The sequence below is a fragment of the Trichomonas vaginalis genome, chromosome IV (assembly GCF_026262505.1).
Source record: "Trichomonas vaginalis G3 chromosome IV, whole genome shotgun sequence".
NCBI lineage: Eukaryota > Parabasalia > Trichomonadida > Trichomonadidae > Trichomonas > Trichomonas vaginalis.
The window spans coordinates 23,687,651-23,827,531 of record NC_067206.1 but is presented as its reverse complement, the minus strand read 5'-3'; the positions used below and the strand labels follow the sequence as shown (position 1 = coordinate 23,827,531).

Genomic DNA, 139,881 nt, shown 5'->3' with positions numbered 1-139,881 from the left:
TTGAAGTATAAAGTCAACCTTTCTGAAAGCACGTGTTATATACATATTGTTATGCCAATGTACTTCTCTTCATTTATGTTCACAATCCAGTCTGTTGGAAACTTAAACGTTACTCTGTTCCCCTTTATTTTGACGTCAGGGTTTTCACTACTGAACGCAACAGATAAAGGTATTTTGTCTATACATTTATTCGGATAAAAAAACCATTTACTCTTTCTTCCTTCAGCTTCTTTAGCTTTTGCTTCAGCTTCTTCTTAGCTTCTTCGCAGCAACGTGGGTTTCTCGTCTTCCAGCAGCTAATGCAGCAGTTGTTTTTCACTAAGTTTTCTCTTGGTCTCTCTGGCTTTTGTTCTTGTTTTTGTTCCTTCAGTTCGGATAAAATTTGCTCGCGAATTTCTTTCTCAATGCTTCAACATCTATGACCCTTGGGTCTTGTCCTAGGGCTTGTCTGAGTCATTTGACTGCAGATAAAAAACAAAATTTAAAACTTTAACCGATGTAAAATGAGCTTGTCAAAATCAGAGCGAGAGCTATTATATTAAATGACGCAAGAGGAATACAACATCCTTTCTATTACGTAAGTCAGAGTAAAGATGGTAAAATATATGTAAGAAAAAGAAAGGTTCCATTAGCGAATGCAGAAAGCGACAACATTAAGTGTATGGCAAAGGGTGAAGTCCACGAAGCCATATAACCTTCTATTCAAACTGAAAAGTCATAGAACAAGAAGAAAAGAAGCCAGATGTTCTTTCAATAACGAACCAAGAGCTTATTGCAAAGTTCGTGAATTTCATTGAAAAACAAACCGAGTCAAAGAACCTGACCCCAGTGAAAGAAGTTGAGACAAAAGAGAATGTCAGTTCATTGAAAATGTCAAGAAACAACTCCACCACGAAATGCCAAGAAGAAGAGTGAGAATAATGAAGTAAATAGATATTTTTATCCGAAGTAAATACATGCAGAACGAACAGTTAAACGAATTTACTCCAGCAGAGCATATTCATCAGATTCGTTCATATTTCGATATCATAGACAATGCAGTTCAAATTGGTGACACTAATAGAAAATATTCTGACGCAAAGATTCCATCACAACCTGGAACTGCTAAAGATAACACATGGGTAACATTCAATCTCTCACCTCCTGGTGAAAATATGTTGGACCTTTACAATACATTCATTACGTATAAAATGGAAGGTCAATTTTTTGTAGATAAAGAAATTGGTTCAGGTTCCAATAAAACAAACCCACCAGGATTTTGGATTGGTTTCGATGACGCTTTCTATGCAGTTGCTGGATATCAAATCCTTGCAATGGTTCGTATCGTATATTCTCAAGACAACGCAAGAGAAGAAGCATATATAACTTCAAACTCACAAAACTACCGAACAAATAAAGAAAGTAGATGTTTTCTCAAAGACTCGACATGAAGATGTATGGAGTCATTCGGGAACATGCAGAACAGGACAAATTGTTAGTGGTCCATTACAGCAGGAAAATCATTTGATTTTAAGCTTGTTTAAGAATTCCTGTTAGAAGATTTTCCATTAGACAGCTATTTTTTATTCCGCATTTGCGGAACATTCAGCTTAAAGTAAGTTCAGTAGCGACGCATTACATAAATGCACATCTATATCTGTAAATGATATCATTGCTTTCAATCCAACTCTTAAGTTGCATTTGCTCAGATTCAAATCCACGACAAATAAATTTGTTCCATGGAATGAACCATTCACTATGATAACAAGGCAGTAGAAGCTAGTGGAACAGTTACTATTACACTGTAACCCAGCAACTATTTCGAACAAAGATGGATTTTAATGAATGTTTCATTAGTTAGGTATCCTGTTGTTATGAATGGATGCGCGCCTCCATACAACATTAGCGGTTTTGACATTTAACGAAAGTTAACTATATAGCAACACAACACAACATCTACTTACCCTGTAAATATTTATAAAAAGCAACTCATTCACCTCAAATAGAAAAAAATAAGTTTTATAGAACTCACTAATGAAAAATAAACGTTCCTATAAACGTATTGTCATCTCCTCCATGTTGTGCTTCAATAAAGCTCATAATTCTGACTCATTCTCTTATATAGGTCAAGCCTGTCAAAAAAAATGTTTAAGTTTGACATAAGAAAGATTACCGTTTGTTAATCGTATGTGAATAAACTTGACCATTCTTCATTCCTTATAAACGCTCAAACTAACTTTACTTTTCTCCCTACGGTATCGATAAGAATTATCTTTCACGAGGACGAAACAAATTTCTTGCTAAATCATGACCGTTGATACGCTTTGTTATCTCAAATAGTTTGTTTCGTCATTTACATAACAATAAAGATTAAAAAATAATGAATGAAAAAAATAAACTTTAAAAATTAATGATATCAACCACTCAACGTTGAAAACCATGACGCACAAAAAAACTTTACAAGTTGGTGGAATCTCCTACCTCTTCTTCAATTCTTTTTTCCACCTCTGAATTACATTTGCTATACTTGTTCCTTTTCAACTTTCTAACTTCTTTTAAGTTCAGCAAATGTTGTCCTGCATGAAGTTTATTCTATCATTAATAACCTTCTTTCTATTAATGTTTTTTATCTCAACTGAACTCTAACCATCCTATTAGAAATGACGTAAAAACCTTCATGGATAACAGCTCTGAATAATGTATTCTACCAAAAAATTTTTGTTTTCGATTGTATCCCAGTGACTTTATCGTATTTTTACCATCAATAAAATTTTAAATAAAATAATATACTAAAATCATTATTTTCAAGCTAAAGGAAATCGCAGGATTTACGATTTTATTTGAGGAGTTAGGTTCATGGTTTAAATGTTGGAGTGCAAGTGTGGGAGTTACTTTTTGAAGCATAGGTTGTCCTTTATAAGGTTCAGGAAGTTCATTGTAAGGTGTTATGTTTTGGGAACAGGCGTTGAGTATTTGAAGTTGGTTTTGGCGATGGTGTGGAGTTTTTAACTTCAGTACTTCAGTATTATTTATACATTGCTTTTATTTCTTTCAACATCATTACTGCTCCTGCTGTAAGCTAGCAACCTAGTGGAGACCAATTATTTAATATAAGACTTGACCAAAATGCATTTTTGACAGGAGTGGTGGAACACCTAACCTTGGTGAGACTGCTCTTTGCATTTGTCAGCTCGTAAGAAAATATTCAAATGGTGCTCCATAATCGTTTGGTAAAGTTTGTTTCATAGATGGTGAAGTTCACTGAAGCTTTGATGAAGAACTCATTTCTAAGCTTTAAAATAAAGTTCATCTTTATTCCTCACTGTCGTCGTGCTAAGTTATAGTCTTCAGTTTATTATGGTATGCCTTGACTGCTACCTCTGTATTCAAGAACAATCCCTCATAAATCCAATATAGTGGCCTTTGGTACGTTTTCAGTTGCTTAGTTCAACTAGGTCCTTTAACAGACAAATTTGTATGTTATTGGAGGCAGTAGATGTTGACCTTGTGGAAGCAAAAGTCCACTTCTGTTGGAAAACACATTAAGAAATGTGTGTTGTCATAGCTATCCATTTATGTTCCACACTACTCATCATTCCACTCAATGACCTCATAACATCTTCATTAAATCTATATCTCATTCATTGTTTGTATTGCAGACGTTTGCAACCATTTCATAAAATACAGGTCCATATGATTTTTCAGGTTCTGCAGGCCATATTTCCATAAGCCTCCCATGGAAAGCTGAAGATATTTAAACTTAGGGTTCTCATAATTAACAAATATGTTGTCTTGTCTTTCTAAATAGTGCCCAGATACTTTAACATTAATAGGCGTATAAGCCTGACTGTAAATGTTGCACTTGAACTATTTCTGTATTTCTTTGAGAATGAACCGTCCATAGGAATCCAATCCATAACTTTAACAGGAAAACATAAAGCCTCTCTTTGTATTAAGTTCTCAGTTCTGTATAAATGGGGTCAAAAGAGAATACTTTGGACCTGAATGAAACATTCATTAAAATCATCTTTGTTTCGAAATCAGTTGCTGTGTTTAACAGTTGTTAATAGTAACTGTTCCATAGCTCTACTGCTTCGTTATCATAGTGAATGGTTCATTCCATGGAACAAATTTTATTGTCCGGTGGATTTGAATCTGAAGCAAATGCAACTTTTAAGAGTTGGAGAAGCAATGATATCCATTTACAGAATAGATGTGCATTGTAATTGCGTCGACCTACTGAACTTTACTTTAAGCTGAATGTTTCCTGCAAAGAGCTGGAATAAATCGAACTAGCTGTCTAATGCGTAAAGAATCTTCTAACAGGAATTCTTAAACTGAATTGCTTAAATCAATATTGATTTTCCTGCTGTAATCGGCCCACTAACAATTTGTCCTGTTCTGCATGTTCCCGAATGACTCCATACTAATCTCATGTCGAGTCTTTGAAAAACATCTACTTTCTTTATTTGTTCGGTAGTTTGTGAGTTTGAATGTATATGCTTCTTCTCTTGCGTTGTCCTGAGAGATATACGATACGACCATTTGCAAGGATTTTGATATCCAGCAACTGCATAGAAGCGTCATCGAAACCAATCCAAAATCCTGGTGGGTTTTTGTTATTGAACCTGAACCAATTTCTTTATCTGTACAATAAATTGACCTTCATTTTATACGTAATGAATGTATTGTAAAGTCCAACATATTTTCACCAGGAGGTGAGAGATTGAATGTTACCCATGTGTTATCTTTAGCAGTTCCAGTTGTGATGGAATCTTTGCGTCAAATATTTTCTATTAGTGTCACAAATTTGAACGTGCTTTCTATGATATCGAAATATGAGCGAATCTGATGAATATGCTCCTGCTGGAGTAAATTCGTTTAACTGTTCGTTCTGCATGTCTTTGACTTCGGATAAAAATTACTATTTACTTCATTATTCTCACTCTTCTTCTTGGCTATTCGTGGTGGAAGTTGTTTCTTGACATTTTCGATGAAACTGTACATTCTCTTTTTCTCAACTTTTCACTGGGGGTCAGGGTTTTTTGACGGTTTGTTTTTTCAATGAAATTCACGCATTTTGCAATAAGCTCTTGGTTCGTTATTGAAAGAACATCTGGCTTCTTTTCTTCTTGTTCTTTTGTCTCAAGTTTGAAAGAAGGTTTTATACTGGGCTTCGTGGACTTCACCCTTGCCATGCACCTTAATGTTGTCGCTCTCTGCATTCGTAATGGAACCTTCTTTTTCTTACTATATTTTTACCTCTTTACTCTGACTTACATAATAGAAAGGATGTTGTATTCCTCTTGCGTCATTTAAATATAATAGACTCTCGCTCGCCTGTTTTGCCAAGCTCATTTTACAATCGGTTAAAAGTTTTTAAGTTGTTTTTTATCTCATCAAATGACTCAGACAAGCTAGGACAAAGACCCAAGGGGTCATAGATGTTGAAGCATTGAAGAGAAAGATTCGGAGCAAATTTATCCGAACTGAGAGAACAAAACAAGAACAAAGCAGGAAGACCAAAGAGAAAACTTAGTGAAAAAACAACTGCTGCATTGCTGCTGGAAGACAAAGAACCCACGTTTGCTGGCGAAAAAAGCTAGAGAAAGAAGCAAGAACAAAAGCTAAAGGAAGCTGAAGAAAGAAAGAGTAAATGGTTTATTTTTATAAAACTAAATGTAAAGACAAACCTTTATCTGTTGCCGTTCAGTAGTGAAAAACCCTGACGTCAAAATAAAGGGGAACAGAGTAACGTTTAAGTTTCCAACAGACTGGATTGTGAACTAAATGAAGAGAAGTACATTGGCATAACATCTATGTATATAACACGTGCTTTCAGAAAGTTGACTTTATACTTCAAGTCGAGATAGAAAATGAACGAACAGTCTTTAAGCGCCCAAACATTCACATTATCAAATACTTTAAAGACGATACATCATTGTTGCAATGTATGATTTCATTTAATGAAATGTTCGAGAAAAAGTTAATTGAAGTACATGAAGTACAAACTTTACAGCCTTTACGTGAGTTTCTTGCACAACTGAAAGAAGAAGGTAGTCAGCCACAACTTATAGACTTTCATTATGAATTTAATGAAAATGAAGATGGAACTCATGACTGTCAATTCATTGTATTCTCACCATTCAATGAAGTCGCTAAAAAGAAAGAAAATCCATTACGTATAAGATTTCAAATCTCCGAACCAAGTGATGATTTTCAAGAATGTTTTCAATTATGATGCAATGCTTCCGAGGAAAAATGAATTTTCAAAGATTGTAACACCTGGCATTTGGGATAGAAAGCAAGCAATACTTTACTCTAATATAGCCAAAGGCGTTGAAAATGAGTTCATTGGTCATACAAGAACTTCACCACTTCCTAACCCTAAATACTATAAATTAACTGGCTTCAATCGTGAGTTTTGGATAGACATGTTCTCCACTCATGACCATAAATGTCCAGTGTTCTTGCCTCCAGATGGGAAGGACTGTCTCTACATTGAAGCACAACTCTTAAACTCTACCATCGCAGTATTGTAAAATCTACGCTAGCTTTATTTTTATCACGAATGACCTCATTGCTGACAAAAATAAGCCGCTAGCGGCAAGGGCGAAGCCCATGACCTCAGAACTTCAACTTACGAATAAAGCTTGTTTTAGTCGTTATTGAAAAGTTGAACTTTTCAGCAAAGCAAGGTTGACATGACTTACATAAGTCGAATGCAATCTCTTGACCATCATAAAGTGCTTTGTAAAGTTTCATTAAACTGAACTCAGAGTCTTTGTCATATGTTCCAACAGGTATGTGAATGTTCTTATCTTCATTGTAATAGCATTGTATAGCTTCAGGAAACATTTCATTAGCGGTTAAAGCAATAACATCTTGCTTCACGCCTTTCATTCTGCAGTGAAATGCAACTTCATTTAAATCGTTAGTGAGTAAGTCTATGTAGGTCTTCTTTCCACAGAAAATACTTTTATAAGCTAAACTTTGTTTTCCAGGTGTTATTTCTGCAAAGTCGCTATGAAATTGACCAAGGTTCTTTCCTATAAGTTCGCGACCATATCTCTTCTTAAACTCTGCTGCAAGCTTTGGTATGTCTTCATTATATAAGTGCATACTGTCGGTATCCTGGTAAAATATTTGAAGACCCATGTCCTCTGCAGTACAGAATACTTCATTCATAATACGTTTTGACATAGACAGAATATTAACACCAAGTGGACAGAAGTTAAAGTGTCTGCAAATGCTTTTCGTTAGCTTGAAAATAGTTTTATCTGAACCATCCAAACCTTCGAACTTCACTATATGGTTGTAATTTCTTATAGCATATCTTATAGCATCTTTGTCATTTACTATGGTTATTTTTGACTCAATAGGAGATAGAATAGTTTTGCCATAAATGCTGTTCAGAATGAGTTTTATAATTTCTTGTAAGGGGTTTCCTTCTTTCTTATACTTTAACCTTAACTCAAACAACTTCTTTACTTCATCTCTTATTCTCATATCTCTGTTTCCATCGTAATAGTATCCTTGCAACACTTCACATTTGACACCTTGATATTTTATGAGGTCTTGTAATGTTATATGGTCAACATACATGAGACAGCAAGTGTTTGAACTTCTTGGAACGTTAAGTTCTGGATTTAGTTCAGGGTCGCAAACTATTAAATGAAAGTGTCTGGGTATACCAATCTCTGTTATCTTAATGAGAACAAAGAAGCCAGACATAAACTTTTCACCAATGGGTTCCTTTTGGTCATCATCGAATAAATGTCTCATGAGATACTCTGTGTTAACATTTCTTCCTTCAATACTTTTGGAATACCTTCTAAAGTATAAAGTCTTGCTATAGCTGAAGGATATAATGAAACAGTGTCGAAGTCAGCAATGAGTTTCTTTTTGCTCTTTTGTTTCATGTTATCTGACAACATACATCTTCCACCTTGAATGCATCTCGAAATAAATTCTCTTGGTTTATTTGAGAGGTCATAAAGATTTCCATTCGGGAAGTATACTCTGTTCTCAAACAATTTGTTAGCAATAGAACAAATACTAACGTAGTCATAAACGTTTAAATCAAACTCTTTCAATAAGTCATTGCGGAACTTTACAAAACCTTCTCTTAAAATTCTTACATCTTGTTTGCAGTAAAACGTGCTATATTTTTCTAAGTCGAAGTGGTTTTCATCTATTCTGCAACCTTTGATGGAATCTATGTTTTCATAAATGTATCTGCATCATGGATAAACTTACATGCTTCAGAAATGACACCAGTTCTGTTGTCATTTGCTAACAAAACACTGCTGTAGTAGTTATATGGAAATACTTCTTTCGGTCCTGTTTGTAAGTTAAACATAGCAGGAAATAGTTTAAGCTTCTTATTTATAACACTGTAAGAGTCTTTTATAATAATTGCCCGTCCTTTATATAAACCAGTTATTTGCATTGTTCGTGAACCTTTAATGATGGGAGTTCCTTTCACTTCTGTCATGTGTCTTAAGATGAAGTTTATGTCATAACTGAGGTTTGGAAATATATTAAACTCTTGTCAGGAAGTCTTTCCAAAAATTCTGTTGCACAGTTTTGACCCCAAATGCTTTCACTCACTGAACCATCTTCACTGTCATAACAGATGTTAAAAGCTTTATGAAAGCCATCCGTACTACACTCAAAGTCAGCAAAGAAAACGTGCTCAGGAATGAATTTACATTTAGCTTTATTTACTTCTTTTGACTCTGCTTTCTTCTTCAGTTGTACACAATACTTTGGAGCATATGTCAAATCTTTAAATGGTGCAAGGTTCTGTTTATATAAGTCAGTAGTATATGTGAAAAGTTCTCCATAAGAAATAGGTTCGAAATATTTGCACTCCCACAATGTTTTCATAACATCCCATACGGTGTTGTTCTATCATAACGAACTACATATTTATCTTCTCTCTTTGTATAAATCTTCATCTGTTTCTCAATGTTCATTCCACCACAACTTTGAGAATTTCTATATAGTTTCGAATGAAATATGTTGTCATTGGTAATCTTTCATTTAGCATGTAGTGGTCTTCAACAAGAAGTAAGTCAATAGTTCTAACAGTTTCACATTCTTTTGGTATGTATCTCTTTATTTCATTATGTCTTGAGTCATTGAAATAACCAATGGTAACATTGAATGCTATACCTGTTGTCGGAAATTTCTTGTACTTTACTTTGAGGAAAGTCTCTAACACGAATGACTTCTCTCATGTGGTCAATAGTTTCTTCATTTACTCCAGCCTGAATGCAAGCATAAACGAAACAATTGTCCTCTGTCATAAGTGTTGCAGTTCTTTTGTTCAGTTCATTGAAGATTTGGTAGCGTTCAAGATTTATAGGTAATGTGCAAAGATACTTCCAGAACTGACCGCTTCTCTTCTTATAAAACTTCTTTTCACCATTATCTTTCCAAAAGCTTTCTATAAGTGCTGGGTTTCCTGTTTGCTTAAGAGCTTCCAAAATGGCTTTCTGGTCATTTGTCAGTGTGCTTTCATCTCTATATGGTCTCTTTTTTGGTTTGCCTTTCTTTACATCTGACATCGTTAAGCCTTCATATTCTGTTAAATCATACATCTTTATTTCGGTAAGATTCTTTATGTTTGTCAAGAAGAAGTCATAGTGCATTTCAACAATACCTGCAGCATTTGCTTCTATCTCTGATATAAAGTTCTCCTTCAAGAGCTGATGTAGTAATGTTCCAATATTATTGAGGTTTAACGTAGAACATTCATACTTTCCACCAAGTTTATAACATACCATCCATCTCTGTTGCGAGTTTATTTTAATTTTCTCTAAGAGTCTCATGAAAACCTTACCGAAATGTTTGTGTAAGTAGTCTCTGTTTGGTTCATCTAAAGCTTCGATGTTAAAGTCAATGAGTCTATTGCCTGACTTCACATTTCTCTTCCTATTCTCTTCATCTTTCTTTAACCATCTCTCACCTTCTTTTGGTTTGTCGTCAATGGAACGAATGACATCGTTAGCTTTGCGAACTTGTTCTATAGCACTTTTAAACATCTCTCTTCTCTGTTGTTTCAGTGTGTCATCTCTCTTTCGTGTTTCACCAACGTTTGCATTTGTTATGTCAAACATCTCTCTTCTTACTTCATGAGGTACTGAACGTCTATGATATAAGTCAATAGCAATGTCATTTAAAGGAAATGCTCTTGCATGGACTTCGTCCTCGCCGCGTTGCGGCTTTATGAACTCATGAATTCTATCATAACTTATTGCACCATTATAGTCTTTAATGAAGTCAGCGAGTGCTTTTTTGTTTGTTGCGTAATGCTTTGCAACATCTATATTAGCTTCTGTAAGAAGTTGTTTTATTTCCGAGTGTTCTAACTTAGACAACTTCCGATACATCTTTAGTAGGAAATAAAAAAATATTTTTTGAAAAAATTAGATTAGATTTTTTTTAAGTTATTTTTCAAAATAATTTAATATTTTTATTTTAATGAAACACATGCAAGATTGCAAGTTCTTTTCATACAATGCTCTCGCTACTGCCATCAAGAATGAGTTCAATAATGCTTCAAACGTTAATGTTATCTTTAACAAGAAGTTTGTGAAAGAATCTAAGTTTGGTCAGTATGTCAGACCATTAGCTATCGTCATTGACCGCAAACGTTATACTTCACAAGAGTTAGCAGTAGTTTTGAAACAAAAGGTTTCTTCGTGAATGTCAAAGATACACACTATACTGTCATAAAGAACTCCAACATTGACTTCTTCAGTATTGCTATGAATCTTTCCGAACAGAAAGAATATAAGAAGGGTGAAACATCTGTGAAATATTATCCTTCATCTCTGAAGACAATAACGAACAAAGATGTTATACAAAAGTTCTTACCAAAGGTTGAAGAAGCTTCAATTGACATTGACGAAGGAAGTGAAATGGTTGAAGAAATTGACCCTGAAGCTATTTAACCAAAAATATTTTTTGGTGAAGAGGTGAGATATCACCTAGCCGCTTTGCGGCTCTGACCTTTGGGTCTGTTTTTTCACCTCATTCTCTCTTCGTTAATGTTGTCGTGACTTCTTCGTTAATGTTGTCGTGACTTCATTCTTCCTCTTTGAAGTTATCGAAATATTCTGTTATTTTTTCCTTCAGTAATGTTAAGTCTTCTTTGAAGGTAAGTATTGTGCAACCTTTGATGTCATAGTGTGTTTGAGGAAGAGTATTTTTGACAATTTCTTTTATTTGCTCATTCGGTGTCATTGAAATCGGTAAGTTTTCACGATAGAACCAGTTTCTGTCAGATTTATATATTTTAGCAAGGTCGTAAAAGCTTTTGTTGTTTCTTCTGACTAAATGCAACATAACCATATCTCTATCTTCTTCTTTCTCCAACTCTTCAGTATAAATCATATACTTATAACTCTTTTCCTTTCCTTTTGGTACTGAACGTGGTATTCTTTTCTGTATGCTTTTGTCTTTGGATTCAATGACTTCATCTTTTGCTTGAAGTTTCTTTTCCATCTCTCCACGTTCTGCTTTATATAGTTCATCTAACATCATGAAAATATAACAAGCATAACGAGGTGAAGCCCACATTGCTACAGCATTTACTAAAAGTCTATGAACATAATAACCTTTCAAACCAGGTGCCAAATTCTTGCGATTTTCGTACGGAATCTCTTCCCTCGGTTTTCCGAGGGAAGCAATCATATGAGGAAATTCTTCTAAAAGTTCTTTTGCCTGTTGGTTTTCAAACCAATGATATGCTTGCTTTGTAGAACGAAGAGCGTTCATTATACTTTGCATTTGATACATATCATCTTTGACTGAACGAATGAGTCTCAATTGTTTGTTATATTGTATGTATTCGTATTCTTCATTTATGGCTTCATGAACGATAGCAGTTGTTGTGTTCTCTAATGTTGACATTACTGTTCTTACATACAGGATAAAAAAATAAATAAAATAAAAACTAACTTTATTTTTTCTGAGATAAACACTATTTCTTCACAACATTAAATTTTATCCTGTATGAAATGACTTTAAAAAGATTATTGACTGACTTCGAATACTATCTCATTGACGCACTGACAGACCCTCAAAACTGTGTTGAAAGTTCTTTAAGCTTTAAGATTGAAGGTACGACGCATTTTGTCTTCACTTACGTATTGAAAGAATATGACCGTTATCATAACGAAGTGAATCAAACACTAATAAAATTTGTAGATAAAAAATTGGTTAACAATGAATATTTTAAACGTGAAGACCCAAACACTGCTGGAGATGATGAAGAATACAGACAAGTTATTGAAAAAAATAACGCAAGATTAGATGCAATAGAAAAGAAGTTTAATGAATGTCTTACAAACACGTATGAATATCTTATGCAGTGGGAAGCCAGATGGAAATAAATTTACGTCAAATATGCAATTTATAAAATCTTATGTCGACAGGCTACGTAGCACAGTGGTCTAAGGTGGTGTTATGGAGGGGTCAGGGTCTGTGGTTCGAACCGCGACAGCGCCGTATTTTCTTATTTTCTTTATTTGTCTTGTTTGTCGTGAATAAAAAGTGTCATAAAAGTGCTCTATCTTCCACGGGAATAAATAAAAAATTTACTTTATTTCTTCTTTATTTCTTCTTTATTTCTTTGTTCCCGTGGAAGAAGGGTTTTGCTGTTTTTTCTCAACCGAAATCAATGATTTTTTCATTTTTGGAATCCTTAGCGAATGAGGAATCTTTTCTCTCGTGGAAGCTTTGACCTAAAATATAATTTAGGTGAAGAGACCCAAAGGGTCAGAGCCGCAAAGCGGCTAGGTGAGATGTCACCTGTTTTCTCACCTCTTTTTTCACCCTCGTGACTTTGTCATAACTTCTTCGTAAATGCTTTGTCATAACTTCTTCGTAAATGAGTGTAAATGACCAAAAATATATTATAGGTGAAGAGGTGAGATGTCACCTCTTTTTTCACCTAATTTCTCACCCTCAGCCGCTAAGCGGCGAGACCCAAAGGGTCTTGAATTTTCATGAATTTCCTTAAGATAGAAAAATAACGTTAGTTTTATTTTTATTTATTTTTTTATTTTGTATGTAAAGATATGATTTCAACAATCGGCACAACAACAATTCAAGCCGCGAACGGCGGGACTCTGTCCACAACAACTTCACCAAACTCGTTAGTCATGAATCCAACATCTATGTTAGTAGAGATGAAAAGCTTCATTCCTTCTTCATATACTTTCGAAACAAAAATCCAGAAGATAAAGCAAGAACTTTTAACAAGTAATTTAGACTGTAGTGCGAAAGATGAAACAAATGAACAGTATCTTTATGAAATGCAGGACATTATTGACCATTTACCTAAACTACCTGAAATTCAGCATCAAAAACTAACTATTCCTGAATTCGATGAAATAGAAGTGAAACCAACTGACTCAGTAGAAATAAAGAAGTTCATTCGAAAGGTAAACTATGAGTTTCTAGGATTTCATTGCAACCATAAGGTTATGGACAAAGATTGCGACATGGTATATAAGAATGTTTCTGACATATATAAATCCGGGGAGTTTAAGACCTACGATAACTTTGTTTCGTTAGTTGCTGAATGTGTATGGCAGATAAGAGATAAAGATAGAAGAGGTAAAATATGGAACGAACAGATAAGACCAACTGCTTTTGAGTTAAAGAAAACCATTGACGCCTTAGTTGTTTTAGCAGGTAAGGTTTCAGAATATAACGCAAAAATGAATCCGCAATGTTCTAAATGTAAAGCAGCAATTAGGAAATATAACTACTCCGTCAAAGAGATAGAAAGAATGCGAAACGACTATGCAGACTTAAAGAAAGAAGCAGAAAAGCCAGCAGAAAATAAAATGGACATGTTAGCATTTCTGAACAAAAACTATCCAACTGCTGACGATTTCCTTCTATCTGACGTCAAGAAGAAATATAAAGAAACTTTCGGCATTGTTAAAACTTTTGACATACTGACAGAAGAAATAGAAGCTACGAAATTGTTTAGGATTTCAAATATACATCGTACAATTCATGTAAAACGCTTGTGAAAAACTGGGGTGAGAAAACAGGTGAGAAAACGGGTGACATCTCACCTCTTCACCTATAATATATTTTTTGGTGAATTCAATAAAAATAAATGGTTCATTTACTCACAATATTTTTGTACAAAACGACCCCAAACTTTTAACTTCTTTTCTGCAGCTTCAAATGCTATCTTAGCGAGTTCATATTCTCTAAATTCTCTCTTTAAATCTTCTTGTTCCCATTGGTCTAGTTCGTATGGAGAATCTCTATAACCATAATATATCTCACGTTCATGTTCTAATTGTTTTTCACACATTTTTCCAACTTCTTCTTCGAACAAAGGTTTAGCATTCTCCACTGTATCTTCGAGTTCTTCTTCATCTAACTTCTCATGAACTTTCTTGTCTATGGAGTCCATAATATCTTTGACATAAAATGCATACTTTACAGAGCACCATTCAGCAACAAAATGAACGAGGTCAGCATGTATGTAAATACCTTTGAATTCATTCATAACGCCCTTAGTAAGCTCATAAAATGCTTGTTTTGAGGTCGAGCCACTTTTGGCTCCACCGTATTCGTTCATCCAAAACTCAAGAATTTCCTGCATTTTAGTACTATTGAGAAATCTGTTTAAATGGTTTAACTTTCCTGCTTCTCTTGCCATCTTTGTTGCATTAATGTAACCATCCTTGTCTCTACGTAAGACTTCAATACCGTTATAAGTGCCTTTTGTGAATGTTTCACCATTAGATTTGTTCGTGAATGTTTTTGCTTCGACTGACATTTCTGTTCTTACATACAAAATAAAAAAATAAAAAAATAAAACTAGCGTTATTTTTGGTCTTTTGTGAAAATTCATGAAAATTCAAGAGGTGAAAAAAGAGGTGAGAAAACAGGTGAAATCTCACCTCTTCACCTAAATTATATTTTTGTCTGATTTACATCCAACGAAAAAGTTTAGAAGAATTTTCTTATTCTTTCTGGCATGTTTTTATCTTTCCAGTACTCCCGCTCTAATGGTCCCAGATGAGTTGGTTTAGATTCTCTCAAGTTCTTAGATGGTATAACATCTTCAACGCCTCCTTCATATCTTACTTTATAAGTGTCATCGTTTGTGTTATAGTCAAGTATTTCAATAACCACTCCTCGCTTTGCTTCGTCAATGGTTTCAGCAAGTTTGCCATTACTACTTTCGACTAATTTATGTCGAGGGTAAAATGCTATGGAGTCGTCAGCAGCTTTTATAAGATATCCATTACCTTGCGTAGAGTCTACGATATAATAATTTCGACTTAACCTTAAACGTTTCTTTGTCAACGGTTTGTCGTCAAGAACTACACGAACTTTTGTTCCAGGAATGAGAGTAAATTGTGTTGAATTTCTGATATTTTGTGTTTGGCTTCGTTTCTTTTGTATATACTTTTCTTCTTGTTGTTGTGTCATTGAATTTGGTGTATGTCCTGTTGTAGAATGTGTTGAGGAATTATATACTTCGAGAAAATGTTTCATTGTTTCTTCGGTAAAGTCTCGCTCTTGATTTAAATCTCTGAGAGTCCTTATGAAGCGGTTAATGATACCGAGTATGTTATGGTTATGGTCTTCAGTAGTGTAGTGAGTTATGTTATGCTTAATGAGAAATTCTGTGATTTCGTTGCTGAGGTATGCACCGTCTTGGTCTGATGTTAAAATACTTGGGCTATGTTCTGCTACAAACTTTTGTAAAACTCTTAACACTTCATGAGTTCCTTTATTTCTCATTATATACGCATATGCTTTACGAGTGTTAACATTTATGAAGATGAGGAATGGTTTATGTCCTCCTTTTCTGCTTTGAATGAGAGTGTCAAATTGGTATGCGTCAGGAGTGTTGGAGTAAATTGGTAAAAAGTAGTCGTAAGGATTTATTTTTGTTTGATGTACAACATTTTTGTCAAAGAACCTTTTCACTTCAGCTCTGTTAGTAAATCCCAACTCTTTGCAGCTTCATTGAACTTCTTAAATGACCTCCATGGATGTTGTTCGAATACTTCTTTCAAGCTCATTTATGTAAAGTTAAAGATTTTAACCAACTCGTATCCAAGCGTGCATTGTTATATAAGGAGGCATATAATCTTTTCCATTACCTGCTGGGTCTGTAATACCAGCTACAACATGTGTATGATTTCCTGCAGTTCCACAGAAAATACCTGTGCTAACATCTTTGGGGTCAGTTGTGATATCATATCTATGCATTCCCTGTCTATCCGAACCCGCTGCAAGATTTGTATAACCTCTTTTTGTTATTGAATGTGAATGGTTTCCTTCCACAGATGTTCTTCCACTGAACCTATGCATATGTGAAGGAAGGTTTTCAATACCTATTTTCTTTGAACCTCCCATCTTCATTGACTGCGTATTAGTGTAGAATGGAAAACTGTCAACTATTTCATACCATCTACCACCAAATAAAGTGTTTGGATTTATTGGATTCATAGACGTATAAACAGCTCCTATAGGATATATTAAATCATATATGCTCATAACTCTATAAACATATTCTAAAGAACTTATGTCATTAAATACCATTTGGAATGTATCTCCCGGATGAAATGTTGCATTTGTTCCACTTTTATAATGTAATGTTAGTTCAATAGAATTATCCAAGAAAAATTCAAAAGTATCTGGTTGAAGACCTCTAACAAATTCAAATGGAGTTGCTGGTTCACCATTTATAATTTCTGTTGTAAATGTCATTGTATCTGGTTTCGAAAATTTCTTTGTTAGTTCTGCATCCACATAAGTTTTATCTGCTTTCTTGTCATATAAATCTTGAGCAGTGAATTTAATATTATGTTCATCCTTCATGACATAAACATCTTTACATCTAATGTTTCTCATCGTCGTTATGTCGTCATCCGATGTTAAACCTTGTGGAAAGTTAGGAGGTTTACAATATAATACATCCCCACCAGTTTCTTCAACCGTTCCTTCAATACTTTCTATAGCAACAGTTGTAAAACTTGTATGTGTATGAGTCTTATCTGCTTTCTTATCTAACATTGCTGGTAGTTCATGTGTTTCAAAGTTTCTGACATGATCTTCGATATTCATACATTTGTTATTTAAGGAGTTTAGTGTATCTTTTACGCTTGTACTTGGATTCTCTAAAGGTGCACTTGAACCAAGGTCAAAGTTCAATATTATGTCGTCTGCTCTAACAGTAGTGAAGGATTTATGTGTATGATTTTTGTCGGCTTTACTGTCTAATGTAGCTTGAAGTTCATTTATATCGGAGATGTTGTGTTTATGAGATTTCAAAACTTTGTTCGTTGCTTCGAGTTCATCTTTGTCAGCTTTACTTTTAATAGCATCTTCAAACGTTATTTTTGACTTAACTCTCAAAGTAAATCTTGGTTCAACTAGTACACCGTTAACATTGAAAGTAGAGGCATAAATTTCAGCGTTATAACCAAATGCTTCTGGTGCTTTAGCTACATCATACTGTACAGTACAGCTTATGTCATAACCTTTAGCACGAATGTATTTATATCTTCTTTCATTAACATTTTTTGTCTTCGCTTCATCACTTCGTGTTAAATATCCATGGTAGTCCGTTATAATCTGTTCGTCTGAAGTTATATAATGAACGTGGTTTTTATCTGCTTTTTCGGCTAATTTCTCATTAACATCATTCACTTCTAATTCAACTCTTCCGCCAGAACTCTTATTATCATTAATCTTTTTCATTAATTCGGTAATTACGTCATAAAGACTATATTCTGTTTTCGGTTTTGTAAATAATGAGTCAAAATTTCTTTTCATCATTACATCGCTGACATTAATGATATCACCAATTCCTTTTTCATTTATTCTCTTCATTAATTCTGCAATAATGACGAATATATAATCTGTTAATTTATTCTCTTCATCGAGGGTTATAGAATGTTTTGAAATTGAATCATTAACTCCTCTAAATAAATCAATAACTTCAGGATACACGTTTTTAATGTCTTGAATAACCCGACCAGTATCCTCGCCACTATGTGGCTCTGAGCCCGTTGGGCTCTGTTGTTCATGTTCTTCGTTCCCGTCGTTACGTGGTTTTATATCTCTAACCATCATCAACGCAGCCATAACCGGAGGGTTTGTTGCTACCTGTTCGAAAATCCGTCCGTTATGTATGGTATATCTAAATAATTTCTTTGTGTTTGTTAAAACATTTGAAACAAGTCTTTTAAAACCATCTACAAAATTTCCTGTTTCACCTAATGTTCTTGCAGCATTTACAAGCTCACCCATTCCCGCTTTTGACCCAAAAACGTCCATATTGCATTTATTTCACTCTGTATAGTTGTCCATTCAGCGAAACTAACACCCGCATTCGCTAAGCTGAAAATGAAATTCAGTGGATCGAACTTAATTCCACCTCTTTTTTCAATTTCAACGAACTCACTAACATGAGATTTTAAATATTCTTTCGTTAAAATTGTTTTCCCCGATGTTATGTCATTAACGAAACTATCACCGTCAAAAGTTAACGAATTCAATTTCGTCGTTGATGCTTTTATTTCATACACCGCTTTACGATAGTTTTTGGCTCACCTTCTTTAGAAGCATATGAAACATTAATGAATGAATTATATGTATTCGTGAATGAATTAAAATCAATGATTTTCATTAATGACGCCTTTAATGATTCATTAACTGTTGAATCCTTAAAGTAATTAATGAACTGTCGTTAATGAAAGGTACACTGCAAACCGTCGAGTTTGGATCAAATGCTGTAGTTGGTGCAGGAATATTAATGATATAAGTCATTAAATCATTAAGTGACGTAAAATGTTGTCGTTTTTGATTTAATTTCTTTAGCATCTGTTATATATGGTAATTTTATTTCTGTAGTTCTGAATTAAAGATATTCGCTAAAATGTTTGTAAACTGTTTTGAACAGCAGTATAAACCGTTGAATTCGGAAACTCTTACGATTTCACCATCCTTAATAAAAGGCATTGTACATGACGTAGTGCTTGGGTCAAATCTTTCGGGATTATAATTCAACATATATTCTAACGCTTCATGAACAGACCTATAAACAGTTGTGTCGTTCTTCATGACAACTTCACCATTTACAATGAATGGGCATGTACATGGAGTTAAAATAGGGTCAAACTTTTCATAGTCCTTCCATGTTATGTATTTCTCGGTAATTTCCATCAGAAATAACAATATATTTGTCAGTAAGTGTGAGAGAGTATTGACCAAAATATAAACGTTTAGCTCTGTCAGCTTCATACGCATATGCAGCAATACTCATATTTTAATGAGAATAAAATGTTGTTCTATTTGCAAAGTACAGACCCAAACGAATACGGAACAGTAAAGCTACAAACAAACTTAGGTCTTCAGAATGAAGCGCTTGCTTTCAGAGTTGTTGACTTCAATACTATCGCTTCATTCGTTATAACAGATGAAACAGATTTCATGGAGCTTGAAATAGATGGAAAGAAGCACGAAATAAGATTTCACAATAATGTAGAATATAAGATGGAAACATTAGCTGGAGTGTTAAATGCTCTCATAAATACTACAATAAACAAGGAGAACGAAGAAAACTTAATGAATGTTAAACTTATTGCAGGAGTTTTGAAGTTCAGTTATGCGAAGGAGTTTAAGATAACACGAATGAGTCATAGAGTTCAACTTCTTTTAGGAGCATACCATATGACATGTCCTTTGAAAAGTGTTGACAAAACGATTGAGATGAAATCTGTTCCATACGTATGTTATGGCAATTGTTTGTACATTGAGTCAAAAATAGCTAATGTCACAGGTATTTCAGGAGTTAATAGTAAAGGTTCAGTAGAATATAAATCCTTCTGTTATGCAGTCAATTCAATGTTCATTCCAAACGTTCCTGTCATAGTAACTCATTTAGGTAAATGGGTTCGCATTAGTCCTCATAATTTGAAAGACATGCAATTCAGACTTGTTGACTTTCAAGGAGAGCCTGTAGAACTGAAGGCACCAGTGCGAATGACTGTTGAAGTTGACTTTTTAGAAAATATTAAATGCAACAGCTTACAAGAGAACTCAGAGCTAAAAATATAAAGTATGAATGTTATGTATTAGGTCATGAACTTTGGTTGTTGCTGTTTGATGAAACAAATGAGTTAGTTATGTCAGTCAAGAGAACAGAAAAAGGCGTCAAAGGCGCCGAGCGCAAAGCGCTATATTGTGTTAGTGAAAACTGCACCAAGTCAATAAGATTAGGTTTGCATTATGAAGATGAGTTCGATACTGTTGAAGAAGTTTTGGATAGATATTACAAATTGCTTTAATTTACTAAAACATATTTCAAACAAAGCTTATATTTGTTGAAAGTTTTGTATACTCGTTCGAATATTTATACTTAAACTCAACTCCTGTAGTTCCTGGTGTTTCAATGATGCGGATGTTACCTATTTTCATGAATGGTGGCGTTTGACCACAGCATTCGATTTCAGGGTCGAGATAGTCAATGACACATTGTTTCCCTGTTATTCGTGATATAACATTTTCAAGGTCCTCCTTTGTTAGAATTATTTGGTTCTTACTTATAAGATTTGTCAAAAGCTTCTTATCGTCTTTTGAGTAAAATTGTTTGGTATAACTGAAGAAGGTAATGGTCTACGTTATCTGAAGGATTTGTTTGAACATTTATGTAAGGTTGTTCGTTGCTTCTCTGAAAGAATTTGGTCCAGTGGTGGATACTCTAACTTAACATCTGATGTAGCGTTAGCGTTTGAAGCTGAGTTTAAATTCACGGATTTCAGTTCTGGTTCTTTTTCTTTCAAACACTCTGAACTATAGTTCTTTATGACAATATTGTTTGTCGTTCGTGAGTCAACATTTGATGTTGGTTCAATTGGAACATTAACGGCACCAGCTAAGATGGATTTGCTTCTCATTTCATATAGAATAAAAACCTTTTATATGTATGAAATGAACAATATACTCGACAAGGGTTTGAATGTAAAGCTAACGAATGAAAATATTGTTGAATTCACTGAGACAGGTGCTGTGTATAAAGATGTAGAACTACTGAACAAAAGAGCTAAGGGAAGAAGCAGGAACATGAACAAAGGGTGGAAGCCTATAAAAATTTATGTCAATGATGGCTCAGGAGGTTCAAACATAAAGTATGCAGAAAGTTATAGAGTTTATGCGCTAAAAGGTGAAAAGCCTTCATTTAAGAACAGCTATTCTAACGCATATCCTCAAAAGTTAACGGATGGGGAAGTGGATGATATGAATGACAGCAAAAATATTAACAGAAATGGCGACAGAGATGCATGGAATTTGTTTACCATCAGTCAATTGAAGGTTAAACTTTAAAACAATGTTGGTCGTTCCCATGGAATATTTTTGACTTTAATGGTATTAGTCATGATATGAATCTCAAGGTATGAACGAGGAGAGATGAGAGACTTATATGCTTCCCAAATTTCTTCAAAAGGTAATGTTATACCTGACTGTTTCCAAATGAGTTCAATGTCATAGCGTGAGAAACCTTGAAAGATAACGAAGTCAGTTATGAGACGTTTTATGTTTAAAGCTAAAAACCTCCATGTTTGCATAAGTATTGCTACAGTTAAGTGGTAATGTCTGACTTTAGTAATGATATTAGCTAATGGTGAGTCAGGCTTTGACACTAAACCTTTTCCGGCGAAGTCGTCGCAAACGAGCAGAGTGTTTGAAGGATACTTTTTGAAGGGGTATTTTGAAAGTTTTGATAGAATGTAGTTTGTCAGTCGTTTCATATCGTAAACTCCTGAGTACTGACGTAAGTGGTGTTTGTCAATAATTCTTTCCATCTCTTCTGAAGTCTTTTGCATTCCTGACTGTATGAACTCTACGATGGCATAATATTTCCTCTTACGTCGAATGTAACGTTGAAGAAATTCAATGAGTTCACTGTCTGGAACTTTAACGACAGAGGCTTGAACTTTTGACATAAATGTTTTCGCTGTTGAGTCCATAGAGTCTGAAGTTGCTGATATAATGATTTGGTCATAATATGAATCTTGACCTAAACGCTCTGTTATGAGTATATGACGAATGAGGTTAAATGTCTTACCTGACCCCATCTTTCCACAATAGAAATAAACACCATTTGAACAGAACTCATAATCTTTGCTGAAAGGAAGAATGAGAGAAGAGTTAAGTTTGTCTGTAGTTTCATTCATGTCTTCATCTACGTCATGTATTAAATGCTTCATTTTATCTTCATTAAAAATGCAAGTCAGAAATATTCAGAACATAGCACCGAGTCTAACTGACAAGAGTATAAAGATATACTATGAACACGTTATGATGAAACCTACCAAAATTCAAGAAAGTCAGTATACTTATGAATATCCAAGGCACTGGGTAGAGTATGTAGGAGGTGAGAAAGCTATTGAAATAAGACAAGTTAGAAGTATTCCAGCAGGAAGAACAATATTATTGAAGAACTTTAATGTTTTGAGATATAATGATGAAACAAAGAAGCAAGATAGTTTTCCTGTTGCTGTGTATGTGAACCTAGACACAGGAGATGACATGAAAGTTTTTAACACAAAGCTTCAAACGGTAGTGAGAGAACAACTGACTGCGGAAGGGCATCCATTACCTTCAGAAGTTAGCATAGCATATAATTTTGAAACAAACTCAATAGATTTTAAAGTCGTCTCTGCAAAGAAGTCAGGTTTTACATTTAATGAAGCAGATGTATATTCGAATGAAAACTTCAAAGCTATTGCATGGTTAGATAATGACGATTGCTTTAAGAAAATATTTAAATTCAGTGACTCAACGATGTCAATAGATGACCTTCGTGGAATGTTACCATCGACGTTTACAGTTGAAGGTTCAGCAGGATTGCTTACAAGATTGTCAATTGGTGGTATTTGGTCTCGTGAGAACATTGTTATAAAATCCAGTATAAGTGAATTTGCTGAAGAATCTATATTATGTCTTTCAAACTACATGTATTCGCCGCCGAAGCATTATAGTATAACAAACTTTGTCAGTAAGTTTAACATAAGACTTGTCGAACCTTCTTCAATGAAAGATGTTGTGCTACCAAAAGACGGAAAGGATGGACTCATTATTGAGATGATTTTAATTGCATATTAAATGAGCTTGTTCTTGAAGGTCATTCATGATGAAATAACTGTTGTAGAAGATGTTAGCAATTGTTCAGACATTTTGAAGCGAATAGATGAGATAAGAAAGAAGTTAGATAGACCGCAAAGCGGTGAGGGCGAAGCCCGTGAGAATGTTTATGTTTCATTGACTTTCTCCAGTAACGAGAACTTTTATGAGATAATATTGAAGAGAGATGATTTTAATATGGTGTAAATGGTAGCTTGGGCAGCTTTAGGCGCAATGGGAACAAAAGCATTAGCATTTGGAGCAAAAGCACTTGGAGCTTATGACGCAGTAAATAAAATGAGTGGAGGAAGGGTTTCGAAGACATTAGATGCAAATAAAGGAAAGATTGGAGGCTGGGTTGCAAAGAAGTTAAGATTAAATAAAATAGGGCTCATAAATAAAGCATCCAATTTGGTTGCGACTGAGTCAGAAAATGCTTTAGGAAAGGACGATGAGTTTGCAAAACATGCAAAAGACTTTAATGACCAGATGAAAGGTGAAACAATGCATTTAAATAGAGTCGATGGAACTCTTCCTCCACCAGTAGTTCTTCCGTATGGTCCCTATGGAATGTATGGAAACCCTTACGAAAGACCATTTGACCCATTGACTGGTGGAAGTAACTGGTATCATTACGGACGAAGAAGAAAGACAGTCAAGTTGGAGACAGACGTGAAGAAAGCAACTAAAAAGAAACCAAGGAAGAGAGTTATAAAGCAATGAATTCATGAGGTGAAAAAAGAGGTGAAAAAAGAGGTGAGATTTCACCACTTCACCTAAATTTATTTTTGCGCTATGTTTTCATACGTGTGGGAGTGGTGATATCATTAATTTTAAGTTTATTTTTTATATAAATTTTATTTTATTTTGGATGTAATGACGAAAACTATTGAGATAACAAACTACAACGGTCATGAGTTCAAGAATTTGTTCTTCGTTCCTCGTGAAAATACATTCTATCAGATACGAGGGAGAAAGGGTAAAGTTAGTTTGAGCGTTTATGAAGGAATGAAGAATGGAAAGTTTATACAAGCATACGATACAAACGGTAAACGTGTTTCATTAGCTTTGTCAAAACTTACAGGTATAAACTATGACAGTGATTTTGACTCTGACGATTGGAGCGACAGCAGCGATACTGAAGAATATGAACTATTGTGTGAAGCACAGCAATGGGAAGAGTTGCAATACTTTTGTAAATGAGAACGTTTATTTTTACAGTAGTGAAGTCGTTTGTGAAAACGTTAGTGAGGTGAATTGGTTGGCGGCTTTATAAATATTTAAGGTTAAGTTGGTGTTTGTGTTTGTGTTGTAAAATATACGTTAACGGTTTTGTAAAGTGTCAAATTCACATATAATGGGTAAGGAGGCGCGCAGTGCCTCCGTACACGACTTAGGGATACTAACTAACAATATATTGATTTCATTCATTATCTTCAATATGGAATTTATGCAGAGATGCGTGCTATCTGCAATTATCGAAAAGATTCGCATTTGAATAAAGATGGGGTAACCATTATCAGACATTAATGTAGATGGGGAAGTTGCAGTGCTAACTTTGCCTTTGAAATGAAATCTAATTAATACAGATTTGTTAATGGACATCATTTTCATAATCATGTTGGTGAACCACTTTCTTTTAAATATTCGCCAAAGAGTATTTTTCGCAGAACTTATCTTCAACAGTATTTTATTAGTGGGGATAAATGTTTTGAATGGAATGTTTTGATGGGATGAGCCTATTATCTGTAAGCTAGTTCTATTCAATTCCACTGTGTTTACATAAGTGAAACTAATATTGACTACGATCGTCGAAATCTAACATAAGGTTTTTGGAAACATACCATGGAAGCAATATGGTATATGAAGCAATGTATTCTGCATCATATACCACTGTGATCATGGTTATGATAAAAAAAATGGAAATTTTTTGGGCGATAAGAAAAATTTGGAATAGTCCTGGACATCCACCTCCAAGTCGTGATGCCACAAGTTTACTTGAGAAAATTCTGGAAAATAATTCGACATTTTGGCAGAATTTATTGAATTTTGGACAGAGTTTTCTTGCATCATTAATACAGAGGTGAAATGTATGGCATCCGCACGGGATGGCTAGATGTTCTGGGGATTTTCAAGGATTGATGCAATTGCAGACCATTGGACTCTAAGATTGTCTGCCACGAATCCAGCAACATCAATCTGGTAAAATCTCTTGAGAAAATCTGTAATATGTGAGAGGACATGTTCATAAGCCACTTTCGTGTCTGTGAAATTCGGGAATGTCTCTAATGGAAGTGGCTTGAGCTGAGATGTTGCGCACATTATTGAGCTCGTATGATATGATCTTTTATCGAGCTTTCCGGCATCAATTGCCACTCCAACTGATTTCTCCTTTTGAAATTCTTTTAGCCAAAGATCTTTGTGTATTTTGGTTATACAAATCAAACGTTCTTGGAGGTTGTTCCAAGTTGGCAAAAAATTGAGAGGCCCACTTGGAGATGAATTATCAAGAATGGATATCCAAGCCTACACATATGCCATTTAACTACACTAACATAGACCTTCAACATATATTGGTTTGGACTATATATTATATCGCATCAAAATATAATTTTTCAAAATTGCATGTTATTCCAATAATATTATTTACACAATTAGCACTCATTATATACATATATGTTGCACTATTTATATGTGCCTAAGTGTGTTTGATTATTACGTCAAATTATTAGTCGAAATGAAAAAGTGTTATAGAATGTATTAAAGGGCATACTTACATCAGTGTCAATGCATACGTTATATGAGAGATATTATTAATAAGTATTTAAGAGATAAAATTGAGATATTTATTAAAAAAGAATTTCTATATCTTAAAAAAGTGTGTCAAATTTGATTTGACAATGTGAATATAATTTATTTCATGAGTGTATTTGTTCTGTGAATGTTTTATGTAAAAGGTCCAAGATTTTTCGGAATCTCCAAGATATTCGCATCAAAAAAATTGTTAATTTTGATAAATGTATATGTGTGTTATTTGCTATATTATATAGATACATGTTATGTGTATTATGAACTAGTGTTATTGAGTATTCATTGAGATATTATCACATCAAAGGTGAAAAAAGTGACGTTTTTCCGAGCAAACCTTGATGCTACAAATTCTATGGTTATCAGCTCTATTCTTAATTTTGCATAATAGATAAATATATAACTATTAGTAATATTGTGTGGTATATTCAGATAGGCTCAATATTAACTATCAAAAAATTTCTTACGTGGAGCACATCAAAAGCATTCAATTTTTATTATATCTCGTGAGGGTGATGTGTTATGAGCTTATAATATATATGAATAATATCATTATATATATGTCCAAATATGTTATAAAAGATTGAGGCTTGTTGAGTGGGTTTTGAGGTGTGATTAAAATGCAATCAGCACATTACACATAAGCTTATATTATCCGAGCGTATTTTGAATTTGATGAGTTAGACATTTTATTTTGCGATGTGTATTATGAGTTTGAGCTATTTTTTGAGAAAATATAATTTATATCAAAAAAAAAGTTTGTCTGTTTGTACTCATTTGGTTATAGATATCTTATAATAATATATACTTTTCATTTATATAATAAAAGATGTGTACTTACTATTTATTTTTTGTGATTCTATGAGAAAAAAGGTGATATTTCCCCGAAGGAATTTTGATCGAGCGAATTTTGTGTGTGAGTGTGGTAAGATTGAGATGACAGCTGAATATATTATAGCACTATATATACTAGTATTCTATCATATGCTATAAGTGTGTATGCTCAATATCCACAGAGATATAAATGCGTTTTTGTGATGAAAAAAGACAATTAACGGGGGTCAAAAAACGATTATTGTGTGTTATGTGAATGAGCCATATATATGAAGTATATGTAAGAATTCATTATGTAATATTTGTTTAGAGTTCTGCAGAAATTTCGCATAATATATGGTGTCCAATGGTTAGTTTAGCATAAAGCTATTGAAGAGATGTAAAAAATTGCACCCAATTTTTAGCCATTTTGGCTGAGAATTGGAGGGTGTGAGTACTATTGTATGAAATAGTATCTCACACCCTCCAATTCTTCCTATGACGAGAAACAAAAAATACGATCGTTGAATCATATGTTTTGAAAAGAAATTATATTTTTTCACATTGTGTGATAAATGTATAAATTAATTTTTTATTTAATTTTCATTTTTAAAATTTAAGTATTCAAATTTTCGCACCAAAAAATAATGTTTTGCGTCACTTTTTCTGTCATTTTTTCGGGTCCGATTTCCGTACGCCACAAAAATTATTAATTCTAATGTCTACTTTTAAAAATTCAAATAATATCGAATTTTCATGCACAGATTTAAGATACCCAAAGATGATTAACGATTTAAATGCATACACTTCGTCACATTTTTAAGATATGCTTCTTATATCTTAAAGTAAAAAATGATCCACAATAAAATATTTTATGATACAAGAGTTCTGTCTTGAAAATGCCGTCACTACATGAATAGATAATACATTGAAGGATACGCGTAAATTTACTTTGTTAAGGCTCGAAAAGCAAAAAATATCAAAAAATACAACTTGACTCCATTATGACCCTTTCATGGAGGTAGTTTTTATCCGCTAGTATTTTCCCTTTGAATCTCTTTACAATTCGAAATCAAATTCAAATCTCAGTAGAAGAAAGGAAGAATCGACTTACTACGGTTGTAATACGAATAAATACATATATTTAATTATTTTTATTTACATAATAATTGTTTGAAGCTCATATTCCAACAAATTTTTAAATAAAAACATTAAAATGTTGAAAATGTTCATATATTTTAATAGGGTTTTGGCACTTTATTGAGGAATTACTACATACATAGTCGAACTGAACTTGATATTTTGAAATTTAAATTATTTATCAAAATTAAAATTTAACTTGAAATTTATAATTATTTAGTCATATTTTGCATAATTCTAAGTAGATTTTGTAAAAAATCAAGATAGAAAAATTTTAACGTGCTTTATTTTTTCTTTTTTATAATAATACATATTATTATATACCCAGATTTGCTTTACTTTTACCACCCCCATAAAATTTCTGAGATAAACGATTATTATATTTTTTATGGTAGAACAGTATATGCTTCTATAAAGGCACTTAAATCTTTGATAAAATACAGTGCCGGTATATTAAAATATAAAAACTCGACTTTTTCGAAATATGATTCTTTGATCCTTTTGTATCCAATGTCATATTGTGCTTTAATTTCCAAAATTTTGTATACATCTTCCTCAAAAAATTTTTTCTTTGGTCTTCCTCTTTCTTTTATTGGATAGCCGAGTAGTACGAAAATTTTTTTCAAACGTTCTTTTCCTATTGAAAGTGTTTTTGCCGTATCTTCGAGAGTTACATTTGGATTATTAATGTATTCTTGATATTTTTCTTCAATTACGTTGAGAAACTGATCGGCGGGAACGGTTGGGAGTTGAAAAGTTTTAAGATCTTCTGGGTTTTCGAGACGAACCAAGATATCTTCCATTTTTTAATTTGTACATTTTTCAATTTTTCAAAAGATAATTTAAAAATACTAGTTATTTGATAAAATTTGTTTATTTTAAATAAAACAATTTTTTTGAAAAAATTATATTAATGATTTGAAGGCAAAAGCCAAAAACTTAATAGATAAAACGCTCTTTCTATATAGATCAACTTCTATTATTAAATTTATAAAAATGGAGAGATTTTGCAAATTATTTTCTAATATATTATATTTATAATCATTTTATTTATCCCATTAATAATTGTGAACCCAGAACATCTTCCCTTCAAAGTGCCAAGCATCAACACACATTCTCACTCACAAATTTTTAAAACTCATTGCCAAAAATCTAAAAAACTCACAATTTTTTTAAATTGATAACCCTCAAACCGTTTCCAATCAATAATTTGAGAGTCTATATGATAATGTAAAAGTTAAAACATTCAAGTATTTAAATATTTCTTTAAAATATTAAGTTTTTTATTTTTCCAATAAAATTCTAATATCAAATATTTTTATTTAACGATTAATTTTATTTATATTTTTATAGTTTTTTTTAAGAAAAAATATTGTTAGGGTTTTATGGATTTTCAATTAATATACAAGATAATTCATGAATGTATATATTTCCAAGTTTTTAAGGATGCAACACTTTACATTTGTAAACTGTCAAAAATGAAGTCACGCTATTTTTCATGCATTACAAGACTATCGTATCGATTCATAAATGACTTCACTAAGAGGAATAAGTTGTCATTCCGTATGATACGAAGCAAGAAAAGAGAAGAAGTCGACCAATCTCAAGTAGAATTGTTCATCACAGAAGTAAATAACATTATTGAATACCTTCCGTTAAACAGGATCTTCAACATGGACGAGACTCCTGTAAATTTTGTTTTCTTACATGGAAAAGTTCTTGCCAATGTAGGAGATCAAGTTACAGCTCATCTACCTAATGATTTCAAACAATCCTTTACAGCAATCTGTACAATTTCGTTGGATTGTAAGTTATTTCCAACAATTTTCCTAGCAACAGGAAAAACTGACTTGTGCCACAGACAGTTTGATGGGATCGAAACGAGATCTCCATACAAAATAATGCATTCTGGTGGTAACACAAGTACAGATGTAATGTTAGACTATCTTGAACTTCTTCATGATTGGGCAAATAAAGAACCTTGCGCTCTTCTTATAGATCAATATAGGTCTCACATAACATCTCCTGTTGTTGCTAAAGCTTCCAAACTCAATATAGAGCTCATCTACATTCCAAAGTCTGGTACTGACAAATACCAGCCTCTTGATAGGCGTGTATTCGGAGCTGTGAAGGCAAAGTATGCAATGAAAGTTGCTGATCGCATCTTTGAGAATTCGACTCCTATCTCCAAACCAGAAGCTGCTTCCTGCTTTATCCGAGCATGGAACACAGTCAGTTTAGCCACATTGATAACTGCTTGGCGCATTCCAGGTTCAAACCTAGAAAATTTCGATCAAGAAACTCTAGGAGCGCAAGCAGATGAAAGCGATGATGAAAATTCCTCTAGTGATGGTGAATTTGAGGAGGATGAAGAGCCTTATTCCGATAATGAAGATGATGATGACGATTACCATCAATAAACAAATAATTATGCTTTGTTTAACGATTTTTTGATTTCGAGATTTGATCATTTTTTAAAAAATCAAATTAGCAAAGCAACATATAAAATAATTAATAGCCTACTATTAAGCATTTTATATCTTCAATGATTGGCTATGCATAAAAAATCTCATAATATGAAAAACAAAAGTGAGTTATAATACGGTGTAAACAAGGTTATTTGCTTATAAAATGGATCTACATCAATTTTGTACTATGATTTATGTTAAATGATGATTAAATACCAAATTTTTGATTTGATTTCAAGAAAACAAACTGGTATTTGGACGTTGCAATAATAAAAGAAACTTATTTGTGTATCTAGTTTGGATTCTTTATACTAAAACAATCTGGTATGCATTAGTAAGTTCTGCATGATCAAAAATTTGCTCAATAAAGAATAATACGGTTTCTATATTAGTGTAATAACTGCATGTACAATGAAGTTACATTTTCCTGAAAAGAAAGATTCTTTTGCCCTTGAAATATCCAAATTTTGTATTTAATGAGATAAAAATTCTTTAAATTTTAGTTATCATTTAATATCGTGCATTGCTAGGTTGTATTGGTAATAATGACTTGTTTGTATTTGTAAAATTCGCAATGAGAAAGCTGATAAATTGATTTCACTGTTCCATTAAAAAAAAGATAATCGTTTTTCTCAGAATTTTTACACAAATAAAAATAAATAATATATATTATTTTAACTAGATGCATTGATTTACTTGCATTTTTTTCATAAAATAAAGCATATTTTATAAATTTTTTTTCAATCTGTAAACTGTTCACAAAACCATTTTGCATGGTATAAAAAGGAGTCTAAGAAAAAAGTATAAAAATTAATGAAGAATATAAGTAATGTTTACAAGTAGTCAGCAAATATGGATAAAAAAATTTCAAGCTAAGTCGGATAATTTCAATGTTTCGTAATTATGTAATAATTACAATGCCTATAACATTGGTCTAAATCAAATCCAATTAAAAACCATAGATTTTGTAAAAAATGAGATTTAATGCAAATATTTTCGCCGTTATTCAAAGATTAAGAGTTGTGGTTTGGTGCCGAGGTTTATTTATGCTTGAAGTTTATTGTTGTTATAACATTTTTAGATGAAAGTTCTTTTTTGCGTAGATGCGATTTGAATTTTTTGAGAACTTTGAGTTTTTTCGCGCCTATAATGAGCACTTTCAACAAAAATTGTTTGGAATTGCATACAAATGAGTTTGGCCTTAAAATTGTCGATAGTGTCTGCATAACTATGGATATGCTCGATCAAATGAGGAGCAAAAAGGTCCAAAAAAGGGGCTTTTTGCAAGATTTTCACTCTCGAGCTTACATTCAACGATGCTTTCAAAATTTCAATCAACAACATTTGTTTACATTTCACATGTTGTTGCTCAATATGTTAATCAATTGTGGCATACTGATTTGAAATTTCTGAAGGACGATAACGGTAACCTTCAATATTTAATTTCATTTCTTGATGACAGAAGCAGATACATTATTTGCTGGGATGTTTTCGATACAAAAGAAATGAAAAATACTGCCAGAGTATTTCGTCACGCAATTGATTTAGTCAAATTAGTTCCACATGGAATTCTCACAGATAATGGAACAGAATTCATTGGAAAAGATTTTGAAGCGGTTTGCCAAGAATTCAATATAAAACATTTCAAAACTCATCCGTACTCTCCAGAGGAAAATGGAAAAATTGAAAGGAGTTGGGAGACTCTTTTCAAGACAAACCCTGGAGTGAACGTCTTTGAGTTCATCCCCAATGTTGTTTCCCAGTATAATAGGGTATGGAAACACTCCGCATTATTCAAACTCTTTGGGGAGAAATTGACTCCATTTGAGGCCTGGGAAAGAGGCCCCAGATGGACAAAAGATCTCTGCGCTGAACCAGGCTTCGAAAAAAATCTTAGAGATTAACAAATAATTTCAAAAACAAGAAAATTCAAAAAATCACAAAAAGGAAGTTAAGCAATAAACACTTACATTTATTACATTTGGATTTTTTAAAAAATTCAGTATTATTTTTAGAAATAAGATAATATAGTTCTAAATAAAACAAAGAATGTTAAGAATGAAGAAGGAATTAGCGCATGCAGCTGAAGCACACTCACAAATTACTCTCAATATCCACTCAAATCATACAAAGTTTTGTCGAATAGTTTGATATAAAGACAAAAAATTTACAATTTTTAATTAAATCCGAACAATCTTACATATGCAGCTGAAGCACACTCACAAATTACTCTCAATATCCACTCAAATCATACAAAGTTTTGTCGAATAGTTTGATATAAAGACAAAAAATTTACAATTTTTAATTAAATCCGAACAATCTTACATATGCAGCTGAAGCACACTCACAAATTACTCTCAATATCCACTCAAATCATACAAAGTTTTGTCGAATAGTTTGATATAAAGACAAAAAATTTACAATTTTTAATTAAATCCGAACAATCTTACATATGCAGCTGAAGCACACTCACAAATTACTCTCAATATCCACTCAAATCATACAAAGTTTTATATTTTCATTTTATTGTTTCTTAATAAAGAATTTACTTTAATATTCTTAATTGTTTTCTTTTTATATTTAATTTTTGATATCTATTTTAAAAAACTTATACAAATTCGAGTCAGCTAATAATTTAATTGAAAAAATAAAAAGAAAACATATAATTTTTAATCCGTCTAATTGAATAAGCAATATTATAAATATTATGTTAAACGGTTAATTTTTTCTCAAAAAAAATTATTTCGAATTTCCGAAATTTTTGACATTTTGGCTGAGAACTATGGTCTGCGAGGTACATAGATAGAATCAGTACCTCGCAGACTATAGTTCTCTATATGGCGCCGAAAATTTTTGGTGAAATGTCGTCGCATTTCACCAAAAATTTTTCGGCGCCATAGGAAGAATTGGAGGGTGTGAGATACTATTACATGCTATAGTACTCACACCCTCCAACTCCCAATCAAAATCGCATAAAATTTGCTACTTATCTTCAGATTACCTCCCATTATAAAATATATCATTGCTATCCCATCGTACTATATTTCCACCCTATTGTATTTAAAAATATAAATTTTTTGATAATATATTTTTATATCTTGAATTTTCAAACAATATATTCACAGATAATATAATGGGAAATCTATCTCAACCTAGCCTTAAAGTACCAAACTCCTGCTTGCATTCTCACTCACAAATATTAAACATCCATCTCCAAAAAACTAAATTCTTCACAATTTTTTTAAAATTGAGAACATAAAAAACGTATGCATTCAATAATTTAAGATACTAACAAATATTACAAACTTCAAAATATCAGATATTAACGTTTTTCAATTAAAAAAATATCATTTTGCTTTTCAATTCGAACATAAATCTTAAATATTTTTAATTAATATCTGATTTACAGCATTATTATCCATTTATAAATCTGACAAATAAATGACAAAACCATCATAAATAGTGTCACTTTTTGTCAAAAGTGAAGTCAGGCTATTTTTCATGCACAACATTAAATGCCTTCTTCTTATTGCTATTCCGACATTTATATATTGCATTCGTAATAATTCTGATATTTGTTGTGTTATATACGAAAACGATAAAAACGGTTTGACAGAAAAGTGACAACTTTACGTGTCAAAAATATAAAAAGTGATATTTTATTCATCATTATCTTCTTCATAATTTATTTCATATTCTTCGTCTTACCAACAAAAGATGGGAATGTGAACAATTGCGGGCAATTTTTAGCCATTTTGGCTTGGAACTAGAGCCTGCGAGGTACATGGATAGTATCAGTACCTCACAGGCTCTAGTTCTCTATATGGCGCCGAGAAATTTTGGTGAAATGTGGTCGCATTTCACCAAAATTTTTTCGGCGCCATAGGATGAATTGGAGGGTGAGAGATATTATTTCATACAATACTACTCTCACCCTCCAATTCCAAGCCAAAATGGCTAAAAATTGCCCGCAATGTGAACAATTGCGGGCAATTTTTAGCCATTTTGGCTTGGAACTAGAGCCTGCGAGGTACATGGATAGTATCAGTACCTCACAGGCTCTAGTTCTCTATATGGCGCCGAGAAATTTTGGTGAAATGTGGTCGCATTTCACCAAAATTTTTTCGGCGCCATAGGATGAATTGGAGGGTGAGAGATATTATTTCATACAATACTACTCTCACCCTCCAATTCCCAGCCAAAATGGCTAAAAATTGCCCGCAATGTGAACAATTGCGGGCAATTTTTAGCCATTTTGGCTTGGAACTAGAGCCTGCGAGGTACATGGATAGTATCAGTACCTCACAGGCTCTAGTTCTCTATATGGCGCCGAGAAATTTTGGTGAAATGTGGTCGCATTTCACCAAAATTTTTTCGGCGCCATAGGATGAATTGGAGGGTGAGAGATATTATTTCATACAATACTACTCTCACCCTCCAATTCCAAGCCAAAATGGCTAAAAATTGCCCGCAATGTGAACAATTGCGGGCAATTTTTAGCCATTTTGGCTTGGAACTAGAGCCTGCGAGGTACATGGATAGTATCAGTACCTCACAGGCTCTAGTTCTCTATATGGCGCCGAGAAATTTTGGTGAAATGTGGTCGCATTTCACCAAAATTTTTTCGGCGCCATAGGATGAATTGGAGGGTGAGAGATATTATTTCATACAATACTACTCTCACCCTCAATTTTAATTACTTAAACTCATTCTATTTTTTTGACATGTAAATGTCACTTTTACTGAGATCTGACACAATGTCAGATCTCTTTTTTTCGTATATAAGAGTTGTTCTTGTTCGTTAGTAAAAAGTCTCCTTCCTAATCCAAAATTCTGTCCTGGGCGGTAACTTCTATTTACCTTCCATTTGCTATGATAATAGTTGAGCGATCTTCTCTTTATGTTAGTAAGCCTTTCTAATCGACAAAAGTTTGGAGGAATATGTACATTTGAGCAAACTTCAAAATAATCAAACACTAATTGAATGAGATCAACCTTTAAATAATATTTTGATACCTCTTTTGATATGCAAATTCACCACTTTCTAATTGGGCTTCTAATAATGCGAGACTTAGGTGCCCAGGATAGTATTCAACCATTTTACGTACGTAAAATAAAAGTGACAAAATAGTGAACGATAGGTGTTTTCCCCAGCCTTAAAGGGGTGGTAAAAGTAAAGCAAATCTGGGTAATTAACATATTCATAATGTTTCACCCTTTCAAAAATATAATCCTCCTCCTCTCAAATAAACGTACATACGGGTGGCCTCTTTTTTCAAAAAATTAAAATTTGAAATTTTGGGCTCAAATATTAGAGATTTTTTCAACCTTCAACGATATATGTTGTCTATATCAGACCTCCTTTCTTTTTGATACTTAACATTGTTCCTAAATCTTAGCCGTTAAGACTGTTCTGAAAATATTTTTTTTTCGAAAAAATTCGAAAAAAATTCTTAAAATTCAAAAATCCCTTAATTCCTGAGGATTTTGGAAAAAAAGTTTTTACATGAACATGTGTATATTATATGAAGTATATTGATAAGGTAAAAATCAAATTTTATTGCATATTCATCGAGAAAATAAACTAACGAATCCCTCAAAATTGAGAGGGTAATCCTCCTCCTCTCAAATAAACGTACATACGGGTGCACCCTTAATATCTTATGAATCATCCAAAAAAAATTCAAAAATTTAAAAATGAAAATAAAATCTACAAATTTGCTCATAAAATGATTATTTTCATAAAAATTTGGAAAATATGATAGCAATATTTATTGACATAGATTATAAAAACATCAGAAAAATTCCCGAAATGCAAAGATTAATGAAATTTAGTAATTAAATCTATTGATTATTATTGGTTTTGAGATAATTTGTGATGATATATAGATAAGCATCGGCATTTATATAAGTTCATATAAGACAATTATTATCTATATAAGTTCATATAAGACAATTATTTTTTCCCCTTCAGAGTTAAAGAAAATAACAGGAAAAATGGCTTTTAGAAAACAAGTAAAAGATTTGTATATGTAATTTTTATTTGAATTGGTTAAAAAAATTTTAATAAGAAAAATTGATCAAATTTTTGATCATCATTTAAAGCAAACAGCATATTTTTTTCAATTAATTTATACTTGATTCCTACTTTTCGTATTTTTAGTATCTTTGAAGTGATTGAATATACTTTTTGAAACAGAATGCAAAAATAGTAAAGCTATCAAAAGCTTTAGTATTTTAAAGATGATTCATTAGGTTTTTTAACATAAATTTTTATTTTGAAAAAATCGATTATTTAATTAAAGGATTGTGTATAAGATTTTGATATTAAACGTTGCTTTAGTAACTAAGAAATGTATTGTGATAAAGTTATTGTGTTAGGTTGAAGTTGGGTTTGGAATATCTTTGCATCAAATCCGAATTTTCAAATTACAAAGATTTGATGCTATCCCGATAATATTCGAATCATTTCCCATTATACCCTTAATTGGATGGACTGGAAATTAATTGTATAAAAAGTTATTCAGCAAGAAATAAAAAATGTGCACGTTTGGAAAAAAAATTCGTGACTCCATCAGTCTGAATTTTTTTCGGCGTCATGACGCCGACCCCAAAAAATACCAACAATTGAGAATTTTTCATGGTATTTTCCGGCAAATGCCATGTAAAATCTTTTCAATTATTTTCCACGTAATTCCAAATTAATAAATATTGACATACTCATCTTAAACATATTAGAATGCAATGAACGCACTATAACCAACTGATAACCAGACATTTTACTATATTATAATACTATATTATAATACTATATTATTCTCAAAACCTTACCATATTACCATAATACTATATTATTCATAAATAGACAAACATATATGATCTTCCCGAGTTGGAACCCCTCCGTAATATTCACTAACTAATACATGTTTAAATTAAATATTAACAAAAAACAAAATATACGATTACCAAAATTTTGGTAATGGATTAGTTGAAGGCATCGTTGGTTTGTATCTTGGACAGCGAGTGCGGTGATATGATTCAAATTCATATTCTTCATTGTCCTTTATTATTTTTTGCTTCAAGTTTTCATATTTTCGATACATACTTGAGCTTGAAATGATTCTGTTGAACTTCTTTTCTAGTAATTTTAGCTTTTCAAGTTCAATTTCGTTTTCATATTTCTCGGATTGATCTTGTTGCGATTCACCAACATCTGAAGATCTTATTGTTCTAATAAAATCGCCATCAGACATCGAATAATAACTAAAAGGAAGTGTGTCGACGAGGATTATATTTTTATAAAGAAATAGACAATTGCATGAGTAATCTTTTTTTAGGCATGAAATAGAACTATTTGGGTCAACGACAATGACGCGAATACCTTCGATCTGATCCATTGTTCTCAGAAGTAAAGTTGACGACGAAGTCATTTAAATAACACTTTTGAGAAAGGAATTCAAAACTTAAAAATATTTGAATAATCGTTTTTGTGAGCATTTAACTCATCAATTATTATGCACATGAAATGCACCATGATAAATACAATTTTCTTTAAACTAAGTTTGTATTCAATTCCAGAAGTTTTTTTTCGGTTTCAATGTATTTGAATTTTCTTGATCGTTTGGTATTAGCATAAATACGCGTTCTAGTTAATTTATTTTAATTAAATTTCTTTTGTAAAGTTCTCAGAAAGTTGATTTCGAAGATGCAATAAAGCTTAATTCGATTTAGGAATATCCTTTTCTTACTGCATGTAGTTTAAAAACTTTGATTATTTATCATATAAACATAATTTTCATTTGAAGAAATCAAATTTCACTTCGATCTTATGCCAAATATACTCTAGAAATATGATAATTATAATTTTTGTTGGTTTTCCATTTGTATTATCCATTTAGTTACTTTTTGGGATATATCGAAGTAAAATATTTTTGAGAAGAAGAATTGAAATTTAATTTATGACATGTTCGCAATTTAAGGGTGCACATCATTTTAAATGACTACTAAACAATTTTATTTATGATCAAATTTTATATATTTTTTTGGATCAAATCCATTTTAATAGAATTTATATACTATTCATCTATTAGTAAACACTACCGTATATTATTTTTTAAGCTATCTTATTTTTTGAAATTTTATTCAAATCTTTGGTCGCAAGAAGAATTGCATGATAAATAAAAACATTTGATCAAAGTCAATTTTATTTTTCATATTCAAATGGACTGAGTGTTAACATTTAACATTTTTTGCTAATTGTCGTCAAAAATTAGGCGTAAAGCAAAAATTAATATTTCATATGGTTTTATGATAGATAAGCATTATATTCCCACTCATTATATTCGTAAATTTTGAGGTTTATCCTTCGCTTTTAACATCATTGAATTTGATTTTTATATAAAATAGTTATATATTAGAAAATAATATGAGTTTATGTGATATTATTTTTCAGAAGATTTCATTCTATATGCCTATGAAAAGTACTCTCAAAACTAACTTTTCCTAATTATAATTAAATCTAGAATATTGTATTATGCTTAGTATTATTTCATTTTTCTCATTCAATTTAGAATTTACAAATGTCAAAAAATTGAGAGCTGTCACTTTTGATGAATTTCTGTTTATTACATTTCAACCTTCAACGATATATGTTGTCTATATCAGACCTTCTTTCTTTTTGATACTTAACATTGTTCCTAAATCTTAGCCGTTAAGGCTGTTCTGAAAATATTTTTTTCGAAAAAATTCCAAAAAAATTCTTAAAATTCAAAAACCCCTTAATTCCTGAGGATTTTGGAAAAAGTTTTTACATGAACATGTGTATATTATAGAAAAAATCTCTAATATTTGAGCCCAAAATTTCAAATTTTAATTTTTTGAAAAAAGAGGCCACCCGTATGTACGTTTATTTGAGAGGAGGAGGATTATATTTTTGAAAGGGTGAAACATTATGAATTTGTTAATTATATAATAATATGTATTATTATAAAAAAGAAAAAATAAAGCACGTTAAAATTTTTCTTTCTTGATTTTTTACAAAATCTACTTAGAATTATGCAAAATATGACTAAATAATTATAAATTTCAAGTTAAATTTTAATTTTGATAAATAATTTAAATTTCAAAATATCAAGTTCAGTTCGACTATGTATGTAGTAATTCCTCAATAAAGTGCCAAAACCCTATTAAAATATATGAACATTTTCAACATTTTAATGTTTTTATTTAAAAATTTGTTGGAATATGAGCTTCAAACAATTATTATGTAAATAAAAATAATTAAATATATGTATTTATTCGTATTACAACCGTAGTAAGTCGATTCTTCCTTTCTTCTACTGAGTTTTGAATTTGATTTCGAATTGTAAAGAGACTCAAAGGGAAAATACTAGCGGATAAAAACTACCTCCATGAAAGGGTCATAATGGACTCAAGTTGTATTTTTTGATATTTTTTGCTTTTCGAGCCTAAATAGGTAGCCAAGATAATGCCTAAAAATAAGGTTCTAAATTCTGAAGTTTACATGATCCTCTCGTGTGCACCCTTAAATTAAAATTAAATCATAAATCAGAGAGGAACCTAGTGGACACATGAATTGGCTGTAGTGAATGATGCAAAATTATCATATTATAATGCTTGATTAATGAAATTTTGAAATCAAAAAATTATTTTTCTTTTTTATATTCTAAATTAACTCAATTGGAATACTAGGTTATGATATGTTGGAAGTACTTTCAAAACATCATAATATCAATCTCTTAAACTTTTTACTTTGGTACCAAATTTTTTGAGTGAATGATGAAGACAGAAAAGCTAGTTTTGAATGTAAATCCAAAAGTTGAACTGATTTGATAGATATATATTTAATGCATAAGATATTTTCTAAACATCATAAGAAAAAATAAACATTGGTTATAAAATACAAAGTTATATATATACTACTCAATTAACATATCAATTCTGTTTAAAACTACAATTCAAACTACCAAAATTATTTATTGATAAGAACAATCAGTTCTGATCATAAGCTACCACACAAGTCTATATATCAATTATGTTTTTATCAATAGCAACATAATTTAAGAAATGAAAATTCACTTTCTTCATGTTGAGAAATTCATATTTCTGGAATTTTTAGTGTTGCTGCAACCAAGTATTATTCCATGTTCTTTATAAAACTAGAATGTCATTAATATGGTATCTTATAGCGATTGCGACATATATCGATAATTGAAATATGATATGTGATATATATTCCAATCTGGAAGAAATTTATATGAAATGATCAGAATTGGTTTAAGCTAATTCTCTTCCATCATGCGTCTTGCGCTTGTAAAATAAATCAATTGTGTAATAATAGTTTTGGAAAGTGTTGTTTCTCATTAAGAAGAAAGCCATGAAGTTGTCAAAATGCCAAAATCAATGTTATAATCTTGTTTAATGTCGATTTTAATTAACTAATCTAGAATGTTTGATTTTTTAGATGTACGTTTAAAATAAAAAAGAAAATGGATGATGCTTCAATAGTTCTTCAAAACTTTGATAAGGAAGTAGAATGCAGATGTTCGTTTATTAGATCTCACTCCGAAAATTTAAGCATTAACATGCTTAGTGCACTTGATCTTGCGCTTATGGGAATTCCAGAACCAGTACGCAAGATGTCTGTTAAAACATTGATGACACAATATGATGGAGATATAATTAAGGCATCAAATGCATTTGAGCAAAATGAAAACGAAGATAAAACGCAATTACAAAATCAAAATCAGAAGAGAAAAGGCTACCAAGCAAGATTTCCGCGTACTCCAACAACTGATCTTACATCTCCATATGGACACCCGGTTAAAACTACAAAAAAGGCTCAGCAAAAATAATTGTATTTAAGTATTTTCTATTGTTTTATATTTTATAAAAATAAATTATCTATTATAAGTCGCTTTTATAAAATGGGATCGCCTGTCCCAGTAAAAAATATCATTCTTACACTTTTGAATGATGCTATTCTATATCATTATGGAATAGACTTGAAAGTATTTCAATAATTATATGAAGTCAAATGATTGAAAATATAGATCATCTTCATCAATTGGTGCTTCAATAGAATCAAATATAACGCTATTTTCATTGTAACATATGCACTTTTGTTGGTCTGGATATCTTATTCCGGGAGTAGCAAAACAAGGATCTCAAGCACCTAGATAACTTATAACCTATATATACTCTAACAATCATTGACATTGAGAGTAAGAAACATTCATATTATCATATTAGTTCTGATATGAGTTATTATGAAAATGGAAAAATCGGCTCACGAAGCCAAAATCTCAGGTTTCAATAAGTAACCAATAGATAAATATTTTCTTTTGTGTAAAAATGATTTTATTAAATGCATAAATGATATTACGAATGTCATGGAATAACACACTATTCCACAGTCTTTTTCTGTTTGAGTAACTTTGACCGACAATAGAGTCAAATGCATTCTTGAGAGTCTGCGTATTTTATTCCTGGAAGCATTGCCTGTACATGTCTCCTTCAATGACACACTGTTCCATAATCTTGTTCTGCTGATTTCTTACGGTAATTTAAAAAAAATGTTAAGAATGTTAATGTTCTTTTCATAACATTTATATACGGGCTTCATTATGATGAACAGCGCTTAGAGTATTTTTTAATAAAAAAAATATAACAATTTATTCGAAAATTATAACACATTTCTTACATATATCTATGCTTGAACCAAGGGGTACATTGAATGAAGCCAAATACAAGCAATCCGATGACTTCTGCCGTACTAATATAAATCAAGTAATTTACAATTGGAGAAACAGACTTTTTGACTGTCATTATTTGGTCAAGGAGCTGTACTTCTGATTCCTCAATCAAAATATCCTTAATTGAAGAAATTTTTGTCCTTGCTTTTGTTAATGACAAATTAACTGTTTGGTTGAACGAATAAAATAGTGCTTGTGTCTCGTTAAGTGACGCCGACATAATTTTGTTCGCTTTGGCCACTGCGTCCATGATCTTAAATGTTCTTTGGTGCCAGGAATCAGTATAAGGCACCAAAGTATTGGTAATGAAGTCATTGAGCTGTCCATATGTTGCAACTTCGTCAATAACTTCTGCAAACTCTGATGTAATTTTGAGATAATCTTCAATTGTTTTGTTTGCGGCTTTGAGGTCGCCTTTCGTAGTTTCGTATGTTTTGAGTTCATTCCGCATTATAAAGAATGATGGATTTCGTAGTTTTTCTATCTTTTCTGGTTGAACTGTTGAAGATGTTGAATATGGCATTCCTTGGAATGTCCAGGCTTGCTTCCTTCGATTGCTAATCATGTCATCTGTGTTAAATGTGGCATTGAACATCTCTATTTTAGAAGTATAATCATCACACATTGCTGAGATGCCAATCCAGCATTTCGATATATCAATTGTAATAGGTGCATCTGTTATTAATGTTTTTTGGCCTTTTGAATCTGTATGTGTTGCATTTATTGTTTTATTGAAAATTGAAAGCGTAACTTTGAAATTTTCGTTATCGAGTGGTATTGATTTGAGACAAGGATCAATATCTTGCATTACTTTAAATGTTTTTGAGCCATCAGATTGATAAATATTATAATGTACAGTAGGATTTCCTTCGTTATCAGCAAAAACAGCACCAACTAATACAATTCCGCTAAATTTATCGGATATTCCATAAAATGGACCATCAGAACTGTGCGTTGTTATGATAGGAATCGCAAATCCGCCTCCACCATTTCCTTGACTAATTTTGAGATCAAAAGTAATTTGCCAATCACCATATGGGAGTGGTAAAGAACTCCACGCGGATCCTTTTCTGTATTGTATTGGCGGCGCAAGAATAATTTTTCCTTCTTCGATAATTGCAGCACCACCGATGTTCCAATAACCGATTTGATTGTTAGAGTTAGGATAAAATGGTGGAATTAAGTCGGCAGACTGTTCAAATCCTTTGAGATGGAGAAAGAATAAAGAAAACATTTTTTTTATAAAGAGATTTTTTTCTCAGATTTTAGACTTGGCCACATGAATGCATAAGCTATTGCACAGCAGAGATATGCAAGACAGGTCATTTACAATAATATACTGCTGCATGTTTACCATCTCATTTTTGATCCTCCTCATTTTTCAATTTTTGTTTACTTCTCATTACTTACAGTCAAATTGTATACCATCAAGAGAAGCAGCCAATAATAAGTACTAGTCACCACTTATTTTTGTATTAATGGTATTTTTATAAATTATTCTTACTGAAATAATGGTATTTTTCATTGAAAAAGCGTGGCTACTCAAGTGTTCTGTATGTAGCATGTTATTACTTTATAGAATTATGAAGATAATACAAAATAAAAGTAAATATGGAAAAATTAAAAAATGTAAAGCAAAACATGAATTTTTATTTGAATGTAACAAGTATATAAGCAATTTAAAGGTGAATTTGTGATCTGTTAAGTTTAATGAGAAAGAAAATGTATTTTTTATTAAAAAAATCGAAATTTTTTTTGAGTGATTGGTTGTTTGCATTTGAAATATGAATTAATATATAGTGCTATGGTTAATCAGTGAAATGGTATTTGGAAATAAAATTTTCGATTTTGTTTAATTTTTTTATTGTTGAGCATGAGGAACTTCAGTAACAAAGCAGTCAAACTCAATTTGTGCTTGATAAATTGCGCGCATGAATTCTGGAGAAGATAATAATGAAGATTTAACTGCTTCTGGCTTTTCTTGCAAACTTTCTTTCAGTCTAACCAGAACTGAATAAATTTCTTCCTTATCTCTGCTGAGAAGTTCTTTTGTCATTGGTTCCAATTGGTTGCTCATTGATAAAATGGAATTTGTAAACTATTCAATTTCTACCATGGGATTTCGTTACTCATTAGATATGTATACATCTACCAATTCTAAAAATAATTGACTTTTTATGGTTTAATGAAAGCTCCTCAGTTTGCAGGGATATGAGGGCACATAAATCTTGTCATCCAAAGTAAGTAACAAGAATCTATGTATAGAAATCTGTGGACAAATTGATTGAATGAAGCAAAGACTATATCTTCGAAAAAAGAGAAAAAAAAGCAAAAAATCGAAAACTGGGAAGTTTTACATACTTAACATTCTTTATTTTTGGCATAAAATATCATGTAAAAGTTGTCTAAAGGACAAAAATAGACTATTATGTTGTATATTGAGACGTTATTAGTTTTAAGGATAAAGATAAAAATAACGCGCGGATAATGCCCGAAACTCTCTTTTTAGATGAATAGTTCTTATAATTGGATCAATTCTTTATTCTATCCTCATGAATAGCTCAATCACATGTAAAAGATATTGATTACAAATGATCAACTTGTGATAATGTTTCACATGTGCAATGGTGTCATGTACTTCTAATTTATTGGAAATTCGAATTAAATCAAGAAAAATCAAATCTGAAATATAATGAAAATTTAATCATTTTATATTATTTGTAAGTGACGATGTGTGAATATCAATAATTTTACTATAAATTAGGTCCAATTAAAGATGAATTTATAATTGCAGGGGGTACGAGAAAAAACGTTATTTTTTTTAATAATACTAACAGAAAATGAGCTATTCAACTTATGCCCCAACATTTAAAGTTCCAGAAGGTTTTCCAGAGCTTTTAGCAGAATTAACAACAGAGATTCTTCGAGAACAACCAGTAGACGCTACAGGAACATATAAATTCTGTTATGAATTCTTCCTTCGCAAACAGCAGGAACAACAAAATGGCGGACAACAACCAGAAGCTACCGAATAAAACTATTTTTTATTGCTCTTGTATTTTCAATATTTTTATTAAATAAATTTAAAATTACATGCCATTACCTAAACTACCTTAAAACTGATTTTCTAATGCAATATTTTACGTTAATAAATGCATTCAATCTTAACCCACATCTGGAAGTATCCACTTAATGAGTTATTCTAATTGAGTCTAAAAGGCTTAAAAGTATTTTGCATTAAAGATTTTAAAGTTAAATCAAAGCTGTCATTAATTGAGTGAATTTTGGGATATTATCTCATATTAATACTTTTTTATCCATTTAATAACTAATAAAATATTTCCACTATGAATTATTACATAAACAATGCATGTGTAGTCTCAAAGATGTCTTTGTTTAAAATATATTTTCAAATGAACCAAAAAAATATAATATATATACAAGGTTCACAGCTCGAAATAGGCCAGTACTTCAACGTGTTATGGTGTAACTGTATGTTTTACAAAAATTATTTGAATAAAATGAAATAAAAATTATTTTATCTAACATAGAAATCAATTTACAAAATTTAACATTCATCAACCGGTCGCGGTTGAGCAGCGTCTTTAAGCTTTCTTGACAATCGCATAGCTTCTGATGTATTTTTATAAATGTATCCTAAAAGTACGCGGCATTGGTCTTCATATGTTGGATCATCACGGCGTGTTTGGAGTTCTAAAAATTCATCAAATCTTTCAATTAAAATCTGTAAAGCAGCCAATGAAGCGCCTGTTGGATTTCTTGCTGCCAAACGCTTTATTGTTTTTAGCATTGTTAATAGTGATGGACGTAATGGTGATGGAGCTAAATCTATCCTTGATTCATCAAAATCAACTGTAATATGCTCTTTTTTCTGTAAAAATTGATCAAATCTTTCTGCTATATCCTTGGACTTTTTGCTACTTGAAATGCTTGTATTAGTTTTTCCAAATTTAGAATCGGAATCTGTAAAACCATCAGATTTCATTAATTCTCTCTCTGAGTTTTGTAAATCGCTATGATTTAAATCATAGCCATCGTTTGTCATTTTGCTATCGCCCTTCTTTTTATCAGGCTCATCTTCTCTTTCAGAAGTTTCTGGAGAAATTTCAACTGGAGAGAAGCTGGAGCCTCCAAGTAAGCTTACTAATGAACTTTCATGATTTTCTTCCCCCTCTGGTTGTTTTTCTGGAGTTCGAGGTGTCGTCATTTGAAGTGTACGTTTATTTTATAATTGAAAACCAACGATATTATATAAGGATTCTTTTTTCAAATGAAATATCCATAGAATACAATAATATAGCCATTTTATGGCTCATAGCTTAAATTATTTCAATCTCTGTCGAAAAAAATGTTTCAATAGAGAATTTGAAGTGATGAACACTTGAATATTATACCAGTTTTAGCAAATTTCAAATATTCTATAGATGGGACATCGTAATTCTTGGCTTCAGTATGGTATAGTTTTCATATTAGTATAAACAAAAAATAATTCATACCTGAGAGAAGCTCAAACCATCTCCAATATCTGCCAGTGAAGAATTCGAGCCAATTTTGTAGATCAATCCTTCAAAGATTGTATTGTGAATGCAAGAAAAATAAAAAGGAAGAAATTTTACATCAGGAATGAAATAAATAGTTTAGTAAAAATAATCATTGCATACAAACATTAACTAATTTAACTCAAAAGGATGGTCACGCTTCAATGTTGTTAGTCTCTGAACAGAAACAGCCTTTGATATTCCTTTCTTCATTGCCATTGGAATTGGCTTTCTAAATGAAGGAGGGCGATCTGTATTCTGGTGAGGTATTGTTGGTAATCTTGGTGCTTTATGAGTGAAGAAATCTAATGAATAAAACTTTGACTTTGAACGGAGAACATATGTTTTAACTGGAGGGAATGTAGTTATTTCGAACGAGTCATTCTCCAAAAATACTGCAATTCCACATTTATTATTTGTATTATTGCAATATTTTGAAGCAGAAAACACGGTCATACATTTTCTTTTGAACATAAATTCTACGCCTTTCTCAACACATTCGTGCCCTCTAATAATCATGTCAATTGCATTTCTATCGATGAATTCAGCGCATTTATCTTCGCCAAAGAAGTATCCACAACCACGTGAAGATGGTTGAAATCCAGTAACGTATGGACTTGGGTCTGACCAGAGTATAGTTTGTGATAATTCGTCAACATATCCAACAAGAGGCCTTGGAATCATTTCGAGTTCGGATATTCTGGAAAACTGTGGACCAATTCCTCCATGGATACATAGATATCTCATATTAATGATTGCTGCAATTGGAATTTCGCAAAAAGTCATATCGAAAAACGGAGTTACATCACTATCTTTGTATGTGTTTCTTAGCTCTTCACCAAATCCTCCTATGCGATACATTTCTGCAAATTCATGGTTTCCTCTGATTACATATACATGTTCTGGATAAAGAACTTTTAATAGTAAGATAATTGTGCATGTTTCGAGTGAAAATTCCCCTCTGTCTACAATATCGCCGAGGAATAAATATTTGTTTTGAGGTGGCCAGCCTGAATGTTTGAAAATTCGGAAAAGATCCATTAAATGACCGTGTAAATCACCTACAACGATGAATTTTCCATTTAAGTGCATAATTTTTTCATCTCTTCGAAATGCTTCCGCTGCACATCCACAGATATGTCTTAATGTCTGAATATCAAGGAGAGGAAGTGCAATTTTATTATTATCATTATCTACACCTGGTATTGCCCTTTTAGTAAAGCATTTATAAACATCATATAGGTTTTGGATATTATCATTTAAAGCATTCATTGTTTTACAGAAAAGTGACGCTTTCTGAATTTATTAATACAAGTATGTTCAATAAATATAGAATAAGATTTAAGTGTTAGTAGAAATTGAATCCTTTCAAATAAAAAAATTGAACGGTTTGATAAAACAACTGATATATGAAATATACTATTGATCATTATTATTGAATAAAAAATTGAATTGATAGAAATTAATAATAATAATCGTATGAAAAATCCTATTTCAAATTTATTTTAATTTTAAAATCATGAATAAGTGATAATGAATGCTCACTGTAATAAACAGAAATTCATCAAAAGTGACAGCTCTCAATTTTTTGACATTTGTAAATTCTAAATTGAATGAGAAAAAAGAAATAATACTAAGCATAATACAATATTCTAGATTTAATTATAATTAGGAAAAGTTAGTTTTGAGAGTACTTTTCATAGGCATATAGAATGAAATCTTCTGAAAAATAATATCACATAAACTCATATTATTTTCTAATATATAACTATTTTATATAAAAATCAAATTCAATGATGTTAAAAGCGAAGGATAAACCTCAAAATTTACGAATATAATGAGTGGGAATATAATGCTTATCTATCATAAAACCATATGAAATATTAATTTTTGCTTTACGCCTAATTTTGACGACAATTAGCAAAAAATGTTAAATGTTAACACTCAGTCCATTTGAATATGAAAAATAAAATTCACTTTGATTAAATGTTTTTATTTATCATGCAATTCTTCTTGCGACCAAAGATTTGAATAAAATTTCAAAAAATAAGATAGCTTAAAAAATAATATATGGTAGTGTTTACTAATAGATGAATAGTATATAAATTCTATTAAAATGGATTTGATCAAAAAAATATATAAAATTTGATCATAAATAAAATCGTTTTAAATTACTTCTTCATTTAAATTATAACAATTATTTTTGGTTTTATATTTTTTGGATCAAATCCATTTTAATAGAATTTATATACTATTCATCTATTAGTAAACACTACCGTATATTATTTTTTAAGCTATCTTATTTTTTGAACTTTTATTCAAATCTTTGTCGCAAGAAGAATTGCATGATAAATAAAAACATTTAATCAAAGTCAATTTTATTTTTCATATTCAAATGGACTGAGTGTTAACATTTAACATTTTTTGCTAATTGTCGTCAAAAATTAGGCGTAAAGCAAAAATTAATATTTCATATGGTTTTATGATAGATAAGCATTATATTCCCACTCATTATATTCGTAAATTTTGAGGTTTATCCTTCGCTTTTAACATCATTGAATTTGATTTTTATATAAAATAGTTATATATTAGAAAATAATATGAGTTTATGTGATATTATTTTTCAGAAGATTTTGTGTTCTTCTTCAAAATTTTATTTTTTATTAAAAAGAATCTTTACAAAATATACATTTACTTTAATTAATATTTAAAAACGTGCTCTATCAAAAGTTCCAAAAATTCAATATTTTAGCTTTTCTGAGGTGTCACTTTTGATGAATTTCTGTTTACAACACTATCAGTATACCCAGCTGTGAAAGGTATATTGAGGAATTAGGTTTGCAATATTGTAATTTTTGTTATTTTTTTCCAAATTGAGAGGATTTTTGACGATAGAGCTAGACTATTTTTGAACAACAATTTCATAACCTTAAGGGTGCACACGAGAGGATCATGTAAACTTCAGAATTTAGAACCTTATTTTTAGGCATTATCTTGGCTACCTATTTAGGCTCGAAAAGCAAAAAATATCAAAAAATACAACTTGACTCCATTATGACCCTTTCATGGAGGTAGTTTTTATCCGCTAGTATTTTCCCTTTGAATCTCTTTACAATTCGAAATCAAATTCAAAACTCAGTAGAAGAAAGGAAGAATCGACTTACTACGGTTGTAAATACGAATAAATACATATATTTAATTATTTTTATTTACATAATAATTGTTTGAAGCTCATATTCCAACAAATTTTTAAATAAAAACATTAAAATGTTGAAAATGTTCATATATTTTAATAGGGTTTGGCACTTTATTGAGGAATTACTACATACATAGTCGAACTGAACTTGATATTTTGAAATTTAAATTATTTATAAAATTAAAATTTAACTTGAAATTTATAATTATTTAGTCATATTTTGCATAATTCTAAGTAGATTTTGTAAAAAATCAAGAAAGAAGAATTTTAACGTGCTTTATTTTTTCTTTTTTATAATAATACATATTATTATATAATTAACATATTCATAATGTTTCACCCTTTCAAAAATATAATCCTTCTCTCAAATAAACGTACATACGGGTGGCCTCTTTTTTCAAAAAATTAAAATTTGAAATTTTGGGCTCAAATATTAGAGATTTTTTCAACCTTCAACGATATATGTTGTCTATATCAGACCTCCTTTCTTTTTGATACTTAACATTGTTCCTAAATCTTAGCCGTTAAGGCTGTTCCGAAAATATTTTTTTTTCGAAAAAATTCGAAAAAAATTCTTAAAATTCAAAAATCCCTTAATTCCTGAGGATTTTGGAAAAAAGTTTTTACATGAACATGTGTATATTATATGAAGTATATTGATAAGGTAAAAATCAAATTTTATTGCATATTCATCGAGAAAATAAACCAACGAATCCCTCAAAATTGAGAGGGTAATCCTCCTCCTCTCAAATAAACGTACATACGGGTGCACCCTTAAGCATTATAAAAATTTGAACAAATTTTATGACGTACTAGTATAAGTTATAATTTATTAATTTCCAAAAGAATCGATTTTATAAATAAAATTTAAACCTTAAACTAGATTATTATAAAAGTGACATTTATTTACTTTCAATAACTTAATCCCAAGGTAAGAAGCTAATCCAATCATATAAAAATGTTATAATTAACCACATGTTTATTCATTTATGATATCATTATGCTTCAAAATCTATAATTATAAAATTCAAATTATCAATTATCAAAAAATCTTTATTTGTCATATATCAAATAGAAAAGTTAACATATATCATCTTTCAAACTATAATATAGTTAAATTCGAAAATTTCGAAATCAGATATTATTTAAATTTCTTACATGGTGGATGTATAAACAATCTAATGGTATATTTTTACTCCTCATTATCCACTCGTTCTAACTATATACAATCATGTGGAACTAGAGCCTTAAATAAGTCTATAACATTTTGATTTTTTTAAATGGTGATGCTATTAGTTTCCATAACTCTGAGAAGATAATTTCGGCTGGAAGATTTCCCAAGTTGAAAGGACGGTGATAGTACTTTCGAAGAACTTCATTGGGTCCATCTCTGGATAAGAGTGATATCGTATGAAAACACTCATATTTAAAATCGACATTATTGAAAGTATAAAACATTCGATCACCAAAACGAATTTCATCGGCTTTCTCGAAAAATAATCTCACACCGAGTCGGGTTTCAAAAACATGAAAGTCGACCATATCAGGTCTCTCAAAAAAATAAGGAGTATATTTTTGAATCTGGATGTTGTATTTCTGGATACAATTTGGAATATCATTTGTTGTTAAAATCTCAAGCATTTCTGTAAATGAATGAACATTTTCGATTTTAATGTGAAAAGCAGCACGTCCAATGACAAAACAACCTGGATTATATTGAACAAAAAACCACAAAATTGCATTTGTTGGCGAATCCAAATCTTCTGCCAAGAAAAAAAGGAACTTGTTCTCTAATATATACATCTTTTTGGCGTTCTTTGAATAAATTTAATTGAAAAAATTCTGAAAAATTCGGAGGATTCGACATCATGTAGCTATATAGATAGTTGAATATCTCCGTATTTGTTAAGAATCTGGAATCCGTCCAGAACGAAGAGAAAGGTGCATTATTTAAAACCATTATTTTCTGTCACTTTTTAAAATTTTGATTGAAATTTTATCAATAAATTCAAAATCAAAAAATCAAAAGGGGTGCACTCCGGTCTATAGGTAATCATCGACCAAAATAGTACGCATTAGGCTTGGCATATGAAGCATAGCAATATCATATATGGCATTATTGAATTTCACTCGTTCTATGAATTCGATATCTGATTGCTAAGAAAATGTTGTAAAATTTCTCAGAATCAATCTCGAAAAGAATTGTATTGTTCGAGTTATATAGATACTATTAGTTTTTGATTGGAATCAACACTTTAAAGTAAATTTGAAATTCTATTTTTAAAACAAACGCTAATAACACTTATGCTGAAGTGATTCATTTTTTATCTTTTTCCCATGACAATTTGCATTTTCTGTAGGAATATCTCTGGATCATGTCTCTGGAATACCTTTTTTTTCCCTTTTAAATTAACGAATGATGGATAATTCCTTCAGATTTGTTAAGCAACACTCATGATATGGAATCTAACTACCCATATTTGATAATTTTTATTTAATTTCTTAAAGAAACTATGAAACATAGATTAGTTTGGAATCACAAAGTAAATGGTGTAGTTCTAATTAGAAGATATTTTGTTTTTATTCATTCATAACATTAAATTTTCCAGTACTTTCTGAGCTTTTGTACGAACTCTTCTGTAACATCATCGATAGGTTGGTTAGAGTTAACGATGAAAACTTTTCCTTCCTTTGTGTATTTTTCTAAAACTGGCTGTGTTTGCTTCTTGTAGACAATGATTCTGTTTGGAATGCATTCTGCACGATCATCGGCGCGTCCAGATGTCTTGCCTCTTTCTGAGCAGCGGGCAATTAAAACATCTTCTGGTGCATCGAGAAGAGCAACTGCAGTGCATGGTGGGAAAACCTTTTCGAAAGCCTCTGCTTGTTCGATTGAACGTGGGAATCCATCCATTAAGAAGTATTCCTTGTCGGATGATTCGATTACGTTCTTGATTGTTTGGCAAATAAGTTCTGGTGGAACTAACTGGCCAGCGTTAATGATTTCTGCAACCTTTCTTCCAATTTCAGTATCTGTCTTCTTGGCAACTTCTCTAAGGATATCGCCTGCAGCAGCATATCCAATTCCATACTTCTGAGCTATACGTGTAGCTTGTGTACCTTTGCCGCAGCCAGGACCGCCAAGAACGAAGATAACTTGTTTTGTAGACATGACCACAAATGAAACAAAATTTTCTGAACGTAAACAATTGAAATTTATTTTTTGAATGTGTAACTTAAAAGTAGCAAATTACTTTAAGATTATTATCCTGCAAATAATTATCCATCTGAGCCTTAAACTTTACATGATCGGAGTTCACAAGGGAACAGGACAAATTTGCCACACGGCACTTTTTTTAAAGAAAATTAATGGAGCGGAGCGATACTCTGCTGCAGGAGCCCCAAGGCTCCCAATCATTACGAAAGGGAGCCTCAGGGCTCCTGAGAATCCATCAGCAGAGGCCTTTTCATTTGGCCTCTGCTGATCAAAGATTCGGCGAAGCCATTCTTCGTCTCAGGAGCCCCAAGGCTCCCAATCATTACGAAAGGGAGCCTCAGGGCTCCTGAGAATCCATCAGCAGAGGCCTTTTCATTTGGCCTCTGCTGATCAAAGATTCGGCGAAGCCATTCTTCGTCTCAGGAGCCCCAAGGCTCCCAATCATTACGAAAGGGAGCCTCAGGGCTCCTGAGAATCCATCAGCAGAGGCCTTTTCATTTGGCCTCTGCTGATCAAAGATTCGGCGAAGCCATTCTTCGTCTCAGGAGCCCCAAGGCTCCCAATCATTACGAAAGGGAGCCTCAGGGCTCCTGAGAAACCTCTTTGAGAAGGTTTTCTTAAAAAAAACCTTCTCAAAGATGATTGTCAGCATTCACTCAAAATCTACCAAGAGTTTCAAAGTTTCAAATCTATCTGAAATGAAGCTTTGAATCTCTTGTATATCTAATTGTAGAGGTACCTTTTCAAAATGTCTTCTATTGATTAAATTTAATCAGTAAAAGTCATTTTGAAAAGGTACATCTCTATAATTGCTATTGAGCATTCACTCTTGGAACCTTGGAGCTCTTGTGTAGTGCATGAAAACTCCAAGATTCTAGCATAAAACATATATCATAGACATAATTTCTTCAAATATAATTTAAGGTTATTTTAAAAAAAATGAGAAAAACGTAATTTAAGGTTATTGAAAAAGTGACGCTTGGCAAATTTGTCCCGCACTCGAGTTCACAATTGATTGAGCAGCTTTAATTTCTGTGTCTGATTCGCCAAATTGACGATTGTCAATTGAGGTGAATTCTGGCGATAGTCTTATTATCTGTGATGCATTCTAAATCTTAAAATCGAAAATAGACGTTATCGATTTATATAACCACGTTATATACCACAGCTAGATGTTATATAAATAAGGCAAGAGACAGTAAAATTTCTCTTTTCAGATTATTCAAAATGCATAACATTGACGTTCTTGACATCTTGAAAAAACTTGAGCGTTCAAGCTATGACGACCATGAGTTTACACGTCAAGCATGTGCTGGATGTGGAAAGATCTTGTTTATTTAAAAAAAGATCGGATTTCCTCCATCTGATGAGTTCAAATTTGGGGGAAAAATAAAAAAATATTAATAAAATCTATAATTTAATACTATTTTAAAGAAAAATTATGAAAAAAGAAAAAATTAAATCAGAAATTTCTAAAGGTCAGCAGAAACCACTCTTTTATGGAGTTCCACTGGTTCGCTCAATAAACTATATTCGTCAGCAATCTCTTTTCTAATCTTTTTTTCAGAATAAGAAGGAACATCCAATCTTTCAGTTCCTTGTTCTTTCAGGAATGCTATAAGTTCACCAACTATCTCCAGACCATCATAAAGTAATGGTTTTTGTAACTTATTATGTCTGAATAAATAAGTTTGTGGAATTGTCCTTCCCAACTCCAAATTCGAAGGCATTTCGTTGAGACTTAAGTTATATGTGTAGAACTTAATGTTGTTTTCGCGGAGAAGTGAAGCGGTTCTGTTAATAACAAGTCTCATCTTCAAACAACCTTCGCATTGGCCACTGTAGAAGTATACAACGGTATCGGCTATGGACATGTTCAAAGTTGGCCAGAACGATTCGTAAGAAATCGGTTTCAAATACTTATTTTTAGTTGGTTCAAGGATTTCGGAGTGAACCGTGTAGTTCTTCTTACCGGAAACTATGTCTCCAACAAATTGGTCGATGTAGTTGTAGTCGTGCATCAAGGTTTGGTTAATAATGGTGTATCTATTGGAGAAAATTCCATCTGTTTCGAAAACAACGAACATTGGGGTGTCGAACAGATGTATCTTAGCATTCTCGAGGAATGAAAATGCTACTTTTCCGTAGATTGGAGCAAATGAAATTTCTTTTTCGTATTTTTTGCCAAGTTTATTCATGATATCGAATTCTAATTGGCACTTGGGATTGTCCGTGGTCTGTAAAACGAACCCTCCGAAATATTTCTTTGAAAAATATTCTTTTTCATCGAAATTCTGAACGTAAGTGTTGAAATCGTGATTGGAATCTTTGATTTCATGCAATATTCGGGCTAATGCCGTATATGAATATAATCCTTCTTTAACTTCCATGTTCAATAATTTGAAAACTGAAGGATTTACTTGGTAGAAATGCATGTCTTTGTTCATAAACTTTGGACGTGGATAATTACCTATGGAAATAACACATGTTTGTTTGGATGCAAGTAGTCTACGCAATACTTCTGGGTGTTCTATTGAATGATCGTTGTTTTCAAAGATATATTTCACCCAGCGAGTGAAATTAATAGCTTGTGATGGGACTGGTTCTGAATCAATGATTCTGCGACCATTCTTGAAAGCAAAAATGCAAGGAAATGAAGTGCATTTGTAGCCTTTTCCGTCTCTTTCTGATGCACGCGCAAACGTGACATTACTCTTGTAGAATTCTAATGCGAACTTAACGAAATGGAGCGGCCTTGTTCGGTCCGAAAACAACATTACTGTATTTTCGTGGGATTTGGCGAATTCTTTGATCATCTTACCAGATAGATATGGAAGTTGGTCAATTTCACCTGTTACTTCTTTCAAACGATAAAATACTAATGGAAAGATCATGATTTTTTTTAAAAAAAAATTGGCTGTCAAATGACATTCATTTGAATTCAATTTCAAAAAGAGATTCTCAATAATTTTCTCCATTCTATTGAGAATTGTCTCTATAAAAAAAATATATCATTTCTCTTCTTAGAATGATTTTTTTTGCCTGAATTCCATGACAATTACTTACGAAATAGCCTAAATAAGATAATAAATTGACATAACAATCCAGAAAATATAAATGGAAGGTAAAAATTGAATACCATGCTATCAATTAGAGATATTGGCTTTAATTTTTTGATTTTCTTGCATGATACCATGCTGCATCATTTTCCATTTTGAATTACTAATGACATGATACCTTATTGAATCATTGATTGCATCAATCCAAATGATACTCGTGTAACTTTTTGCAAATCAATAACATCCAATTGTATGCTCGCTTTACAGAAAATGTAAAACTTGAAGAAATACTATATTTTTTGAATTGTTACGACAACTTTTATTGATAGTTAATTCAAAGACAAACATTCATTTCTTAAATAACACAATATTGGATGATATATTTTTCATCTTCGGATTCTATACATTATCCATTGTTATGCTTAATATTGATAATTAAAATATTGATATTCATTTATTCAAAAATTTCTAATGATGATAAAAAAGATGATGAATCTAATGAAGACTTCCATTTAAAGTGTATTTTTTTCTCGTACTCTTTTAATTTTCTTCACAATACATCATCTTCTCCTTTTTGTTCCACTTATTTTTCCTTTGCACCGTGTTGTTGCATTAATATCCGCACCATGTGAAATAAGGAATTCTACCATATCTAGACTTTTTCCTGCTGCATAATGAAGTGGAGTTTTTCCATTTTTATCTTTTGCGTTGATGTCTAAACCATGTGAAATCAAATGCTCGGCTACTTCTTTCAATTTATGTTTTGCAGCCAAATGAAGAGCTCCTTCATTAAAAGAATCCGTTATTGTGATATTGGCTCCACTTTCGATGGCGCATATAATAGTTTTTGGAATTTTATAATAATAAATTGCATGTAAAATATTAAATTTTTTTGACTGCACTTTGCTTGAATTTTTTAAATATATATACAAGTAAATCATCAATATTGAAATCGAGTAGATCATTATCAAAAGAAGATATTTGTCCCGAATCAATTGCTATCAAAAATGCTTCAAGATTATAATAATCTGTTACAATATAACAAATATTTTGATGAGGAAAGTTGTTATTTAAATAGTTGAAGAAATCGATGTTGTGTGACATTATTGCATATTCAACACATTCACGAATATTTGAAGAATCTATTAAAGGTAATGATTCATGTATAATCCGTGGATTTCCACCTAAGAATGATAATGCAATCGAATAATCAGAAGGTTCAAAATTATGGTTCTGTATTAAATATAAATAACATTTTTCTGAACCATAATAAGAGCAAACTTCCAAAAGATTGAATTGCTCATTGGTGCAAGTTATATTTTTGTTCATTTTGATATTGATGTCAAAACCTGGCTGATTGACTATATATATCATTGTTTCAAGATCATCATTCATGATTGAATTAAATAATGATTTTGGTTTCAAAAGTTCGTAGTAGTCTCCAAAAGAACTGTCTGTTATTTGCTTGTTATTTTCGAATGCAGAGATAACATCTTTGATTTTAGCTACAAACCAATAATTTATTTTATTATTTTTAAGACTGTTAATCAAGTCATAAAGTTTTAAATATGCTTTCATGTAACGGTCCCTATAATAAATACAGATCCCCACTGTGGTTAAAATCGGCGATGTTTTTAAATTATATTTATTTATCAAGATTTCTTTAACTTTGATAAAAGTGCTTTCTACGCTGTCTTCTGTGAGTTGATGTATACTTCTCATTGCATCAATATAATCAGCATAGGTTCTAATTAAATCAGCTCCTGTTAATTCCTGAATAATGTCTTGATCCATTGCCATAACAAATTTTTTTTGGGAAAAAAAGCCAATTTTTTTTCTCTAAAAAAATCACACTTTTAAAAAGTCCACCATTTTGCAATTTCTGATTATTACCATAAAGAAAAACATCGAGCCCTGACGATAAGTGCTATTTGGTTGAATCAAAAAAAATCCAGAATATTGAGAGAACGTCAGAAAGTGAGTATTGCATTAATATACATCAAAAGTGTAATTCTCTCGTATATGATTATATTTGCTTCTAAAACCGAATATCATTTGAATCAACAATAAAGTAGTAGGGTATGACGGGTTGTGTGACTTTTTTTGTTACATCTATATATAGACGATGTATTAAAATATATTTATTTATAAATCATTTAAAAAATTAACATTAATTTTAAAATAATTTATTTTTTTATCTTTTATAAAAGAAGCTATATATAGATGATGTCAGATATTCCGCGATTAATTAAACATTGTTTAAATCCTGAATGGGTTAAACTTCAATTTAAAAAGGAAGACTGTGAATTATTAAATGAATATGAAAGCCAAAATAAGCTAATGAGGTATAAATATAATGATAAAGAATATTTAATTTCATGGAATCAATGGAGTCATAATCAAAGACCTCATAAACGAGAAGAAGAAATGGAAAATAATGAAATGGAAATCATTGATGACATTAAAGAGGATGGAATTCCTAAATTTTGTAGAAAAACCTTTAGAACTAAGTTAGGAGCATATAAACGTAGAGTATTAAATCCTGAATATCTTAAACATATATTTAAAAAGGAAGACTGTGAATTATTAAACGTTAATGAATATGAAAATGCTAAATCAAAACTGAGATATAAATATATTGGAAGTGATGAAAGGTGTAAAGATAAAGATAAAGTTTATTCAGTTTCATATAATAACTGGCACACGTTAGGGATAAGAAAACATTTAGGAGATTATGGGAAATGTTCTGAATTCTTTAAATCTAGTATATATGAGAGAGTAAAAGAAATTAGAAATAATTATTTTCATGAATAAAAGATTCACTACCATAATGAAATAAAAAAATAATTTTTTAAAAAATAAACTTTAAAAATTCATGTCTTACATTTTTTGAATAAATGAAGGGTCCCTCGGTCCCTCGGTCCCTCGGTTAATTAACATCTTTTTGAAAATAGTGACAACATGACATTTTGACAACAGGGAAAAAAAGGAGGAAATTCATGTCTTACATTTTTTGAATAAATCAAGATTTAAAAAATTGACTTCTTACGTAAAATTAAAACTAAGTTAAATTTATTTTTTTCATCTTTTATTTTATAATAAATGAGTATAACAACTAATTCATTGAAATCTTTAAAGTTCACTAATTCAGAATTAGAAAATATTTTAGAAAATTTTGGAGACGGTTCTTATCCAACATATATGCAGAATGTGAAAGAGTTTTCCAGATTGTTGAATGAATTTAAATATAACGGACCAATTACTAAAAAGGCTATAATGAGATATTTATATCCCAAAAAAGTTGAAAAACAGGAGAATATTCCTCTTTATGGTCCAGAGGACCTGGGCTCAGAGAGCCTTGAAACACCTCCTGAATATTTTGAAGAAAAAATTAAACAAGATGAATATTATAACGATGAGATTGAGAAATTGGAACAATTAAGAAATGAAATAGATGAAAAAATTAAGGAATTGAGAAATGCTGAGAATGAAGTAGAGGGTTTAATGAATATCCCGGCTTCAGAATCAGAAGTTCAAAAATCACATGAGGAAAGATATAAAAATTACTTTTTGGAATCTACTAAAAATTTATTAGATGGTGATATTGACGAAACACTTTCAGAAGAAGGCACAAAATTTATTCATAAACATAAGTTACAATTTATTGATAATGAAGAATACCCTGTATATTACTTTCACCACCTTTAGATTCCGAAAAATTCAAAAAAGCTCTTAAAAACGTGACATATGCAACTAATACGATTAAGAAAGAAGACATGATATTTACACAAATTATTATTTAAATAAATGCACAGGTGTTGATAAAGTTTTTGATTTATTAGATAAAATATCAAAAGAAACCATTGGAACCTATAAAATTTTGTGTGATTGTGGTTTCATTATTGAAGATACCACTAATGTTTCATATGAAAGAACAGCACCGAAGGAAGACGAAGTTGAAAGGTCTATACCATTCGTTATTAAGAACATAAAAGATATGAAAACTTATAAGCATTATATTTATTCATTTATTTCAGAAAAAATGGAAGCAACCCATAAAACATCATCTCATCATTTTATAGCTATTCATACATTCCTTTTCAAAGTTGTGAAATTAAATAAGACAGGAATTAGATTTAATGTATCAGGGTACACATTCTTGAGTAAATTAAAATGCATTCGTCACGTCGCAGATGATAAAAATTTATGTGTTCTTAATTCATTTTAGGGCTTTAAAAAATAAACTTTATTTTTATTTATTTTTTAATTTTTTTTTATTCTTACATAAATGAACAAAAATGGAACAGCTAAAATGAATGATAATCAAATAAGAGCCGAAGGTAGAAGGTTATTTAAACGCTTCTATAACATTCCTGATGGTTAATCCTAAAACTCGTAGAAGTTATTTAAATGAAGCATAGATGCATATGAAGGTTTGACATTTCATCAGAAAGTGAGAGATTAGCGAGAATGTTAAATGTTAATATTGATTTCTATTATTGTGATCCTCAACCAGAAGACGTGGACATAAATAAGGTAGACTTTCCATTAGTGGAATCAATAATGATAGATCCAGAATTTGAAACAGTAAATATTTTATTAACACAGAGTCCATGTGGAAAACTTCACGCTGACAGAATAACAGACGTTGAAGCACTCACAGGATATAAAGTTTGCCCTTTTGCAAAGAAGAAGTTTATTCTATCCGTGATGATCCAGAAAGGAAAAACCAAAGAAGATTTTTAAAACATTGTGAGAAATGTAAAGAAAATAATGGAAGATTAATTCAAGACGTTCAATTGCAAAAGACACAGCAACCATATGCACCACATATTACGAAACAGAAGATATATCAGTGGTTATTAGCTCATAATTTGCAGGAATATTATCAACCGACAAGATATTATATTACTTTTGACTTCGAAACATTAGAGACTAAAGAAGAACTTCTACTTTCTGAATGTGCAACTTTGAACGCTTACTTAAAACCATTTATGGTATCATCAACTGTCAAAATAAAGCCGCAAAGCGGCGAGGTCGTAGACCGTGATAAAACATATACGAGGAATTTTTGCTTAACTTCGAGTGATTCTTTTATTTCTGACTGGATTGAGTTTTTATTTTCAACCTGTTCATTAGTTGCTAAATCAAATATTGAACAATATGAAGAATTAATGAATACATTAAATGAGAAACAAAAGGAAGCAATGAAAGAGCTTTTAGATGAGGAATTCAATAAAGTGAATATCATAGGTTTTAATTCGGGAAAGTTTGATTTAAATTTAATTCTTCGTGATTTAAATACTGCAAAATGGAAGATAAAATCAATACTGGGTTCTTCTTCTCAATTTAAGCAAATCATTGTAAAGAAAACAAACACTCCATATGAATTGAGATTTATTGACATCAGAAATTATATAGCGGGTGGAACATTAGACCAATTTACTCAAGATTTCGGAAACAATAAAACACGTATTAAATCATTCTTCCCATATCAATTCATCACATGGGAGAATTACGAAGATGAATTATATAAAGAGGAACCATTCACTCAAGATTCATTTTATTCAGCATTAACACAAGAAACAATATCCGATTCAGATTATCAAATATATCTCAATGATGCTAAAAATTTTAAGAATAGATTAGAATATTTTATTCATTATTGCAATAAAGATGTTGAAATTATGATTGACCCAATTGATAAAATTATTGAAGAAACATTTGTTTATAAAATTGACATGCTCCATAATCTTTCATTATCATCTAATGCATCAATGATTCGTTACGCGTTAGCATATAAGAACTTCAATCCTAACGAAACATATCCAGAAGAAGAAAATGTGGAATCAAGTTTTGAATTAACGAAAAAGTATTGGAAATATAAAATTGAATCATATAAGAAACAAGATGAAAAGCAGAAAGGGATACTAAAAACAATGTTTCAATGGATGACTATCAATATTTTCACGATTTAATCCTTTCATCTAAATGTAAAATGTGTGGTAAAGCGTTTACATATGCAAATAAACCAACATTGGATAGAATCGATAATGAAAAACCACATACCAAAGAAAATTGTCAGTTAATGTGTTGTTATTGCAATGTCGTAAAATCAAATAAAGATGAAGATGTTCAACGTTTAAGAATCAATTTAAGAAATTATGCATTAAAAAATAATTTACCAATGACTTTAGATTCAGTTGAAGCTTATCACATTCTCCGTAATGGAATTACTGGTGGTCTATCAAATGTTCAACATCGTGTTAATCTTAAAGGAATCACACATTAATAAACTTTCATATAGTCCAGAAACTAAAACTGTATCAAATGAGGACACCACCAACATTATGACTCATTTCGTTGGTGTTGATTTAATTCATTATATCCTTCATCATTTTCATCTAATCCTCATGATTTCATTCAATATACTGACCATAAAATGTATATGCCGGGAAGATTGAATGGTGTTATCATTTGTGATACAGCAACAAAGAAAGCAAAAGCACTGGGAATTATTAAGAAGAAAAATACTTTATTCGTGGCTGAAGTAAAGGGTCACATTGATGAAAAATACATTAATGATTACATTAACTTTTTACCGATAATAAGAAACTTAGATATTATCACAGATGAAAAAACAATTGGCAGTTTTATGTATAATTACATGAAATCAAACAATCTACCAGTTGACCAGAAACAGAGAAAATTAACTCAGTTAGCATCAACACACAACCAATATCAACCATTTTCTTCTTATTATCTTTGGTATCTAATAGACAGATTTCATTTTATCATCGATGATTCAATCAATTTTAACATTTACGAAAAACACTTGTTTTAATGAATTTGCGAACAAATTTATGAACGAAAGACAAAAGGCTGAATTAGAAGGAAATAAAGGAAAAAGTTTATTTTGTAAGATTTCACTTAATGGATCATATGGTTACGATGCAATGAATACACAAAATTACGCAAAGACTAAAATAACGAATGCACAGAAGTCACGCGTTGCATGTATGTCAAATAAGTTTAAAAACATAAGAGAAATAGGAGAGGATACATATCAAGTGATGCTTAAAGATAGATTTTATAGATGTGAAACATGTTTACAAGAGGCATTCTTACTTTAGATAATGCTAAATACTGGTATTTGGTTTTCATTTATGATTTTATGTATAAATGCATGGATGTTAATCGTTTTCATTTCATTGAAGGTGATACTGATTCATCTTATTGGGCAATCGCTGGCGACCCAAATCTTCCTAACACTCAAGCATTTCAAGCAATTGTTACCGATAAACAATTTTATGATAAAAACATTTTCAAATTCGCACCTTTTGATTTCTTCTGTTTTGATGAGAAATTTAAACCTAAATTAAAGAATAAAGCTGAAGAAAAAGCACATGAGAAGAAGTTATTGGGTTTAGCAATTGAGAAACAAGGTGATAACATGGTGTTATGTCCTAAGTGTTATACATCATTCAACGGAATGATTGGTGAAGACTCCTTCAAAAAGATAGCACAAAAAATGAAAGGTGTTAGTTTACGACAAAATAAGCAATTAACACCTAAAAATTATTTGGATATAATAAATGATAAAGTCATTTTCGATGGTCAGAATATTAATTTACAACTTAAAAATGGGTCAATGACTCGCTTAACAATCGGTAAGACTGCATTAACAGGAGCACACACTAAGGCTGTATGTTGTGAAAATGGATGTTGTATGCCATTTATTTAATGAAATGCCACAGAAGAGACAAAGAGGCGGGCACCCTTAAATATTTATTTTATTTTTATATAAATGAATAGCGTAGATTTAAAAATTTTAATTGATGATTTAGTATTTAATCAAAATTTTCTTACTTATTATGATTTAAAAGCATATCTTCAAAAACATGATAAAAATATAACGGGTGATGATATGGATGAATACTATCGGTATTATAAAAACGAAATTTTGAAATATCATGATAAAATAATTAAACGTTTAAGAGAGAATATTAAAGAAGGAAAATATTCAAAGGGAAAAAGTAAATCACAACTGAAACAGTTGAAAGATTTCAAAAATAAAGTATTAACAGAAGAAGATATTGATGAATTATATAAATTATATAATCCTGAGCCACAAAAACCAAAAGAGAAAAGTTTGGACGTTCAGCAGCTCATAAATGATGCACAAGCTTTAATTTATGATTCATTAGTTAAACCATATTCAGCCCGACTTTTAAATGAAGATCAACTTTTGGAATTCATCCTTCAACATAAACTCGAAGCGGGAAAGTATATCAATCCTTTATATACAGCATATTTAAAACAAATGAATAGAATACATCCAGAATTAATGAAGGGGGGAATGAATTCCAAAATCAAAGCAGATAAAATTAAACCACTTACAACACCAAAACCTCCAACAGTAGTACCTCCTCCTCCTTCAGTTAATCCTTCATCATTCACTTTATTATATCCATTTCAAACATTAAAGAAGCAAAAAGATTTTAAAAAGGATTTCAAAATATTAAATAAACCAATTGACCCAAAAATTCAACCGTTAAAGGAAAAATTTAGTCGACCTTCATTTGCTCCATATCCATATTCATACGAAATCGATCATCTGGAATATTCAAAAGGAAATATTACTTATTTATTTGCCATTAACATTAACACTAGATATTTATATTGCATTCCGGTGAAAGGGAAAACAGAACAGGAAACAAGAAGAGCTATACAATACTTACTAGATCAGGAAAGAGTAGATAATATCAGGGGTGATGGTGATAAAGGATTTCAGGCAGCCATGATTCATTATTTCCCACAAATTAATTTTTACTTCTCATCCTCTCCATATACGTTTCATAATAAAATAGTTGATGCAGTAATGAGAACTCTTAGAGATGCGTTAGGGGTTAACGGTCAGATATACTGGGATGGAAATCATGACTCCATCATACAGCAGTTAGTATATTATTACAATAATACATGGCATAGAACTATTAACATGAAACCAGTGGAAATGAAAAATGATATTTCAAAAGAATGGGAATATATTAGAAAGCAAATGGAAAGGTTAAATGATGTTAAACGTGAACAAATTAATTCAGGGCTCATGAATTTTAAACAAGGGATAAAGTTTTGATTCATCTCGATTATGGAAAAACTGATAAATCAATGACAAAAAGAAGACGAAGATTTGACACAATAGCTGAATTTGTTAGATATATTAACGGCAATGCATTAGTTGAAGTTGACAATAAATTAATAGAAATTCCGATTTATTTTATTACTCCATTATATTTAAATAATATTTAATTTTTTTTATTTCGTAAGAAATGAGTGACAACAAAGCAGTCAAGAGTCCAGACGATGAATATAAAAAGAAACTAAACAGAATTAAATCAAAAATATGCTATTACAAAAAGAAGTCGCAATGCGGTGGGGTTGAAAACGATAAAGAAATAATCGAAAAATTAGAAACTTGCCGTTCAATCCTTAAACTGAGTGAAGCAAAAATAAAAGAATTTAATAGAATAAATAAATTGGTTGGAAGAGATGAATTTAATAAAGATGAATTTTTAAACTCAATCCAAATTTAATTTTTATTTTTCTTTGACAACATCTCTCTTTCCATCATTACTGCATAACCACATTTTCTCAATTTTAGTGGTTTGTTATTTTTAACATGTTCTCGCATCATTTTTATCATTTCCTCCCTTGTTATGATTCGTGGTAAATTTTGAGCTTGTGGGGTATCCATTTATGATAAAAATAAAAATTTAAATTATGCTGTTCTAAAGTTTGTGAAAGAATTTGCGGAAATTCATGTCTTACATTTTTTGAATAAATGAAGGGTCCCTCGGTCCCTCGGTCCCTCGGTTAATTAACATCTTTTTGAAAATAGTGACAACATGACATTTTGACAACAGGGGAAAAAAGGAGGAAATTCATGTCTTACATTTTTTGAATAAATGAAGGGTCCCTCGGTCCCTCGGTCCCTCGGTTAATTAACATCTTTTTGAAAATAGTGACAACATGACATTTTGACAACAGGGGAAAAAAGGAGGAAATTCATGTCTTACATTTTTTGAATAAATGAGGGTCCCTCGGTCCCTCGGTCCCTCGGTTAATTAACATCTTTTTGAAAATAGTGACAACATGACATTTTGACAACAGGGGAAAAAAAAGGAGGAAATTCATGTCTTACATTTTTTGAATAAAGTTAGTTTTAAAATTATTTTTATTTTTTTATTCCTATATAAATGACAGCAACAAACAACAACAGCAACTTTATCATTTCTGATGAACAAGTTATTGATTCATTAGCTGAGGAATTAGTTGTGGCAGAAACTAAAACCCTCAACGAAAGAATTGGTGAAAACAAGATTGATTTACATAACTACCTCAAACACGATGGAGGAAGAGGAAGGAAAACTGGTATGGCTTTATTAGTAAATAAAATTCCAAATTTAACTATTATAGATGTTGATATCAATAAATCATACAATGATGAACTTAAAGAAACAGTTAGAAAAGATTTTATCAAAACTTTCGGATAAAGATGTTATCGTTAAAACCGCTTCAGGAGGTCTTCACATTTATTGCAACACTAATTTCTTCTATTCAACCTCGAACAGAATGATTAAATGTTATTCCTGCAATGATTATGATATCGATATGACTTCTATGGATGATTCAAAGCGTTCATTAGTGGTTATGGCTGATTCAAGAGTTCGCAAGAATGCAACAGAACCAATCAATACATACTCATTCATTCGTGGAAGTTATGATTCAACATTAACTAGAACAGTGAATGATATATTAAATGATTTGAATATTAAGGTAAGAGTTGAACAGAAGAACGAAGAAATAAAGAATATAATGAATGAAGACAAAGATGTAAACATTGACGATAAACTTGCCCAGAGCATAGTTGATGGCATCTGTGATTTTGAAGTACATAATGATGGTGGAAACATGAATTTAGAAAAAGAAGTTACATTATTCACACTGTTTCAAGCTATTAATTCGTTACCTAATCATTTAATTAATGAAGCATACGACAACGTTTATAACTTCTGCAGTTTAACAGAAAATGCAAAAAGTAATTTTGAAAAAGCACGTGATAGATATGCACATTTAATGACTTCTCCATTTGTTTTGGTGAAGATTCTGAAACTTTATCAAAAGGAATATTATGATGAATATGTTTTACCTTTATTACGTAAGCCAAAAATAACATTTGATATAAAACTTGATGACTCGTTTTTGATAACAGATATTAGACGTAAAGCTGAAAATCATCAGTATAAAAACAGTTCTGAAGTAATTGAGGATTTATCACGTGTCATTCGTTTTGTAGATTGTGGAAACAAATACTTCATTCAAAAAGACTATAATATTCATGATAAAATGAATCAAATATCATTCGTTCTTCAATCAAACATGAAAGAGTCACTCAAAATGATTAAATTATTTAAAGAAGAAGGTAAAACCATAACAGCATGGGACGTACTACTAAATCAATTATCCTCATTAACCGTTATGGGTGTTTGCTTTAAATCTGATTCCCCAGATGTTTTCTCAACGTTTCAAGGTTATAAATACAACGTTCTCGAAAAGCCTGATTACTCAAAAATTGAGATGTTTATGAATTTCATTAAAGAAGCCATTTGTGATAATAACGATGAAGTGTATAAATACCTACTCGGCTGGATTGCATCAATGATTCAACATCCCGGAATCAAGAATGAAACAGCAATTATTTTGAAAGGACTTCAGGGAATAGGTAAAAACAGATTTACAGACATTATTTCTGAACTTCTCGCTGGTTATTCATGTAAAAACATTACCGAAATAAGTGAGCTAACGGGTAATTTCAATTCAGTTGTTGAAAATAAAATGTTTCTTGTACTTAATGAACTCAAAATGTAGGTGAAGACAGACTCGCAAACTTCAACGCTTTGAAATCAATTATAACGGATAATGAGATAAGAATTAATGAAAAGAATCAACCCAGAAGAACTGCTCAGAATGTTGCCAATTTTATTTTCGTAACTAATAACGTTTACCCTGTCAAAATTGAAGTTGGAGACAGAAGATACGTAGTTTTAAGGGTTAATGGTAAATTTAAGGGTCAATTTAATTACTTCAAGAATTTAATGGATTCATGCACAAAGGAATTTTATGATAATTTACTAACATATTTTATCAATTACGACCTTTCATCATTTAATGTACGAATCATACCGATGACTGAAGCCAAACAAGATTTAATCGAGTTATCAACAAATCCTTTAGATGAATGGATAAATACACATTATGATGAATTGTGTGCAGGTATGATGTGTAAAAATGCTCTATTCTGCAAACCATCAGACATGAAAGATAAGAATTTTCAAATGAGTATTAAGGATAAATGTGAAAAGAAACAAAGAAAAACAGACGGTAAACATACGTGGTATTATGTTTTGAAAGAAGAAATGAAAGGATTATATAAACAGGTTGAACCAAACGATAATGAGGATTCATTTACTGACGATGAAATACCTGTAAATGAAGCTTTATAAAGTATGATTGGAATTTATTTTTGCATTAATCCCACTATGTTGTCTAAATGTCATGTTGTCATCATTTTCAAAAAGATGTTAATTAACCGAGGGACCGAGGGACCGAGGGACCCTTCATTTATTCAAAAAATGTAAGACATGAATTTCCTCCTTTTTTCCCCTGTTGTCTAAATGTCATGTTGTCATCATTTTCAAAAAGATGTTAATTAACCGAGGGACCGAGGGACCGAGGGACCCTTCATTTATTCAAAAAATGTAAGACATGAATTTCCTCCTTTTTTCCCCTGTTGTCTAAATGTCATGTTGTCATCATTTTCAAAAAGATGTTAATTAACCGAGGGACCGAGGGACCGAGGGACCCTTCATTTATTCAAAAAATGTAAGACATGAATTTCCTCCTTTTTTCCCCTGTTGTCTAAATGTCATGTTGTCATCATTTTCAAAAAGATGTTAATTAACCGAGGGACCGAGGGACCGAGGGACCCTTCATTTATTCAAAAAATGTAAGACATGAATTTCCTCCTTTTTTCCCCTGTTGTCTAAATGTCATGTTGTCATCATTTTCAAAAAGATGTTAATTAACCGAGGGACCGAGGGACCGAGGGACCCTTCATTTATTCAAAAATAATTAATTATTGAATAACCTAAAACATGAGACTTTGTCTCCGGACTCTTTGAGTCACTTAACGTAAACATTAACGTAAACATTTATTTCTGCAGTTCATCCATTACTTCATTACCTAATTAATTACAGACATAAAATATATTTAGTTCATTCATTGAACTCTATACCATGTGAATACAGTCATAAATGGTGGCATGTATTCTTTACTTTGTCCCGTTGTTTGTGTATATCCTGAAACATTATGTATATGGTTTCCTCCTCCCTCAGTGTTACTCCAGAAACAATTTATAGCAAACTTAACGTCGTCTTTAACATCATATCCTTTACCTTTTATCATTGCTGACCAATCCCAATATCTATGCTTATGCCAACCTGCTTGAGATGTACTTAAATCTATGTAGTGACTATGTGCAGGTAAGTTTTCACCTGAAATCGTTTTACTTCCACCTGTTTCCTTTGAAGAGTTTGCACAATACAAAAACCTGTCAACTATTTGAGTCCAAGTTCCAAAACCAAGTACTACTTCTGGTCTGGTAGAGTTCATTGACGTATAAATAGAGCCTATAGGATATAATGTTTGAAGTATTTCCGCTTTAATGTTTGAAGCTCTGTTTTGTCTGCTTTCTTCTCATATAAATCTTGAGCAGTGAATTTAATATTATGTTCATCCTTCATGACATAAACATCTTTACATCTAATGTTTCTCATCGTCGTTATGTCGTCATCCGATGTTAAACCTTGTGGAAAGTTAGGAGGTTTACAATATAATACATCCCCACCAGTTTCTTCAACCGTTCCTTCAATACTTTCTATAGCAACAGTTGTAAAACTTGTATGTGTATGAGTCTTATTTGCTTTCTTCTCTAACTCATCGTTAACATATGTTTTATCCGCTTTAAGGTCTAAACATCCTGAAACCCACCCTGTATCAGCTTTAGTTTTTAAAATCTTCGATGTCCATTCATGGTACCAGTCAACCCTTTCTTTCATTTCGTTATCTTTTTCATCCACATATTCCTTATCCGCCTTCTTCACTAACACACTAGCCACCCATCCCTTATCTGCTTTCTTCATTATGTCATTTAGGAAACCTTCTATGAATTCCTCATTTAAATTAAATCTTCCAATCTTCAAAACTTTAGGAAATGCATTTAATGCGTAATATCTCTGTTCTTCTGGTGGAATTGATGTTATATCATCCGTTATACCTTTAATTTAGAATTCATAAATAAAATTTCTTTTATATTTGATATCACTGCACCACCTTTGCAAACGAATTCGAAATGTTCATTTTTCAATACTATCTCCAAATCTCCATATTTCAACCTTTGCGTTTGTTCTGCCGTCTTTGAATTATATGCATATATGGCGTATGTAATGGTCTGAGGGACCTGGGTGCTTTGTGCCTTAAGTTGTTGTGGTTGCTGTTGTTTAATCATTTATTATGATTTAAAAATAAATATTTAATCCGTTATCTCATCAGCTATTTTTTCTATTTGAAATTGCCATAATATCTCATTCATGAATTCTAAATCACAATCAAATAGGTCAGTTATTCTAAATTTAATATTTGATAAATCTTTTGAATGAAGAATAAATGAATTCCCGGATAATTGAAACGGATATGATAAAGAAAATGTGTTTAAGTTGATGGATAAAATGTTTTGAATTGATGGGTAAGAGTTAGGGTCTAATGTTTGGTGTGAAAATCTCATTGGGTATTAACTTTATCACATTTGATTAAAATGAAATTGGAACCAGTGTCAGAATACAAAACATCCCCAACATCTTTTTCAAAATTTAATATCCCCAACAATGAACGAAAACGAGGAGTACAAAATTTAATTTTCAGCGGAAATTTAATAAGGTTATTTATTTCATCAAGTTCAAAAAGTTTATCAGGTTTTGATTTAAAATTTTCTTCATACCATACGATAAATGATTCATTTAAATAACTTAAAATTGTGTTAATATCCCATTTCACTATTACATTATTTATATACATATTATACGTTTTTTCATGTCATCTTTAATAAATGATATATAATCTGAAGGGTCTAAAAGAATGGGATTAAATTTACCACTCACAGAAACGAGAGTAACATTATAAATTCCACTAACTGTTAAATTTAATTCACAGTTATTATTCGAAATAATATTGATAATTGACATTTTTTTATTACGATTAAAAATATGGTAAAGCGTTATTTTCCAGTGATAAATAAAACTAGAATAAGATTACCTCAAGAATTCATAAATTCAACGAATAAGAAATTCATTCATGTTATAAATTTTAGTGTTTTCAGAAAATATGAGTCGATGTCATATTCATCATCAGGTTATATTTCACTTCATTCAAATTTAGTTCAATCAAACCCATATAATGACCATTTCATAAGATTTTCAGATGGTATTAAAAATGTAATTGATAGATTAAAATATGAACAGATTGACAATATCGAATTTTTGGAATTTTGGTTTAAATATCCCGATGGAAAAAAGATTGAAGTTAAAGATAAAGCTGATACTATAACAAAAACAATTACAATGACCGATCCAGATAGTGGGGAACAAAAAGAAATAAAACAAACGATAGAAACTGGCGAAAGGTCAATTATTATTGATTATGATTCAAAGGATTATTATTCGATAATGTTAATGCTTGAATATTAAATAGCCTTAACAAAGAATTTTTCAAGTGATATTTTATATTCATCAACTATTTTATTATAAATATCATTATATGTTAAATGAAGTTCAGTTTGTTCGTTCTTTGATATCTTAATTGTGCTAATATCCTTTATAGGATTTATTTTTGCAACCGTTCCGCAGCATGAAACCTCATCATCTATGAAAAATTGAATCTTAACGTCTGAATCTTGAACATCACAAAGAATGGCGATAATGTGAATTAATGATTCATAAGGTAAAATAATTAAACCGGATTGGTCAATTAAATTTATTATTGAATCATAATTATCAGTTATGATATCGCGATATATTTTCATTAATTCAGAATTAATGTCTATTTTATATGGCGCATTGCGACTGGAATCGTAGATTCCTGGGTTCTCGATGTTTGATGAAAGTGGTGGGGGGTATGTTGGATAAGTGGGAATTTCAACAGGTTCTTTACCGGGTTCAGATAAAATGATTGGGTCTCCATCTTCTTTATTTTGCTCCTCTTCTTTCTTTGGTAAGTCACGAGTTAATAAATTTGGTTGAGTTGCTGACCTTGTTAATTCAGGACTTACATTAACTTTAACATTTTGAATAATTCGTGATTTATCATCATTTACGTTATAACCAACCGTAATCTCTGCTTTTGCGTGTCTTTTGACTAGTGAAACGTCTTCTCATTTATAATCGAATAAAAAAAAGAAAAATATATTTAAAGTTTTATTTAGTTGTTACGGTAATATCCCAAGGTTCATCCTTGTTTGCTTATACTTTCTTTGTAACTGCACCAATTATGTTATTGATATTGCTTTGAGTTTCTTCCAGTCTTATTTTATCATTTACAATATCTTTAATCATTTCATTACATGCATTCTTAAAACCATCTGATTTTCTAATTTACGTCTATCACTTTCTTTAATTAAATCAAAGTTATAACCTTGTTGAGAATAAAGTGGTTTCTTTATCAATTCCTTGAACGCTTCTGAAAGTGAAGATGAAGAAATTCTTGCCACTTGAATTGGTTTAAATTCTGCTTTCATTGCTTCTTTCTGTTCATTGAACACTGGATCGAATAAAGCAACTTTAAAGAATTTCTTAGCTGGAATTTCAGGTCTCAAATTTGCATATTGACCATCAAACTGATTAACATATCGTGGTAATCCATCCGGTCCCTCTTCAACAGCATTTAATTTTTCATTGAAATAAGAATATGGAATAAGATGGTATGAATATATTGAACCATTTTCACCTTCTCCAATGTATTGTTTAACAGCTTTTCCATTTTCATCAAATTGTATAGGATAACATTCATTATATGCTTTACGTTTAGGATAATCCGTCATTGTTAATTTATACCCATTTATGACTTTAATATTTCCTTGACCATCAGTAACAAAGACTTCATTTATACCATCAGGTTTTCCATTTGGTCCTGTAATGTCTGCTTCATGTGCTTCCCAATTTGGACCTTGACGTTTGGCATATGCTTGAGCTTCTGGTAATGTTAAAACGTTTCTCATTTGTTTAACATCTTTTTGAAGACCGGCAACAATGTGGACTAATTCTTTCATTCCGTCTGGAACTTTCATAGTTCTATTATATGCACCCTTTTTGTTTGTCCCTTGTTTTAATGGAACCTGTAGAAGATTTGCAATTTCTGTCATGTTTAATTATAAATAAAAAATAAAAATTAATTATAAAAAGTTATTCGAATTTAATGGAACCTTTATTTAAATCAACTATTATTTTTCCATGTTCTCCTAATTGTTGATATTGTGTGTAAAGTTCATTAATGCTCATTGGTAAATTCACTTGATAAAGCATAACGTTCAACTGTTGACGACTAAACCCACTGAAAATGAAAAGTGTGGACAGGTTTGATTTAATGTTTGTGCTTAATGCTTTAAAGTATTGAACAGCCATAAAGAATGAACACTGAATGTGTCGACATTGAGTTAATAATTGATTAAAATATGATTTCTCATTAGTTATTAGTTTTGATTTCACGGCATCATCTAGAAAAATTAGTGAATGCAAAAATTCTCTATCAAAATTTGAAATAGAAAGTGTTTCAAATAATTCATCCCTTTGTTTATCAATAATTTTATCCTCTAATCCTTGCTTCTTGATTGTATTATATAACTCTTTATACATTAAAAAGTTTTTCAAATAATCTTCCGCTTCTTCTTGTGATAAATAAATAATTGGAATTTTGATTAAATGCTTTAAAATTCAAATGTATCATCAGAAGGTGAACCTGAACGGTTGATATAAATTAACACATGAGAATAAGGTGAAGTGTTAGCAATAATGATAATTTGTTTTAATATCGTTAATGTTTTACCTTTATTTTGTTTACCAATTGCTGCAGTGATTGAATTTAAGTAACATTCAGAATATGGAATTTTCATTAATTTTTCCTTAGATAGAGCATTTTTATTATCACTCAATGCTTCATTAATCATATCATCTACGTATGTATTATATACTCCCGCTAATTCTTCAGAATTGAAATCCATTTAATCAAAAATAAATTTATAATTTTAAACATTTCTATTCATCAATATTTCATCATATGAACTTCTATACTGTGGTGGTGTACCTGTTGGATGATATTTCAAACCTTCATCCGGTGTCCATGTCCAATACGTAGTCCTAGTAAACCAAACCTGAGGAGGATTTGTCACCTTTGAACAGTAAGTGTCATTTCACCCTGAATGATTGGATAAGCTTTCACTTGTACTGTAACTTGTGAGTTGAAAGTTTCTAATCCATCAAAGAATATACCCGCTCCATCACGTTGAACTGGAATAGTGCATAAGAATGAAGTTTGGTCTTTCCATGTTCTAGCTAATGGCGTGCCATTATCATCATTCAGTGGTCTAGTTAATGAGTCCTCGTATTCTTCTGTGCATTCATTCACTCCATCTAAATCAGAAGCTTGAAGCATACGTGTAAAGAATATGTCACCCACTGTGGTCATCGCTTGATCGGGGAAGTTTCTGGAATCTATAGTGACCTGAAGACCTCGAAGCATTGGATTTTCTAAAACTGTTCTTTGCATTGCATTCTTCGGAAATGCTAACACAACATCTGTAACATTATGAAGAGCGTATGAGAAATCAGAACTGATACCTTCAGGAGTGATGCAACCTCCATTTAGTGAACGAACGTCAATATGTTGAGCTGGAATCATGAATGGATCTTCCTTACTGAATAAACGTGGTATTGCTTTAACTGATTCTTCAATTAAACCGTATCCTGGTGTAATGCATTTATCCTCTAAAACTTCCATCTTTGTGCATGAAATAATAACGTCATCAACTTTTGCGTCAGCAGATGTAGCGGCTAAGCTTGTAATTAATTTGGCAGGAAGTCCGATTTGTTGGAATTTGCGATCATATTTATAAACATGATTCATAATCTTTTCATAATTTACATCAGTTATCTTTTCATAAACGTAATTTTGTAAATCAGCAACTCTTAACGGGTCAACCTGACAAAATACTAAACTATCCCTGAAAACATAATATTTAAGAATGATTTCACCAAATGATTTAGGATAATCATCGAACGCCTGAAATGCTAACAAATCATTTACCGGAATAATCATATCAAAAGTGACATCAACTTCTTCATTTGCTTTCTTGAAAACTTCTGAAGGGTCAATATATTTACCACATACTGAGTTATCATATTTTTGAACATTATTATATAACGAATGAACAAACTTTTTAACTTTCCTTTCTGATTTTGGTTTATATGTTGCAAATGCGAAAGATTCACGGGCGCAATCCATCTGAAGATAACCGGCATCACCTCTTTCAGTTTCTACTTCTAATTGTTTAAAGCTTTGATTTGATGATTTGTAACCAACGAATAAACGCATGCATTTAAAAGCGTCATCGCATGTGAAAGCTTTATTTGAAACTAGAGTTGCTTTAACTTTGCGTTTAATATATGTGTCACCTAATTGGTTCACATCATGAGCCGGATTTGTAATTCTTAAATGAGTTTGTTTATCATCAAAATATGGAGCATCAGAGTCATAGCATGAACTTTCAAGTTCTCTATAATATCTTCTACCGTCATTCTTTGCGAATATTTCATTTATCTTTTCGAATGAATGAAATACATTTCCATTAATCGGTTTAGTGTTTGGCACTAAATAGTTAGTCGTCATTTATGATAATATAAAAAATCAAAATTAAAAGATGAAAATGAATTTTTAATTTTAATGAAATAATCAACTATGGCTGCAGGATTCTTTAAAAAGTTATGGGATAAAGTAAAAAGAGGAGCACATAAAGTTTGGGAAACAATGAAGAAGGAGCAAATTGGATATTTAAGAATAAAGAAGCAATTAGTGACGTTGCAGAACAAATAGCACCTAATGTTCCGGTAAGGAAAGTATTAAATAAAGGAGATAAAGTTTATCGTCGACTACAACCGATATTGAGATAAAAATAATATTTATTTATTTTTCCACTATTTACCTCCTATTTTATTAAGTATTCCTTCAGCAATTCCACCAACTGCGTTACCTGCTTGTGCTCCCATCGCCGGATTACCTGCTTTAGCACCTAATACTCCACCTATGATAGTTCCTGCCGTTTTCGCTACTGGTGCCAAAAAGTTTGCAATGGGTTTTATTATTTTCTGATGAACCCAACTTGCAGCTTTCTTAATTCCTTCCCATAATTTTTTAAAGAATCCTGCAGCCATTTCTGATTTAATATTAATTAAAAAATATATTTCATCACTTATATTCTAATTTTTATTTAATGATAAATGAAACCGATTTTAAAAATAAATGAAACAGAGGAGGAAGAAATAAATGAAAGTGAAAATGTTCAACAAAAAATAAACATTATTAAACCAATTACTGAAACAAAAATTTTTTCATCTGTTGAAGAATTTAATGACTATTATGCTAATAATAAAAAATTATTTGAAGAATTGACAACGTGTAAATTGAATAAAATGTTTAAAGTTGATGGATTCAAAATTTCAAAAATAAAGGGGGTGGTTAGTTTGAAATCTATTCCTCAATCAAGAATCACCTCATTAATGAAAATTGATGATTTAACAAAAAGAATAGAAATTATTGAAGAAAGAATAAATCAAATTATTGATTTCATAAATCATGACTCGTTGAGCCCGGGTCCTTAAAGCCCAAGGCATGAAGTGCCCAGGACTTAAAGTCCATCACTGAGTTCAAGGTTATATTCATCAAATATTTCATTATTAAATGCAACTTCTGCTAGTTTATTTATTTTTTCAATACGATCATTTGAAAGTCTATCGTTTAATTTTTTCTGAAGTTTTTCATTTTCTAGTTCTGAAACTTTATTTGGATGATATTTAAACTCGTTAAATTCTTTTTCCTCAGTTTTGATCATTAATTTACAAAGAACTTTTGTGGTTGGAATTCGTTTAAACCATTTATCATTAATATTTGTTATAAATTCAATATTCGGAATTAATTTCCAAATTTTTGCATTTTCAATTAATTTATTATCAAATGCAAAAGCAATGGGTTTAATATTATGTTTACCTTTATAATATAAACTTTCTACATAATCATCGAAATAAACATCTACTTGTTTAACATTTTCAAGAATTGGTGAAAGAGCATCCATTAATTGATTGACGGTTACGAATCTTGATCCACTCATTTTCTTACGAATTAAAAAAATAAATTTTCAAAAAATGTAAGACATGAATTTCCTCCTTTTTTTTCCCTGTTGTCAAAATGTCATGTTGTCACTATTTTCAAAAAGATGTTAATTAACCGAGGGACCGAGGGACCGAGGGACCCTTCATTTATTCAAAAAATGTAAGACATGAATTTTTAAAGTTTATTTTTTAAAAAATTATTTTTTTATTTCATTATGGTAGTGAATCTTTTATTCATGAAAATAATTATTTCTAATTTCTTTTACTCTCTCATATATACTAGATTTAAAGAATTCAGAACATTTCCCATAATCTCCTAAATGTTTTCTTATCCCTAACGTGTGCCAGTTATTATATGAAACTGAATAAACTTTATCTTTATCTTTACACCTTTCATCACTTCCAATATATTTATATCTCAGTTTTGATTTAGCATTTTCATATTCATTAACGTTTAATAATTCACAGTCTTCCTTTTTAAATATATGTTTAAGATATTCAGGATTAATACTCTACGTTTATATGCTCCTAACTTAGTTCTAAAGGTTTTTCTACAAAATTTAGGAATTCCATCCTCTTTAATGTCATCAATGATTTCCATTTCATTATTTTCCATTTCTTCTTCTCGTTTATGAGGTCTTTGATTATGACTCCATTGATTCCATGAAATTAAATATTCTTTATCATTATATTTATACCTCATTAGCTTATTTTGGCTTTCATATTCATTTAATAATTCACAGTCTTCCTTTTTAAATTGAAGTTTAACCCATTCAGGATTTAAACAATGTTTAATTAATCGCGGAATATCTGACATCATCTATATATAGCTTCTTTTATAAAAGATAAAAAAATAAATTATTTTAAAATTAATGTTAATTTTTTAAATGATTTATAAATAAATATATTTTAATACATCGTCTATATATAGATGTAACAAAAAAAGTCACACAACCCTTCATACCCTACTACTCAATAACCATATTCGAGAGATATTATTTTTTTAATGTTTTTTACATGTACAAAGCCTGTTTCAAATGCAATAAGAATGTAATTCTCTCGCAAACGATTATTTATGTATGAAATCTTAACGATTTAATTTCTATCGGCGTTGCACGCCAATAATTATGACTAAAAAATGAGTGATGATGAAACATATGATTTCTCGAATGATCCTTTAAATAACTGGCTTCTTCATCACCAAAACATGATCAAATACGTCGAAATCACTTCCATTACTTCTAAAAACAAGAACGAAATCAACGATAACCTTTTACCTCAAACTATTGCACGTTTAGAAAAAATGATAAACGAAACAATCATTCCCAGCAAGCCAGAGAAGCCATATATTCGCGAAATCAGCCATGGATTAAGCGATGAATCCACATCATATGCTCATTATCACTTTTATCTACAGAATAAGATATACAACCAACGAATTAAAACATACAATGACATCATACATTCTATGGATGAGCTCCTTTCTGCTCTAAAACAAGTAGCCAGAAAAACTCGACAAGTAATTATAAAAATCAATGAACAATCAATTTATTGGCAACTTTTAAATGATGATAGAAAAGTTATTCAGCTCAATTCTCGTGATTCTGACTACATTTCGAAAATTACATCTCTTGAACTTTCAATAAGTGACTTTTCTAGTCAGAAATCGATACTTCGGAACATCATATTCTCAATGAAAGCTGTTTTTGACCGTACTAAGCACTGTATCATCCCAGAAAATCCATATCAAGAAAGATTGAATCAATTACTTTTTTCCAATAACTTTATTTTCGCAGACCAGATCCGAGACATCATGAACATCTCATTACAAAAGGATCCGCACGTATTCAGTGACGAAATTGTCCAATTAATCAAAAATATTTCAGAAGAGTTTGAAATTACAGATGAAAACGAGCAGAACATCATTCTCTGGACGACGTTCCGCTCGATTTTCAATGCCTGCATCCAATCCAACCCAGATTATTTTTTCCGAAATGAAGAACCACATTTTAGGCCAAAAAGCGAGTCAATAACCATCGACCAGATAGCTGTGAAGAAGGAATTCCTACCTCCCCACGAAGATGGAGATTCAGTCCGTGTAATTGTTTCAAAAAGTAAAAAACTGACAGAAGCAGCCGAAAAAATCAACTCCAGTGCATACATGACATCTCCATTCGATGTCATGGACAGGATATACAGTGCTCTCTCTGACATAAAGGTCTATGCGTTTGACGCATCAACCGAAAAAAACAGAGATGATGCATCGACATTCGACTGCGTTTTTGGCCTTTTTCTCCTTGTTTTGCACTCCTGCGACTTGCCAAACGTAGAAGAAGTGTTTTCTTTCGTACAAAACTTCTCTCCAATCACTGCACTGACTTCGCAATTGGAGTACGCAAATATGACTATTTCTGCTGCATTAGTTCAATGCAAAAAATTGTCTAATTAGTTTTTTTTTAAGAATTATCTGTTTGTATATATATCAAATTAATATTTTTATGTGTATTCATTGAGATGAAGTTAATTGTCTCTATGAACACTATTTTTAAACATCTTTATGTGTGAATATTTTTAGATGAAGTTACTTGTCTAATTATAACCTTTGAAGAATTATCTGTTTGTATATATATATATCAAATTAATATTTTTATGTGTGTATGTGTTGAGATGAAGTTAATTGTCTCTATGAACACTATTTTTAAACATCTTTATGTACGAATATTTTTCAATGTCGTTGTCTAATTCATACCTAAAAAATTACCTGTATATATTTACTCTTTCATCTTTAACACTAGAATCGCAGGCTATATGTGTGAATGTTACTTTTATGTGGCTATCTTAAGATAGTCACATGTAAACTTTCCAATCTCCATATAAATTATGTATTATTGACAGGAAGTAACGATGAAAAAGTTATGTTTAAACATCCATAAATATGAATTCGTCTTTAAGCGATTCTTTTTAGTGATGTTAATTTATTGGTTTCGACCTCAAAAGATCAATCAAACTCCCAAAGAGAGGCGAATTTAGTAAAAAAACTTGATGGTGATTTATATCAAAATTTTACGATGAATAATCATTATTTGAATAGAATAAACACCTCCTCATAATGCAGAATATGCATAATTTATATTCTGAGATAAAGAAATGATATATTTAACTGTTAAATGATTTTATGCTGCAGAGAAGAGCAATAGCAACAAATCATCTATCTTTCAAGTTTTTTTTTCTCATTTGCATTACTTCATCTGATTTAACTTTCGTTTTGACCAATAGACATAATTGCATGGGTGTATAAGACACAATATGACATATGTAATGGGACATTTGATTGAAGAGTATTAAAAATTAAAGTTTGCATAACTCCCCAACCAAAAGTTGAAGTTCATATGGAAAAAAGGATCTTTCTTATGAGCTAAGATAAAACATACTTTTGAAGGGAGAATTCACTAACGACCAAACCAAGGCCATTCATTTCCAGGCATTAACTTTTCTCAACAACATTTGCAACTCAGTAAAAATATATTTCATTTGAATTGACTTCTTCTTGTACATTCTGGCTGATATTCATGAACATGTAAAGCACCTCTGCATAAAATATCTAATATGATATATATTTTCTCAGCAAACATGATGGATAACTTGATTTGTATTTTTCTGACAAAATTGTTCGTTATTTTGAATGACTGAAGAAGAGGAGATTGGACAGCAGCAATACATGATTGTTTATAAAGATGAACAAGTTCCAATTGAAGATCCTCTTCTTTTATCACAAGCTTCTCCTTATTTTAAAACTTTATATCAAAATAATCCTCTCAAGCTTGTTATAGATGATTCTAGTTATTCAAATCACGTGTTTCACTTACTGTTAGATGCATGCAATAACAAACTCACCCACTTTTACCTTGATTATATTTTTGATTTGTATCACATGGCAAAAGATTGGATGGTACAATCATTAGTATCACGGTGCGAAGCATATATCAAAGCTCAAAATCTCCAAGAATTATCAAAAGAAATCGTTGTTGAAAATTTACAAAAAATAAATCCGCGAAAAACTACAGAAGCAGATAAAACTGCTATTAAAAATGCATGTGCAAACTATGAGAAACTCCTTACAGATCCAAGTCATCTAATTTATTTAGTAAATCCGAATATTATTATTCAAATTGTTAGAATGGCCGAAAATACAGATTACAATCAAGAACTATTTGCTATAATGGTATCTCAGCTCTACAATACAGACAAAGACAAAGCTTTATTTTTATTTAAGAATTATCAGTGGAATTTACTATCGAAAGAACAGTACAAAGGGTATTTTTCAATGTTTGAAACACCACCAAAAGAAACGGAGAAAGAAAAACCTAAGCATAAAGTAAAGATTCAACATACAGAACAAATTGCCGTCCAAACTGAACAAACGGCACTAACATCACGATCTAAATCCAGAGAAACACGTAATACAACTAAAGCGAAAGTCCTTCAAGCCCTCAATATCTCTCAAAAACATAAATTAGTTCCTCCTCTTTCAAAAACAAAGAAAATCGAAGTTTTTAATCGACCAATCCACAGAAGAGCGCAATCATCAATGCCAATACCATCACCCACAGCCACATCTTCACTCAAAGCTCAGCCATTTCTTAATCCAAACGATGTTGACTACAGAAGAAAATTAGTGAACAGATTAAATGATGAAAAATTCTTCGACCAAATGATGGACAGATGTAACGTAATGACATTTGATAAAGCATTCGAACCACTAGCGAAAGGATACTTTGAAGCATCAAAAAGTATCGTATGGATCTATGATTTCAAAGAAAAATTTTATTATTCGAGAACTTTGGATTCAAAAATTTCACAAAATGTTTCAATTTTTGAATTGGTTTCTTCTCAAAAAACAGTGTTGAGATTACCGGATATCAGTGATGAAGAACAAGCTAATCAGATACAGGCGAATACAACAGACCATCAATTGTTTATTCCTTTGTTTATAAACAATGGAATGACAATCGCAATTTTACAAATTACAAGAGAAAAAGAAATGTCACCTTTTTCAATTTCTGATGAAGAAAAAGCTTCATTTTTTATGCGGAAATTTGAGATTTACGGTGGTTCTTTCTTTGGTCCTCCCATGAGATTGATGATGGCATCAAGCATTGCACAGATTTCTTCACCTTCAAAAACAGTTGACAACATAATTGAAACAATTCAAAAAGTGATAAAAGCAAAAACAATTGAGTTCTGGTATTACGATAATAGGAGTGATGAATATGCAAAGTTCATGCCAGAATACTCCAATTTCACACTTTTATATCGTTGTTCAATTGGAATTGTCGCGAATTGTTTGAAAAGATGCCAAGATGTGAATTTACCTCGATGTGGAACTCACGCGAATTTTAGTGAACGAGCTGATGGAGATCCTTCAACTCCTATATTAGTAACTACTATACAATTCGATGGAAAAACATGGGCAATGGTTATGAGAGAAAGAATGGATTATGATTTCTTTACATCCCATGATTTACAACTTTGTTCTTCTTTGATGCCTTTTATCCTAAGATCTATTGCTTTTTCAACTGGTTTCTCGCAAGCTCCTACGACATCTAATGATAATAATGATGTAATAATAACAAGATTACTTGATGCTTCCTCTGATATTGCTTCTACTCTTGATTTAAGAGATTTAATCAAAAGAATTGAAGAAAATATCACTTCACTTTTGAACTGTCAAACCGCCAGATTATTATTAAGTGATACGCAAAAGAATGAATTCCATAGTGATTTTGGAAATGATATATCTGAATTCAAAGCATTCCAAATCACTGATGGATTGGCTTCTTATGTTTATTCAAGTAAAATGACAGTTCTCGTTGAAGATCCAAGCAAAAACGAATATTATGATAAAAATATTGATGCAGGGGATGTAGAAAAAGTTAATAATATCTTAGGATTTCCTATTTCAGGACAAGGAGGAATTGTTTTAGCTGTTGTTTTATGTCTGAACAAAAACAAAAATTGTTTTAATGATAATGATGTAACAACAGCACAATCGTTCTCAAATATCTGTGGTGTTGCTTTGCAAAACGCTATTGTACATCATAGATCTATTTCCATCACATCAATGCTCTCCGAAATGGATGAAGACATCAATTTTGATTCAAATGATCTGAAGATTTCGGATGTTCAAAAACTTCTTGATTCGATTTCAAACAAAGCTTTGAAATTTACTTGTTTGGCAAGTAGTTGTTTGTATCTGGCAATTCCTTCTGTTAATGGCATTGACGTTTCCCTTTTCAAAGAAAATGGAAATGATGGAAACCAATATTACGAATTTGCAAAAGAAAGTTTGACAAAAACTGAATATTCCGTGAAAATTATTGAAGCTGTTATTCCTGAAAGTCCTGATAAAGAACATGATTCAGAGCCAAAAACATCTTCTCGTTCTTATCTGAGTTCAAACAGATCTTCTGGGAACCAAAAAGATGTTATTAAACCATTGAAAACTGTTGTTGTCGGGTCACCAATTTTGGATGAAGAAAAACCTGTCGGAATCTTTATTTTCACGGCAATGAGTGCTGCAACACCTGAAGAGATTCAAATGATCAAAACGTTTTTGTCAATTTCTTTGTCAAAATTTGGACCATCACAAATTAAATCATTGTCAAAGATGTGGGACAAAAAGATGCATTTAAGGAGATACATCAAAGATGATGACAATTCTCCTTCTGTCCCACAATCACTCCTTATTTCCGTGAAAGAGATTGACTACGCTGCAACAGATACAATTGATGACGCTTTCAAAATTGTTGTCAGCGGTTTTTATCATCTTGGATTAATTTCTTCTTATACTATTTCTGTTTCAAAAATATTGATGCTTGTTTTGGAGATATCCACTAGATATCCTGAAGGATTTAGATCGTTTGCTCATACATTAGATACATTTAAATATCTAGTTCGCGCATTGAAATTCGAAGAATTGATGTCTACTCCGAAAAACAAATGTTTGAGTATGTTGTTGGCAAGTTTATGTTGTGAACTTGATCGGCCAAACTTCGAAGAACTCGGTGAAGTTGCATTGGAAGCAATAGCAGAATGCAATGGAATATGTGTTGATAGTGGATGTAACTCATTAACTGAGATAATAAGAGTTGAAGAATGTAATATTTTGGAAAATATAAAAGAAGATGAACAACGAAATATTTGGAAAGATACATTTAGATTTGCACATGCAACTGATCTTTCCAGACATTTCGAAATCATGGATACATTACAGCAATGCCTTGAAGAAGAAGATGGTTTCGATTCATCAAAGGAAACTCATCTAAATGCAATGCTAGATGCTGTTATGAAATGTGCTGATCTTCATGACGTAATTCTTCCTTTGAATGAACTTGAAGAGAAAAGATATGAATTTTCACGTGATTTCTTTATGTTCGGAGAAATCTTGAGATGCAAAGGAATGTTCTTCGATGGAGAAGCATCCAGAACTACCATCAATCAAAAGGAAAGTAATTTGGGCTTCTTTATGTACATTTGTCTTCCTCTTTTTGCTGCTGTTGGAAAATCAATTGCTGGATTTGAACCGGATGTTGATAATTTACTCGCCGCAATTGCTCACTTCAGAGAACAACTTGAGAATCAAGCATCAAACGAAACTAAAGAAGAAACAAAGGATTCTAATGAAACTAAAGAAGAAACAAAGAATTCTAATGAAACTAAAGAAGAAACAAAGGATTCTAATGAAACTAAAGAAGAAACAAAGGATTCTGATGAAACTAAAGAAGAAACAAAGAATTCTAATGAAACTAAAGAAGAAACAAAGAATTCTAATGAAACTAAAGAAGAAACAAAGGATTCTAATGAAACTAAAGAAGAAACAAAGGATTCTGATGAAACTAAAGAAGAAACAAAGAATTCTGGCGAAAACAAAGAAGAAACAAAGAATTCTAATGAAGAAATCCAAAGTTCGAATGAATCTAACATGGATTCAAAAGAAATTGATAATGAATCTAAGGAAGAATCAAAGGATAATGATGAAATTAAAGAAAATGAAACTGATTCAAACCAAAATTCAAACGAATTAAAAGAAATTTCTATTGAGAATATTAAGAATGAGAAAAACCAAAATGTATCTGAAATACATTCTTCAGAGAATCAAAATTCACAAGAAGATAAAGAAGAACCAATAAATTCCAATAAGAATTCTCAAGAAAAGCTAGAAGATAACGAAACATTAGACAATAACAGTGTCCATATTAAAGATAATGATGATTCTAATAAAGAAAGCAACGAGAATCAAGATAAAGATGAACAAAATGAAGAGATTAAATCAGATGAAGATATCTGATATAACAATTGTTATAATTTTGTTAATCAAAAGAAATTATTTAGAAAATATTTGAATAAAATGTTTGTATTTATATCTATGTATATTTATTGGTTGATATTAAATCTCAATTGATAGTTCATATTCATAAAACTGTTGTTCAAAAAAAGATACCAGTGATTTAAAAAAAAAATTATATAGAGTATAGAATTTTCAAAAGATATAATTGATGTCAATGAAGATTTCTTTTGTATGGTTGAAAGTTTGTTCGTTCGTTTGTTTGATTTATAAGGAAGTAGTTAAAATATGGCCTTTTACTCAAGAAAGGATGAGTGTATTGACATTGTAATCTATATTTATCAAATTTAATGTGAGCCAAGTTCCTCCTTGCGCTGCTGGCGGCGGATCTTGTGTGCTTCGGCACGCTTGCCGGAGCCCCAGACCTTAACTTTTTGGCGGCGAGCGTTCTTACGCATACGACGAGTAACTTTGCCCTTCTCGGCAAGACCGGCCTTGATCAGGCGGTGCTTTGGTTCAGTCTTCTTAAGGGCATCAAGGCTATCGTAAACAAAGCCAAAGCCGGTTGTGTGGCCACCACCAAACTTTGTCTCAAGACCAAAAATGACAACAAGGTCTTTGTTGGCCTTAAGGCGGGATGCAACTTCATCCTTGATCTCGTCGCGTGTTGGAGCTTTAGCACCAAGATGCTGCATATCAATAACAAACTGCTTGCGGTCAAGAAGCTTGTTGACAATGTACTTGCGGATGTGGACACTGACCTTTGACATTTCCAAAAGGCCAACCCAAACCTCCAGACGATAAAAATTTACAAATGAGATCTTCAATAAATACTGAAAAACGAACCTAAAAAATGCATACAACAAAGACACACAATACAAAACCATTATGAAACATCAATAAAATATACTTTCAGATTTGGTTTGATTTTTCAAAAATCAAATTAAACACAAACAAGTCTAATTCATAACTTGTTAATATGTTGATGATTGACTCTTGCATGTTGTTATTTTCATCTCTAGATTTGAACAAAATCTACTATCTTGTGACTAATAACACAAAGTCTTATGAAGCATCTGAATAAATAATTCAATAAGCTGAGCATTAAAACAGCAATAAGATAAATATAAAAATTAATTATATCTTAAATGCTTAATTTACCAGTTTGGTCATGTTCGTTGGCATAAATTTCTTATATATTTCTAGAATTTAGGTATGACATAATAGGGAAGTCCGTGGACGATTGGAGCGTCCGGGGACTAGATCGCTGTCCATGGACTTGATTCGTTTCCATGGACAACAACATGTCCATGGATATGAATCAAGTCCATGTAAAGCTCCTTGTCCATGTAAATGATACCTGTCCATGGATGTGGCCAATTCCTTATAAAATGTCATTTTCCGTGAAAAAATATTAAGTCCGTCTATTTATTTAGAAATTTTTGATTAAATAAATTTATAATGCACAATCAATAGAAGTATATCCTTTTAAATTTTTAAACATAATTTTTAATAAGAATTTATATATAAATATTGCATAAATAATAGGAATATCTCCATATATATACTATTTTTATATGTTTAATTATATATATTATTTAAGGGTATATTGATAAAAGTGTCAATATATTATGTTAACCAATATATATCTATATACAAAAGATGAGCTTGTGTTTCATACGTTATATATATATTGCATATTTAAGAGGAGTTTATCCATATTTACTTATATATATATATTGCATATTTAAGAGGAGTTTATCCACATTTACTTATATATATATATATATATACATTGTCCATCATGCGTTGTTGTCTGTTATAATTGCCTTATCCATGGACAAGAATCATGTCCATGGACAAGTATCATTTACATGGACAAGATATTTATTCACGGACTTGATTTATATCCATGGACATGTTGTTGTCCATGGATATGAATCAAGTCCATGGACAGCGATCTAGTCCCCGGACGCTCCAATCGTCCATGGACTTCCCTAATAATCATTTGATAAATCTCTCTATTACGAATATTATTAGCTGCTGATATATTTGATGAAATATTGTAATTATATTGCATGATTTGATTATGCATAAATGCGTTGTATTATTTTTTTCAGATATATCTGCAAATATAAACTCTCATTTACTATTCTGTGTTAGAAAATTATATCTTTTATAATTATGGCCCTCATATTTCTAAATGTGCCCTTCCAAAAAGCATGAATGAAGGATGAAATAGTCGAAACATGAAAACTGCACGCCTGTAAACAAAAGGTGACAATGAAATTGAATGACTGAAGAAGAGATTAGATTGAATCCACAAAGAGTTAAATCAGTAGCAAAGGCGGGTATTGGAGACTCAGATGTGAGATTGTGCCAAGGAAGTATTGAATTTTTGACAGAAATGACAACAGAATTTATCGAACTAATGGCTTTAGCAGCAATTGATAATTCCGAGCGTCCTAAGCAGTATGTAGATTCTACAGGAGTTATCAAAGCATTACGAAAACTCGGATTTGATTCAATTGTCGATGAATTGCCTGATCTTTCAGAGTATGCCGAAGATATGCAAAAGATTACTAAAATGTTTTAACAATTCGTATTGACTTTGATCAAAATATTGATTATATTTCATTCAAACTCAGAAACTACTAACCATCAATTATAATCATTCCCATTATCGGCTATTTATCATCATTACGATTAAATATTTAATGGCCGAATTTTAATCGTAATTTAATATTCTGATCCTCAGAAAATTTGTTAAGAAATCTTCTATTGTTCCGCAGATTTTTAGCAACATTACAGTTTTTATTCATCTTTTACTTCAGTTTGTAATGATTTCTCTAAAAAAAAATCATTAATATTTCTTGAAACTTCAAGAATTCAATCTTGAACATTAAATAAACCGCCATTCTACCATTAAATAATTCCAAGATATTTGTTCAATTTTTTTTAGCTTATGTGGGAATCTATAGAGTGTATTTAATACATCTCCTTGAAGTGAACTATAATGCATTATATCCTGTTGGCACATATTCATGATTAAGTGTAAAAAAATATTAAATTCAATCAAAAATGAGTAGTATATGAGTACGGGTTTAGTGACTTTTTTTGTAACATCTATATATAGACGATGCATTAAAATATATTTATTTATAAATCATTAAAGAATTAACATTAATTTTAAAATAATTTATTTTTTTATCTTTTATAAAAGAAGCTATATATAGATGATGTCAGATATTCCGCGATTAATTAAACATTGTTTAAATCCTGAATGGGTTAAACTTCAATTTAAAAATGAAGATTGTGAATTATTAAATGAATATGAAAGCCAAAATAAGCTAATGAGGTATAAATATAATGATAAAGAATATTTAATTTCATGGAATCAATGGAGTCATAATCAAAGACCTCATAAACGAGAAGAAGAAATTGAAAATAATGAAATGGAAATCATTGATGACATTAAAGAGGATGGAATTCCTAAATTTTGTAGAAAAACCTTTAGAACTAAGTTAGGAGCATATAAACGTAGAGTATTAAATCCTGAATATCTTAAACATCAATTTAAAAAGGAAGACTGTGAATTATTAAACGCTAATGAATATGAAAATGCTAAATCAAAACTGAGATATAAATATATTGGAAGTGATGAAAGGTGTAAAGATAAAGATAAAGTTTATTCAGTTTCATATAATAACTGGCACACGTTGGGGATAAGAAAACATTTAGGAGATTATGGTAAAAGTTCTGAATTCTTTAAATCTAGTATATACGAGAGAGTAAAAGAAATTAGAAATAATTATTTTCATGAATAAAAAAATAAACTTTAAAAATTCATGTCTTACATTTTTTGAATAATTTATTTTTTTAATTCGTATGAAAATGAGTGTCAAGACTAACGACGTTAAAAAATTGGGATTCACAAACGAGGAAATAAAGGATATATTAGAGGAGGCGAGTTATGAAGTTAATAAATATTATTTAAGAAATTGTCAAAAATTCGCGGAGTTATTAAATGATTTAGATTATGATGGAAAAATGAATAAAGATGATGTTATAAATTTCTTATATCCCACATCTGAAGAAGAAAAACCTAAAGAACCTGATGTTTTCCCTGAATATTATGAAGAACGGATTAAAGATGATGAATATGATGAAATTGAAAGACTGGAAAAAATAAGAGATGAAATAGATGAAAAAATTAAGGAATTAAGAGAAGTTGAAAAATATAATGAGAATGAAGTAGAGGGTTTAATGAATATCCCAGCTTCAGAATCAGAAGTTCAAAAATCTCATGAAGAAAGATATAAAAATTACTTTTTGGAATCTACTAAAAATTTATTAGATGGTGAAATAGATGAAACACTTTCAGAAGAAGGCACAAAATTTATTCATAAACATAAGTTACAATTTATTGACGATGGAGATTATCCATGTATATTACTTTCACCTCCTCTTGATTCTGAAAAATTCAAAAAAGCACTGAAAAATGTAACATATGCAACAAATACGATTAAGAAAGAAGACCATGATATTTACACAAATTATTATTTAAATAAATGTGCAGGTGTTGATAAAGTTTTTGATTTGTTAGATAAAATATCAAAAGAAACAATTGGTACATATAAAATTTTATGCGATTGTGGTTTCATTATTGAAGATACTAATAATGTTTCATATGAAAGAACAGCACCGAAGGAAGACGAAGTTGAAAGGTCTATACCATTCGTTATTAAGAATATAAAAGATATGAAAACTTATAAACATTATATTTATTCATTTATTTCAGAAAAAATGGAAGCAACCCATAAAACATCATCTCATCATTTTATAGCTATTCATACATTCCTTTTCAAAGTTGTGAAATTAAATAAGACAGGAATTAGATTTAATGTATCAGGGTACGCATTCTTGAGTAAATTAAAATGTATTCGTCACGTCGCAGATGATAAAAATTTATGTGTTCTTAATTCATTTTATGGACTTTAGCCCTGGACTTTAAAAAAAATAAACTTTATTTTTATTTATTTTTTAATTTTTTATTCTTACATAAATGAACAAAAACGGAACAGCTAAAATGAATGATAATCAAATAAGAGCCGAAGGTAGAAGGTTATTTAAACGCTTCTATAACATTCCTGATGGTGTTAATCCTAAAACTCGTAGAAGTTATTTAAATGAAGCCATAGATGCATATGAAGGATTTGACATTTCATCAGAAAGTGAGAGGTTAGCAAGAATGTTAAACGTTAATATTGATTTTTATTATTGTGACCCTCAACCAGAAGACGTAGACATAAATAAGGTAGACTTTCCATTAGTGGAATCAATAATGATAGATCCAGAATTTGAAACAGTAAATATTTTATTAACACAGAGTCCATGTGGAAAACTTCACGCTGACAGAATTACAGACGTTGAAGCACTCACAGGATATAAAGTTTGCCCCTTTTGCAAAGAAGAAGTATATTCTATCCGTGATGACCCAGAAAGGAAAAACCAAAGAAGATTTTTAAAGCATTGTGAGAAATGTAAAGAAAATAATGGAAGATTAATTCAAGACGTTCAATTGCAAAACACACAACAACCATATGCACCACATATCACGAAACAGAAGATATATCAATGGCTATTAGCACATAATTTGCAGGAATATTATAAACCAACAAGATATTATATTACTTTTGACTTCGAAACATTAGAGACTAAAGAAGAACTTCAACTTTCTGAATGTGCAACTTTGAACGCTTACTTAAAACCATTTATGGTATCATCAACTGTCAAAATAAAGCCGCAAACGGACTCTTTGAGTCCTGAAGGTCTTTCAGACCGAAGCGGCGAGGTCGTAGACCGTGATAAAACATTTACGAGGAATTTTTGCTTAACATCAAGTGATTCGTTCATCTCTGATTGGATTGAATTTTTATTTTCAACCTGTTCATTAGTTGCTAAATCAAATATTGAACAATATGAAGAATTAATGAAGCCGCAAACGGACCAAACGGCGGGGACTTTGTCCATACATTAAATGAAAAACAGAAGGAAGCATTTAAAGAACTTCTAGATGAGGAATTCAATAAAGTGAATATCATAGGTTTTAATTCGGGAAAGTTTGATTTAAATTTAATTCTTCGTGATTTAAACACTGCAAAATGGAAAATAAAATCAATGCTGGGTTCTTCTTCTCAATTTAAGCAAATCATTGTAAAGAAAACAAACTGTCCATATGAATTAAGATTTATTGACATCAGAAATTATATAGCGGGTGGAACATTAGACCAATTCACTCAAGATTTCGGAAACAATAAATCACGTGTTAAATCCTTTTTCCCTTATCAATTCATCACATGGGAGAATTACGAAGATGAATTATATAAAGTGGAACCATTCACTCAAGATTCATTTTATTCAGCATTAACTCAAGAAACAATATCCGATTCAGATTATCAAATATATCTCAATGATGCTAAAAATTTTGAGAATAGATTAGAATATTTTATTCATTATTGCAATAAAGACGTTGAAATTATGATTGACCCAATTGATAAAATTATTGAAGAAACATTTGTTTATAAAATTGACATGCTTCATAATCTTTCTTTATCATCGAATGCATCAATGATTCGTTACGCGTTAGCATATAAGAACTTCAATCCTAACGAAACATATCCAGAAGAAGAAAATGTGGAATCAAGTTTTGAATTAACAAAAAAGTATTGGAAATATAAAATTGATTCATATAAGAAACAAGATGAAAAAGCAGAAAGGGATACTAAAAACAATGTTTCAATGGATGACTATCAATACTATCACGATTTAATCCTTTCATCTAAATGCAAAATGTGTGGTAAAGCGTTTACATATGCTAATAAACCAACATTAGATAGAATCGATAATGAAAAACCACATACCAAAGAAAATTGTCAGTTAATGTGTTGTTATTGCAATGTCGTAAAATCAAATAAAGATGAAGATGTTCAACGTTTAAGAATCAATTTAAGAAATTATACATTAAAAAATAATTTACCAATGACTCTAGATTCAGTTGAAGCTTATCACATCCTCCGTAATGGAATTACTGGTGGTTTATCAAATGTTCAACATAGAGTAAATCTTAAAGGAATCACGCACATTAATAAACTTTCATATAATCCAGAAACTAAAACTGTATCAAATGAGGACACTTCCAACATTATGACTCATTTCGTTGGTGTTGACTTTAATTCATTATATCCTTCATCATTTTCATCTAATCCTCATGATTTCATTCAATATACTGACCATAAAATGTATATGCCGGGAAGATTGAATGGTGTTATCATTTGTGATACAGCAACAAAGAAAGCAAAAGCACTGGGAATAATTAAGAAGAAAAATACTTTATTCGTGGCTGAAGTAAAGGGTCACATTGATGAAAAATACATTAATGATTACATAAACTTTTTACCAATAATAAGAAACTTTGATATTATCACAGATGAAAAAACAATTGGTGTTTTATGTATAATTACATGAAATCAAACAATCTACCAGTTGACCAGAAACAGAGGAAATTAACTCAGTTAGCATCAACACACAACCAATATCAACCATTTTCTTCTTATTATCTTTGGTATCTAATAGACAGATTTCATTTTATCATTGATGACATTCAATCAATTTTAACATTTACGAAAAATACTTGTTTTAATGAATTTGCGAATGAATTTATGAACGAAAGACAAAAGGCTGAATTAGAAGGAAATAAAGGAAAAAGTTTATTTTGCAAGATTTCACTTAATGGATCATATGGTTACGATGCAATGAATACACAAAATTACGCAAAGACTAAAATAATGAATGCACAGAAGGCACGCGTTGCATGTATGTCAAATAAGTTTAAAAACATAAGAGAAATAGGAGAGGATACGTATCAAGTGATGCTTAAAGATAGATTTTATAGATGTGATACATGTTTACAAGAGGCATTCTTCACTTTAGATAACGCAAAATACTGGTATTTGGTTTTCATTTATGATTTTATGTATAAATGCATGGATGTTAATCGTTTTCATTTCATTGAAGGTGATACTGATTCATCTTATTGGGCAATCGCTGGCGACCCAAATCTTCCTAACACTCAAGCATTTCAAGCAATTGTAACCGATAAAAAATTTTATGATAAAAACATTTACAAATTCGCACCTTTTGATTTCTTCTGTTTTAATGAGAAATTTAAACCTAAATTAAAGAATAAAGCTGAAGAAAAAGCACATGAGAAGAAGTTATTGGGTTTAGCAATTGAGAAACAAGGTGATAACATGGTTGCTTTATGTCCTAAGTGTTATACTTCATTCAACGGTTCAATTGATGGAAGTGATTTTAAAAAGATTGCACAAAAAATGAAAGGAGTTAGTTTACGACAAAATAAACAATTAACACCTAAAAATTATTTGGATATAATAAATGATAAAGTGATATTTGATGGTCAGAATATTAATTTACAACTTAAAAACGGGTCAATGACTCGCTTAACAATCGGTAAGACTGCATTAACAGGAGCACACACTAAGGCTGTATGTTGTGAAAATGGATGTTGTATGCCATTTATTTAATAAAATGCCACAGAAGAGACAAAAGGAACCGTAAATAATGGTTTTGATACTATGATTCAAAGAGGCGGGCACCCTTAAAACACTTATTTTATTTTTATATAAATGAATAGCGTAGATTTAAAAAATTTAATTGATGATTTAGTACTTAATCAAAATTTTCTTAATTATTATGAATTAAAATCATATCTCCAAAAACATGATAACAATATAACGGGTGATGATATGGATTATTATTATTCGTATTATAAAAATGAAGTTTTGAAATATCATGATAAAATAATTTCTAAAATTAAAGACAAAATTAAAAATAATGAATATTCAAAGGGAAAAAGTAAATCACAACTTAAACAATTGAAAGATTTCAAAAATAAAGTATTAACAGAAGAAGATATTGATGAATTATATAAATTATATAAATTATATAATCCTGAGCCGCAAAAACCAAAGGAACAAAAACAAAAGGTGCAAAACGCCCAGGTCCTTCAGACCATAAATGAAGCACAAGCTTTAATTTATGATTCATTAGTTAAACCATATTCAGCCCGACTTTTAAATGAAGATCAACTTTTGGAATTCATCCTTCAACATAAACTCGAAGCGGGAAAGTATATCAAACCTTTATATACAGCATATTTAAAACAAATGAATAGAATACATCCAGAATTAATGAAGGGGGGAATGAAATCCAAAATCAAAGCAGATAAAATTAAACCACCTGCAACACCAAACCCTCCAACGACAGTACCTCCTCCTCCTTCAGTTAATCCTTCATCATTCACTTTATTATATCCATTTCAAACATTAAAGAAGCAAAAAGATTTTAAAAAGGATTTCAAAATATTAAATAAACCAACTGACCCAAAAATTCAACCGTTAAAGGAAAAATTTAGTCGCCCTTCATTTGCACCATATCCATATTCATACGAAATCGATCATTTAGAATATTCAAGAGGAAACGTTACTTATTTATTTGCCATTAACATTAACACCAGATATTTATATTGCATTCCGGTGAAAGGGAAAACAGAACAGGAAACAAGAAGAGCTATTCAATACTTACTAGATCATGAAAGAGTAGATAATATAAGGGGTGATGGTGATAAAGGATTTCAGGCAGCTATGGCTCATTATTTCCCACAAATTAATTTTTACTTTTCATCCTCTCCATATACGTTTCATAATAAAATAGTTGATGCGGTAATGAGAACTCTTAGAGATGCGTTAGGGGTTAATGGTCAGATATACTGGGATGGAAATCATGACTCCATCATACAGCAGTTAGTATATTATTACAATAATACATGGCATAGAACAATAAACATGAAACCGGTGGAAATGAAAAATGATATTTCAAAAGAATGGGAATATATTAGAAAGCAAATGGAAAGGTTGAATGATGTTAAACGTGAACAAATTAATTCGGGCTCATGAATTTTAAACAAGGGATAAAGTTTTGATTCATCTCGATTATGGAAAAACTGATAAATCAATGACAAAAAGAAGACGAAGATTTGACACAATAGCTGAATTTGTTAGATATATTAACGGCAATGCATTAGTTGAAGTTGAACAATAAATTAATAGAAATTCCGATTTATTTTATTACTCCATTATATTTAAATAATATTTAATTTTTTTATTTCGTAAGAAATGAGTAACAACGAAGCAGTCAAGAGTCCAGACGATGAATATAAAAAGAAACTAAACAGAATTAAATCAAAAATATGTTATTACAAAAAGAAGCCACAATGTGGTGGGGTTGAAAACGATAAAGAGAGGAAAGAAATAATCGAAAAATTAGAAACTTATCGTTCAATCCTTAAACTGAGTGAAGCAAAAATAAAAGAATTTAATAGAATAAATAAATTGATTGGAAGAGATGAATTTAATAAAGATGAATTTTTAAACTCTATCCAAATTTAATTTTTATTCCTCTTCGACAACATCTCTCTTTCCATCATTACCGCATAACCACATTTTCTCAATTTTAGTGGTTTGTTATTTTTAACATGTTCTTGCATCATTTTTATCATTTCCTCCCTTGTTATGATTCGTGGTAAATTTTGAGCTTGTGGGGTATTCATTTATGATAAAAATAAAAATTTGTTATCACTTATTTTATCGTGAATGTTTTTAGGTTATTCAATAATTAATTATTTTTGAAGAACTGAAGGTGCTACCATGTTACCATGTGCTACCAGGTCATTTAACTTCTCTGAAAAAATGTGACAACATGACATTTTGACAACAGTTCAGGAGGAAGGTAGTTATGACTTATTTTTGAAGAACTGAAGGTGCTACCATGTTACCATGTGCTACCAGGTCATTTAACTTCTCTGAAAAAGTGTGACAACATGACATTTTGACAACAGTTCAGGAGGAAGGTAGTTATGACTTATTTTTGAAGAACTGAAGGTGCTACCATGTTACCATGTGCTACCAGGTCATTTAACTTCTCTGAAAAAGTGTGACAACATGACATTTTGACAACAGTTCAGGAAATATGATGCAGCCCAAAAATAAAGTTAGTTTTAAAATTATTTTTATTTTTTATTCCTATATAAATGACAGCAACAAACAACAACAGCAACTATATCGTTTCTGATGAAAATATCATTGATTCATTAGCTGAGGAATTAGTTGTGGCAGAAACTAAAACCCTCAACGAAAGAATTGGTGAAAACAAGATTGATTTACATAACTACCTCAAACATGATGGAGGAAGAGGAAGGAAAACTGGTATGGCTTTATTAGTAAATAAAATTTCAAATTTAACGATTATAGATGTTGATATCAATAAATCATACAATGATGAACTTAAAGAAACAGTTAGAAAAGACATTTTATCAAAACTTTCGGATAAAGATGTTATCGTTAAAACCGCTTCAGGAGGTCTTCACATTTATTGCAACACTAATTTCTTCTATTCAACCTCGAACAGAATGATTAAATGTTATTCCTGCAATGATTATGATATTGATATCATGACTTCTATGGATGATTCAAAGCGTTCTTTAGTGGTTATGGCTGATTCAAGAGTTCGCAAGAATGCAACAGAACCAATCAATACATACTCATTCATTCGTGGAAGTTATGATTCAACATTAACTAGAACAGTGAATGATATATTAAATGATTTGAATATTAAGGTAAGAGTTGAACAGAAGAATGAAGAAATAAAGACTATCATGAATGAAAACAAAGATGTAAACATTGACGATAAACTAGCTCAGAGCATAGTTGATGGCATCTGTGATTTTGAAGTACATAATGACGGTGGAAACATGAATTTAGAAAAAAGAAATAACATTATTCACACTGTTTCAAGCTATTAATTCGTTACCGGATCATTTAATTAATGAAGCATACGATAACGTTTATAACTTCTGCAGTTTAACAGAAAATGCAAAAAGTAATTTTGAAAAAGCACGTAGTAGATATGCACATTTAATGACTTCTCCATTTGTTTTAGTGAAGATTCTAAAACTATATCAAAAGGAATATTATGATGAATATGTTTTACCTTTATTACGTAAGCCAAAAATAACATTTGATATCAAACTTGATGACTCGTTTTTGATAACAGATATTAGACGCAAGGCTGAAAATCATCAGTATAAAACAGTTCTGAAGTAATTGAGGATTTATCACGTGTAATCCGTTTTGTAGATTGTGGAAATAAATATTTCATTCAAAAGGACTATAATATCCACGACAAAATGAATCAAATATCATTTGTTCTTCAGTCAAACATGAAAGAGTCACTCAAAATGATTAAATTATTTAAAGAAGAAGGTAAAACCATAACAGCATGGGATGTACTACTAAATCAATTGTCTTCATTAACCGTTAAGGGTGTTTGCTTTAAATCTGATTCCCCAGATGTTTTCTCAACGTTTCAAGGTTATAAATACAACGTTCTCGAAAAACAGATTACTCAAAAATTGAGATGTTTATGAATTTCATTAAAGAAGCCATTTGTGATAATAACGATGAAGTGTATAAATACCTTCTCGGCTGGATTGCATCAATGATTCAACATCCCGGAATCAAGAATGAAACAGCAATTATTTTGAAAGGACTTCAGGGAACAGGTAAAAACAGATTTACAGACATTATTTCTGAACTTCTCGCTGGTTATTCATGTAAAAACATTACCGAAATAAGTGAGCTAACGGGTAATTTCAATTCAGTAGTTGAAAATAAAATGTTTCTTGTACTTAATGAACTCAAGAATGTGGGTGAAGACAGACTCGCAAACTTCAACGCTTTGAAATCAATTATTACGGATAATGAGATAAGAATTAATGAAAAGAATCAACCCAGAAGAACAGCTCAGAACGTTGCAAACTTCATTTTCGTAACTAACAACGTCTACCCTGTCAAATTGAAGTTGGAGACAGAAGATACGTAGTTTTAAGAGTTAATGGTAAATTCAAGGGTCAATTTGATTACTTCAAGAATTTAATGGATTCATGCACAAAGGAATTTTATGATAATTTACTGACGTATTTTATGCAATATGACCTTTCATCATTTAATGTACGAATCATACCGATGACTGAAGCCAAACAAGATTTAATTGAATTATCATCAAATCCTTTAGATGTATGGATAAATACACATTATGATGAATTGTGTGCAGGTATGACGTGTGAAAATGCTCTATTCTGCAAACCATCAGACATGAAGACAATGAAAGACAAAAACTTCAAATGAGTATTAAGGATAAATGTGATAGGAAACATAGAAGAATAGACGGTAAACAAACATGGTATTATGTTTTGAAAGAAGAAATGAAAGGATTATATAAACAGGTTGAACCAAACGATAATGAGGAATCATTTACTGATGATGAAATACCTGTAAATGAGCCGCTAAGCGGCGAGACCTGAAGGTCTAGCTTTATAAAGTATGATTGGAATTTATTTTTGCATTAATCCTGCTGTGTTGTCAAAATGTCATGTTGTCACACTTTTTCAGAGAAGTTAAATGACCTGGTAGCACATGGTAACATGGTAGCACCTTCAGTTCTTCAAAAAATTCATAACTACCTTCCTCCTGTGTTGTTGTCAAAATGTCATGTTGTCAACATGGTAACATGGTAGCACCTTCAGTTCTTCAAAAATAATTCATAACTACCTTCCTCCTGTGTTGTTGTCAAAATGTCATGTTGTCACACTTTTTCAGAGAAGTTAAATGACCTGGTAGCACATGGTAACATGGTAGCACCTTCAGTTCTTCAAAAATAATTCATAACTACCTTCCTCCTGTGTTGTTGTCAAAATGTCATGTTGTCAACATGGTAACATGGTAGCACCTTCAGTTCTTCAAAAATAATTCATAACTACCTTCCTCCTGTGTTGTTGTCAAAATGTCATGTTGTCACACTTTTTCAGAGAAGTTAAATGACCTGGTAGCACATGGTAACATGGTAGCACCTTCAGTTCTTCAAAAATAATTATTTTTGAATAACTGGGAAATAAATTTACGTCAAATATGCAATTTATAAAATCTTATGTCGACAGGCTACGTAGCACAGTGGTCTAAGGTGGTGTTATGGAGGGGTCAAGGTCTGTGGTTCGAACCGCGACAGCGCCGTATTTTCTTATTTTCTTTATTTGTCTTGTTTGTCGTGAATAAAAGTGTCATAAAAGTGCTCTATCTTCCACGGGAATAAATAAAAAATTTACTTTATTTCTTCTTTATTTCTTCTTTATTTCTTTGTTCCCGTGGAAGAAGGGTTTTGCTGTTTTTTCTCAGCCGAAATCAATGATTTTTTCATTTTTGGAATCCTTAGCGAATGAGGAATCTTTTCTCTCGTGGAAGCTTTGACCTAAAATATGCCGCTAGCGGCAAGGGCGAAGCCCATAATTTAGGTGAAGAGGTGAGATATCACCTGTTTTTTCACCTGTTTTTATGGTAGTAGTGAAATAAAATTTTGTTATCAGTTATTTTATCATCATTTTATTAAGTTCATCTTTAGTTAATAATTTGAATGGATTCGCTAATGTTCCACCTTGAGTCACAACACTTGCCCCGGCTAATTGTGAAGAACCTGGGATAAGTACTCCATGAAATGATTTCATTGGTATCATTAATTTAGAAATAGTTGGCTTAATTAATTTGGTCATTTATGATAAAAATAAAATTGCATAATTTAAATTTTTTTTCTTTCTCATTTTCTCATTTTCTCATTTTTCATTCTGTTTTGGTTTCAGCAACTTTTCAAGTTGTTGTCTTGTCAGTAACTTTAATTTTAACTTTGGATCAAATATTGGGTTTCCATCTTTATCTCTTCCAATAACACCATATGGTAGAATCTTCATTTATACTAAAATAAAAATTTAAATTATGCTGTTTGCTCTTTTGGAGCTCCTAAAGTTTGTTTCACAAACATTGAGCGTTCATTGAACTCTATACCATGCGAATACAGTCATAAATGGTGGCATGTAATCTTTACTTTGTCCCGTTGTTTGTGTATATCCTGAAACGCGATGTGTATGGTTTCCTTCTCCCTGAGTGTCACTCCAGTAACAATTTATGGCAAATTTAACATCATCTTTAACATCATATCCTTTACCTTTTGTCATTCCTGACCAATCCCAATATCTATGCTTATGCCAACCTGCTTGAGATGTGCTTAAATCTATGTAGTGACTGTGTGCAGGTAAATTTTCACCCGTAATTGTTTTACTTCCCCCTGTTTCCTTTGAAGAGTTTGCACAATACAAAAACCTGTCGACTATTTGTTCCCATGCACCAACACCAAACATTGCTTGAGGACCTCTCACATCCATAGATGTATAAATAGAACCTACTGGGTTCATTAAATCAAACATATGAGATATTATAGGATTGTCTCTTTTGAACTTAAAATATAGTGTAACTATTTCGGGTTTCTTCTGGTTTGTGTCAGAATATTTTTTATAATATAATCTTATGTTTTCAGGGTATGTAAAATCTTGACTATAATATTTATTTTTGTCATCTTCATAATAGTATACTATTCTCGTTTTTTCTATTGCATTATATCTTTTATATCTATAATAATCTAAATATAATGTTTGCTTTTTTGGGTCTACATGTGCGTCAACACCATAGTCATAATAATACGGTGCTGGAGCTACGTTAGACAATGTCATATCCGTCATTTCATAAACTCTTAAATATTTCTTTTGTTCGTCTCCATATAAGTTTAAGTAGCAGTTGTTGTCTAATGGAACTTTAACTTGTGTGCCATTATTCTTTATATAGCCTACATACATTTCATTGTTATTTTTCGGAATGAGTTTATACGTATACCATTTCTTAAGGACTGTACAAACTCCCATCTAAAATATTTGTTTTCTTCATTGACAGAAAAGTCGCCAACAATAGTTTCAATATTTTTTGTTCCAACTAAACTTTGGTATATTTCGTTAACAAATGATATATCTGCTTTCTTTGCTAACTCATCGTTAACATATTCCTTATCTGCCTTCTTTGCTAACTCATCGTTAACATATTCCTTATCTGCTTTCTTTGCTAACTCATCGTTAACATATTCCTTATCTGCTTTCTTCCCTAACTCATCGTTAACAAATGATATATCTGCTTTAAGGTCTAAACATTCTGAAACCCATCCTGTATCAGCTTTAGTTTTAAGAATCTTCGATGTCCGTTCATGATACCATTCAACCCTTTCTATAATTTCATTATCTTTTTCATTAACATATTCCTTATCTGCCTTCTTTGCTAACTCATCGTTAACATATTCCTTATCTGCCTTCTTTGCTAACTCATCGTTAACAAATGATATATCTGCTTTCTTTGCTAACTCATCGTTAACATAATTTTATCTGCTTTCTTTGCTAACTCATCGTTAACAATGATATCTGCTTTCTTTGCTAACTCATCGTTAACATATTCCTTATCTGCTTTCTTCATTATGTCATTTAGGAAACCTTTTATGAATTCCTCATTTAAATTAAATCTTCCAATCTTCAAAACTTTAGGAAATGCATTTAATGCGTAATATCTTTGTTCTTCTGGTGGAATTGATGTTATATCATCCGTTATTCCTTTAATTTTTGAATTCATAAATAAAATTTCTTTTATATTTGATATCACTGCACCACCTTTGCAAACGAATTCGAAATGGTCATTTTTCAATACTATCTCCAAATCTCCATATTTCAACATTTGCGTTTGTTCTGCCGTCTTTGAATTATATGCATATATGGCGTATGTAATGGTCTGTGGTTGCTGTTGTTTAATCATTTATTACGATTTAAAAATAAATATTTAATCTGTTATCTCATCAGCTATTTTTTCTATTTGAAATTGCCATAATATTTCATTCATAAATTCTAAATCACAATCAAATAGGTCAGTTATTCTAAATTTAATATTTGATAAATCTTTTGAATGAAGAATAAATGAATTCCCGGATAATTGAAACGGATATGATAAAGAAAATATGTTTAAGTTGATGGATAAAATGTTTTGTATTGATGGGTAAGAGTTAGGGTCTAATGTTTGATGTGAAAATCTCATTGGGGTATTAACTTTATCACATTTGATTAAAATGAAATTAGAACCAGTGTCAGAATACAAAACATCCCCAACATCTTTTTCAAAATTTAATATCCCCAACAATGAACGAAGACGAGGAGTACAAAATTTAATTTTCAGCGGAAATTTAATAAGGTTATTTATTTCATCAAGTTCAAAAAGTTTATCAGGTTTTGATTTAAAATTTTCTTCATACCATACGATAAATGATTCATTTAAATAACTTAAAATCATGTTAATATCCCATTTCGTTATCACATTATTTATATACATATCATACGTTTTTAGGTCTACCCCGCCGCTATGCGGCTCATGGTCATCTTTAATAAATGATATATAATCTGAAGGGTCTAAAAGAATGGGATTAAATTTACCACTCACAGAAACGAGAGTAACATTATAAATTCCGCTAACTGTTAAATTTAATTCACAGTTATTATTCGAAATAATATTGATAATTGACATTTTTTTATTACGATTAAAAATATGGTAAAGCGTTATTTTCCAGTGATAAATAAAACTAGAATAAGATTACCTCAAGAATTCATAAATTCAACGAATAAGAAATTCATTCATGTTATAAATTTTAGTGTTTTCAGAAAATATGAGTCGATGTCATATTCATCATCAGGTTATATTTCACTTCATTCAAATTTAGTTCAATCAAACCCATATAATGACCATTTCATAAGATTTTCAGATGGTATTAAAAATGTAATTGATAGATTAAAATATGAACAGATTGACAATATCGAATTTTTGGAATTTTGGTTTAAATATCCCGATGGAAAAAAGATTGAAGTTAAAGATAAAGCTGATACTATAACAAAAACAATTACAATGACCGATCCGGATAGTGGGGAACAAAAAGAAATAAAACAAACGATAGAAACTGGTGAAAGGTCAATTATTATCGATTATGATTCAAAGGATTATTATTCGATAATGTTAATGCTTGAATATTAAATAGCCTTAACAAAGAATTTTTCAAGTGATATTTTATATTCATCAACTATTTTATTATAAATATCATTATATGTTAAATGAAGTTCAGTTGTTGTTCCGTTCTTTGATATCTTAATTGTGCTAATATCCTTTATAGGATTTATTTTTGCAACTGTTCCGCAGCATGAAACCTCATCATCTATGAAAAATTGAATCTTCACGTCTGAATCTTGAACATCACAAAGAATGGCGATAATGTGAATTAATGATTCATAAGGTAAAATAATTAAACCGGATTGGTCAATTAAATTTATTATTGAATCATAATTATCAGTTATGATATCACGGTAAATTTTCATTAATTCAGAATTAATGTCTATTTTATATGGCGCATTGCGACTGTAATCGTAGATTCCTGGGTTCTCGATGTTTGATGAAAGAGGTGGGGGGTATGTTGGATAAGTGGGAATTTCAACAGGTTCTTTACCAGGTTCAGATAAAATGATTGGGTCTCCATTCTCACGGTTTTCTTCATTCTCCTCATTCTTCGGTAAGTCACGAGTTAATAAATTTGGTTGAGTTGCTGACCTTGTTAATTCAGGACTAACATTAACTTTAACATTTTGAATAATTCGTGATTTATCATCATTTACGTTATAACCAACCGTAATCTCTGCTTTTGCGTTAGTGTTCTTTTGACTAGTGAAACGTCTTCTCATTTATATTCGAATAAAAAAATATATTTAAACTTTTATTTTGCTGGAACTTTTGAATCTATTATTTCCTGTATTTGTTCATGAAGTTGATTTTTAGCATTTTCATCGAAATTAATAGACCGAATATATTCATTAATTGCATTCTTATAATCATCTGATTTCTCAAATTTTCTTTTATCTGATTCCTTAACTAAATCATAAGTTAAACCTCGTTGCTGATATAATGGTTTCTTAATTAAATCTTTGAATGCTTGAGATAAAGCACCTGATGCAATTCTTGCTACTATAATTGGTTGGAATTGCTGTTTAAGTTCATCTTTAACATTTGCGAAAACTGGATCGAATAAAGCAACTTTAAAGAATTTCTTAGCTGGAATTTCAGGTCTTAAATTTGCATATTGACCATCAAACTGGTTAGAATATCGTGGTAATCCATCCGGTCCCTCTTCAATAGCATTTAATTCTTCATTGAAGTAAGAATATGGATTAACGGTATGAATTAATTGGACCATTTTCACCTTCTCCAATGTATTGTTTAACAGATTTTCATTTTCAAATGCATAGGATAATGTTCATTATATGCTTTACGTTTAGGATAATCCGTCATTGTTAATTTATACCCATTTATGACTTTAATATTTCCTTGACCATCAGTAACGAAAACTTCATTTATTCCATCAGGTTTTCCATTTGGACCCGTAATGTCTGCTTCGTGTGCTTCCCAATTTGGTCCGTGACGTTTGGCATATGCTTGAGCTTCTGGTAATGTTAAAACGTTTCTCATTTGTTTAACATCCTTTTGAAGACCGGCAACAATGTGGACTAATTCTTTCATTCCGTCTGGAACTTTCATAGTTCTATTATATGCACCCTTTTTGTTTGTTCCTTGTTTTAATGGAACCTGTAGAAGATTTGCAATTTCTGTCATGTTTAATTATAAATAAAAAATAAAAATTAATTATAAAAAGTTATTCGAATTTAATGGAACCTTTATTTAAATCAACTATTATTTTTCCATGTTCTCCTAATTGTTGATATTGTGTGTAAAGTTCATTAATGCTCATTGGTAAATTCACTTGATAAAGCATAACGTTCAACTGTTGACGACTAAAACCACTGAAAATGAAAAGGGTGGACAGGTTTGATTTAATGTTTGTGCTTAATGCTTTAAAGTATTGAACAGCCATGAAGAATGAACACTGAATGTGTCGACATTGAGTTAATAATTGATTAAAATATGATTTCTCATTAGTTATTAGTTTTGATTTCACCGCATCATCTAGAAAAATGAGTGAATGCAAAAATTCTCTATCAAAATTTGAAATAGAAAGTGTTTCAAATAATTCATCCCGTTGTTTATCAATAATTTTATCCTCTAATCCTTGCTTCTTGATTGTATTATATAATTCTTTATACATTACAAAGTTTTTTAAATAATCTTCTGCTTCTTCTTGTGATAAATAAATAATTGGAATTTTGATTAAATGCTTTAAAGATTCAAATGTATCATCTGAAGGTGAACCTGAACGGTTGATATAAATTAACACATGTGAATAGGGTGAAGTGTTAGCAATAATGATAATTTGTTTTAATATCGTTAATGTTTTACCTTTATTTTGTTTACCAATTGCTGCAGTGATTGAATTTAAGTAACATTCAGAATATGGAATTTTCATTAATTTTTCCTTAGATAGAGCATTTCTATTATCACTCAATGCTTCATTAATCATATCATCTACGTATGTATTATATACTCCTGCTAATTCTTCATAAGGGGTGGATGAATTTAAATCCATTTAATCAAAAATAAATTTATAATTTTATACATTTCTATTCATCAATATTTCATCATATGAACTTCTATACTGCGGTGGTGTACCTGTTGGATGATATTTCAAACCTTCATCCGGTGTCCATGTCCAATATGTAGTCCTAGTAAACCAAACCTGAGGAGGATTTGTCACTTTTGAACAGTAAGTGTCATTTACACCCTGAATGATTGGATAAGCTTTCACTTGTACTGTAACTTGTGAGTTGAAAGTTTCTAATCCATCAAAGAATATACCCGCTCCATCACGTTGAACTGGAATAGTGCATAAGAATGAAGTTTGGTCTTTCCATGTTCTAGCTAATGGTGTGCCATTATCATCATTCAGTGGTCTAGTTAATGAGTCCTCGTATTCTTCTGTGCATTCATTCACTCCATCTAAATCAGAAGCTTGAAGCATACGTGTAAAGAATATGTCACCCACTGTGGTCATCGCTTGATCGGGGAAGTTTCTGGAATCTATAGTGACCTGAAGACTCGAAGCATTGGATTTTCTAAAACCGTTCTTTGCATTGCATTCTTCGGAAATGTTAACACAACATCTGTAACATTATGAAGAGCGTATGAGAAATCTGAGCTAATACCTTCAGGAGTGATGCAACCTCCATTTAGTGAACGAACGTCAATATGTTGAGCTGGAATCATGAATGGATCTTCCTTACTGAATAAACGTGGTATTGCTTTAACTGATTCTTCAATTAAACCGTATCCTGGTGTAATGCATTTATCCTCTAAAACTTCCATCTTTGTGCATGAAATAATAACGTCTTCAACTGTTGCGTCAGCAGATGTAGTGGCTAAGCTTGTAATTAATTTGGCAGGAAGTCCGATTTGTTGGAATTTGCGATCATATTTATAAACATGATTCATAATCTTTTCATAATTTTCATCAGTTATCTTTTCATAAACGTAATTTTGTAAATCAGCAACTCTTAACGGGTCAACCTGACAAAATACTAAAGTATCCCTGAAAACATAATATTTAAGAATGATTTCACCAAATGATTTAGGATAATCATCGAACGCCTGAAATGCTAACAAATCATTTACCGGAATAATCATATCAAAAGTGACATCAACTTCTTCATTTGCTTTCTTGAAAACTTCTGAAGGGTCAATATATTTACCACATACTGAGTTATCATATTTTTGAACATTATTATATAACGAATGAACAAACTTTTTAACTTTCCTTTCTGATTTTGGTTTATATGTTGCAAATGCGAAAGATTCACGGGCGCAATCCATCTGAAGATAACCAGCATCACCTCTTTCGGTTTCTACTTCTAATTGCTTAAAGCTTTGATTTGATGATTTATAACCAACGAATAAACGCATGCATTTAAAAGCGGCATCACATGTGAAAGCTTTATTTGAAACTAGAGTTGCTTTAACTTTGCGTTTAATATATGTGTCACCTAATTGGTTCACATCATGAGCCGGATTTGTAATTCTTAAATGAGTTTGTTTATCATCAAAATATGGAGCATCAGAGTCATAGCATGAACTTTCAAGTTCTCTATAATATCTTCTTCCATCATTCTTTGCGAATATTTCATTTATCTTTCGAATGAATGAAATACATTTCCATTAATCGGTTTAGTGTTTGGCACTAAATAGTTAGTCGTCATTTATTATTAAATAAAAAATCAAAATTAAAAGATGAAAATGAATTTTTAATTTTAATGAAATAATCAACTATGGCTGCAGGATTCTTTAAGAAACTGTGGGATAAAGTAAAAAGAGGAGCGCATAAAGTTTGGGAAGGGATTAAGAAAGGAGCAAATTGGATATTTAAGAATAAAGAAGCAATTAGTGACGTTGCTGAACAAATAGCACCTAATGTTCCGGTAAGGGAAGTATTAAATAAAGGAGATAAGGTTTATCGTCGACTACAACCGATACTAAGATAAAAATAATATTTATTTATTTTTCCACTATCTACCCCCTATTTTATTAAGTATTCCTTCAGCTATTCCACCAATTGCGTTACCTGCTTGTGCTCCCATCGCTGGATTACCTGCTTTTGTACCTAATACTCCACCTATGATAGTTCCTGCTGTTTTCGCTACTGGTGCCAAAAAGTTTGCAACGGGTTTAATAATATTTTTATGAACCCAACCTGCAGCTTTCTTAATTCCATCCCATAATTTTTTAAAGAATCCTGCCGCCATTTTTGATTTAATATTAATTAAAAAATATATTTCATCACTTATATTCTAATTTTTATTTAATGATAAATGAAACCGATTTTAAAAATAAATGAAACAGAGGAGGAAGAAATAAATGAAAGTGAAAATGTTCAACAAAAAATAAACGTTGTTAAACCAATTACTGAAATAAAAATTTTTTCATCTGTTGATGAATTTAATGACTATTATGCTAATAATAAAAAATTATTTGAAGAATTGACAACATGTAAATTGAATAAAATGTTTAAAGTTGAGGACAGAGTCCAAGACCCGGAGGGTCATGGATTCAAAATTTCAAAAATAAAAGGTGTTGTTAGTTTAAAATCTATTCCTCAATCAAGAATCACCTCATTAATGAAAATTGATGATTTAACAAAAAGAATAGAAATTATTGAAGAGCGAATAAATCAAATTATTGATTTCATAAATCATGACTCGTTGAGCCCGGGTCCTTAAAGTCCATCACTGAGTTCAAGGTTATATTCATCAAATATTTCATTATTAAATGCAACTTCTGCTAGTTTATTTATTTTTTCAATACGATCATTTGAAAGTCTATCGTTTAATTTTTTCTGAAGTTTTTCATTTTCTAGTTCTGAAACTTTATTTGGATGATATTTAAACCCGTTAAATTCTTTTTCCTCAGTTTTGATCATTAATTTACAAAGAACTTTTGTGGTTGGAATTCGTTTAAACCATTTATCATTAATATTTGTTATAAATTCAATATCTGGAATTAATTCCCAAATTTTTGCATTTTCAATTAATTTATTATCAAATGCAAAAGCAATAGGTTTAATATTAAACTTACCTTTATAATATATACTTTCTACATAATCATCGAAATAAACATCTACTTGTTTAACATTTTCAAGAATTGGTGAAAGAACATCCATTAATTGATTGACGGTTACGAATCTTGATCCACTCATTTTCATACGAATTAAAAAAATAAATTATTCAAAAAATGTAAGACATGAATTTTTAAAGTTTATTTTTTTATTCATGAAAATAATTATTTCTAATTTCTTTTACTCTCTCGTATATACTAGATTTAAAGAATTCAGAACTTTTACCATAATCTCCTAAATGTTTTCTTATCCCCAACGTGTGCCAGTTATTATATGAAACTGAATAAACTTTATCTTTATCTTTACACCTTTCATCACTTCCAATATATTTATATCTCAGTTTTGATTTAGCATTTTCATATTCATTAGCGTTTAATAATTCACAGTCTTCCTTTTTAAATTGATGTTTAAGATATTCAGGATTTAATACTCTACGTTTATATGCTCCTAACTTAGTTCTAAAGGTTTTTCTACAAAATTTAGGAATTCCATCCTCTTTAATGTCATCAATGATTTCCATTTCATTATTTTCAATTTCTTCTTCTCGTTTATGAGGTCTTTGATTATGACTCCATTGATTCCATGAAATTAAATATTCTTTATCATTATATTTATACCTCATTAGCTTATTTTGGCTTTCATATTCATTTAATAATTCACAATCTTCATTTTTAAATTGAAGTTTAACCCATTCAGGATTTAAACAATGTTTAATTAATCGCGGAATATCTGACATCATCTATATATAGCTTCTTTTATAAAAGATAAAAAAATAAATTATTTTAAAATTAATGTTAATTCTTTAATGATTTATAAATAAATATATTTTAATGCATCGTCTATATATAGATGTTACAAAAAAAGTCACTAAACCCGTACTCATATACTACTAAAATGTTAGAGAAAGATTGTAGATATATATATGTATGATGTAGTGTGTAGATGGTTGTCGTTTGATTCAATGAATAAGAACAAAATATGATTGATTCTTGGAAGATTCAAGAAAAAAAAAGAATTAATATGTCAATAGAAAACATCAAATATATTCTATGAATAGATGATTATCATATACAATTTTGATGTATATGTATATGGTTTAGGGAAAAAAAAGTCATAATGTTATAAATATATCAGAAAGAAGTAATAGAGATATAGATAAAGTTTTGTAGTAAGAAAAAAGAGAGTAGTTTGTAAGATTTCATAGAAAAGATTTCGTGTAATAGTTCGTTCGTTTGTTTGTTTGATTTATAAGGAAGTAGTTAAAATATGGCCTTTTACTCAAGAAAGGATGAGTGTATTGACATTGTAATCTATATTTATCAAATTTAATGTGAGCCAAGTTCCTCCTTGCGCTGCTGGCGGCGGATCTTGTGTGCTTCGGCACGCTTGCCGGAGCCCCAGACCTTAACTTTTTGGCGGCGAGCGTTCTTACGCATACGACGAGTAACTTTGCCCTTCTCGGCAAGACCGGCCTTGATCAGGCGGTGCTTTGGTTCAGTCTTCTTAAGGGCATCAAGGCTATCGTAAACAAAGCCAAAGCCGGTTGTGTGGCCACCACCAAACTTTGTCTCAAGACCAAAAATGACAACAAGGTCTTTGTTGGCCTTAAGGCGGGATGCAACTTCATCCTTGATCTCGTCGCGTGTTGGAGCTTTAGCACCAAGATGCTGCATATCAATAACAAACTGCTTGCGGTCAAGAAGCTTGTTGACAATGTACTTGCGGATGTGGACACTGACCTTTGACATTTCCAAAAGGCCAACCCAAACCTCCAGACGATAAAAATTTACAAATGAGATCTTCAATAAATACTGAAAAACGAACCTAAAAAATGCATACAACAAAGACACACAATACAAAACCATTATGAAACATCAATAAAATATACTTTCAGATTTGGTTTGATTTTATACGCAGTCTTTGTAAGGTCATGAATGCCGACACCTGAATTCCATCCACCCATTGATGATTTGGAGTATAGCCTATGTAACATATGCAATCTTTTCAAAGGTCCATTTTAAAGTGTCATGATCTATTACATGGCATTATTGCATAATCTATTATCTCATCTATCTAGGGCTTTGGCTAAACTTAGAAGGAATTCCTTTCTTAGCTTGTTCAAATTCAATTTCAATAAAGATATGAGAAAAACTGCTGTTGTGATTCATATTGGTTTATTGTGTTCAAATTAAACTAGCGATATAACTTGCCAAACTTAAATATTATTAGATTATAACAAGCTAAATCAACTTATTGGTATGAGTACTAATCATGTTGCTTGTGCATTAATAAAGAGGGAACAGTGACTGAATAAAATGAAATGGAATGTTATGATTCAACATTGGGAAAAAATAATTTGAATCAATTACATATACAAATGTTACATAGGCTATACTCCAAATCATCAATGGGTGGATGGAATTCAGGTGTCGGCATTCATGACCTTACAAAGACTGCGTATAAAATCAAACCAAATCTGAAAGTATATTTTATTGATGTTTCATAATGGTTTTGTATTGTGTGTCTTTGTTGTATGCATTTTTTAGGTTCGTTTTTCAGTATTTATTGAAGATCTCATTTGTAAATTTTTATCGTCTGGAGGTTTGGGTTGGCCTTTTGGAAATGTCAAAGGTCAGTGTCCACATCCGCAAGTACATTGTCAACAAGCTTCTTGACCGCAAGCAGTTTGTTATTGATATGCAGCATCTTGGTGCTAAAGCTCCAACACGCGACGAGATCAAGGATGAAGTTGCATCCCGCCTTAAGGCCAACAAAGACCTTGTTGTCATTTTTGGTCTTGAGACAAAGTTTGGTGGTGGCCACACAACCGGCTTTGGCTTTGTTTACGATAGCCTTGATGCCCTTAAGAAGACTGAACCAAAGCACCGCCTGATCAAGGCCGGTCTTGCCGAGAAGGGCAAAGTTACTCGTCGTATGCGTAAGAACGCTCGCCGCCAAAAAGTTAAGGTCTGGGGCTCCGGCAAGCGTGCCGAAGCACACAAGATCCGCCGCCAGCAGCGCAAGGAGGAACTTGGCTCACATTAAATTTGATAAATATAGATTACAATGTCAATACACTCATCCTTTCTTGAGTAAAAGGCCATATTTTAACTACTTCCTTATAAATCAAACAAACAAACGAACGAACTATTACACGAAATCTTTTCTATGAAATCTTACAAACTACTCTCTTTTTTCTTACTACAAAACTTTATCTATATCTCTATTACTTCTTTCTGATATATTTATAACATTATGACTTTTTTTTCCCTAAACCATATACATATACATCAAAATTGTATATGATAATCATCTATTCATAGAATATATTTGATGTTTTCTATTGACATATTAATTCTTTTTTTTTCTTGAATCTTCCAAGAATCAATCATATTTTGTTCTTATTCATTGAATCAAACGACAACCATCTACACACTACATCATACATATATATATCTACAATCTTTCTCTAACATTTTTGATTGAATTTAATATTTTTTTACAATTCATGATGAACATGTGTGCATTATGTTTAATATACATTAGCCATTATCTTATATAAGTGGAGTCTGGTTCTTTAAATACTCCACTATCAATGAAATTGAATCGCGAAACAGTGTAAAATCATTATTAAAAAGTATGTTATGCACCCAGCCTATCCACCCATTAAATAGATGATACTGAACATATTCTTATTGCATAATCGTGAGTTCTGAAAATGAAAGAATAGGCTTCTGCATACTGGCACAGCCAGTGGCACGAATTTTTTGGGAAACTGGCAACTGGCACGAATTTTTTAAACTGTCCCCAAAATTTGAAATTTTTCCCCTTTTATTTGTTTTTTTTTTTATATTGAAATTATATTAATAATGAAAATGTTTATTAATTATAATTTATTGAGAGATATCTGTAATAAAGGTAGGAAAAGGATAATTCTGATGTTTTATAATTATTAATTGATTCTCATATTCTTGTATATATGGATGAATTTCTCAGAGAAGATATACTCTTTGAATATTCTCCATAATTTGCATATCTCACTGTTGATTGAATACGGTCACCAACCAAACAACCCAAAACTCAAAAGTGTTATGACATTTATACAATACATCTGCTTGAGCATAGAAGCGAGGCCACATCAGTATTATCCTCTAACGATTTTATATTATTATCCCTCATACGATGTTTTACTACTCCCTGATCCACAAAATGTCAAGGATGTAAGTTTATGCGAATAGGGCAATATTCCTTATGAAGTCTCTCATTTGATGAGAGACCTCGGAAGAACTTTGCTCTATTCGAGTAAATTTACAGAATCCTACACTTTCAAGAACTAGGGAAGGGTAGTAAGAGCACTTTAAGGCAATATTCCTTATGAAGTCTCTCATTGAATGAGAGACTTCATAAGGAATATTGCCCTATTCGCATAAACTTACATCCTTGACATTTTGTGGATCAGTCAGGGAAGTAAATGATGTCTTTTGAATTTCATTGAATTTCGAATTGTTTAAAATCTTTGAATAAGCATGAATATGTCAACTTCTATTTCACACTTATTTACCTCATACTTGCTCTTTCGAGAAGGTAGCTAGCTCAGCTTTCGCTGAGCGAATTGACACTTTTGATTCCATAAACGTACATACTCTCAATTTTTTTGTAAAATTTAAAATCAGCTAAACTATATACACTCTTCTCATATATATGATACCTTGCTTAAAATCCACATAAAAATTAATACTAATGATTCGAAATTAACAGTTCGATTCTCGCGCATCTCACTTTTTGTAATTTTCCAATAGAAATTAAAAACCTGAATTTTCAAAGATATAATGTGTTAACATCGGATTATTCACTTTATTAGTAAATAATTTTGACTTTACTCTTATAGTTCCCTTGGAACTCGCCTTAACTATGTTTTTTATAAAAATTGAATTTTATATTTTTATTGATTTCTTTAAAAATTTAGTAAAATCATTTTCTTTTTATTCAGTTATATATGAATATTGAATTATTAAAAGTTCTTGTTTCTCATTTTAGAAAAAATATTGTCCAATTTACATGAAAAAAGGAAAAAGAAGAGGAGAAAGAGAAGAAAAGAAGAAAGAAAGAGAAAAAGGGAAAAAGGAGGGAAAAGAGGAAAAAATAATAATGAGCATATTTAATATTTGGGCGCATTTGCCTCGTGCAGTGGAAAGGGTGGAGCCCGAAGGGCTCCACCCTTTCCACTGCACGAGGCACGATTTTTTTAAAAAAAATTCGAAAAAGCCACTGGCTGGCACAAAGTATCAAAAATTGTGTCATTTTGCAGAAGCCTATGAAAGAAATAACAAGAAAAAACTATTTTTCATAAGGAAAAACATAATTTTTTGGTTCAAAAAAGGAATATTCGTTTTTTTGAGAATATGGATGAGTGTTGTAATTGATAATGCTTATCTTATTAAATTATTTTCATCATAATTTATCATAATATCAAAATTTTCAATCATCAGACTTTTGAATTTGAATTCCTAGTCATAATATTGCAATGATCCTCTATAAGAATGATATTGCATACATATTTCTCCAGTCAATAATGATTCTTAATGAAAAATATCTCGTTCGAAAACTTCGCTCAATCTTTATGCCTGAATACTATATAAACTTTATGTTCATAAAACGGATGAACTGGCAAAATAAATATTTACAATATAAATATATATTTTATATCACCAATACTTGGATTGATGTTCAAATTATTTTATTTTTCATTTAGCAATTCCATAGAAACTCAAGTAATACGTAGTGAACAATAGCATTTTCACAAAACAGGAACTTGATCAAATAATTGAAGAGGAGTCATTATTTATCAGACCGCACTCTAATCGAGTGACATTATCTATCTTAAACCTACCTATGGATTAGACTTGTTTGTGTTTAATTTGATTTTTGAAAAATCAAACCAAATCTGAAAGTATATTTTATTGATGTTTCATAATGGTTTTGTATTGTGTGTCTTTGTTGTATGCATTTTTTAGGTTCGTTTTTCAGTATTTATTGAAGATCTCATTTGTAAATTTTTATCGTCTGGAGGTTTGGGTTGGCCTTTTGGAAATGTCAAAGGTCAGTGTCCACATCCGCAAGTACATTGTCAACAAGCTTCTTGACCGCAAGCAGTTTGTTATTGATATGCAGCATCTTGGTGCTAAAGCTCCAACACGCGACGAGATCAAGGATGAAGTTGCATCCCGCCTTAAGGCCAACAAAGACCTTGTTGTCATTTTTGGTCTTGAGACAAAGTTTGGTGGTGGCCACACAACCGGCTTTGGCTTTGTTTACGATAGCCTTGATGCCCTTAAGAAGACTGAACCAAAGCACCGCCTGATCAAGGCCGGTCTTGCCGAGAAGGGCAAAGTTACTCGTCGTATGCGTAAGAACGCTCGCCGCCAAAAAGTTAAGGTCTGGGGCTCCGGCAAGCGTGCCGAAGCACACAAGATCCGCCGCCAGCAGCGCAAGGAGGAACTTGGCTCACATTAAATTTGATAAATATAGATTACAATGTCAATACACTCATCCTTTCTTGAGTAAAAGGCCATATTTTAACTACTTCCTTATAAATCAAACAAACAAACGAACGAACTATTACACGAAATCTTTTCTATGAAATCTTACAAACTACTCTCTTTTTTCTTACTACAAACTTCACCTATATCTATATTACTTCTCAATAATATTTTTTTTCATAATTTTTATCTATTTTGAAAGTTTTTCCAAATGTATTTAATATGGCAATTTATGCCCTGCAATTAACAATAGTTATTGTTACTCTAATATGAATTATGATAATTTATTAGAGATTAGAATAAACATTATAAAATCATAGATCATATTTCGAATAGAAAAATGTTTAGTATTATAAATGTCTAGTTCTTAGTAATTACTACGTAAGCAACTAGAATGGTTATATCAAAGTTTTTACAATTTTGCTATCTTTGAAACTGTTAAATCCAATATATCGATGATTGAATATGTTATAAGTGAATCGCATTCGTTTGAGAATATTTAGAATTTTGTACCATAACTTCGAACAGCTTTTGCTGCATTAAGTAAAAATTCCGTTTTTTGAAGTGCAAATTTTGGTTTGAAAAAGTTTATGACTGATAATTTTGTTGAAAAGTTGCATTCTCCTTTTAATATTTTCATTGAATTCGTAATAAATTCTTGATCAGTTGCTGTTTGCATAGCATATCCCTTTTCTGCTATCTTAGAAACTAAGTTTTGATTAAATTCGAGAATTAGAAAATGCATTATTGGCAAATATATAGACGGATCACCATTTTGAAGGAGTTCTTGATTCCATCTACCAGAATATTTCATATTTCTGAGTTCTGTTTTTAAAGCTCGGATTTGAGAATCAACTTTGGGATCAATCATTAATTCTAAACGTACACCTGTGTTTGGAGAGGATCTTTTAAGTTTATTAGAACATGCTCTTTGGATAATGAATTTACATCAAATTTACACACAAATTTTCTAGTTCATTAGACTTTGTTTTGATTCTTTTCAGTCCGACCAAATAACTAATATCGTCGAAATACAAGCTTGCCAAATACATAGACACAAAGCTACTCATAGACAGGTTTATCTTGTTGGCGCAAAAAATTTGACTTATTGTTCATAATTATAATTTCCAAAATTATTTACGCCAAATTGGGCTTTAATAGCTCAAATCATATAATGTTGTTCAATTGTAAGATTGAAGAAAAAGATTTTAGAAAAAAAAGTTATGGTGTTTTTAAAAATTTGAAGATTAGTAATAATATTTATCAGGTTTTTGTAAGTGTATTTTTAGAATAATTTATCTAAGACGGCGGGCTTCACGCTCTGTTTCGAGAAGTGAAAGGATGTCGCCCTCGCGAACTGCACCCTTAACGTTGCGAACAAGGGAGCGGTTGGAGTCATCAAGGAATTCGACACGAACTTGTGTAACACCACCACGTGAGCCTGTGCGGCCGATGACCTGCTTGACAACAGCTAACTTAACCTGCTCCTGGGTTGATTCCATTAGAAAAGGCCATGCTTGTCAAAACCGCAAATTTTCGACCACAATTTTTCCTAAAAATTACATCGAAGAAAGACACACTGATAACCAAATATCTTTATTTTACCTTATTAAAATTAATTTGAAAAGCTTTATCACATGATTTTTTAATCTATCATTTTTCTCTTTTAATAAAGGATCACTATTCAAACATCCCGATTTGATACGCGTAGCATTAGTGCTATCATGTTATTCTTTTATAAATTATATAACATTTCATTTTCCTTTCAATAGTCATTACAAAGCCAGAGTTTAGCATGTAATTAGAGCTTGATAAATTTATAAGAATAATGGCTACATCAGGAGCTTTAAATCTCCTAATTAATAGTTGATATAACACAAAGGATGCGTCCTACTGACATTAGCACTATACAGGCCAGATTGGAGTGTTTGAATATTCCTTCTGTCATTCAAAAGTAGGAATGGGTTGAAGAATAAAAAATATCAAATTTAAAATTTGTTCAAATTAATTTTAATAAGGTAAAATATATATGGCACGGCGGGCGCAAAAAGTGACAAAATAGAATACCTATGGTGGCAAGACAAAGGAAACATTTTTGTAAGGCAAACATTATATCAAATACCTTTACTTTGTAATAAGAAATATAATTATCACGAAATTACAAATAAATATTGTTTAATATAATTAATAGCAAAATTCTTTTTTATTATTTCCCTTAAGACCTTACTTATTAAGTATACGTATAACAAGCTTGTACTGCATGTATTAGTTAATAGAACAAAAGAAAATGAGCTCAAATGAAAAAAATTTTCATGCTATTTTGGAAATATGCATATTCGAAGTATGAGAGTTGTAAACACTGAGAATTTTAAGCTTTGGTTGATGATAGTCTTTAATTTTTCTTGAAGTAGTAAATTATTTGATATCAAAATTTAATGGCCAGCATAATCAATCGTGCGTTTCGTTTCTTGATTGAGAAACGATGATTGTGTGCTAATGAATTATTGCGTCTGACAGGTTATGATTATGGATACCTGAAATTAAGCTTTTATGGGAAACATCACCGAGCGCCATTTGGCGCCCCTAATGCTGTTTCTATCGGTATGATTAAGGAGCTTTCTTATGCACTTTCATCACTTGAACTTGAACGCTACAAGATATATGAAATGTTTACATTGATTTTTGAATACTTTACTAGCGCCCCTCCCAGTGGGCGCGGGCGCAAGTGATCGGGTCAAAAAAAATCATAAAAATATTCAAAATTGCGATTTTAATAGATGTTTAAGGAGTAAATTTATTAATAACGATATTTCATAGTACAAAATGTGTTCAATCTCTTCGTAAATCATTCAAAAAAATCAAAAGAATTTCCAAAATTCAATTTTTTTTAGTAAAATTTATATCTTTTTCTATCGTCTCCTCCCCAACAGTGGGAGCCACCGGAGGCGCGGGCGGCGCCGCTGGCGCCAAAAAAGTAGCGCCCATCGTGCCATGTATAAGGTAAAATAAAGATATTTGGTTATCAGTGTGTCTTTCTTCGATGTAATTTTTAGGAAAAATTGTGGTCGAAAATTTGCGGTTTTGACAAGCATGGCCTTTTCTAATGGAATCAACCCAGGAGCAGGTTAAGTTAGCTGTTGTCAAGCAGGTCATCGGCCGCACAGGCTCACGTGGTGGTGTTACACAAGTTCGTGTCGAATTCCTTGATGACTCCAACCGCTCCCTTGTTCGCAACGTTAAGGGTGCAGTTCGCGAGGGCGACATCCTTTCACTTCTCGAAACAGAGCGTGAAGCCCGCCGTCTTAGATAAATTATTCTAAAAATACACTTACAAAAACCTGATAAATATTATTACTAATCTTCAAATTTTTAAAAACACCCAATTTCAAAATCATATAAATAATTCCACTCATAACTACTATACGCATGATGACAATCACCAATAATTCTTTTTTTTTTGTCATCATCTTCATATTCTTTTTCTTCTATATTATTTTCTTCTCTTGAATATTTATTTTTATTATAGCAATATTGAGTTTCGTGTAATTTCTGAGCAAATTTATATTTTGTGATTATATATTAACATCTGCTTTCTATTCTTTTAAAAAATATAATACACTCTCATTTTTCTGACTTAATACGTTTAGAAAAATATCTCAACAACTGATATTTTAAAAAAATATTACGGATTCAAAAAATGCGCACGGGTTCAGATGCCGATCTAATGATAGATTTTATAATGTACACAAAAACAATAAAATCTTTTTGATCCGTTTTGGTTGTCTGCTACTTTATTTTTGACACAATGGCAAAAATATTTCAATGTTAAAAACCTCCAGTTCCCACAAATGAGTACGATAGAATTTACAAATTCCCTCAAAACCCAATTTGGACCCTCCCAATTTGGAAACGTTATAATATAAACCTGTAATTCCAGAAGCTATTAAGGAGTAGGGGACGTCTATTTATTGCATTTAATATACTCATTTACATAGCATATAAGAAAATATTCTCTAGCAATATGAACTCATATGAGCAATAATGCAAATATTGAGATACATCTCAGAAAATGGAAATTATCACCCAGATTTTTATATTAATATAATAAATTATATATTAAATGTTGGATTTTTTATTCCTAAAAAATTTGTTATGACAATGGATCAAGATATTGCACAGGAATTAACAGGTGCTGATTTAATTAGAATATATGCTGATTATATTGATGCAATGAGAAGTATATATAAACTCACAAATGACAAGATTGAAAGCACTTTTATCAAAGTTAAAGAAATTTTAATTAATAAATATCATTTAAAAACATCGATGATTTTAAACACATTGTTTAGATGTACTTATTTAAGGGACCGTTACATGAAGGCATATGTAAAACTTTATGACTTGATTAATAGTCTTAAAAATAAAAAAACTCACTCTGTAGATAAAATCAAAGATGTTATCTCTGCATTCGAAAATAACAAGCAAAAAACAGACAGTTCTCATAGAGACTACTACGAACTTTTGAAACCAAAATCATTATTTAATTCAATCATGAATGATGATCTTGAAACAATGATATATATAGTCAATCAGCCAGGTTTTGACATCAATATCAAAATGAACAAAGATTTATTTAACAGTGATATGCAATACAATCTTTTGGAAGTTTGCTCTTATTATGGTTCAGAAAAATGTTATTTATATTTAATACAGAACCATAATTTTGAACCTTCTGATTATTCGATTGCATTATCATTCTTAGGTGGAAATCCACAGATTATACATGAATCATTACCTTTAATAGATTCTTCAAATATTCGTGAATGTGTTGAATATGCAATTGTATCACACAACATCGATTTCTTCAACTATTTAAATAACAACTTTCCTCCATCAAAATATTTGTTATATTGTCAATAATGTCGTAAAATATCATAATCTTGAAGCATTTTTGATAGCAATTGATTCGGGACAAATATCTTCTTTTAATAATCATCAAATCAGATTCAATAATGATGATTTACTTGTATATATATTTAAAAAATTCAAGCAAAGTGCAGTCAAAAAATTTGATATTTTACATGCAATTTATAATTATAAAATTCCAAAAACTATTATATGCGCCATCGAAAGTGGAGCCAATATCACAATAACGGATTCTTTTAATGAAGGAGCTCTTCATTTGGCTGCAGCACATAAAATGAAAGAAATAGCCGAGCTTTTGATTTCGCATGGTTTAGACATCAATGCAAAAGGTAAACATGGAAAAACTCCACTTCATTATGCAGCAGGAAAAAGTCTAGATATGGTAGAATTCCTTATTTCACATGGTGCGGATATTAATGCAACAACACGCCAAAAGGAAACTGTTCTTTCATTTGCACAATTTTATCATAAAAATGATATAGTAAAAATCCTTATTTCACACGGTGCAAAGGAAAAATAAGTGGAACAAAAAGGAGAAGATGATGTATTGTGAAGAAAATTAAAAGAGTACGAGAAGAAGAAAATTACACTTTAAACGGACGGCTGTATCATATTTATCATCATCTACTTCATCATATTCATAATTAGAAATTTTTGAATAAAAAAATATCGATATTTCAATTATAAAATTTAAGCATCCTTAAGGGTACGCATACATCAATTTGGCATGTTCTCATAAAATCAATATATCTTTACTGCAATTGCAAAAAAGTAAATGATCTATATTGATTTATAAAATCTTATTCACCACAAAAAACATCAACTTTATCCAATACAAGGGCTGTCGGATGTAAAAAGTGACTCTTGTTCACTGGGTTCAAACCGCACAAGAAATCCGAGAGACAATTCGAAATAAAATATAACTTTTTATCATAGTCCTGTCCATGCAGGGGTGCCATATGGTTCGGGCAGCGTTCATATATACCATTTAAATTAAGCGCTCATCGATTCCTGCAAACTTTATACAATAGAAAACTGGGATAATATGCTTGGTATTCAAAAAATTGAGAGAATAACATTTATTTATTCAATTTTTTTTTAAAAGAAAAAATTGTTATTTTTAATGCAAAATAATGAATTTATAACTTGGATAAGAGCATAGCCTCTAACTTCTCAGTGTCAGCTGCGAAGTTACAAATGCCTTGAGCGAGTTTCTCAACAGCCATTGCATCCATGTTATGTTCCCAAAGGAATTCAGCCTCTGTCATTGGTTCTGGACGTGGAAGGATCTCACCCTTGTACTCGAGCTTGCGTGGAAGTTCTGCATTTGACTCCTGGAGTTCCTTAAGAAGGGCTGGAGAGATTGTAAGGCGGTCGCAGCCAGCGAGTTCTGTGATTTCGCCTGTGTTACGGAATGATGCACCCATAACAACTGTCTTGTAGCCGTATTGCTTGTAGTAATTGTAAATCTTTGTGACAGACTTGACACCTGGGTCTTCTGCGTGTGTGGCTGGGACTTGGCCGGCAGCCTTGTACCAATCTAAGATACGGCCAACGAATGGGGAGATGAGATAAGCACCTGCTTCAGCGCATGCACGTGCTTGAGCCTGGGAGAAGAGCAATGTGAGGTTGCAGTTGATTCCTTCCTTCTCAAGGACTTCAGCAGCGCGGATTCCTTGCCATGTTGATGCAATCTTGATGAGAATGCGATCATTCTTGATTCCGGCTTCGTGATAAAGACCGATGATCTTGCGTGCGCGCTCGATTGTCTTCTGTGTATCGTAAGAAAGGCGAGCATCAACTTCTGTAGAGATTCTGCCTGGGACAATCTTGAGGATTTCGAGACCGATGTTGACAGCGAGCTTGTCTTCAGCATCGATAAGCTGTTGCTTCTTGTCGTCACTCTTTGACTTAGCGTATTGGATAGCGTTTTCAATGAGGGATTCGTACTGTGGAAGCTTGGAAGCGTTCAAAACGAGAGATGGGTTTGTTGTAGCATCCTGTGGTTGGTATTTCTTGATAGCTTCGATATCGCCTGTGTCGGCAACGACAACGGTCATGGAACGAAGGGCATCTAACTGCGACATTCTTTAAAGTGAACTCAAATTGATCGTTTTCATCGACACTTTTTCCAAAAATTTCATAACATCCAAAATCACGATTATTTGTTAATGAAGTTAAAATGGATAAAAATAATGATGTGTAAAAGTTTTCTTTCAAATTTGAAATATCCATTCAAAAATGAATCTTAATCGATATCAGGAAGATTGCATTTTACAAATAATCTGCGTTGTTTCTATACTGCCTATCCTATATACGTTAACATGAATATATAGATCGGCTGAACGGAGATAATCAGATGTTGACTGTTCCAAGCTTGAATTATGTTGACTATTAAAATACATGTCGCTTATATGGTCTAGAGATATGTGGAGCAAGCGAATTCAAACAGAATCTTGGTTGAAACAACCTGACCCAATTTGATACAATACTCAAATTTTGATGATCGGTGTATACACATTTAATCTATATTGTAATATTGTATAATTGGTGATGCGATCATTAAGGATGAATCATGCTTAGGAAACATATTTGATGAACATAGATTCGATTAAACCTAAGTTGTACATGACAACAGTACAATATTTTTATTTTATATTGAATATTGTTAAAAATAATAATACAAGAATTGTTAGTTGAGATGCATAAACACATACTTTAAATCATATAACTAAAACATCATTATTTCAAAAGATTGCGTTTATTCCTCATTCATTGTGTCCATTAAGCTTATTTAAAATTCAAGTGTTGAAGCTTCAATTTTGAACAGTTCAGAAATTTTATTTGACCAAATTTCACAAAAAAATCTCACATTAGGTAATTTACTGTTTTTACAATTTATTACTTTATCAAATCTCACATTCTAAGGGTTTCGTTTTGCGAAAAAAACGTACAATACGCAATTTCGCTAAAAAAACATTTAGCTAGCAATTTCGACCTTTGACTCCACTCAAGACGTCACTTTTTTAATTTTGCGGTATCATATTTTTGGAAAATCTTTATGAATATTATATAAAAAGTCTCTTTAATATCTATATTTCATATTTTTATCGATTTTTAAAGTTTTTGCGAAAAGTATTCAATTATTTTTGCTATTTGGTCGGGTAAATGTCAGATTTGCGACATTTTCTGATATGATATTCAGATTCTACGTTGATAATAATGCTTATAGAACCCTCTTGCTATTGTGTCAAAATTGCGAAACCGATAGCAAAAATATCTCGCAATATCAAAATTGAGATATTGAGTGAATTATGCATTATAGAGATTAAAAATCTGATTTGTGAAAACATCTCATCAGTTTCTAGCTAATTCAAAAATCTTTACTATCTTATTCGATTAAAATGAAAAGGGAATAGTTTCATTATGCTTTAAATGACAGCCTATAATATAATCATAGTTTTCGCTCAATATGCAGCATTTTTTTTTCGAAATCTATGGTCAATATCCTAAATACTGATTGCTTTGCATTCATATCTCTTACATTTTCTATACCCACATCACTATTCATTGCTATTCCTATCTTTTTCATTTTTGTTTGTTTCTCATAATTTCTCAAAAAACATGATAACTTGATATTTGTAAATATCATACTTTATAACGTAAATAAGAACTTGACCTATTAAGAAAAGCAGTAATGAAAAGAAAATCTGAAATTCATAAAAATTACAAGTTTCTGATGACAATTAGCTTAATTAAACCAGGTACAAGATTATATAATTGTATTTTCTATCCAATTATCCATATAATATCTTATCCAGAAAAAAAAACTTGATCAATACCAAATGATTTTTTAACTAGTAAATAAAGTATTTTCTTTACACACACATTGTATATCATAGTTTTTTTTTTGGTTTCGCAAAACATCCAAAAACAAATATGCTATAAAAGTGACACGCCTGTAAAAAATGACACACCCGTGAAGGGTGTGATTACCGATCGGTAATTTCGACAGTTTAGAATTTAAAATTTTTTATGGAACTGTTGCGAGTTTCATAAAGAATTTAAGGAATATAAGCAAAGATTTGAATCAAAATCTTAGACCTAAGCCGCTCGATTCGCTCGCGGCTTCCGCGAATTACAGATCAGCAAAGATTTGAATCAAAATCTTCGAACTAAGCCGATCGCTTCGCTCGCGGCTTTCTTTATTATTTTAAATTTGCATATTTCCATCAAAAGTTCATAAGGTAAAAAATTTCGTTTATTTTTACTAAGAAAAAAAAGGTTTTTGATAATAAATTTATTTTATTTCGAAAAAGTAGCAATAATCGTAAAAGGGTATTGATAGGCTTGCTAAAGTAACTAATTTTAGCTGTCAAATACTTTTGTATTTTGAAGTAAATTAGTATAAATTTGTTTTTACTTTTATTTCGAAAAAGTAGCAATAATCGTAAAAGGGTATTGATAGGCTTGCTAAAGTAACTAATTTTAGCTGTCAAATACTTTTGTATTTTGAAGTAAATTAGTATAAATTTGTTTTTACTTTTATTTCGAAAAAGTAACAATAATCGTAAAAGGGTATTGATAGGCTTGCTAAAGTAACTAATTTTAGCTGTCAAATACTTTTGTATTTTGAAGTAAATTAGTATAAATTTGATATTATTTTAACTCCCTTTGAAAACCTCAATTTTCCATACAGAGGGAACGGGAATAGCATCCAATATTCCCTGAGAATGGTTGCGCATTCTCAGTTCCCTCTATATTTCGAACGAAGCTCTCATCGGTCTTTTTTTTTAATACTAAACGTTTTTTTTCCCTGTCACTTTTAGCTAAAATTTGGGTTTGCCGTTGGAAATGGGTGATACATAGCTTAACTCATAAATCATTCAGGCAAAGGTTCTCTTAATTTTAAGAGAAACAGTATTCTTCCAAGTGTTGAACATCAATCATTTCCCAGAGAGTTCCAATCCCTTTTATAAAGTTCTTAAATCTAGACTAAGATCTAAGTATATCCCAATAAAATCGAGTTTAGCAGATAATATAATTATTAAAAATGTAAAATGTTTATTTATTCTCTCCTATATGGATAGCATACTTTATTGTAGGCACTCTTATTTAAACAGACAAAATGAAGTGACCTACCCATTTTTTCAGAGAAAATTGTATATGATTTATCAGAGGCATATGTTCAGCGCAATAATACTATTTTATATTTGACTGTTCATCAAAGATTGAAACATTGCGATGTTATTTTGATACACATTTACAATGGAATAATTTTAAAAGTACTGATGCACAGAATACTTCGTACTTCAAGAATCAGACCATTATAGCGAGTTAAAAGGCCTTTGATGTTGGTAATTCTATATATTCCGCATGAGAAATATCATTTTTCTCACAGTAAAAAAATATAATAATTGTCACTTTTCTCGAATAACGAGAAATGGATCAACTTCAATTATTCAAGGTTCAAAAAGAGAAAGAAGATATTTTAATGCTCAGAGAGTCATTCAAACAGTTAGGGAAACTAGAAGAAGAATGCACTCAAGAATTATCTAATTTTCAAAGAGAGAATTTCATAGCACATGAAGAGTTTCGAGCTATTGCTGCTTCTATTTTTGACTCAATAGAATCATTTAGTAACTCCATTAATCAGGAATTAGACAAATTACAGTTAAAAATCAATCAACTTGAAACAATCGCAATGCATGCATTTAACATTCATTCTAAACAAGTTATTTGCACTCCAGGAGCAAGCCATATTGCTTGTTCTGCAAAATACATTTATATCGCTCAAATTGATGGTGTTATTTCAGCTTATGATCAAACAAATTACAGTCTTGTACATCAAACAGACCATAGATATTACGATTCCTATAGCCAATTCGGAAAAATTACTTGTTTTGTATATACGCAACAATTACTTGTTGGCTTCTTTAATGGCATGGTATTAATGGTTTCAGATGACCTCAAAACATTTAAACAGCTCAATTACATTACTCATTCTATTTCAGCTATTCACCAATTCCAAGAAGTGGTTATTGTTGGGGCCACGAACGGTTTAGTCGTTTTATGGAATGCAAATACGCTAGAAAGACTAATGATATACGCAGGACATAGACTTGCAATTGCTTCTATCATTGATGACGGGACTGATATTTATATTGCCGGGAGAACAGGAATTGTTACTAAACACAATAAACTATGTCAAAAAGAACTCGAAAAGCTACAAATAGGAAAGTTTTTATTACAATTACTTTCAATTAAAGGAACAACATTTGCATCTATCACAGATTCTTTACTTGTATGGGATGGAAAGCATATAATTAAGACATTTAATGCTATTGATATCGGAACAAATCCAATTGCTTGCATGAAACCACCTGAATTATTATTACTTGGAAATCGTCAATCAACTGAACTCAAACTTATATTCTTAGAGTCCCTTTTGTTCCCTAAAACTGTAACAGTACTCGATAAGCCACCAATTGGAATGATTCACTTCGGATCTGTTTTTTATGTTCTTACAAAGGGAGGACATGTTTACGTGATTCAGCCAGGCCAATAAATAAATCTGTTTTTATATTTAACTCTAAATTCTAGTAATATAAGGTGAGTACTTTCCGAGACTCATTTTGACACATTTTTTCCCCTTTCAAAGTTTTTGACATTTTTGGTCAAAAAGTATTCAATTTTCCTATCATACGACTTTTTGTTTGTCAAATTAACACTTTTGTATACTTTTTTTACGGCCGCTTTAGCGCCCAAAAAGTATATAAAATTGGAATTATCTTGATTATGATTATTTTTGCTTCTAATGCCGAACAGCATTTGAATCAAAAATAATCATAGTATAGATAATTTAAATTTGTTTTTTATTTAACTCTAAATTCTTGTAAAACATAATGGATAACTTATATTCAATTTTCCTCTCAAACGACTTTTTTGTCAGTTACTTCTTGAATTTGTTTTTTATTTAACTCTAAATTCTAGTAAAACATATTGGATAACTCCTACTCAATTTTCTTCTCAAACATTCATTGATAATCAATAATACATCTGATTAGAAAAAATAAATTGAAAAATAATTGCACCGCCCGGGAATCGAACCCGGACCCCCACCTTGGCAAGGTGAAATTCTACCATTAGACCAGCGGTGCTATACATTAAAAGTGTTTGATTATGACTTTAGAAATGAATTTCCACAAAAAAGTTGATGTGTGATACAGAAATCCATTTCGTTTGAAATTCAAACAGCTAATGAATTTACACATCATTTAAACTATCAGATATACGATTTTAACCAACATTTGAATAAAACAATCAGAACTAATTGAATGAGAGCAAATTCTGTTCTCTTTACTCCTCTTCAATGCGGTCCAATGCTTTTGAAAAACCGCTTCATGAGATCTCCAACATGGGAGGGCCTTTGTGATGATAATGGTTTTCCAACAAAGAAGCTCCTTGATATGATGGTAAATCTTGCAAAAGGAGGAACAGGTTTGATCATTCCTGGATACATGTATCCAATTGCTCATGGCAAGGCAGCACCTCGTCAAGCAGGTATATTATCAAAACAACATGCCGAAGCTTGGAAATCAACAATCGAGAAAATTCATAGTTACGGAGCGAAAATCGTCTTCCAAATCGGTCATGGTGGAATTAGATGCAATCCAACTTTAATTGGCCGCGAACCAATTGGTTGCTCACCACTTTTACCAAATTTAGTCGGGAGGTGAACGTCTGATGTTTTTTAGCTTGAATGCAGAGATGCTGATCACATATTATGGTGCATTGCAAGGGTGGATAGTCCGACGAAGCCCACATAAAACTTTCTGTTCAAAAACTGAGCGACAAAGAGGGACAAGAAGAAGAGTAGAAGCAGAATGGTATTTCAAATACGAGACCAAGCACTTATTGCTAAAGTTTCGTGAATTTCCATTGAAAAACAAACCGAGTTCAAAGAACCCTGACCGCCAGTGAAAGAAGTTGAGACAAAAGAGAATGTACAGTTTCATTGAAGAATGTCAAGAACAAACACTTCCACAACGAATTGCCAAGAAGAGAGTGAGAATAATGAAGTAAATAGGATATTTATCTGGTAAACAGTACATGCAGAACGAACAGTTAAACGAATTTAACTCCAGCAGAGCATATTCAGTCAGATTCGCTCATATTTCGATATCATAGACAATGCAGTTCAAATTGGTGACACTAATAGAAAATATTTCTGACGCAAAGGATTTCATCACAACCTGGAACTGCTAAGATAAACACTATGGTAACATTCAATCTCTCACCTCCTGGTGAAAATATGTTGGACTTTACAAACATTCATTACGTATAAAATGGAAGGTCAATTTAATTGAAGATAAAGAAATTGGTTCAGGTTCCAATAAAGCAAACCCACCACGATTTTGGATTGGTTTCGATGACGCTTTCTATGCAGTTGCTGGATATCAAATCCTTGCAAATGGTGTATCGTATATTCTCAAGACAACGCAAGAGAAGAAGCATATATAACTTCAAACTCACAAACTACCGACAAATAAAGAAAGTAGATGTTTTTCAAAGACTGACATGAAGATGTATGGAGTCATTCGGGAACATGCAGAACAGGACAAATTGTTAGTGGCCAATTACAGCAGGAAATCATTTGATTTTAAGCTTCGTTTAAGAATTCCTGTTAGAAGATTCCTTCCATTAGAAGCTATTCGATTTATTCCAGCTTTTGCAGGAAACATTCAGCTTAAAGTAAAGTTCAGTAGCGACGCCTTACAATGCACATCTATATCTGTAAATGTATATCATGGCTTTCAATCCAACTTTAAAGTTGTATTGTCTCAGATTCAAATCCACGACAAATAATTTGTTCCATGGAATGAACCATTCACTATGAATAACGAAGGCAGTAGAAGCTAGTGGAAACAGTTACTATTACACGTAACCAGCAACTATTTCGACAAAGATGGTTTTAATGAATGTTTCATTCATCCAAAGTCATTCTCTTTAGACCCTAACATTTATACGAACTTGTGAACATTTACTCAACGAGGCTTTATGTTTTCCTGTTAAAGTTATGGATTGGATTCCTATGGATGGTTCATTTCTCAAAGAATACAGATAGTTCAAGTGCAACATTTACAGCAGCTTATACGCCTATTAATGTAAAAGTGAGTCAGTTCGAGGTGCACTACTATTACTATTTAGGGAGAACCAGTAATATGCAACCGACCTTGTTATTAGCTCAGTGTTTCAGAGATGTCTGAATGAGATGAGACAGCGGGCGGTTCTAGCTAGCGCTGCACTCAGTCGTTGTATATATCGTGAGTTCCAGTACTTTGCCGTATTGAGGACGAGGTATAGCATATTCGCAGTACGCAGGATATATATTACTGTCCTTCAGCGTATCACAGTGGCAGAGTGCGATAGCAGTATATTTCATGGATGTTAGTGGTTACACGCGTTCGAGTATGAATTCTTTTAGTCTTCGTAGTCTATATCGCGGCTGGATTTGGGCTTTCTCTGTACTAGTCTACTTACATCCGCGCAGGCATCAGTATATGTCGAAGATCTTTACGTTAAGTCTGATACGCGAGACTTGGTGCTAGTCGTGATCACTCACGCGCTGTTGTGATAGTCGATGTATATGAGGGAGAAGATTGGGACCGTCTAGCTCGAGCTATTTGCGTGTTGGAAGAGTGATCGGTCAGACTCGCGTTGAAACTGCGAGGATGAGAGTCTCGATCATGCTAATCGTTGCTTGGCGCGTATCTTTGATCGATCGTTCAGTGTGCTACTGGTATATTACGCGAGAGTCGATGAGAGTGCACTTTTAGACTTCTGCAGTCAACCCGGTCAAACCACAGTCTACGCTTCCAATAAACATACGAAATGTCTGTTAAGCACTGCTATTGAAGTGGACGTGAGCTTGCATAAAGTAGACAATGCTTGATATTTATCTCTCGCGATATGTCCGTCACGTCGTTTATGTATGCGAGTAGCGCGACATAGATATTCTGGTGATTCATCAGTGAGGATTGTTGCTTCTGTGCAATACAAGTAGACAGTCAGCGCATACCAATAATAAGACTTGACGACTATAACTTAGCCACGGACGACAGTGAGGAATAAAGGATGAACGTTTATTTTTAAAGCTTATAAATGAGTTCTTCATCAAGCTCTCGTGAACCTTCACCATCTATGAAACAAACTTTACCAAACGATTATGGAGCACCTTATTGAATATTTTTTACGAGCTGCACAATGGCAAAGAGCAGTCTCACCAAGGTTAGGTGTTCCACCAGCTCCTGTCAAAAATAGCATTTGGTCAAGTCCTTATATAAAATATGGTCTCCCACTAGGTTTCTAGCTACAGCAGGAGCAGTAATGATGTTGAAAAGAAATAAAGCAAATGTTATAATAATACTGAAGTAGCTGAATTTGAACAAACTCCGACACCATCGCCAAAACCAACGTCAAAACCAACGCCTTCACAAACAACACCTTCAATGACTCCTGAACCTATGAAAGTACAAACTCCTGTTCAAAAGTCAACTCCAAAACCGACTCCAACATTTAAACCAGAACCTACTCCTCAAATAAATCGTAAAACTCCTGCGTTTCCTTACTGAAAAAATAAGTAGTTTTTATTTTATTGAAATTTTATTTAGAGTAAAATGACGACTAAGTCATGATGATTGAAAAAAAACAATAATTTTTGGTTATGTAGAATACATTAAATCAGGAGCGGTTCCAGAAGGTTTTTACGTTCATACTATGAAGGATGGTAGAGTTCAGTTTAGAAAGATAAAGCAACCATTAGATAGAGAAGGTATTTAAGGAAGATTAAACTTCATGAGGACAACATTGCTGAACTTAGAAGAAGTTAAGAGTTGGAGAAAGAAGAGAGTTATAAAGCAATGAATTCAATGAGGTGAAAAAGAGTGAAAAAAGAGGTGAGATTCACCACTTCACCTAAATTTATTTTTTGCGCTATGTTTTCATACGTGTGGGAGTGGTGATATCATTAATTTTAAGTTTATTTTTTTATATAATTTTATTTTTATTTTGGATGTAATGACGAAAACTATTGAGATAACAAACTACAACGGTCATGAGTTCAAGAATTTGTTCTTCGTTCCTCGTGAAAATACATTCTATCAGATACAGGGAGAAAGGGTAAAGTTAGTTTGAGCGTTTATGAAGGAATGAAGAATGGAAAGTTTATACAAGCATACGATAAAACGGTAAACGTGTTTCATTAGCTTTGTCAAAACTTACAGGTATAAATATGACAGTGATTTTGACTCTGACGATTGGAGCGACAGCAGCGATACTGAAGAATATGAACTATTGTGTGAAGCACAGCAATGGGAAGAGTTGCAATACTTTTGTAAATGAGAACGTTTATTTTTACAGTAGTGAAGTCGTTTGTGAAAACGTTAGTGAGGTGAATTGGTTGGCGGCTTTATAAATATTTAAGGTTAAGTTGGTGTTTGTGTTTGTGTTGTAAAATATACGTTAACGGTTTTGTAAAGTGTCAAATTCACATATAATGGGTAAGGAGGCGCGCAGTGCCTCCGTACACGACTTAGGGATACTAACTTTGTTTTGTATCAGCAAGGGGAGCAGGAACAGATTGATTCATTTAAAAAATGAAAAAAGTGAAAATTGTAAATAATTAAGGCTAAAATTGAATAAATAATACATCAAATGAATGTAAATTCAAAGGAGGAAGACTTAAACGGTACCAGTAAGATACAGCAGTAGTAGCTGCTTCATGCTGCGTTGAGTATTGTTGAATAATTTGAAGTAATGGTTTTTGAAATCAGCACCCCTATGAGAGCGCAGGCGACTAAAACACCACTGGTAAAATTCGGTATTAGAAACTGCTTCATGTTGTGTTGAGTAAGCTTCGATATCTTTATAACAGCACATTTGTGGTCCATCTAAAATATATAATTTTTTGACATAAAATTATATTTTATACAGAATCACACCTATTACTCAATCTTATTTTAAAAATCTTTTATAAAATTTATCGATTAATTTGAATTTTTTTATAAAAAAAGTTTATTATTTTTGTTAAAAATATATGCGTTTAATGATATTACCTTATATTTTATAAATATATCTAGCAATAAAATAACTTTAATAGTTACTGTCACTTTTTCGAAAATTCTGGTTTTTTCTGAGATAGCGTTTTTTGGAAGAAAAATTTGGAAAAAAGACGATAAAGAAAATATGGAAAGCCCCCGTGATAAATTTAATATAATGATGCACATCATACTGGGATTTATTCCTTATTCATCTAGTTATTATAAGATTTACAACCCCATGAAAATTTAAAATTTTGTCAAAAATAGTGAATGTACCTTTTTTCTAACACAACTATCAATAAATTGTAATATCATTATACTATATATTAATATGATTTTTTATAGAAAAGCTTTATTTTTTTCTCAATTTTTAATTTCATTTCAGTCTCTAAACTTTCTTACTATGTAAAAACGTATTATATAAGTAATAAAATAAAATACATGTTTATTCGATCGCGTATTTCAAAAAAAATAAAATTACTTATATAAAAAGATTCTCTTTAGTCAACTTTCTTTTTGAATCTCTAATAAGTTTTTACTGTTGCTTCTATATATTAAGTATTGATTCTTGTAGTAAAGAAAATCCGGAACGTTTATTTATTAGAATACTCGAACTTTGACTTACATATTACTAATTGTAATTATTTTCAAGAGCTATTTCTATTACTCCTACTTGTTCGGCTTAAAATCTGCTATATTGTTAAGATAAACTAAGTCTAAATTTTGAACCCATTTTTTGAAGTTTAAAGTGTAATACATATCGATTTTTTATCCGAATTTAAGAATTGCTTCAAAGTTTTAGCGTGAAATCGTGCATTTTTTCTAATGAAATTGTATATTATAAGATAAGCAATCTGAGTTTTTTTGAATAATATGTCACTACACATATGATAGAGCGTTACGTGCTGAAAATTTACGCTTCGTTCTGAAAGTGGTAATGAAGTTTTTATTAGAATTCATCAAAAAAACGTATGAAAATAATCGTATGTCAAAATGTGAGCACTTCTCAAAATTTGCTCACATTTTGATTATTTTTTTGTGAGATCTTCCTCACAATTTTTTGACAAACGTACAAAAAAGTGCCAAAATGTGAGCAAATGTGAGCAATTTTTATATCTCAATTTTTGTTTATTCTATCATTCCCTTACTAAATAAATCTTAACTTTCCTTCTAGTTATATTTATTCTTCATCATCATTTATGTTTTTTAACTTTTTTCATATATATTTTTTCTGAATACTACTGTAATATATTTTTCATTTATTATTTATTCAATTGCTTTTCAATTATTTTCAAAACCTTATTCAAATTTATTTTATCATTATATATTTTATATTATAATTTATTTAAAACTTATTAAAACATGTTATTACGTTATTAATTTTTACTTTTTCATTTTTATACCCTTTTCAATTTTCTTCTCAAATTTTCAATGCTTCTCAAATATTTCTCCATTCAAATATATCTTTACTAAAAATTTCTTTTTAAAAATCACAAATTCACTTATATTCTTATACGAATCAATCTGTATCATATTACCAAACTTCACAAACACATCTAACTATTCAAATCATTTCAAATTTAAAATCATATAAATTAATATTATGAATATCCTGTTCTTTTTCCGAATACCCTTTATTCCCACATTTCAATATATCTCTAAGTATGCAATAGTACCGATAAAACATTAATATGCCAAACAATATTTATACGGACCAAAAAATTTGGCTAGAGATTTGGCGAGTTATAAAACTTAGAAAATTGAGAGGGATTTTTATTTTTGAATTTTTTTTGGAAAGTTAAAATTGCGATTAAAAATCGATTTCCAGGAGAACTAAGCATCTCATCATATATTTAAATCGATAAAAATATTAAATAATAGTTGAATAGTATAACAACATGAAATTATGGCTGAATCTACAGAAAAAATGAACATATTTGACATTTTTGAAAATTCATACGTTAGATGGTGACAGACTCATAAACTATACTTTAGCTAAGATTGATATATGGTTTCAACAACACATGGTTAAAATTGTAAAAATATTTTAGATTTCAAAAAGATATATATGGTAATATAATGGAACAAAGTCAACAAATAGCATGTTAAATATGTTATAATTAACTTTTTATTAGATCCAATAGTAGATATCGAATGGTTTCCAGCTTTATGGTTAAATATTTTCTTTTCGAGCTTCTCTTTAACTGTTGTATTAAGGTTGTAAATTTTTGATGCTAGAAACTATGGAATCTTCTTTGCTGCTGCATTTTTCTTGAGAGTTCTTGCAATTTCGAATAGATCTGCGCATTGTATGAAATTGAGGCTTTAAAATATCTTGAAAACAGAATAGGACTGCTTTTCCAAAGGAATGCTTACTTGTAAATCAGAGAGTTTCAAAATTGAGAGCAAGATTATCATCATAACTTTCGATTTTGCTGCGAAAAAGGAAGACAAGTAATAACAAATCATTTACTGTTGTTCATACAAAAAGAGAAACTTTGATAACAACTAATGATGATAAATCAAGCTATCTTTTAATATTTTAAATTGATAAGACATTCAAATATTTGAATGGTTTAAAATATTTTCTTTTAATTTCTATAAGATATTATCATGATTATATAATAAAATTTAAATTTTTATTCAAAAAAGGCAATATTTCAAACTTTTAATTTCAAAAATCTTAATTCTGCAATAAGTGTATTTAATTGTAGCAAATTTAATGATCCTTCCGTCATGCTTAGCAATTTGGAACTTCATAAATCAATGATTCTTCAAGTAAAATTCTGCATTATTTCAAAAGTCATAATTCTCTAGTAACTTTTCTTCAAACCCTAACCATTATAATTATATGTATAATGGAGAATAATTGCAAAGAAAGATAGCCGAATTTACTGGGTAGTTCTTGTGATGCGAAATAATTGCAAAATTAACACATAGTTTTAACAGCATCAATCTCTTTTTGCTCTCATTTAAATTGCATTCGCACACTTTAATTTTGAAATATAAGAGTTTTGGAAATTATCAAATTTATCTGCTCAAATACTATAGATCTTCATAAGTGTTAATAGAATCACCAGCCTTACATATAGTGTTTATAATATAAGATGCACATCATACTGGGATTTATTCCTTATTCATCTAGTTATTATAAGATTTACAACCCCATGAAAATTTAAATTTTTGTCAAAAATAGTGAATGTACCTTTTTTCTAACACAACTATCAATAAATTGTAATATCATTATACTATATATTAAATATTTTTTATAGAAAAGCTTTATTTTTTTCTCAATTTTTAATTTCATTTCAGTCTCTAAACTTTCTTACTATGTAAAAACGTATTATTATAGTAATAAAATAAAATACATGTTTATTCGATCGCGTATTTCAAAAAAAATAAAATTACTTATATAAAAAGATTCTCTTTAGTCAACTTTCTTTTTGAATCTCTAATAAGTTTTTACTGTTGCTTCTATATATTAAGTATTGATTCTTGTAGTAAAGAAAATCCGGAACGTTTATTTATTAGAATACTCGAACTTTGACTTACATATTACTAATTGTAATATTTTCAAGAGCTATTTCTATTACTCCTACTTGTTCGGCTTAAAATCTGCTATATTGTTAAGATAAACTAAGTCTAAATTTTGAACCATTTTTTGAAGTTTAAAGTGTAATACATATCGATTTTTTATCCGAATTTAAGAATTGCTTCAAAGTTTTAGCGTGAAATCGTGCATTTTTTCTAATGAAATTGTTATTATAAGATAAGCAATCTGAGTTTTTTTGAATAATATGTCACTACACATGATAGAGCGTTACGTGCTGAAAAGTTACGCTTCGTTCTGAAAGTGGTAATGAAGTTTTATTAGAATTCATCAAAAAAACGTATGAAAATAATCGTATGTCAAAATGTGAGCACTTCTCAAAATTTGCTCACATTTTGATTATTTTTGTGAGATCTTCCTCACAATTTTTTGACAAACGTACAAAAAAGTGCCAAAATGTGAGCAAATGTGAGCAATTTTTATATCTCCAAAAATTAAGTAAGTTTGTTTCTAAGATGTCTTATTGAAAAAACAGATTTGTCTGATCACAAGCACTTAAGACTTTTATAACAATAGAAATGTGTTTATGATATTGAAATAGTCAAATTACAATTTTTTTTTCTAAGATGTCTTAAGGATGGGCACTCATAGGCTCCTGACAGCATAAAAATGTTATTATCTCACACATCTAAAAGGAATAATAGGAATCTACAACTATATCTATATTGTTGGAAGACTTCTTAATGTATCGGTTAGGGTTTGAAGAAAAGTTACTAGAGAATTATTGACTTTTGAAATAATGCAGAATTTTACTTGAAGAAATCATTGATTTATGAGTTCCAAATTGCTAAGCATGACGAAGGATCATTAAATTTGCTACAATTAAATACACTTTATTGCAGAATTAAGATTTTGAAATTAAAAGTTTGAAATATTGCTTTTTGAATAAAATTTAAATTTTATATATAATCATGATAATATCTTATAGAAATTAAAAGAAAATATTTTAAACCATTCAAATATTTTGAATGTCTTATCAATTTAAAATATTAAAAGATAGCTTGATTTTATCATCTATAGTTGTTATCAAAGTTTTCTTCTTTGTGAACAACAGTAAATGATTTTGTTAATTACTTGTCTTCCTTTTCGCAGCAAAATCGAAAGTTATGTATGATAATCTTGCTCTCAATTTTGAAACTCTCTGATTTACAAGTAAGCATTCCTTTGGAAAAGCAGTCCTATTCTGTTTTCAAGATATTTTAAAAGCTTCAATTTCATACAATGGCAGATCTATTCGAAATTGCAAGAACTCTCAAGAAAAATGCAGCAGCAAAGAAAGATTCCATAGTTTCTAGCATCAAAAAATTTACAACCTTAATACAACAGTTAAAGAGAAGCTCGAAAAGAAAATATTTAACCAAAAAGCTGGAAACCATTCGATATCTACTATTGGATCTAATAAAAAGTTAATTATAACATATTTAACATGCTATTTGTTGACTTTGTTCCATTATATTACCATATATATCTTTTTGAAATCTAAAATATTTTTACAATTTTAACCATGTGTTGTTGAAACCATAATATCAATCTTAGCTAAAGTATAGTTTATGAGTCTGTCACCATCTAACGTATGAATTTTCAAAAATGTCAAATATGTTCATTTTTTCTGTAGATTCAGCCATAATTTCATGTTGTTATACTATTCAACTATTATTATATATTTTTATCGATTTAAATATATGATGAGATGCTTAGTTCTCCTGGAAATCGATTTTTAATCGCAATTTTAACTTTCCAAAAAAAATTCAAAAATAAAAAATCCCTCTCAATTTTTAAGTTTTATAACTCGCCAAATCTCTAGCCAAATTTTTTGGTCCGTAAAATATTGTTTGGCACTATATAGGGATGCTATTTATCCTATTTTCATCCCATTTTACTGTTATCGCCTAGTGAATGTACCTTGTTAGAAAAAATATACAACTAAAATGTCAGTTTTAAAAAATTTAAAAAATTATATTAAAACAATAGTCATTGAGGATGGTTAATTTGCAAAAACTCAAGAAACTATCATTATCTCTCTTTGCTTAACACATCTACAACTGGAAACATCATTCCAAATGAAGTTCCTCAGTCTCGTCAAAATTTCTCTCTCATCTACAACAAGCTTAACTCAAAACTCAAGAAACTATCTTATCTCTCTTTGCTTAACACATCTACAACTGGAAAACATCATTCCAAATGTTGCATTCAAGAATCCTATTATTATTCTTTTTTCAATCTTTTATATTTCTTACTCTTTAAATTCTAATATAATATAAATTCTTCATTTCCTTTGTTTAAACTTTTTTCATTTTAATACCATTTTATCAAGATAGTAATTTTGTTTTTTCTCTGACCAAAAATCTTCTCAATTTAACTCCACCTTCACAAAAATTCATTGAGTTCTCTCAAAATTCTTGTATTTTTGGTATACTTAAAGTATATAGTGATATCGATTATGATGAAGAAAGTAAACAAAAGGATAAAAATGATTTTTCTATAGAAAACTCATGATAAAGATAACAATATAAGAAAGAATGTGGCCATTTCAAGATGAAGACAACGAAACTCGGATTCTCTCATTAAACAGATATTTAGGTTCCGAAGAATTCAATGAATTCAAAGAGGAGGGAATGGACAATTTTATTAGATGAACAAACTGCAACAATAAGTGGAGTAACTGCTCAAAATTCAAATATAAGACAACACTAACATATATGCAGTTTTCATTCATTCAAATCAAAGACAAATTGCCACAATAAGTGGCAGTACACTGCTCAAAATTTAAATATAAGACAAAATGAAAACAATAAGTGGAGTTTCTCCTCCAAACACAAATACAAAACAAACTGCAAAAATAAATGCAGTTTCATTTCCAACACAAATCAAAGACAAACTGCAACAATAAGTGGAGTTACTCCTCCAAACAC

The 139,881-nt window shown here is 31.0% G+C and overlaps 47 protein-coding genes, 1 non-coding gene and 9 pseudogenes across 57 annotated transcripts, besides 39 other annotated features; 29 read left to right on the top strand and 28 right to left on the bottom strand.

The window, feature by feature from the left end:
- Positions 1-1,834: part of a mobile genetic element that runs on past the window's edge.
- Positions 1,835-2,008: 174 nt separating this feature from the next.
- Positions 2,009-2,498: a terminal%2Cinverted (terminal inverted repeat of Maverick-1A transposon ID:TVAGG3_0156140).
- Positions 2,009-24,580: a mobile genetic element.
- TVAGG3_0156270 lies at positions 7,160-8,190 on the bottom strand (annotated as a pseudogene). Its single transcript has one exon. A coding segment is annotated over exon 1 (1,031 nt).
- On the bottom strand, positions 9,360-10,379 carry TVAGG3_0156260 (organellar and viral DNA polymerase type B; the record flags this gene model as incomplete). Its single annotated transcript, XM_051224811.1, has 1 exon — positions 9,360-10,379. A coding segment is annotated over one exon (1,020 nt), but the record flags the coding sequence as incomplete, so codon positions are not given.
- TVAGG3_0156250 (KilA, N-terminal/APSES-type HTH, DNA-binding family) lies at positions 11,077-11,904 on the bottom strand (the record flags this gene model as incomplete). Its single annotated transcript, XM_051224810.1, has 1 exon — positions 11,077-11,904. One exon carries the CDS (start codon positions 11,902-11,904, stop codon positions 11,077-11,079), a length of 828 nt encoding a protein of 275 aa, XP_051109796.1.
- On the top strand, positions 12,161-12,383 carry TVAGG3_0156240 (annotated as a pseudogene). The gene has a single exon. A coding segment is annotated over exon 1 (223 nt).
- On the top strand, positions 13,074-14,039 carry TVAGG3_0156230 (organellar and viral DNA polymerase type B; the record flags this gene model as incomplete). The annotated part of the gene is made up of 1 exon (XM_051224809.1): positions 13,074-14,039. The coding sequence occupies one exon, from the start codon at positions 13,074-13,076 to the stop codon at positions 14,037-14,039; it is 966 nt and encodes a 321-aa protein (XP_051109795.1).
- Positions 14,138-14,434, bottom strand: TVAGG3_0156220 (uncharacterized protein; the record flags this gene model as incomplete). The annotated part of the gene is made up of 1 exon (XM_051224808.1): positions 14,138-14,434. The coding sequence occupies one exon, from the start codon at positions 14,432-14,434 to the stop codon at positions 14,138-14,140; it is 297 nt and encodes a 98-aa protein (XP_051109794.1).
- On the bottom strand, positions 14,447-14,803 carry TVAGG3_0156210 (KilA, N-terminal/APSES-type HTH, DNA-binding family; the record flags this gene model as incomplete). The annotated part of the gene is made up of 1 exon (XM_051224807.1): positions 14,447-14,803. A coding segment is annotated over one exon (357 nt), but the record flags the coding sequence as incomplete, so codon positions are not given.
- On the bottom strand, positions 14,977-15,528 carry TVAGG3_0156200 (integrase core domain containing protein family; the record flags this gene model as incomplete). Its single annotated transcript, XM_051224806.1, has 1 exon — positions 14,977-15,528. One exon carries the CDS (start codon positions 15,526-15,528, stop codon positions 14,977-14,979), a length of 552 nt encoding a protein of 183 aa, XP_051109792.1.
- Positions 16,081-16,863, bottom strand: TVAGG3_0156190 (ATP binding; the record flags this gene model as incomplete). The annotated part of the gene is made up of 1 exon (XM_051224805.1): positions 16,081-16,863. One exon carries the CDS (start codon positions 16,861-16,863, stop codon positions 16,081-16,083), a length of 783 nt encoding a protein of 260 aa, XP_051109791.1.
- On the top strand, positions 19,330-20,106 carry TVAGG3_0156180 (uncharacterized protein; the record flags this gene model as incomplete). The annotated part of the gene is made up of 1 exon (XM_051224804.1): positions 19,330-20,106. The coding sequence occupies one exon, from the start codon at positions 19,330-19,332 to the stop codon at positions 20,104-20,106; it is 777 nt and encodes a 258-aa protein (XP_051109790.1).
- TVAGG3_0156170 (protein of unknown function, DUF4106 family) lies at positions 21,408-22,223 on the bottom strand (the record flags this gene model as incomplete). The annotated part of the gene is made up of 1 exon (XM_051224803.1): positions 21,408-22,223. A coding segment is annotated over one exon (816 nt), but the record flags the coding sequence as incomplete, so codon positions are not given.
- TVAGG3_0156160 (protein of unknown function, DUF4107 family) lies at positions 23,380-23,895 on the top strand (the record flags this gene model as incomplete). Its single annotated transcript, XM_001304250.1, has 1 exon — positions 23,380-23,895. The coding sequence occupies one exon, from the start codon at positions 23,380-23,382 to the stop codon at positions 23,893-23,895; it is 516 nt and encodes a 171-aa protein (XP_001304251.1).
- Positions 24,049-24,375, top strand: TVAGG3_0156150 (uncharacterized protein; the record flags this gene model as incomplete). The annotated part of the gene is made up of 1 exon (XM_001304251.1): positions 24,049-24,375. The coding sequence occupies one exon, from the start codon at positions 24,049-24,051 to the stop codon at positions 24,373-24,375; it is 327 nt and encodes a 108-aa protein (XP_001304252.1).
- Positions 24,376-24,580: a terminal%2Cinverted (terminal inverted repeat of Maverick-1A transposon ID:TVAGG3_0156140).
- Positions 24,581-25,284: 704 nt separating this feature from the next.
- Positions 25,285-25,494, bottom strand: TVAGG3_0156130 (uncharacterized protein; the record flags this gene model as incomplete). Its single annotated transcript, XM_001304252.1, has 1 exon — positions 25,285-25,494. The coding sequence occupies one exon, from the start codon at positions 25,492-25,494 to the stop codon at positions 25,285-25,287; it is 210 nt and encodes a 69-aa protein (XP_001304253.1).
- Positions 25,495-28,488: 2,994 nt separating this feature from the next.
- On the bottom strand, positions 28,489-28,736 carry TVAGG3_0156120 (uncharacterized protein; the record flags this gene model as incomplete). Its single annotated transcript, XM_051224802.1, has 1 exon — positions 28,489-28,736. A coding segment is annotated over one exon (248 nt), but the record flags the coding sequence as incomplete, so codon positions are not given.
- Positions 28,737-28,792: 56 nt separating this feature from the next.
- Positions 28,793-28,844: a mobile genetic element.
- Positions 28,793-28,844: a terminal%2Cinverted (terminal inverted repeat of LTR286 transposon ID:TVAGG3_0156110).
- A 654-nt stretch (positions 28,845-29,498) lies between these two features.
- On the top strand, positions 29,499-30,353 carry TVAGG3_0156100 (transposon family; the record flags this gene model as incomplete). The annotated part of the gene is made up of 1 exon (XM_001304253.2): positions 29,499-30,353. One exon carries the CDS (start codon positions 29,499-29,501, stop codon positions 30,351-30,353), a length of 855 nt encoding a protein of 284 aa, XP_001304254.2.
- Positions 30,354-31,717: 1,364 nt separating this feature from the next.
- On the top strand, positions 31,718-32,305 carry TVAGG3_0156090 (transposase family; the record flags this gene model as incomplete). The annotated part of the gene is made up of 1 exon (XM_051224801.1): positions 31,718-32,305. The coding sequence occupies one exon, from the start codon at positions 31,718-31,720 to the stop codon at positions 32,303-32,305; it is 588 nt and encodes a 195-aa protein (XP_051109787.1).
- Positions 32,306-32,372: 67 nt separating this feature from the next.
- Positions 32,373-32,425: a mobile genetic element.
- Positions 32,373-32,425: a terminal%2Cinverted (terminal inverted repeat of LTR286 transposon ID:TVAGG3_0156080).
- Positions 32,426-33,982: 1,557 nt separating this feature from the next.
- Positions 33,983-34,044: a mobile genetic element.
- A 120-nt stretch (positions 34,045-34,164) lies between these two features.
- Positions 34,165-34,273: a mobile genetic element.
- Positions 34,274-34,414: 141 nt separating this feature from the next.
- Positions 34,415-34,523: a mobile genetic element.
- Positions 34,524-34,664: 141 nt separating this feature from the next.
- Positions 34,665-34,773: a mobile genetic element.
- A 141-nt stretch (positions 34,774-34,914) lies between these two features.
- Positions 34,915-35,023: a mobile genetic element.
- Positions 35,024-36,425: 1,402 nt separating this feature from the next.
- TVAGG3_0156020 (uncharacterized protein) lies at positions 36,426-37,857 on the bottom strand (the record flags this gene model as incomplete). Its single annotated transcript, XM_001304254.1, has 1 exon — positions 37,364-37,831. The coding sequence occupies one exon, from the start codon at positions 37,829-37,831 to the stop codon at positions 37,364-37,366; it is 468 nt and encodes a 155-aa protein (XP_001304255.1).
- Positions 37,858-38,991: 1,134 nt separating this feature from the next.
- Positions 38,992-39,028: a mobile genetic element.
- Positions 38,992-39,028: a terminal%2Cinverted (terminal inverted repeat of Banshee-A3 transposon ID:TVAGG3_0156010).
- Positions 39,029-39,291: 263 nt separating this feature from the next.
- Positions 39,292-39,944: a mobile genetic element.
- A 955-nt stretch (positions 39,945-40,899) lies between these two features.
- TVAGG3_0155990 (Nbl1 / Borealin N terminal family) lies at positions 40,900-41,325 on the top strand (the record flags this gene model as incomplete). The annotated part of the gene is made up of 1 exon (XM_001304255.1): positions 40,910-41,275. One exon carries the CDS (start codon positions 40,910-40,912, stop codon positions 41,273-41,275), a length of 366 nt encoding a protein of 121 aa, XP_001304256.1.
- Positions 41,326-42,114: 789 nt separating this feature from the next.
- On the bottom strand, positions 42,115-43,607 carry TVAGG3_0155980 (lectin, mannose-binding, 1 family; the record flags this gene model as incomplete). Its single annotated transcript, XM_001304256.1, has 1 exon — positions 42,120-43,409. The coding sequence occupies one exon, from the start codon at positions 43,407-43,409 to the stop codon at positions 42,120-42,122; it is 1,290 nt and encodes a 429-aa protein (XP_001304257.1).
- A 160-nt stretch (positions 43,608-43,767) lies between these two features.
- Positions 43,768-44,252, bottom strand: TVAGG3_0155970 (uncharacterized protein; the record flags this gene model as incomplete). The annotated part of the gene is made up of 1 exon (XM_001304257.1): positions 44,037-44,252. One exon carries the CDS (start codon positions 44,250-44,252, stop codon positions 44,037-44,039), a length of 216 nt encoding a protein of 71 aa, XP_001304258.1.
- Positions 44,253-45,005: 753 nt separating this feature from the next.
- Positions 45,006-45,266, top strand: TVAGG3_0155960 (uncharacterized protein; the record flags this gene model as incomplete). Its single annotated transcript, XM_001304258.1, has 1 exon — positions 45,016-45,210. The coding sequence occupies one exon, from the start codon at positions 45,016-45,018 to the stop codon at positions 45,208-45,210; it is 195 nt and encodes a 64-aa protein (XP_001304259.1).
- Positions 45,267-45,417: 151 nt separating this feature from the next.
- TVAGG3_0155950 (uncharacterized protein) lies at positions 45,418-46,409 on the bottom strand (the record flags this gene model as incomplete). Its single annotated transcript, XM_001304259.1, has 1 exon — positions 45,744-46,403. The coding sequence occupies one exon, from the start codon at positions 46,401-46,403 to the stop codon at positions 45,744-45,746; it is 660 nt and encodes a 219-aa protein (XP_001304260.1).
- Positions 46,410-46,810: 401 nt separating this feature from the next.
- On the bottom strand, positions 46,811-48,021 carry TVAGG3_0155940 (phosphoprotein phosphatase protein; the record flags this gene model as incomplete). Its single annotated transcript, XM_001304260.1, has 1 exon — positions 46,867-48,006. One exon carries the CDS (start codon positions 48,004-48,006, stop codon positions 46,867-46,869), a length of 1,140 nt encoding a protein of 379 aa, XP_001304261.1.
- Positions 48,022-48,281: 260 nt separating this feature from the next.
- Positions 48,282-48,318: a mobile genetic element.
- Positions 48,282-48,318: a terminal%2Cinverted (terminal inverted repeat of Banshee-A3 transposon ID:TVAGG3_0155930).
- Positions 48,319-49,490: 1,172 nt separating this feature from the next.
- Positions 49,491-49,528: a mobile genetic element.
- Positions 49,491-49,528: a terminal%2Cinverted (terminal inverted repeat of Banshee-A3 transposon ID:TVAGG3_0155920).
- A 139-nt stretch (positions 49,529-49,667) lies between these two features.
- Positions 49,668-50,704: a mobile genetic element.
- A 1,780-nt stretch (positions 50,705-52,484) lies between these two features.
- On the bottom strand, positions 52,485-53,112 carry TVAGG3_0155900 (cytidylate kinase protein; the record flags this gene model as incomplete). Its single annotated transcript, XM_001304261.1, has 1 exon — positions 52,527-53,102. One exon carries the CDS (start codon positions 53,100-53,102, stop codon positions 52,527-52,529), a length of 576 nt encoding a protein of 191 aa, XP_001304262.1.
- Positions 53,113-53,252: 140 nt separating this feature from the next.
- Positions 53,253-53,286: a terminal%2Cinverted (terminal inverted repeat of MuDR-4N1_TV transposon ID:TVAGG3_0155890).
- Positions 53,253-54,148: a mobile genetic element.
- Positions 54,120-54,148: a terminal%2Cinverted (terminal inverted repeat of MuDR-4N1_TV transposon ID:TVAGG3_0155890).
- A 471-nt stretch (positions 54,149-54,619) lies between these two features.
- On the bottom strand, positions 54,620-56,041 carry TVAGG3_0155880 (protein disulfide isomerase family; the record flags this gene model as incomplete). Its single annotated transcript, XM_001304263.1, has 1 exon — positions 54,620-56,041. The coding sequence occupies one exon, from the start codon at positions 56,039-56,041 to the stop codon at positions 54,620-54,622; it is 1,422 nt and encodes a 473-aa protein (XP_001304264.1).
- Positions 56,042-56,766: 725 nt separating this feature from the next.
- On the bottom strand, positions 56,767-57,147 carry TVAGG3_0155870 (proteasome regulatory particle assembly; the record flags this gene model as incomplete). Its single annotated transcript, XM_001304264.1, has 1 exon — positions 56,767-57,147. One exon carries the CDS (start codon positions 57,145-57,147, stop codon positions 56,767-56,769), a length of 381 nt encoding a protein of 126 aa, XP_001304265.1.
- A 2,086-nt stretch (positions 57,148-59,233) lies between these two features.
- Positions 59,234-75,194: a mobile genetic element.
- TVAGG3_0155860 (uncharacterized protein) lies at positions 59,309-59,875 on the top strand (the record flags this gene model as incomplete). The annotated part of the gene is made up of 1 exon (XM_051224800.1): positions 59,309-59,875. A coding segment is annotated over one exon (567 nt), but the record flags the coding sequence as incomplete, so codon positions are not given.
- Positions 60,495-61,191, top strand: TVAGG3_0155850 (annotated as a pseudogene). Its single transcript has one exon. A coding segment is annotated over exon 1 (697 nt).
- TVAGG3_0155840 lies at positions 62,794-63,950 on the top strand (annotated as a pseudogene). The gene has a single exon. A coding segment is annotated over exon 1 (1,157 nt).
- On the top strand, positions 64,134-65,452 carry TVAGG3_0155830 (annotated as a pseudogene). The gene has a single exon. A coding segment is annotated over exon 1 (1,319 nt).
- TVAGG3_0155820 (uncharacterized protein) lies at positions 65,539-65,802 on the top strand (the record flags this gene model as incomplete). The annotated part of the gene is made up of 1 exon (XM_051224799.1): positions 65,539-65,802. The coding sequence occupies one exon, from the start codon at positions 65,539-65,541 to the stop codon at positions 65,800-65,802; it is 264 nt and encodes an 87-aa protein (XP_051109785.1).
- Positions 67,085-68,033, top strand: TVAGG3_0155810 (uncharacterized protein; the record flags this gene model as incomplete). Its single annotated transcript, XM_051224798.1, has 1 exon — positions 67,085-68,033. A coding segment is annotated over one exon (949 nt), but the record flags the coding sequence as incomplete, so codon positions are not given.
- Positions 72,842-73,740, bottom strand: TVAGG3_0155800 (annotated as a pseudogene). The gene has a single exon. A coding segment is annotated over exon 1 (899 nt).
- Positions 75,195-75,229: 35 nt separating the features above from the next.
- Positions 75,230-75,965, bottom strand: TVAGG3_0155780 (uncharacterized protein; the record flags this gene model as incomplete). Its single annotated transcript, XM_051224797.1, has 1 exon — positions 75,230-75,965. A coding segment is annotated over one exon (736 nt), but the record flags the coding sequence as incomplete, so codon positions are not given.
- A 599-nt stretch (positions 75,966-76,564) lies between these two features.
- On the bottom strand, positions 76,565-76,801 carry TVAGG3_0155770 (N-acetylmuramoyl-l-alanine amidase family; the record flags this gene model as incomplete). The annotated part of the gene is made up of 1 exon (XM_051224796.1): positions 76,565-76,801. The coding sequence occupies one exon, from the start codon at positions 76,799-76,801 to the stop codon at positions 76,565-76,567; it is 237 nt and encodes a 78-aa protein (XP_051109782.1).
- Positions 76,802-78,888: 2,087 nt separating this feature from the next.
- On the top strand, positions 78,889-80,313 carry TVAGG3_0155760 (VPS9 domain family; the record flags this gene model as incomplete). Its single annotated transcript, XM_001300796.1, has 1 exon — positions 78,894-80,204. One exon carries the CDS (start codon positions 78,894-78,896, stop codon positions 80,202-80,204), a length of 1,311 nt encoding a protein of 436 aa, XP_001300797.1.
- Positions 80,314-81,427: 1,114 nt separating this feature from the next.
- TVAGG3_0155750 (3',5'-cyclic-nucleotide phosphodiesterase protein) lies at positions 81,428-86,125 on the top strand (the record flags this gene model as incomplete). Its single annotated transcript, XM_001300797.1, has 1 exon — positions 81,438-86,102. The coding sequence occupies one exon, from the start codon at positions 81,438-81,440 to the stop codon at positions 86,100-86,102; it is 4,665 nt and encodes a 1,554-aa protein (XP_001300798.1).
- Positions 86,126-86,207: 82 nt separating this feature from the next.
- TVAGG3_0155740 (Chain Y Ribosomal Protein S24e) lies at positions 86,208-86,984 on the bottom strand (the record flags this gene model as incomplete). Its single annotated transcript, XM_001300798.2, has 1 exon — positions 86,447-86,869. The coding sequence occupies one exon, from the start codon at positions 86,867-86,869 to the stop codon at positions 86,447-86,449; it is 423 nt and encodes a 140-aa protein (XP_001300799.1).
- A 1,408-nt stretch (positions 86,985-88,392) lies between these two features.
- TVAGG3_0155730 (histone, subunit A domain-containing protein) lies at positions 88,393-89,039 on the top strand (the record flags this gene model as incomplete). Its single annotated transcript, XM_001300799.1, has 1 exon — positions 88,393-88,695. The coding sequence occupies one exon, from the start codon at positions 88,393-88,395 to the stop codon at positions 88,693-88,695; it is 303 nt and encodes a 100-aa protein (XP_001300800.1).
- Positions 89,040-90,025: 986 nt separating this feature from the next.
- Positions 90,026-107,317: a mobile genetic element.
- TVAGG3_0155710 (Prim-pol domain family) lies at positions 97,270-97,911 on the top strand (the record flags this gene model as incomplete). The annotated part of the gene is made up of 1 exon (XM_051224795.1): positions 97,270-97,911. A coding segment is annotated over one exon (642 nt), but the record flags the coding sequence as incomplete, so codon positions are not given.
- Positions 98,425-99,578, top strand: TVAGG3_0155700 (annotated as a pseudogene). The gene has a single exon. A coding segment is annotated over exon 1 (1,154 nt).
- Positions 101,113-101,859, bottom strand: TVAGG3_0155690 (phage tail repeat-like family; the record flags this gene model as incomplete). The annotated part of the gene is made up of 1 exon (XM_051224794.1): positions 101,113-101,859. The coding sequence occupies one exon, from the start codon at positions 101,857-101,859 to the stop codon at positions 101,113-101,115; it is 747 nt and encodes a 248-aa protein (XP_051109780.1).
- Positions 107,318-109,394: 2,077 nt separating the features above from the next.
- On the bottom strand, positions 109,395-109,838 carry TVAGG3_0155670 (protein of unknown function, DUF4108 family; the record flags this gene model as incomplete). Its single annotated transcript, XM_001330319.1, has 1 exon — positions 109,395-109,838. The coding sequence occupies one exon, from the start codon at positions 109,836-109,838 to the stop codon at positions 109,395-109,397; it is 444 nt and encodes a 147-aa protein (XP_001330354.1).
- A 1,184-nt stretch (positions 109,839-111,022) lies between these two features.
- On the bottom strand, positions 111,023-111,561 carry TVAGG3_0155660 (Chain Y Ribosomal Protein S24e; the record flags this gene model as incomplete). Its single annotated transcript, XM_001330318.2, has 1 exon — positions 111,119-111,541. One exon carries the CDS (start codon positions 111,539-111,541, stop codon positions 111,119-111,121), a length of 423 nt encoding a protein of 140 aa, XP_001330353.1.
- Positions 111,562-112,406: 845 nt separating this feature from the next.
- On the top strand, positions 112,407-112,933 carry TVAGG3_0155650 (Chain Y Ribosomal Protein S24e; the record flags this gene model as incomplete). Its single annotated transcript, XM_001330317.2, has 1 exon — positions 112,416-112,838. The coding sequence occupies one exon, from the start codon at positions 112,416-112,418 to the stop codon at positions 112,836-112,838; it is 423 nt and encodes a 140-aa protein (XP_001330352.1).
- Positions 112,934-114,004: 1,071 nt separating this feature from the next.
- Positions 114,005-114,106: a mobile genetic element.
- Positions 114,107-114,147: 41 nt separating this feature from the next.
- Positions 114,148-114,238: a mobile genetic element.
- Positions 114,239-115,863: 1,625 nt separating this feature from the next.
- TVAGG3_0155620 (Chain Y Ribosomal Protein S24e) lies at positions 115,864-116,405 on the top strand (the record flags this gene model as incomplete). The annotated part of the gene is made up of 1 exon (XM_001330316.2): positions 115,884-116,306. One exon carries the CDS (start codon positions 115,884-115,886, stop codon positions 116,304-116,306), a length of 423 nt encoding a protein of 140 aa, XP_001330351.1.
- A 1,122-nt stretch (positions 116,406-117,527) lies between these two features.
- TVAGG3_0155610 (Chain c Uncharacterized Ribosomal Protein) lies at positions 117,528-117,842 on the bottom strand (the record flags this gene model as incomplete). The annotated part of the gene is made up of 1 exon (XM_001330315.2): positions 117,628-117,834. The coding sequence occupies one exon, from the start codon at positions 117,832-117,834 to the stop codon at positions 117,628-117,630; it is 207 nt and encodes a 68-aa protein (XP_001330350.1).
- Positions 117,843-119,427: 1,585 nt separating this feature from the next.
- TVAGG3_0155600 (Chain c Uncharacterized Ribosomal Protein) lies at positions 119,428-119,753 on the top strand (the record flags this gene model as incomplete). The annotated part of the gene is made up of 1 exon (XM_001330314.2): positions 119,436-119,642. The coding sequence occupies one exon, from the start codon at positions 119,436-119,438 to the stop codon at positions 119,640-119,642; it is 207 nt and encodes a 68-aa protein (XP_001330349.1).
- A 731-nt stretch (positions 119,754-120,484) lies between these two features.
- Positions 120,485-121,252, top strand: TVAGG3_0155590 (proteasome regulatory particle assembly; the record flags this gene model as incomplete). Its single annotated transcript, XM_001330313.1, has 1 exon — positions 120,485-121,252. The coding sequence occupies one exon, from the start codon at positions 120,485-120,487 to the stop codon at positions 121,250-121,252; it is 768 nt and encodes a 255-aa protein (XP_001330348.1).
- Positions 121,253-121,532: 280 nt separating this feature from the next.
- Positions 121,533-121,778, top strand: TVAGG3_0155580 (Ankyrin repeat family; the record flags this gene model as incomplete). Its single annotated transcript, XM_001330312.1, has 1 exon — positions 121,533-121,778. One exon carries the CDS (start codon positions 121,533-121,535, stop codon positions 121,776-121,778), a length of 246 nt encoding a protein of 81 aa, XP_001330347.1.
- Positions 121,779-122,339: 561 nt separating this feature from the next.
- On the bottom strand, positions 122,340-123,385 carry TVAGG3_0155570 (transaldolase family; the record flags this gene model as incomplete). The annotated part of the gene is made up of 1 exon (XM_001330311.2): positions 122,398-123,345. One exon carries the CDS (start codon positions 123,343-123,345, stop codon positions 122,398-122,400), a length of 948 nt encoding a protein of 315 aa, XP_001330346.1.
- Positions 123,386-125,203: 1,818 nt separating this feature from the next.
- Positions 125,204-126,105: a mobile genetic element.
- Positions 126,076-126,105: a terminal%2Cinverted (terminal inverted repeat of MuDR-3_TvMULE3 transposon ID:TVAGG3_0155560).
- A 495-nt stretch (positions 126,106-126,600) lies between these two features.
- TVAGG3_0155550 (WD40 repeat-like family) lies at positions 126,601-127,973 on the top strand (the record flags this gene model as incomplete). The annotated part of the gene is made up of 1 exon (XM_001330310.1): positions 126,702-127,826. One exon carries the CDS (start codon positions 126,702-126,704, stop codon positions 127,824-127,826), a length of 1,125 nt encoding a protein of 374 aa, XP_001330345.1.
- Positions 127,974-128,347: 374 nt separating this feature from the next.
- On the bottom strand, positions 128,348-128,418 carry TVAGG3_0155540. Its single transcript has one exon. It is a non-coding gene; the product is annotated as a tRNA-Gly (tRNA).
- A 177-nt stretch (positions 128,419-128,595) lies between these two features.
- On the top strand, positions 128,596-128,997 carry TVAGG3_0155530 (FMN binding; the record flags this gene model as incomplete). Its single annotated transcript, XM_051224793.1, has 1 exon — positions 128,596-128,997. One exon carries the CDS (start codon positions 128,596-128,598, stop codon positions 128,995-128,997), a length of 402 nt encoding a protein of 133 aa, XP_051109779.1.
- Positions 128,998-129,147: 150 nt separating this feature from the next.
- Positions 129,148-132,866: a mobile genetic element.
- Positions 131,648-131,892, top strand: TVAGG3_0155520 (annotated as a pseudogene). The gene has a single exon. A coding segment is annotated over exon 1 (245 nt).
- On the top strand, positions 132,338-132,661 carry TVAGG3_0155510 (annotated as a pseudogene). Its single transcript has one exon. A coding segment is annotated over exon 1 (324 nt).
- Positions 132,662-132,866: a terminal%2Cinverted (terminal inverted repeat of Maverick transposon ID:TVAGG3_0155500).
- A 659-nt stretch (positions 132,867-133,525) lies between these two features.
- Positions 133,526-134,478: a mobile genetic element.
- Positions 133,654-134,478: a terminal%2Cinverted (terminal inverted repeat of MuDRx-3N1_TV transposon ID:TVAGG3_0155490).
- Positions 134,479-135,051: 573 nt separating this feature from the next.
- Positions 135,052-137,397: a mobile genetic element.
- Positions 136,612-137,397: a terminal%2Cinverted (terminal inverted repeat of MuDRx-3_TV_TvPhantom-3 transposon ID:TVAGG3_0155480).
- A 3-nt stretch (positions 137,398-137,400) lies between these two features.
- Positions 137,401-137,543: a mobile genetic element.
- Positions 137,544-137,650: 107 nt separating this feature from the next.
- Positions 137,651-139,394: a mobile genetic element.
- Positions 139,395-139,881: part of a mobile genetic element that runs on past the window's edge.